Source organism: Odontesthes bonariensis, chromosome 11 (genome assembly GCF_027942865.1).
Source record: "Odontesthes bonariensis isolate fOdoBon6 chromosome 11, fOdoBon6.hap1, whole genome shotgun sequence".
NCBI classification, from domain to species: domain Eukaryota; kingdom Metazoa; phylum Chordata; class Actinopteri; order Atheriniformes; family Atherinopsidae; genus Odontesthes; species Odontesthes bonariensis.
Window position 1 is genome coordinate 17337421 of NC_134516.1, and position 140811 is coordinate 17478231.

Genomic DNA, 140811 nt, shown 5'->3' on the forward strand with positions numbered 1-140811 from the left:
TCACTCGTATCAACATAGAATGATACGCAACAACAAACCGCTCATGTTATAACTGACTTATTTCAAAGATTCCAGCCATATCTCGTTTCATCCATACGATGATGTGGAAGTCCCCGGGTGCTTTGTGAGCCGGATCGAATTACTCTGAAGTCACATCCCATGAGCCGACCTCATATGTTCAACGCGACCATATGTTGATTAAAAGAAGCACCAGAGGGGAACAGTTGTGTTTGATGACCTCTGACATTGCCACAGGAAAAAAAAGAAGAACAAATGTTGCAGATTAGCCAGTTGCAGTTAACCTCTATTCTCTCTTTGTGCGAGTGGGTTTATCATACAATAGGCCTGTTGACAGCAGATTTAGAGGCAGACGACAGAAAGACCTCAGACAGGCTAAAGAGATATGCTTTGAACAGGAAGCCATGATAATGACACAAACATGCTGCCCAAAAACATGTATTTCCTGTTTAGCTCCCGGGCTCTTTTTGTATCCCTGCAGACGTAATGGTGGATATAGTTAATGAAAATGGTCAGGTGTTAACGTGTGGTTGGGCACATCCCCCCCTTCAACAGAGACAGCAAATGTAGCACCTTGGCGGGTAGTTGCCATGGAAATCCACAGTAAGTGCGGGTTGTCTCTGCTAGTGAGGGATAGATAATTGACTCAGAGGAAAACCAACCTGCAGATAATATGCAGGCCCCAAATCACAGGAGGAAAAGTCAGGGAATCGTCTCAGTATGCCATCTAGTAGAGCTTTCTAACAATGTAATAAATGAAAATGATGGCCAGCAGGAGTTGATAACAGGATAACCAGAGTTGTTACACTTTATCCTCTCAGAATGACTGAAATCAGTTGCAGACTTAATGGGGATCCATCCAATAATGTGAAATATTTTGGTTTGAAGGAAAGCGTGTGCCAGCTGGCCAAGACAGTTCTTCCCCTCGAGACACATTTTTGGCTCCAAACAAATCAAATGTATGCACCTATGTCCATTAAGTGCAGACATGTCCACTCGGTAAGCGTTAATCAATCAGCCCCACTGATAATCATGCCAGTAACAAAGTGCCTTCAGAGGAGACACAATGCAGCAGGAACCAGATGGCCAACAATATTTAAAAATAGACAACCCGGCAGAGTGTGCTGCGTTCATAATCTCCAAATACGCCAGCAGGACTGGTTCGATGCCGACTGCTTGGCAGGGAGAAAATCTCTCCACCAGAAAAACGAGCATCCCACCGCCAAACCCTAGGCAGTGACTCAGCGACAGCTGTTGCCATGGGTTACCAGGCAGGGCACCCAAGAGGGGATCAGCTCAGTGCTGACACATCTGACCCCCTCCAACCCCCCGCAGTGACTCCACCCTATCAGCTGCTCCATGTTCAAATCCTCCACTTTCTCTGGAGGCTCTCTGGTGCAGCACGCCGAGGAGGGGCAGGGACAGGGGAGGTGTTAATCCCATTTCAGAGCGTGGACCTGGCTAGTCTCCCTGCAATAACCCACTAACCTGCACATCTCCCAGATACAGAGTAATACCTTATTAGGAGCAGCTAATTTAACACCAATCCACTTACTCTAACGAACATGTAAGATTGGACTGCTGTGTTGCCTGAGATCGATCGCACCCTCATTCTGGGAGACAAGAAACGGTCATGTACTGTGATCAGGCCTCTTCTTTGCTTTCAATCACTTTAGTGCTGATCCTCCCTTCTCAATACTGCAACAAAGACACATCTGACGCGTTTGATAGTGTTAGTTCGTGTCCCATGTAATCACACTCTTAGCTTATCGCATTGGACATGAATCATTACAGCAGTCACAATGACTGGGATTTTTCTCCAAAGCTCAGTAATTTGAGTGAAAGACCTCCTAAATGTTTTCTCATTAGTTTTTACACACTCTTAATGCTTCCAGAAAAACGTCATCAATGCCGCGCTAATGACATTAAGGCTTTGCAGGAGGCGGCTAATTTAGGACACAGGCAGTTTAGGGCAAAGGGCTAAGTAAATCTCCTGCTGAGGCTACACCCTGTACTCTGGCTCAGGTCAGGGCACAATGTCTCATAAGCCACTGCTCACAGCTGGGTCAGTAGGTAGGTGTACAAGCAACTCAAGACACTCCTGCGTTTCCTCCTCTTAAATGCAGTCAAATTAGCTTGTAAAGCCTTTAGCTTAGATTATGTTTACCTAAAAATTATAGCTCCTCAGTTGGTCGTGTCTACTTCCTGGATAACAATTAGTGTCTCATGGTCTTTCCCCATAATCAGACAGTTTGAAGTAAGGTTTGAGTTGACAGTTTAGTTAGCAAACTAATATAGTTTCAGTTCACTTAATTTCCTCTACCAGGATCACCTTTTCCATATTTAAGCCTTCAAGTTATTTGAACGTAACGGTGGCATCTCAAGTCTAATGGACTAGAACCAAACCAAAGTTAGTCCAGTCGTAGCTTAAGAGTGAGGACTTTACAGCCGTGTTGAGTGGATAAGTGTCAAGGATTTGTGCAGCTTTGTTAGAGGAAGCACTCTGCAGAACACTTTTTTTTTTTTAGTAACAAATTCTTTTATTACAACATTTCACGGTTTTTCCATTTCTGGTAATGGTTTGTGGCAGAACATCATGACTGCTGGGAATTTACAAACTCCAGATCATTTTGATCGACGGTTCAAAGCAAACACATAGAACCAATTACTGGAATAACTTTTTCCTCATTTGGAGACAATTCAGAGAGATTGCGACACAAAAGCTACCCCGAATCACTCCGACAAATAGGGCCAAAGTACAATTTTTTAACCGTAAATAAGGTCCATTTCGGCATCTCCCAGATCAAGATGGAATCCATTATATTTACTCCTTATGAGCATACAAAAAAAAAAAAAAAAAAAAAAAAAAAAAGACATTGTGACAAACAGTATCAATTTTTGGGCATTTACATTTTGGCCAGCGTACAAACAAAGTTGTGCATTTCCGAAAATTAGAAGACGAAAAAAAAGCTTGACGCCTCAGCTTTGGCGCAAAAAGCAGCCACACATTAAGTTGAGTGGTAAAGATGGTGGTTTTGGTGAGACGTTGAGCTTCCCGGGACGCAGGCCACACCCCGTCCCTCAGGCTGCACGTCGGTGCAGGCGAGAACAAGAGTGGCATTTGCTGAGGGGACAGGGCCGACTGTCCCAACGAAGGAACCATCCGTCCATGGGCTGTGAAGCTCGGTTATGGTCATCGTTTCATAATTTCGGTTACAAAGTTATACAGCTATAAAGAAGTGACTGAAAACAAGGCAATGCAGGAGGAGGAGGAGGAGGAGGACGTGGGGGTGTACAGTGCATGACGGGAGGGAGGGGCTTCACGATGATGCCTTCTCCTGTTCGATGGCTGCAGAGGAAAAGAACCCAAAATTTAGACTCAAATGTCCACGCAAGAATGGCACAGAAAGAGTGCGAGCGTAGTGATGTCATGTGGCAACAACTCACTCTCTTTTGTGGGCAGGGAATTCTTCTCCTGCGTCTCAGTCTTCTTCAGCTTGGACTTGTCGAAGCTGGTCACCTCTGAAATATCAGGCTTGTCACTCATTGTTGCAGTTGGTCTGTAAGAAGAGAAGAGAAGACGGTCACCGAACAGGAAGCAGGTTTAAACAAAGAATAAATAAAATGTGTCTTTGCTGATGGAGGCACTAAAGCTGATAAACATCTCCAAGCTTTAAAAACAAAAATATTCCACAAGTACATAGTTCAATCAGCTGTTATGTTGATGACGCAGTTTTAAATAAAAAAAAAAAAAAAGAGAGCAAAAGCCACTTGAGCATGTGGTCTACCCTTATGTTTTATCTGTGGAAGGGCGTCGCCTAAATCTCAGCCACCCAAAAATCATTTGTTCAACGTTAACTACGTGCGCAACCGCAGACTAATTCGCCTTCTAATGTGCGTCCGCCTCCTTTTGTTCGCCTGCGGCTCAGCCGGGCCCGTCAGACCGCCATCCATCCCCGCTGGCCGGCACACAGCCCGGGATGTTGGGCAAGCCGCTACAGACAGACAATCACACTGAGGCCAGTCCACGGCCGACATTTACATAACAATGAGAGTTCCCCTGATGGGCACCGTCGAGAAAAAAAAAAAAAAAATGTGCAGAGACGAGAAACGCCCGCTTCTGCGCACAAGTCTTTACAAGACCACCACAGAGATTTAAAAAAAAAAAATCTTGTTTTTTTTTCAAATGGTGAAATGTTGAGTCTAAAGCGTCCATCTGGAAGCCGTGCAACACCCGCAAATTCACTTGTCATATGCTTCAACCCCCCCCCCCCCCCGGGGCGCAGACTGAAGGAACCACCGCCCAGATTTGCAGTCCCCTCATTCATCACCCCAAATAAACAGTTTACCCTCACTTCCTCTCAAAAAAAAAAAAAAAAAAAAAAAAAACACGCTCCAACACACCCACAAAACGTGCTCATAAACAGAAAAGCGTCGAGGACGCGTTAAAGCAGCGTTTTGATAACGGAGCTAAGCGCGTGCAGCTCTCGCGCGCACATAGACACGCACACACACACACGCACAGCAACAAAGGAAACTGACGTGAGTGTGAGCGCGTAAGACAAAGACCACACGAGTCTGTCTTGTTGTCACTTCACACCCCGATAGATTTTTTTTGTTTGTTTGTCTTTCTTTCAAGCGCGCGCACATGAAAAAAAAACCCAAAAACAAAACAAAAGCTGAATTCGCTTAAAAAGCAGCACATCGTCCTCCGTTGTTTTTTTTTTTTTTTTTTTTTTGGTCCCGCTTCACGTTAGCCACATCCTTCCTCTGCTTCTTCAACACATTCCAACAATCTATCCCACAATGTAATCTGTGAAAGCCGCAGGTTGTGAGGCACAAAGGTGCTGCAGCGGGCTGAGGAAAGGCGCTTACCGAAGAGTTGGCTGTTAAGTTGATGGTCTCTGGTCGGAACGTTGCAGCAGTAGTGGCGCGTCTTTGCGCAAGCGTTAGATATAGTCAGAAATATGCTAATGACATCTGACATCACCAGCTCACATCCTCCAAGTCCCCCCTGCTGGTGGGGCAGAAACCTCCATCCGCATTCCAAGGCCAAAAAAATAAAAAATCTGAAACCCTTTAGTGCGGCTTCACGTTTTCATGCCCCAAAAGGCAAGGGAAGGAAAATGGGGATTTATTTTGCGTTTATGAAGGGAACAAACAACAACAACAAAAAAAGTTGAGATTGTCCTGACTTTCCTAATCTTATACCACAACCCCCTTACATTTCAGTTTATCCCTCACACGGATGTTTATTGATAAGCACCATCACTTTAACTGCACTCTATATCGAAAAGAAACACAAAAGACTCTTCTTTTACAACAGCTGCACACAAAACGCTCTTCCCCATTAGCATGGAGTCCGCGTGGCCGCCCATTTATGCACGCTCGGCTCCACCTGGTGGCAGCTTAACATGCAACCCCACTCTCTCCTGCTGGACTTTTCACTGCATGCACAAAGCCCGTCAGCCCTCCTTGGTGTGTATTTGAAGAAAACTGCTTGTGCGAGTGGGAAAGCTGAACCATTGTGCAGCCACAAAAAAGGGCAAAACGCTCTCCTTCGATGGACCTTTTTAGGATTTTTCTCCCATTACATTTGGAATTTGAGCCAGTTTGAATATCAAAAACACGAATGAGCTTGAGTATAATCAGTATAATTAGAACATGCTTGTTGGTTTCATGGTTTATAATCACAGCCTATGAACGCAGGACTCACTGACCCACAGCTGGTATTTAAAGAAGAAAAACTACGTAACTTACTAATTCAGACAAATATATGGCTAATTTTATAAATGGCTTTATAGGCTGTCAAATGAGCAAAATGCAACAGAAATATTTTAAGACCTAAATACACTGGCAGCCACTTCATCTGATGCGTCACAGTTTTACTGTGATAAGCCTAAAACCGTTGTTTTGGGGGTTTTTGTTTTATTTTTAGAGTAAACTGGTGCTTATCACTCCCCCCCATGTTGCTTTTTCCTTTCCTTTTCACAGCCAGGCAAAAAATGAAGGATGCTTCCAAAAAGTGAGCGGTCACATGGCAATAAAAAAATGCATGGTTGACTCGATACCGAGGGTGGGGTCAACTTACAAAACTGTCCGAATTTGTTTGGTTTTTATCCCAATTGTCCCTTGAGGCACAGCAGACTGCTCAGTGGTTTGAAGGCACAAACCCATTAAGATCAACCATTTGTTCAGATTCAAGTTCACCAATGACCAGTTTACGGCAGTTATTCAGAGGGCAAATTTGCAGTCAATTTGCAGTTAGTGCCAGTGCATTATGCAGTGAAAGGAAATAAAATGGCTTATAAAGCTGCAAAGGAGTCGGCCCAGAGATTAACTTTAGCCAGACAGAAATAAAAAATAAACATAAAGCAGAAAACAAAGGAGACATGGGGAAAACAACAACATTTGGTTTAACGAAATGTAAATAATAAGAATAAGAGCAATGCGAAGGACCAGAGAAGATAAGATGTGAAGAGTGAGACAAAATGACACCCGTTGGTGGACAAAGTAGAGACGACCATGATGCATCTGTACGCAATTTCCAAAGCTTTATTATTATCAAAGGAACGCTTCTCTTCTGTTACATTAAAAAAAAAAAAAAAAAAGAGGGAAAAGAAAAGCGAAGAAAATCACACCCCCCCCCCCATAAACATTTAAGCCGCTTTCAGTCAAACTGTGAAACCTGCCTGATTGGAACAGAAGTGAGCGACAATGACACGACATTAAAACAAATTAAGGCTGGAATCGTCACACTTTACCAAAGCTTTGGGCTTAATCACTTTTCATGACCTTTTTAAGAGCGTGGGTGAAACACCCACTACACCTCGTATTAGTTTTAACACATTTTTTTCTTTGTTAAAGCAATTGTAAGTAATAAATCAGAGGGTTGCCATACAAACTAGGGAGAGCAGCTTACTGGGAGATATGACACAGCAGAAAAATGCGCCAGTGCATCCGGTGAAAGTCACTAAAAAAAGAGTGAGGTAATTGAGTGGAATTTCTTTTTTGTGTTCGTGATCTCATTAACACAATTCTAATGGCAGCGGAGCTTTTAAACTGCGGCCAGGGAGAAAATATTACAATCAACCAAGGATGATTGCGAGTTAAAAAGGTTAAACTTTAATACTTTGAGGAGACATTGAAGCAAACACTCGGGGTGCAGGGTACATGTTTTTTTTTTTTAAAAATTAAAAATCACTAAAGCAGAGAAGGGCCTAAATCTTTCCTATCACATGCCAGAGTGGCAGGCTTCATCTAAAGTAAATCCGCTGAGGTAAAAACTAAGACAGGATGTGGCGTAATGGACCCTTTGGTTAAAGAGAAAGCCAGGCATCACGCTCATGGCTCAAGATAAACGGATGATGAAAAAAAAAAAAAATTAAAAAAAATGGAAACTCATAAATACAAACTTGAACTTTGAAGGAGGAAGTGTCGTTTTGCTCCATTTGCTGGGTGAAAGTGTCACTGACGGTGTGTGGGGGAAGCGACCTTTAGAAAGGTCACATGTACGAGGCCATCGGGCCTTTCTGCGGGATGGGATGGCCTAAAGTGCCAGCCGGGTGACCTGATGGGGAGGGTGGTGGTGGTGGAGCGGGGGGGCCTCTTCACAGAGGCACGTGGCTGAATAGATACGACACAGATTCCCCGTTATGGGTTCTTCTGATCGCCTCCGCCAGGATCATGGAGATGTCGATGACCTAGAAGAAACAACAAGACTGAGATATGAGGAACGGAAAAATTTCTCCAGATTATGATCCTTTCCATCTGTTCTGCACACGTGGCGGCATGCGTCCACTGCTGCTCTTCGTCTAAAATACAACCGACGTGAAGTCCTCTGAAGCAGAGAAACATCAGGTCCTCAAATGCTGCCTGCCCGCCGCTCTTGTGCATTACCAGCTGCACACTGAGCGTGACAGATCCTCATCGTGAGGCTGACAGGGTCCGCCGAACAGGCTGCGCCGCCTGTTGTCCGATTTCAAAGCTGCATACGCTTGTTTACATTGAGCCTTGTTCTACATTCAGCACATGCACGCTGAATCAAAACCTGAGATTGGCCTGTCAATACTGCATCGTTAAACATTTGTGGTAACAGTGACACCCCAATGTGGAGTATTTGGTTAGCTGCAATTTACGACCTCACAGCTGGAGGAGACTAAACGCTGCACACAGACCTATTAAGCAGATGGGTTTAAAGTTGTGGTTGATCAGTGTTCACACCAATTAGAGGACTATTGGGGATTTTCCACTCCAGCAGTACCTGTTGAGGGACTCATTAACAGCCCTTGGTTCTATACTGGGCAATTAACTCCTCCACCTGCAGGAGTACGACTCTCCAAGAGCTTAAAATTGGCAGCCTAATGCAGACGCTTGTTGAGCACTTCAGACAGCGCCTTTCTCTGCTCCTCTGTGTGAAATATCAAAGCAAAACACTTTTTATACACAGTCCCCCCTCATTTCAGGGCACCGAAAGATTTGGGACAAAGTAACGGTACATTAAAGCAGTCGGTTTTAGCACTTTGTTACGTATCCCTTACATTCACCCACTGCTTGAAGTTGGCGATTGAAGACATTACCAGGTCCTGAGAATCTTCTCCAGTGACGCTCTGCAAAGCCTCTGCTGCAGCCACCTTCAACTCCAGCTTGTTCCGGGCGCTTGTCCCTTTAAGTTTCTTCTTAAGAGAAGGCACGCTCAGTTGAATTTAAATCATGCTCGGCAATTTTCCATGTTTTAGCTTTGAGAAACTCTGGTGGCGCCTTCGCAGGATGTTGGGGATCGTTATCTTTGGGACAGGGTGAAGCACTGTCCAATGAGTTTGGAAGCATTTCCTGGAACTTGGGCAGATTAGATGTTACCAACCGGCTCAGAATTTATTGTGCAGCCGTCTACTGCACTTCCATCATCAGTCAGTGGGGTTCCATGGCACTGAAAGGATCGGATTATTGGCTAAATTACAATAAGACTGAGTTGAGCAAGGGTAATTATCCTTGGATGTATGGCGGTGAATGAAACGAATCATAGGCACAAAGCCGGTCATACTCCGATACGATAGGTGGCGCTGTACCCATTTCAACTATTGCTAATAGAGCCACTTCCGGTTGACCGCTTCACCACCACCAACAAACTCAAAATCTCGAGCATGCGCAGAACGCAAAGTCTAATTCACCACGTGCAAACACGTTTAATTTGACTTTCAACCGAGTTATCTCGGGGTCTTAATCTGATTGCGAGTAATCCGATCCGATCCAATTTTTTGTCAGATTAAGGTGTCTACATGGATTTAATAACTCAGTCTTATTGTAATTTAGCCAATTATCCGATCCTTTCAGTGCCATGGAACCCCACTGAGTGAAGCCGCCATGCTTTGGATCTTTTGGCAGTTCCTTTTCGTATCTGCACCATCTTCTTGCCAACACTTTGATACGGGCTCATCTTGGGTCTCATCTGTCCAGAACACCGTTTCCCAGAATTCTGCAGGCTCCTTTAAGACCCTTTTTGGCAAACTGTAATCCAGTCATCCTGTTTTTGTGGCTAACTAGAGATGTGCATCTTGCATTGTAACCTTCTGCAGATAGTCGCCTCAGACAAAGACACACCCGCCTCCTGAACACGGTTTCTGATCTGTTAGACAGCAGATCTTACTCGGCCAACCAGTCCCTTTGTAAATACAGAGCTCCCCAGTGCATTCTTTCATCTTTATGATATTTCAGACAGTTGATTTTGGTAAACCTAAGGTCTGACTGATGGAGTTAGTTTTATTCTCCTTTTTTTTTGCCTCGTAGTAGCTTTCTTGACCATCATTGGCACAGCTTCTCTCCTCATGTTGAACGATAGCAACCCCAAACCTATCCCTGCACTGATGAAGCAAAGAAACACACCTGGAGAGCCACTTGTCCCAAACATTATGGTGCCCTGACATGAGGGGGATATGTATATGATATGTATGCAAAGTGTTGCAATTTCAACATGGTGTGACTAAAATGAAAGACAGACATTTAGTGTTAGGCATTGATGGATTTTGTTTTCTTCTTCTTGACAGCTTTGTGAGTGGTTAACAACAGTTTGTGTTAGAAAAGAAAACCATCAGCCACTGTGCTACAATCAGTTAGCTGTGTTCGACTATGAGAGGAAGATGGAGCGTGTTCAAGAGAAGCAGTGGCAGATACCTGTATCTTTGGGCATGCCTTCATCTTCTCTTCTTGTGGGATGGTGTTGGTAACCACCACGGCCTCGAACGGGGCCTGGTTTATGCGAGAAATGGCCGGACCCGAGAATATGCCGTGCGTGAGGATGGCGTAGACCTTTGTGGCACCGGCATCGATTAACCTGAAGGACAGAGGCAATGATTTCAGCTTTAAAACGCGTGCAAATATCAATGTTCCATGATGGTTGGTGACCGGTTATGATGATGCAACATTTGAAGGGATGAAAATGCGTCATCAACTCAATGCCAATATACCGGCTCAGTGTTGAATTAGCAATACTTAGTTTCAATATGTTTGCTATGATGCATTGTTGATAAAATATCTAGTATATAACATATTCAAATCACTGCAAGATGTTTTTTTATTTAGGATTTGATGTTAAATAATTGTCCCAGATAGCCACAACAAAACAAAACAAAAAGGATGGATCGGATACTGACTTGTCGGCAGCGTGGCAGATGGTGCCGCACGTGTCGGCCATGTCGTCCACCAAGATGGCCACGCGGTCTTTGACGTCCCCGACCAGCACCATGCGGTCCACTTCATTGGCCTTCTTTCTCTCTTTGTGGATGAGGGCAAAGTCCACGTTCAGACGGTCTGCGATGGATGTCACGCTGAGCAGCAAAGAGGAAAGAGGCAGAGTGAACATTTTAATTTGCGATCTGCATTTTGTTTTTCCCATGACTCGTCAACGGCTAAAAGAAAAAGAAAAAAAAAAAAAGAAAAAAAAAGGGCAAACGAAGCAAATGAAAATCACTGAGGTTCTGCTGATGTCAACTGGCCTCCTGAAAGGCTCAGGCAGCACATCGGCTGTTTACGTCTGCACTCTATATTAAGATTACATCCCGCTGAGATATGTGGTGCTCTTTGACCTGTTGCTTATCTCTGGGACTCACCGTTTTGCTCCACCAGCATCTGGAGACACGATGATACCGTTCTTCCACTCTGGAATATTTTCTTTTATCCACTGCAGCACAGCAGGCTCTGCGTAGAGGTTGTCCACCGCGATGTCGAAAAACCCCTTTAGGAAAAAGAAAGTTTCTTTCAGGAACATAAACACAAGGAATCGGTTAATAAACTACTAAACTTTCTCTCTAACAGGTGACAAAGCTGATGCCGTCACTGTTTTTTTTGTTGTTGTTTTTTTACACACAAAGAGTGCCAGTAAGATCTGCAAAGGCTCGTGCACTGACCTGGATCTGTGAGGCGTGGAGGTCCATAGTGATGATGTGGTCTGCTCCGGCCACAGATAGCATGTTTGCAACCAGTTTAGCTGAAATGGGAGCTCGGCTCTGGAACAAGCACCAAGACACAGCAGCTTAAGGCGGGTGAGAAAGATGATGCCGAGACTCTAAACAATAAACTTTGTTTCGTCTAGATGGGCAACACTGGGGATCCGTTCCTGTTAGAAGCCTTTATGTGAACCAAATTCCCCATCTCAGGAGCAATCCAACCTTCCAGTCAGTTGTTTTTGCCCCCATCCTGATCAGGAATTGTCCATCTATAGATATATATCTTGGCTGATATCGGTCAGTGAAATCTTTACCTGTACATGAGGTAACAAAGTGTTTGCAGATGAGCTGGCCCTCACATTTTACACCGTCATGTGAGTAAAAACGAGCCTTTATTTAATTACTCGATCTCGGTGTGTGTGAGGACGGAGCGACACGGCAAGAACAAACAAGGAGGAAACCACTTCACCAACTGATTTGGAGCAAAACTCTGCATGCTAGTGCTAGCTGGACGAGAACCGCAAGCTTCCTGTAGCTTCAGACGGACCCGATTTTCTGCCACAACACTAGATAATGATTTACAAGAGCCGCGGCCTGAAGTGGCCTCTGATGTCGCCAGGTTCAGAATGCGAGCCAGCCTTCAGCTGTGACCTCTCTGCTCCGTATCTAGGGGAGGTTTCTCATTAATGCATCGCTGTGAATGAGTTAACAATGTCCACATGCACTACAGAAGGGAAATAATAACTTTCTACAGTAATAACAGGGGGAAGCTGCACCGACTCATTTGTTTCTACCAAATCCGGCTCCAACCTCTCTTGTAAAAGACACACACAGAGTTTTTTTTTGTATATTACAGGAAACGTGCGTTTACCTTGTCTTTCTTGTCCTGCCGAGCGTAGGGGAAACAGGGGATGACGGCGGTGACGCGGGACGAGGAGGCGATCTTGCAGGCGTTTATCATGATGAGCAGCTCCATCAGGTTGTCGTTGATTTCGCCGCAGCCGCTCTGCACGATGTACACGTCTTCGCCACGCACGCTTTCGCCAATTTCCACACTGTTTAGACAAGAGAGAGAGAAGAAAAGGTTCATTACAGGGGTAGCAGAAGAAGCCACCTCGGACGCCAGACCGAGCAAGCTGTGTGGTACATGTCCTCAAGTTTGATACTTCATTCCGGAATTCGAGAGTAGATATTCGGGATGGGACGATATGCTTTGATCACGATTCTTGATAATTGCGATTCGATATAAATCAGGAATTGCAATTTTCTTCCTCCTTAAAAAACAAACAAGTTGAATCATACACTTCTAGAATGAATGTCGTTCCCATAAATAACGCACATCAGTCTGTTTCAGTCAGTCCAGCAGCTGACATTTATTTCAACTGAGAGAAAAAGAGGCATTTTTTAAAGTTTACAGTTACAAAATGAATTGAAATGTCCACACAGCACAAATGTGGGCTAGTTTTAACATAACTTAATGTGATGAATTGATGAAGTTTATCTGGACACGGATATGACGTAATATAATCGATTCAGGGGAGAAAAATTGATTTTTAAAATCATCCCATAAAAAAAAATAAATAAATAAAATAAAATAAAAAAATCGCGATATGTACATGAATCGATTTTTTCGCCCACCCCAAGTAGATTTTGAATAAATAAGAGGCGCAGCAAACGCACACCACACAAGGAGACATACTGCTGCCTGCTGAAGAGTAGATTTCAATTTTTAAAAGCCTCAAGATGGCAGTCAAGAAAAAAAAAAACCTCATTCGAAGCTGTGTTGGCATCCATTTTGTGAAGAGTGAAAGCGGAAGATCGGAGAATCAGTTTTGGGGAGTTGAAGGGTCAAGTTAACCATCTCACACTGTGGTTGTTACGACCCGTATATGCGTGTACTGGCGGCGGTTTGCAGGCTTCGCATCTACTCGGAGAAGCGAAGTTTCAGGAGTAGCAACGCTTCTAGATTAATGTCGTGCACAGCTGCAGCGATAAAGAATTCTGGATCACTGGGCATTTTTCACCTGGTTCTTTCAGAGACTTGTACCACAGACAGCTGGGATTCTCAGGTACAAAGATTCGCAGCTCTCGTGGTCGGACTGAGTCTCTTGCTTCCCCGGCGTCTCAGCTAAAAGCTCTGCAGCCGCGGCCTGAGGACATTGTTTCAGTCAAATCTTTTTTTTTTTAAAAAAAAAAAAAAAGCTTCACTCAACTAGCCTTCTTGCTGTGGTCTATTCGAGCTGATCTGAGATCTGTTCATCGGGGTGCTGTGTGAACAAACCGTTTAGTTTCTGAGTTTCTTTGGGCCCCATCTTTACTCACTTCTGCCCAGGTGCCAGCACTGAGCCACGATAAAAGTCTCAAACTACCACAACTGCATGTCTAATCAATAGAAAATGGTAACTCCACTGAGAGACTAAACCTACGATGGCTGTAGTGAGAAACAAAAAGACACAAAACAAAAGACTTTCAGTCTGGCAACCCCCTGTGCAGGGGCCCCGTTTTCTTAAAAGCCCCGACCCGGGACAAAACGTTTATGGGCAATGAGTGTTCATCTACTCAGCTTTAGCTGCAACTAAACCTGTGTGTGAGAGCAGGCTTGAAGATTCCCCGAAGAGAGTTTGAGGCAAAAATCCCACAGCTCGTCTGAGAACATTGGAGAAACTTTATGTAGTGCTTACGTAGCCCAAAGCATTCACAAAACCAGCAGCGCATGTGTGAAACATTCCTCTGTGGAGATCGCCAGGTCCTCCCGGCCTGAGTCATGTGATAGCTACACACGTTCAGTTGTTCAGGGTGCGAGCTGGACCTGTACAGTCGGTCACAAGGCCTGTAGTATGTTTGGGTGAGGCAGACGCTCTGACACGAGTTTGACTCAAACTGCAAATGCTCAGTCTCAACCGGTCCAAAGTTACGATCAAACACAGGTTACCAAGATGTTTTTTTTTTTTTTTTTTTTTTTTTTAATGGGATGTAATTCTTACCTTTACTCGTGAACTCGAGCTTATGAATAACTACTGATTTTTCAGTCGAAAGGTAATGGGTTCACTTTTTTTGTGCTGACGATGGAAATGTCGATACCGGTGATAAGATGTTAGAAATATGCCTTACACTGAGAAAAACACGACTTTACGATAGCCTTTACTCAAACTAAAGAAGAAGACAAATGTTCACGTTTGAATAACAAGAAGAATACTCCCCACATGGTCGTTAGAATTTAGAAAGAAAACCAGTAATCAGAGTTTATACAATTAGTTTGGATCTTTGAGCTCCAGTACAGGACTTAAGATACCACAAACAAGTGGTCCTGTGTCAATAAAACGTTTGCTCGGAAATTTCATCAATGCAAAACAAACAAACAAACAAACAAACAAAAAAAGTCATCGAGCCAGGAGCTTTCTAAGAAATTCACTCCCTCCGCTTTAGTCCCTGATCTTTTTCCAAGTCATTTTCCCTGCATCTGTGCTCAGAGCTGCCAAGTTAGTGAGAAGACGACGAAATAATCTTTGTTTTGCACCTTGCGTCACACAGACAGACGCGTTCCCTGGAGAGAAAAAAAACCCGCCATGGATAATCAGAGTTTTCCCTGGATTTTTCTGCAGTTGTGAGTACAAACATCCCCATCAGAAAGGGAATTGCAAAGGGGATAAAGGGGTCATTAAAAGCGCCAACCCGGTCTCACTGATTAATAGAGGAGAGGGAGATTATAAAACAATATATGCACTGGGCTGCTTTTAACCAGAGTGAAAGCATCAGCGAGTCACCCAGCGAGAAATAAAACCCAACTTGAACCATGTGAATGCCCCGCTCACCGAAGCACATTGATACACCGTTCTTATCATTGTACAAAAACTAACAAAATGCACTCAAACGCGATGGTTGGAAGGCCGTGGGCTGATATTTTCAGCCACATGTATGTGCTAAAAAATAAAAGCTGCAGTGGAAAAACACTGGTATGAGGACTTTCTGGTCAGGCCTGCCATGAGGCCCTAAGGTCATCCTGCAAATGGGTTCAAACAAGACACATGACCTGAACTAACTGTGCTCAAAAGCCAGGCAGTAAAAGTAATGAAAGTCCACTGCAATGCTGCATAAAGGAGGCAAGCAAGCAAGCCAGCAGACACCACTTTGCAAACGAGCACAAATTATGCGCATGTGATTTAATCCATTGGAGAGCTAAGGTAATTATCTTCCATGAGAGGACAGACGGTACTGAGAGATAGCACAAGGCGTTGTATTTGGATCTAACTGAAGGCCTTCTGTAAACTGCGCTTTTGATCGACACAAATAGAACTTAATTTACTTCGTTCGTCTGTCTGGAATCGATTTGTAGTTTAAACTTTACTCCAACACCAAGTGTTTGGTGTCGCATCGAGATATTACGGTATCGTCTACAGTTAGCTCGATCGCGTACGTTCATTATAAAAATGATAGCAAGCCAGGCAGCATCCACTATCGGACATTGAGCCTTTATTTGGGCTTTTCCCGCACAAAGAAAATAACGATAGAACCACAGCAAACATCTAGGTGAAGTTTCAGGTTTCAGCGAGACGCCAGCTAGATGTATAGCTGGCGAGGTAAATACATTCCGGTGTCACGCCAGATGTTGCACACCTCAACAACAAGTTCCCTGGTGATAAGCTGCAGCTTTGTAGCTAACGGTGAACACTTCCGCCGGACTTAAAATGAGCATGGGACATTACGCTGTTTTAGAACAAAGCTATAGGAAGTGTATAACGCTTGTAGAAAACGCGGACCTGACTCGTACAATCACACATGTGTGTAACACTGCAGTTATCAACGAACGATCAAAACATAGCATTACGCCATCTCACGACGACTCTAGTTCTGCCTTTCTGGTTAATTTTAAACACACAAAAACAAGAAGAAATATTTACATTCTCTGTGAAAATAGTGCTTTATTGCCAAGGTCGTTGTCCGATAAAAGGACTACTAACATTAGCTTGCTAGCCTGGTGTGTTTACATGTGGCTAGCTAATCACGTGTGCACATTACGGTGCCGAATAGTAAACTACGGTTAGCTTCAAGCTAACTTACCACATGTGATACCGAGGATGAAGAAACAACAGAGACACGGGCTTAGCCTGGAGAAACGCCCTCCATAAGCAAACGCGAACAATTAACACAACAACTAGCGCCATACTCGTGTTGAAAATAATGTACTCGCCATGTCTCCTGGTTGCTGAACTTCTTGGTGATCACCTTCCCCAGCTCCAGCCCGAGGCGATCAGCCACTTTCTGGGACAGGTCGTGGTGGGAGCTCCCGCTAAAAAGCACGATGTTAGGCATGTCCGAAAAACCCGGTGCAGCTAGCTTAGGAAGAGAAGATGAAGGTGTAGAGAAGCTACGAGGGAGGTCTCCCCGCTTGAGGGTGATGAAGACGGGGGAAAACGGGCTTGCTAATGTTGCAGCTTGGGCATGGCACTGTTGCACCGCTGACGAGCGTCGGCAGAGAGGAAATATCAGGTCTGTATTTGCATGGTGAAGGGAAGTGCCCGTTTCTCATTGGACAGTGAGATGTGTCACGGCTACATGCAGTTATTGTTTACTAAACACGCGCGCACACACACACAAAGACGCTGGGGTACACAAAACTGGTCTAAACCCACTTACAAAAGTATGTTTTCAAGACCGAGATATTAATCTTATGTTAACTAATGACGTCTCCATGCTCTTATATATATTGTCAACGGCCCCACATTGAGGATGTTAAAGTGTTTGAACCCATCAATGTAAACGTTCAACTATTATTCATTATAGATACAGGCAGTACCTTTTTTTTAAATGATCATTTTAGGTATTTAATTAATCAAAAACGTTCTTGAAATCGTTCCCATGAATGTTTTATTTAAAGTATGTGGTTGTGCAGTTCTTGCCTTTTTGTTTGTAATCTTTCCTTAATGAAAACCACTAGATTTACTGTTTTGTGTCTATTAAAAGACAATATTTGCAGGTTTAAAAAAAAAAATAATAATAATAATAATAATTCTCCTTTGATAATTTGCTAAACATCAGTAGTTTTTTAGCTTAACAGGGCGAACAAAACTAGCTTTTCATTGAGCACCTCGGCACTGAAAATAATTCCCATTGGAGACTTTTAGTTTTGGGATGAATCGCAGATTATCAAAGGCAAACAGGGGTCACCTGACAGCTGCTCCCAGGACTCTGCTCGAATCCTCCGTGCACACTTGTGACACTGGGTTTTATAATTAGATTTTCCACTCAGTAAGAAGTCATCTGAGACTCTCTTATGTTTCTCTCGTTTTTTTGTTTTTTTTCAGCACTGAGATCCTCCCTGGCATCATTGCTGTCATGTGCCCAGCTGCTAGTTTTGCTAAAACTACAGAAACTTCCAGAGCCATCCCTTGAAAAACTTGAGAATCTTGTTATGGAAGGCTTTCACGTCGGTTGCCATTGATTATTGGGGGTTGCATTGCGCCAATGTGGACTTTGAGTGAACATCTCATCTTCTCATCACTGGTGTGATAAAAGCAGAAACCCACCAAAAGCCTCGTTTGGTCTTTAGAGCCTTTACAACCTATGGATCTGTATTTGTTGCCAGCATATCTCTTGAATTGATTTGGACCAGACTTGATGATGTGCAGCATTCACACAATAGCAAAGTTATTCAATTTTGAGCCTCTTTTAACCCTCATCCAAAGCGGGGGCGTAAAAAAACACAGCAAGACAAGCAGAGATGTTTGTATTTTTCAGAAATATATTCTATAGACAATGTCAGAGATGAAATGTCCAAAGCGTAGGTCCCAAAGAAAGATAACATTTTTCATCAATAGAGACAAACAACAAACAAAAAGTAACCATTTACATGTAAACCAAGAATTGCTCTTGAGCCACAGTGGTTATATATATATAGAACTGGCCAAGGTGGGTTTGACAATCAAACGACGACGCCCTTTTTTTTGCTTTTTTTTTTACTCCAAAACCATTTCTCAAACAATATCCGCCATTTCTGATCTGTTGTAGCTGAAAAAATCTTTGTAAGAGGAACATTCTTTGGAAGAGTCTTTTTTTTCTTTAAGGTGTGACTGTAGCAGAGGTTTGTCAGAGCACGTCTCCCTCAAACACAGTCCATACATGTCGTAAGTGCTGAATCGTGTTAAAATCACTTGTTGGATAGTCAAAATATCAAATGCTTCTCGTGGTGTCGTTGGGACAAAGTCTTTTTTTTTTTAATCGTTTGCCCACAAGAGAGGAAGAAAAACCTTCCCACGTGGCTATCTAGGGAGGTCGTATTTTAAAGTCCTCCAGTGTTCTTCTTCTGTTGTGCAAATACAATTTTTTTTTTTTTCTTTTCCTTACATAGACAAGCAGGCATGCTGACTCACAAACCATGCAAAGAGTTAAAGTTGGCGCGAGCAGACAGCAAAAAAACAAAAGAAAAGAAAAAAGTATTTTAACTTTCTACAAAATAACCTCAAATTCACTTTAGAAAAAAAAACAACAACAACAAAAAAAAAACAAAAGCCAAATTAAACAAGTAACACGTGGAATGTTTTGTCAGACATGAAAAATATCAACTGAACCTCAAATTTTACAAGTTTATAAAATGATATCAACTCGAAATAAACACGATAGTTGATTGAACAAAAAGGTTGACACGTGGGGGGGGGGTTTCATTTGAGCGATCTACTTGTAGTGTGAGATCAGCTGAATTCGAGCAGGAAAAGCGAGGGAGGATGTCAGATGTCGCGGACATGATAGTGCAACACATGCTCAAAAAAAAAAAAAAAAAAACACGATTGGCTGATGTTTTCCATCCTGATCTGGCTCAAAATTCCTTTTTTTTTTTCTTTGTGACATTCGTGACCCCTTCTCCTTCTTTTCCTGCCGCGGAAAACTCAGCCAGCTACATTAAAAAAAACGGCCTCGTAACCTCTTTATGGATGATGTCGTCACAGTCGAAAGGTAAGTGCATATCACCCATGCACGAGAGGAGAATGTATTGATTAGGCAACGAAGTGATCAAATGAGTTAAAGTCAATTGCAGTGCCGTGTAATGATTCACTCGAGGGCCACTTGGAAACGGTGCAGTCGATGACGCGTTAAATATGCTGCTTTTCTTTTTAAGCTCATGGATTAGCATCATACACCAGACTGTTGTTTGTTTTTTTTTCTGCTCACAATATCATAGCTGTCATTAGAGTACATTTATAAATTTTCCATATACAAATCTCCTATAAACAGTACGTGTTATAAATACAGTCGATGAAAATGCAAAAAAGGCCGAGGGAGCCGTAGAAAGAAAGAAAGAAAGAAAGAAAGAAAGAGAGAGAGTGTTGCTCCTTGTTTTTGATAAATATAAGAAAGAAAGAAGTCTTGAACGAGTAATGGCGACAGCACTAAGTGTGTGAACGGCAGCCCTATAACTATCCAGAAAACGGATAAAAACACAGAACAAAACCTATGGATGAAAAAAGTTAGAAAAATAATCTTGTACGATTAAAAAATAAAACGCGGACACGCTTACCAAAAACACATTTCTGATATTGTAAATCGACAACTTGATGTGGAAATCATACATGTAGATACAAACCGACAATACTCGATTACTGCCTGTCAAAATATATTCAATTCAATATACATGACTAATGTTTAGCTCGCACACTAAGGTAGTTGCCAACCGGCAAAGCATGGGAGCTCAATCGGCACGTGTAAAGAAATGTCCACCTGATCAGCGACTGATTAAATTAGGAAACATTGGTATTGGGGAGCCTTATCTCTAAGGGCCAACACGCAAAAATGTTTGTCGACTTGCCAGGTAAGAGGAGTGAAACTGTAAATGCAAACTCATGCTTTGGCTTTTCTTGCTTGGCTTTCTCTTTAGGATAACATTCAAAAATCTTGCGATAAAAGTCTGGCCTCTGCTCAGCTGCATGCTTCTACGTGTTGAAAGCAATGACTTCAGTTAAACGGAAGCTACATTAAAGGCTAAACCTTTCCGAGGGTTTTCGGTCCAATTCCTTGTTTGAATTTCTCCATGTTTGCACCTTTTTTTTCTACTGAAGCTGGCAACTACCTTTACAAAGCGTTCTCTTACTTTTACTTTTGTTTGTTTTTTTTCTCCTTTTGTTTTTTTGTGTGTGTTTTTTTTGTTTGTTACAGAAAAATAGATCCATCCAAAAGTAAAGTAACTCTTCAAGAGAGGCTGTGAGAGACATAAATGCTGTCTTCGTCACATTCCAAGTAAACATGCTGAAAGATTGTTTTGCTTCTTTTTTTTTTCTGTCGTTCTCCGCCTCGCTCCGTCGCACAGATTCCTCAGCGAGAAACTCGTAAAACTTAAGGCAATCTTTTTCCTGAACAATCCTGAAATCAAGCGGACCCTCACCAAGGCACTCCTCTCACTCGTCAACCTTCAACGACGGGCTGCTCCGGGCGAGGTGACGGTCTCAAAGTCAGATCTCTGTAAAAGCCTTCTCAAACCAACCAGAATCCACAGTGAGCGCGGCTCGTTAAAATGTTATCCGAGTTGCCGCGGATGCCCCTGTTTAGTTTTTTTTGCAGGGAAAGAAGTTAAGAAAAGAGAAAAGAGAGTCCCCGAGCTGCTTTATCGACGGCTCGGGGGGCATCTGCTGTCCCTGGTGTCCATACGGAATGTGGTCAGAGGGCAGCTGCGCAACGCACCGTATGTTTCTGCACAGGAGTGTCGTCCCACCTTTTCTATGACGAGACCCGATCTCGCCTCCAAATGCACTCGCCCGCTGCCGTGACCGCTCGGTTAGCCGCTGTGGGCTAACGTTGGGGGTGCTGAGAGACTGAGAGAAAAAAAAAAAAACGAGTCTCTGCACGGGTGCTGCCAAGCAACGCCGTTATGTTTAAAATGTTTTTGTTTCTTTTTCCAGTTCAGTCCTCTGTCTTCTGATTGGCTCCCTACTCTGAGGCTGAGCCCACCCCCTCTCCCTCGTTTTTTGGCCGAGGGGCGCGCCAATCAAGGTGACTGACGTGGTGAGTGGGGTTAGGGGGACTAAATGAAGGGATCAGTCGAGACTCTTCTCCAGAGAGGTCAATGGTAGCTCTGCGACACCCTAACGTCGGCCTCCGTTACAGCGGTGCCTCTTCTTCCATGGGCTCCTCCTCCGGCCTGCGGAGAAAATAAGACTCAGAGGTTAAAAGCTCACGCGTTGCCTCCAAATTCTAATAGTTTACAGACCCTCCGCCGACATGCAACTCAGACCAAGTACAAGACTTCAGAAATACTCTTCTCTTCCTCCTTGTTTGCCAAAGGGTAAACATGTCAGCGCAAATTGTCCCACAAATGTTCGTCACAATTTAATCACCGTAATTCAAGAAGTCCGTGTTGGGTTTTCTGACTGGCCGGAATGCGGCCCAGTTCAGTCTCCAATAAAGGAAATGCACGGCCGTTATGTAGATGAGTATCAGATCGTATTGTTGAGCAGTGGGAAATCTTGTAACACAACTGTAGACGTGCCTCGATCGCAGCTTTTTTTTGAGTGTGTTGCTGGCATCGAATTTGTTTATATTTTCAAGATACATTCATTTTGGAAATAATCTTTGGACTTTGCTTTTAAATTAAAGGTACAGACAAATTAACAAATCGTGAATTTCCCCACTGTGTGACCAATAAAGCTTCATCTTTATTTTTCAAATGACCTATTTAAGTTTTTACCGCATATATTTTGGGTTCTATTTGTGATTTAGAAGAAAAAAAAAAGTCCCCAAATGTAGGTGAAAGTACAAATCTTATATAACACGAGTGGTATTTGGGGGCCGATCTTCCCTCCATGCAGGACTTCTACTTGTCCAGGGTCAAGAAACGGGCAGGCAACGTCGCTGCAGGGTTACGCCCCTGGAAATAACCTGTTTCAGCTCCTCCTGTCTGGCAGGCGCCACAGAGCGCTGCACACTAAAACTAATTAACACATGAACAGGTTCTTTCCACAGGCCATTCCTCTGATGAGAGGAATATACTGTGTATAATACACCATATATGCATATATACTATGCATACTCACTGTCCATATGTATAGACTGATTAGCTGTCGTTACATTACTTCACTCCATTTTCATTTCCCTTGCACCTAAGCATTTTTGTACGATGCACCTTTCCACATACAAACTCATGTCATTGTCTCTGTCACTGCCCTATTTTTTTAGTGACACTGGGGGTCAAATTGCTTGTATGTATACACTAGGGCTGGGCAACGATTCAAATTTTTAATCTAATTAGTCACATGATTTCCCTGATTAATCACGATTAATCGCATTTGTACGCAAAATCCAAAAATGAATTCAAAAGTAGTGTATAACTTTTAGCTTTATTTTAAATGTGCTGCCATATGAATGAAAGTGCCATAACATTTGTTGTGCAAACACACTTTTAACATCAGCATCTTTCTGTAGTTTTTATGTAGAAGCCTCGCACCACTGTCTGTTGTTGAATGACTTGCTGCTATCAGTTGTGTGTTTTGCCTTTAAGTGATATTTTAGACTGGAACTACTACGCTGAGAAGACAATTCAACTTGGCAGTGTTTACAGATGACTTTGGTTCTGTCGACTCCGCCGTCTGGAAGAACTTTAAAATGAAAATGGCCGAGTAAAAGTTCCGTACCCTTCTCCATGTTTGGTGGATCCGCCGATTACTTTCTTTTCCAGTTCCGCAGCAGACAGCAACAGACTTTTACAAAATAAAAGCCTTTGAGCAACAGACTCTTACAATAATAAAATAAACAATAAAACCAATAAAACTAATGCGCGATAAAATATTTGTCGGCGTTAAATAATCAATGCGTTAATGCGATAATAACGAGTTAACTCGCCCAGCCCTAGTATACACATACTTGGCCCAATAAATCCGATTCTGATGTTTAGCTGCTTATTTAAAAAAAAAAAAAACAGAGGAACAACATCACACCGGCGCTTATGTATGTCTTACAGCGATTCTGGATCTTTTACCTTTGATCCATGGCGCTGGTGTTGGCCACGGACAGAGAGGCCATGGCACTGACGGCCTCGGCCTCCTCAGAGTCTCCTCGCTTGGCCTCCAGCAGGGAGAGCCCCACCCGCGACGAGTAGCGAAGCACAGAGTGCCAGTACTTACCTGGATGTACAGAGGACAACAACGTAAAAGAGAGTGAACAAGTTTTATTTCATTTTAAATCAAAATAAAATAATAAATGAGATGACCTATGACGATGAGAAGCTTTCTGATCAAATACGCAGTTTCCCCCACTTTACAAATCCTTGAGATATCATCACTGAAATGAATGTTGCCTTTTTGTAGCTGTATGTTGCACTCAGAGTGAACTCACTGTGCGTCTCTATAACTTTCTCCAGAGAGAGAACGGCATTGGGGTTGGGCCTCTGCTCGAGGATGGCCTTCGGCAGCGGGTCCAGCTGGGAAAAAAAAAAAAACACACAGAGAACGAAGCACAAGCTTTTAACCGGCTGTGTTTAATATACTTTCCACAGGGGGTCAGAATAGAAACTGGGAACTTCTTCCACGCCAAGTCCACCTCCAACTTGGACCACCAAACCACCATATGTTGGGAGATTACGAGATCAAACTGCAGCTGAAGTAATGATACGTTCTCGGGGTTTAGTGAGATCAAATTTCTATGTCAGAAAAAGGAGTAATGGGTTTTTGGGGCCGATCCAACATTAGATAAGAGGTGCCGTGCTTACAAGCAAAACATCCTGCTCTGTCCCATTTATTTTGTTTTCAAAGTCTTCTTTGCATCTGTTGTAGCAGGTTTTGCATCTCATGAGCCTTTTTTACCTCCTGGCCGAGCAGGGCGGCCACGCAGGCCTCAGAGGCGTCGCAGATGGCGGTCAGGTCATGCCCCCCCTCCAGTGCGAGGACCACCCGGCCTCCAGCGAGGGTCATTAACTGCCTTGTCAGATAGCCAAAACCTGAGGAGAGAGCACAGGAACAAAGTGAACACATGCAAATTAGTCTCTGATATGCTGCGGTAGCTCACTTTAACCTGCTGAGACCCAAGTTTCAACCTCTTTCTAAGTCTCCAACACTTTGTGTTGTGTTATATTGTGCATGGGCTGCAGCTGGACTGCGAGATAAGAGACACACTTCAGATCATTTTGGGACTCACATTTGGACGTCAGAGTGTAGCCGCCCAGTGGTGGAGGGTGTCCCTCCACGGCGTCGAAGCCCGAAGAGACCAGCACGATGTCTGGAGCAAACTCGTTGGCTATCGGCATCACCACGGACCTGAGAGTGGGAACGTGGGGTGTGAGGATTGTCACGTAGAACAGCCAACATGTCAACGTGCAGGAGGACAATAAGCAAAACACCAAGCAGTTCAACTTTTGAGACAAACATGTGATTCTTTTGTTCCAACGTCCCCATTTCGATGGCCTGTTTTTAAAACCTATGAAACCCGAATAAGGGATTCCTCAGACTTCTTTCACTTTCTTCATGACCGTGACGCTGGCTTTAAAGAGCAGCGCAGAAAAAGAAACAGATACGTTTGTCTGATACCTGAAGGCAGCCAGGTACTCCACGTCTCCCATGGGTGGCTCCAGGCCGCCGGTGAAGGCAACGTTGACGTTGAACCCAACTCCAGGACCGCTGCCCACCTGCAGAGGGAAACATATGTTCATATGGACAGAATGAAAAAAAAAAACAGTCAGCTGACTTCCAGCTGTGTCGAGTGCCAATATTTTAGCAATATTCCCAAACAAAAATTTTTTTAAAAAAAATCAGTGCCATTATAGGTCAAAATGAATAGGAAAACACTGGTGAAAATCCTGCATAATAATCCCTAATTAAACTAATAATTAGTTGAGTGTCCTATACAATCCAACAACCTCACGTTTTCTCATGTCAAGTTAGGAAATGAATGAAAGGATGCAGTGGATATCCTTCGTATTCTTGTAAAAGCTGGGTTTGGTCTTACTCCTAAAAGGCTTTGGGGAACGTGGGGAATGTGTGATCACAGAAAAATCCAAACGCACGCACCTCATCAGGGGCTCCGCTTCCTGGGAAGAAGTTGCCGTCATCATAGCGATGAATGGACAGGTAGAGGACATTAGGGTCGTCGTAAAACGCCTGCTGAGTGCCATTGCCATGGTGCACGTCCTGATGGAAGGCACACGCGTGATTTAACCACAAAGCCCTTCAACACTGAAGTGATTTGTAAAAACAAACTTTATCTTAACAGTCCCATTCAATGCAATCTAAATGAGGCGGCTTCTCAGCAGACTGACCCAGTCCACGATGAGGATCTTGTTGACGCTGAGTCTCTGCTGCAGCAGTTTGGCTGCGATGGCCACCGAGTTGAAGTAGCAGAAACCCCTGAAACGGCAGCAGAAAGACGGAGAGCTCCTGTTTGTTATAAAACGTGTGTGCCAAGGCACTTTCCTGCTCCATTTTCATGTTTTTACAGTACATTTTAAACACTTTGTGAGGTGGATATGAAAAATAAATACAGCAGTCCTTGAGACAGCTGGCAGAAGGAAGGCACTCTGTACTTTATGTGCAAATAAACTCAATGGTTTATGTAATTTCTATTCCAGACGGGCCTGTTCCAAGGCTGGTATTTGTGTATGCGTAGATTGAGTGTCTCCAACTGAGTGTGGTGACGGCTGTGGCCTTACATGGGAGTGCTTTCCTCTGCGTGGTGTCCAGGAGGCCGAACCACTGCGAAACCATTCTGGAAAGACAAGCAGGGGTGACAGCAGCCTGTTAGCCACAGCGGCATGATCACCGCTCGCTGCTTCCTCTGTGTTTACGAAGAAGCGGCAAACCACTGCTAAGAACACTTTAATTTAGCAGATGAGTGGCTGTAAAGTCAGAAATGCTGCTTTTAAATGGGAAACAATAGCAGTGAGAGCATTAAATCTCGGAGAACAACAGATACCAAACCAGTGTTTTAACAATACGTAGGTTTATGTTGTGGATTAGGAAAGTTTTGCTTCATAAAAATAGCGTTTTAAACCACAGAAATACATTTTGGTGGAAGTTTTCCTTCTCTTAACAAGACCAATCAAAGTCCTCGTCTTTTTTTACTAAACCTTCATCTTCACGTCACATATGTATCTTGTTTTCTTCGTCTTTAAAGCTTGTGAGACAACTGCAGTATCTTCAAGATGATAATGTAGGATATTTCAATGTAGGAGACAAAATAAAGAACATCTACCTTCAGCTCTCCTGTTGCCACTTTGAAAACAAGCTCCACTACAGAGCCGACGGCGAGGCGAGCTGCGCTGGAGGAGTGGACCTCGTTCCAAATGGTGTCGCTGTCCACCTGAAATACACACAAGCGGATGCTACTGAGATGATAGAAACGGATGCATTTAAATAATGTAGAAGGTTAGAGATGTTTCAGTCTTTTTAACTACAAAAAAAAGCAGGTTTTCTTGTCAAACAGTTCAGAAAAAGTGCGCAACTCACCCCCACCCCTCCACACGGTAGCCGTACAAACATTGGAGTGATTGAACCTGGCGAACGGGGAGTAAACGCGAAAAATTAAGAGGATGTCAGCAGCAGCGATTCCTCATCCTGAGCGTGTAAAATAAGAAAACTTACAATCAAGTTTCTGTCGGAGTGGGTTGGTTCCATACAGCAGCACGTGGGCTTCAGAGTGAACCGTCTGCAGCTCCTCCAGCGTGGCCTTCCTCCCACGGATACACTACGCACACACATACACACATGGACACAGTCCTCAGATGCAGTTCGCCACTTTGTGTAACTGCTCAGCCTGCTGTTGTATCTCCAATGTGAACCCACCTCACACTGCGATCTGAGTCCGGTCTCCTGCAGCCGAGACCAGATGCTCTGAATCCGCCCGGCATGCTCCGGATGGCTGTTAGTGTTTCCGCACATACACTGGTGCTTCTGCATCAGAGAGTCGTACACCAGGCCTGAGGAAAGACGGACAATTCTGGTGAGAATGAAGCACATATCCTGCACTAACAGGGCATCTAAATCCAGACTGGTTTGACCCTTTTGTAAGAAAAGCTTAGTCACGTGCTCATTCTGCTTCAACTTGCCTCTCTGAGTGACCAAAACATCTTTGAAAATGCTATAGAGACACACTCCGATGCCAAAAATCTCTTTGATTTTCTAAGTAGTTTCGAACCGAATTGGAGAAAAGTAGATCAAACCAAAAATGTCTTAAATGTATGCAAAAACTGTTACAATATTGAGCATCCTCACAGCTGAGAGAAGGATTTCTTCACTTCATTTCTTCACAGATTTCTTTCAGAGTTTAAGCTCTTAGAAGAGCAAAGAGTGGGACAGAAAAGGTTTTGGCTTGATTTACTTATCTCAGTTATTTCTGCTACCAGATGGTGCTTGGAGCCATTAAACCTTTTTTTTCTGGCCAATTGATCTGGGTTTTTTTGTTAGTTTTTTTCTGTTTTTGGGTGGATATTTCTTCCTTTGAAGTCCCCAGTGCATGAGGATGGATGTGAAACTTAAAAGCCAAACACCGCTACAACAAATGCCCCCATCGCGGCAATAAAAACTACTGGAAGCCTGACAGAGATCTGGAGTTTAAACACAGTTACAAGGAGAAACTTGACATCGACAACAGCATGTGTAAAAGGCAGATAACCGAAAGACGTCAGTGGCAGACGACGCAAACCTGTGGTGAAGCGTGGCTTGATGGGTGGATCGGGGGAGGGGACGCTGATCGGGAAAGAGGAAGCCGAGGCTGGAGATGACTGGGCCCTGGACAGGGGGCGGTGTCCCGGGAAGGAGATGGACAAGCCGGCGGCCTCCATCGAGGCCTGATAGTTTCTCAGCTGGTGAATTCGCTGCTGCTCCAGCAAGAGAGCCTGCTGCTCACACATGAAAATAAAAGTGGAAAAAAAGGCAAATAAAAAAGACAAATCGTGCTGCTGAAACACTTCAAATTTAGGTCCTTTCGTCCATTAAAGGGACTGAGGCGAAGAAGTGCGTCTTTATACTGTATGTACAACGTATGGCCAACAGATGGCAGCCAAAACAAATGGTCGAGCTTTGATTTGCCCTTTGTGTTTAATCACAGGGATACCATGAGACAACATTCTAACATCCCAAATTACACTTCTGTGAGTGATCCCCTCTAGGACTTCCCCAGGAACGCCTACACATTACTGCCAAGCAGAGGTGGAATCAATTCTGTGGCCCTTCATATTGATCCTCTCTGCCTACGTTGTTTTTCTTCTGCAAACCAGAGCGTCGGTGTCACTTGCTTTGCAACTCCCCCGTTCTCTACCTGTCGGAAGAGCAGCTCCTGCTCCGCCTGCCTCTCCCTGTGCTGCTGCAGCGCCTCCTCCTGCAGCTCCTGTGGGTCGGGGGGCTCTTGCTTGATAGTGACCCCCGGCGGCAGGGCTCCGCCGTCCTGGTGCTCCCTCAGCTCCTCCTCCGTCTCCTCCGGGTGGCTCTGATGCTGCCGACCCACAGGTGACTCGCTGGGTTTGGCCATCATCTACAGGACATGGGGGGGGAGGGACAGAGAATGTTAGACTAGTTTTCCAATTAAAACCACAGGGGGTGACAAATCCCATTCAGCGTATGACGCTACATTTAGACAAAAGCGCACAGTCTCCCCTGAATCAAATTCCTGGAAAATCACCCCTTTCTTCTTTTAACAAGCTTATTTTGGATTACTCAGTCAGTTTGTTGTCTCGCTCCTTTCAAACCCAGCCGTTCTAATTGAAAGTGAGTGGCAGCTCTGCTGACTACGCCAGAGCGAAATGCGTCTCGTTGATCAGAGGCATTCCACACTTCCCGTTGTGCTGCTAGTCATCGGCTCATTGCCGGTTCTGCAGTTGACCAAGCAACAATTTGGCCGTCTAATTATTCACATTCACTGACATGAACACCTCAAAGGGCTCTAGGGCACTCGCCTCCACGGGTTTTGTCTGTTTATGATGTTAATACTTTTGAGAAAACATCTACAGGTGTGTGCATGGGGCAGTGGGTGAATGTGTGTATGTTCTCAGAGCTGCTAGCCTCTGGGTCCCTTGGCTCTGAGCCAGGGGACAGCATTGACGTCAGAGCATTCATTCATTCACCCCAACCCCCACCCCTCCTCCTCCTCCTCCCATGCTCTTCTGTTCGGGTCTTCTTTGCATCCAAACAGATGTCTCTCCCCCACCCCCCATTTTTCAGATCCTCCCCTGACCTCAACGACCCCCCCCCCCCTCTGCTCTGCTTTCCAAAACATCTCCTCTTTATCTGGTTCAAACCAAAGTCCTCTTTTTTTCTGACTCCCCACAAAGGCAAGGGGGGGTAACTAAGGATGAATCAGAGAGACTATTCAATGCAGTCAAAAAGTTTTTAGCCCCTTTCAAAGTTTTATTTGTTGTCCACCGCCTGGCAGAAACTGCTTTGGGGAGTGTTTTGTAAATCAATTAAAAAATATTACAGTATTCGGACCCCTTCGTTTTGTGCCCGGTTAAAGCACAAAAGACAGGAAGCTGCAGAAATATCAGCCTCCTGTCTGAGAGGGAATCTACAAGCTGACAGGCAGACATTTTCAAGCTCACCCGGGTTGAATTGAATCATCATTATAAGTGAACAGCCATGTTCAAGTCTTTCCTGAGATGCTCTACTGGGTTCAGGACCAGATACCATTGAGGTTATTCCAGAACTTTCTCAACTAAAGTTCACTGTTTCGTTGGAGACGTGAAGCTTCCGCCCTGACATGCGATTCTGAGCACACTGGAAAGTTTTAAATCAATATTTTTTCTGTATTTTCTCTCTATCCTGACAAGTGTCCCCATCCAATCCCCACTGGATGATACTTCCATCACCGTGTTTGACTGTGTGGATGGTTTTAATGTTTTTTGGAGGTGTGCTGGTGACAAATTTCAGTAATCTGTGTCATGCTAAGTCCTTGATAAGAAGGCAATTGGACTTTTCCTTGTTCTTGAGAACATTTCGACTCTCATGCGAAACCCCATGAGGGTCATTAACTCACATGTGACTTCAATAAAATCTGGAAATGTGTATGTCCCAGCAACAGCTAATAAACCAAGAACATCCCACAACAGGATATTAGAAGTCAAGAAGCCAACATCTTCAAGAAGCAAAAGAAGGCCAGGTTGCTTCTATTTAAGCACTAGGATTACTAATGAGGCGATGCTCAGTGCCTGGCTTCCTCTTCACACATTGGTCCAGAAACTACCATGAACTCTCAGGGGACAACCCCGTAACTACAACAACATGAGGGCACGGCACGGCTTACACCGTATTGTACAGGCTGTGTTGGACAATACATTTCTGAGAAACACCGCCTTCTGAGACAATTAGACCAACTTTTTTTTGCCCTGACCACAGCAAACGGCTTATTGTGCTCCCGTCAATGCTGATCAGAGCCATGGCTGATAAAAACCTGCGGTGTCTGCTGTGTAATTTCACACAGGACTGAATGCGATTGAACGATTTCCCAATTCACTCAAAAGTCATACGTTATTGGGTGTTGGTGTTTTTTTTTTTTTGTTTTGTTTTTAAACAGTAAAAGAAAAGTTTCCTGATACACACCTAATAAAGACCGGTGTGGGCTTTCTTAGTTACTTCCAGTGAATTAAATCGCCTGACAACATCAGTTAGCTCCAGAACTCTACAGAAGAGGGGCAAATAAGAGTAAAGTAAAGTAAATGGACTGTCTCAAGTCTCTCATTTCCAGTAAACAAAGAAAAATAGAATAATCTTTTAGCAGACAGGGTTGCAACGGTGTGTGCGTTTTTGGCATTTTTGATGGATACGCTTGTCCTGCTTAAAGACGAGGGTGAACGATGTGCATGACAATCCTCCGCAGCTCAAGCCGACGTCTTCAAATCGCATATTTCATCAGAGCTAAACTGGATTGGACTTTAGATACGTGCTTAACAGACGCAAGTCTGTGTGCTGATCAGAATCAAACACAGCTCTCTCTGTAATGTGCATTCAACAAGGCAAACATGGCATCTGTTCCAAGCTCGGGATAAACTAATAGCTTAACTGTATTGATGGGAATTCTCAAAGAACCGTACAACAAATTTGCGATGAAACAAACTCCTGGTAGCCACCGCAATCTGCAACTTTATGTGGCACATAACCACTTGTAAAAATACAGCGGTCTTTATGCCGATTTAAAATAACAAGGAACGAGCTGGTAATCAGTGACATTTAGGCAGATTTTGTTACCTCAAGACTGAGCCAAACTAGCTGCTTCCCACTGTTTCCAGTCTCTAAGTAAATGAGCTGCTGGCTGTGGCTTCACATTTATTGTACAGACATGAGGATGGCCAATCATTTCATCAAACCCCATTATAAACACATGCTCTAAGATGTAAAAGCAAATCCTTTAAATTAGTGACAAACAAACAGCGTCTCCAGTTTGACAACGAAACTGTAGAACTCGTCCTTGGTGTGCCAGAGGCCGTTATCGAGGCGTTTTTGTGAAAAGTTGCCACTTGAGAGCTCGGAAACATATGGAGACAGAGCGGAGCGGGGGAGGAGGAGGTGGAGGAGAGGAAATCCCTTGTTTCATCCACCCACCTCTCCTTCAGCGAGTCCTCCGCTTGAATAGGTAGAGCCATCAAGAGCGACGGCGGCTTGCTTCCTCCCCGGCCATATAAGGCAGGGGCTTCCGCTCTGTTGCCATGGCAGCGCACAGTTACCTCGCAGCTCGTGGCAACCGTCTCGGCCAGAGTCGCAGAGATGTGGACGCAAACGTGGACGCGCACACAGTGCTATACACGTTAACCCATACCTGCATCCGCCCACTCGCAAACAAAAATACTACAGAGAGAGAAAGGAAAGGGCAGAGAGAAGCCAGCGACTTACACACGTTATTTTCTGTGCTGCTGGCAGCCGCCTACGCAAACTACTACACTACAACTCCAGAGCCCTGCAGCTTACAGGCCCTGATAGTTATCTGTTTATTTGAATGTGATGTCGGATCCAAGGACCCCGTCACCTCCCCTCACACCTGGACCTCCACAAAATAGTCAAAAAAAAGGGGAAGTGAACTTCTAAGGTTTAAAAAAAAAAAAAACACAAACTGGAGACTAGTTTGTGCAAATGTGTTCTTACCCTGTTGCTTTGAAGCTCTTCAAAAGTTACACAGTTATTAGAAATAACACCACCTTTATGCAAACTAAGTGCCACGTGATCTCAGTGTATGTACACCCGGTGTTAGAGGTGCCAGAGGCCAATAAATGAAGAGCAAGTAGCTTTCAAAAAAGGTCAGGGATAAAGTTGTTGAGAAGTACAGATTAGGGTTAGGTTATATAAAAAAAAAAAATGTGGCTCTTCAACAAACCTGCCAAGAAAGGACAGACCAGATAAAAAAAGGCTTTAATAAGAGGCTAAAAATAACTCTGAAGGACCTACAACGAAGATGGACTTTTTGAAAAAAGTCAAAAGAAAAAAATCAAGATGGCATCTGGGAGACTCTCTAGACGTGTGGAAGACGGTTATATAGCCAGAAAAGACGAAAATGTAGGGCTGCAGTGGCAGCATCATGCTTTCAGGATGTTTTCCATTGACAGAGTCTAGTGAATTGGTCAGAATTCAAGGAATTCAAGGAAAAACTGGATAAAAAAATAAAATAAAATCTGTTTTAGTCTTCCCTGAGTATATGAGCCGAAGACGACTGTTAAAGGGGAAACATTTACATGAGTCGGAATGACCTCAAGGAACAGTGAAGCAACTGATGGGAAAAGAAGTAATAAATGCCCAACAAAGATAAGAGCCCCCAGCTCCTACCTTGTTGAGGTGGAGCTGCTGTTGCTGAAACTGTTGCTTGTGCTTCTCCAGGAACTGCTGGTGCTGCTGCTGGACCACCAGCTGCTGCAGGGCCAGAGCCTGAGCATGAGCTTGGGCGGCGCTCCCCTGAGGCAGCGGGGCCGACTGGGTCCTCCCCAGGGGCCGGTGCTGCCTTTGCAGCTTCGCCATGGATGCTGCTGAAGACATAGACAGGCCGCTTACACCTAGGACACAAAAACAGGAGGACTTAATCACATAAGGTGAAGCCACAAATTGTAAAGCAGATCGACAGGATTGATTACATATTGCAAGGTGTAAACCAAACCCAGAATAACTCTATAGTCACATAAGGCGTAGACTGAACTGAACTTTCAGTCCGCTCCAATTCACTTGTCAACATTTATTCATTACTCGCGGGATCTGAACACATGAAACATCCCTCCAATTCCTGATAAATATGAAATGTTTCCTCTTTTATTCTCACTAACTTAGATCAGTTAGCAGATGCATCTGTGCACCAAGTAAAACGACCATCTGTGCCGCCATAACGCGAGTCTTCCATTGTGATCGTACGAGCTGACAAAAATACATCTTAGACCATTTGGAGTGCATCACCGCAGTGATAAAAAAAAAAAGTCAGAAAACAGACCCTGGCCGAGCCTGTTAAATGATCTGAGAAGCTTGACTACTGCGCAGATATCACAGAAAATGCCCACCGCAGTGTTTCTCACATGGTTGCCGGAGAAGTGTGCTGATGCACAGCTGTTGTGCGGCACCGAGGAGCTGGCAAGACAGGAAACAACTAAGTTTGCGGTGCTAGGATGTGTGGCGTGTCTTTTCTTTTTTAATGGCGTCTCCCTCGTCTAGACTGAGAAGTAATGAATTTCATCTGGGCTGTAAAGAATTCACCCTCTGCTCTTGTCCTGTGTGTGGGCGAGCACATGTCCTTGTCTGTGCCTTCTTTCACACATGCATGCGTCTGCATGTGCGTCACAGCTCATTCACCGCTAATGCCCCGCTGGAAATAGAAGCAATGTTTTTTGTCAGTGGATGAGTTGATGGGAAAGGGCACACAATGCACCCATGTCACACTCTCATAGCATACGCTGACATATGAAAGGAGCTCATTAGTTAGAGCAAATGAATGGACGTCTGTCAGCGAGAGGGGGCACAGAGCACCACACATCTCTGGGAGTGTTGTGATGGTTTGCAGTTTTTTTTGTGTGCTCCGCACGGTTTCCATCACAGTTGCATTTGACGATTTCCACTTATTCCTCTAATTACCATCAATTTCACCAAAATTGCAACCACTAAGACGGTAGTATTGCTACTCATATGACTTCTAACCACCACTTACTCGAGTAAAACCCACATTGCTCTTCTCACCTGTCACCAGGGGGCTCTGTGCTGGACTCTGCTCCATGAGCACCATGTGTTGGAGTAGGGGGCTGTGCGCACCGTGCCCCCCAGTTCCCGCCCCAGTTTCTGCAAGATAGGGGGTCAAATGGCCGCCAGAGAGGAAGGGGGGACTGAGGGAGAGGGCTGGCTGCAGACCTCCATCCTGCTGGGCTGACGTGACCTGGGAAAAAAGGGAAAGCAGGGGGGGGGTCGATGGCTGATTTTGAATAAACCGTTAAAGACAACACACTCCGGATAAACAAATTCATGTATGCAAAGTCAGACTGGAGCAGACAGGAGCTTTTCCTCCTTACATTGGAAGCGGCGGTGGCCGTGGCAGTGGCGGGAAGCCCCAGGGTGATGTTGGGTAAGGATGGCGACGTGTAGAGAGACAGCTGGTTAACGGAGCCTTGCTCAGCAGCGCTGCACAGCCTCTGGGCCAGAGACGCCTGGAAAGCACATTCAAATGATTGATCTGTGTTTGTGTCGAGAAACAAACCTCCAGCTTACAGATGAAAGCAGCACAGGAGATGTCCGCGCGGGGCAAAAGAGCCACATTTGCATCCTCCTGGTGTTATAAAATCGTCGCAGCCTCAAGCCTCCTCCGCACTGCCTGAGTGCCTCTAATGGCTGCCAGAAATAGCATCTTGCCATCTCTTCAGCCTGTCTTCTCGTCTGTAGACCCATCACCTCAAAATGTCTCTCTCAGAGTCTTTGTGCATGCAACAGGCTGCCATGATTAGAAGCTAGAGACCAGCACCTACACAAAAGAACAAAACTACTCTGACAGCTTTTACCACACTAAAAAAAGTCTTTAGGGAAATCCAATCTTTCAAAAATATGAAACGTGAGTCAACGTAGCTGAAAAATGAAATGTTTTAGCAAAACGTCCGTTTATTTGAGTAAAAGATGACCTTTGTGTGTGTGTGTGTGTGTGTGTGTGTGTGTGTGTGTGTATTACCTCCGTGTTGTTGGAGAGTGACACAGTGATGCCGTTCTCATTGGGGATGTTGTTGGAGCTGTTGTTCGGGGAGCTTGGGCCCGAGCCGGGGGCGCTGCTACATGCCGAGTCTGAAACGGGCACACACGTCAAGCACATGCAAACAAAACTCTGCTGCGAGCACCGCACAGGGTCCACGTCGATGTGTGTGTGCGTTTCTTACCGGCCATGTCGAGCGAGCGTTTCTTGGCGGTGCTGATGGGACTGTCTCGGCGGCGGAGCAGCGGACTGCTCCTACGCTCGCTCACTTTCTGCTTGAGGCGGGAGCGCAGCTTCAGGTTGGGCTCCGAGGCTGGGAGAAGGATGGAGAGAGAAAAACAGCTGCTATTTGGGAGTATCCGTGTTTTTAACGCGAGCTCAAGTGCCTCAATGAAAAGAGCTTTGTCAAGAAACAAAGACATCTAATTCACAACCACAAATCTAATTCAAGAGTGTTCCTCTTTTACCTCCTCATCCATCGCCCCTTTTTTCCTGCTCTCCTTAAATAGAAAAACTGTTTTTCTTGCTATTACTTCCTACAAATGCACAAATGCGGTCGCGCCTCGTTTTATTAAGGTAGCTGCACGTGTGTTTGATTATTTTTTGTAGCTAAAACCAGGTGCGCCGTTGGTTCGTGCTGCGATCAATCACACTGAAAGCCACTGTCTAAATAATGAAAATCATCAAAGACATTTATGCGCAGCTCCCTGACCCACACTGTGCCCTCTTCTTCGATCACCTCTGGTAACTGCGTGATTCGAATGCCTCGCCAGCTCAAGCTCAAGACACCCCCGTCGAGCCCCCTCGACGTTAAACACATAACAGGCAGCGGCGCGGCTTTGGACAAATCAATCCTCAGGGCAGGAGAGTTACCTGAGCAGCTGTCTCGCAGGCTCTCAGCTTCAAGTGCGAGCTCCACACGATCGATCTGTCATGGAGCCCCTTCCACAAAGCTGCCTTGTTATGAAACCCGTTTCCTCGACAAACTGTCGCACGCTGCTATTCATTTAGCGTACAATTTGTCCCTCCCGCCGAGATGCTTCGGAACAAGCCAAATTCTAATTTTCCCAAAGATGAGCTAAAAAGCAATTAGCTCCAATTTGGGAGCTGTGTCGGACTGCCTAAATGGCATTTTGGTCCTTTGTGTACGTTGTCACACACTTCTGAATGGGGACAGGAAGAAGGGAACAGTATGTCACCTTGGCTCCAGCCATGGACACCCATTCTCTGTTTATTTTGTCCTGCCAATCTGCAGCCGTGGATCATTTAGCATTCAATTATTATCTCATTTTTAAACATCATAGATGAGCTAAATCCAAGAGTGGTGCACAATTGCTCAAGATTATGACATAACCAGATTCAACAGCTATTAAATCTCTTTCCCTGTAAAAACTGAATGTGTGGGACCAAATGTTCGCCTTTCTGCTGGACATTTTCCTTCGAGGAAGCCGTCATGAAACTTGTCCCCATTTGTGGTGTCGGGTAAAAATAAATGTGTGAAAGAGAGAAGTGTGGATTGTGAAGTGTGAATGTACAGTAGCACAGAGTGGGATGGAGAGTTCAGTCCAGATGGAGTCAAACCAATTAAAGTCGGAGCCAATTTACTAGAAATCCTAAATAGAAGGATTTCAGAGGACCGGAATCAGAGTTTTACATCTGTGAAAATGCAATGGTAATAAAAGTTTCCAGGAAATAAAAAAAATAAAAAAATACAAGGTCTGAAAATATTGAAGTCATTCAGGAAATAACACTCTGTCATGTACAGCAAAGCAAAACCCTGTCAACTAAATATTTGGCCAAAATTGAGATAAAACCCAACAATCAGATTTTTTGACAGTTGTTTTGTCTCGTATAATTGATGTCACAAAAAGGTGCAATTTTTCCACCTGCAGGTGGATCACAGACTTCCTGTCTGACAGGAGGCAGCACGTGAGGCTGGGAAAACAGGTCTCAGACTCCCGGACCATCAGCACCGGTTCCCCTCAAGGCTGTGTTCTTTCCCCTCTGCTCTTCTCCCTGTACACCAACAGCTGCTCCTCCAGTCACCAGTCTGTCAAACTCCTGAAGTTCGCGGACGACACCACCCTCATTGGACTCATCTCTGGTGGGGATGAGTCCGCCTACAGGTGGGAGATTGACCATCTGGTGACCTGGTGTGGGCTGAACAATCTGGAGCTCAACGCTGTTAAAACAGTGGAGATGGTGGTGGATTACAGGAAGAGCCCAGCCCCACTCACCCCCATCTCCCTGACAGACTCCCCAGTCCACACTGTGGAGTCCTTCCGCTTCCTGGGCAGCATCATTTCCCAGGACCTCAAGTGGGAGCTGAACATCAGCTCCCTCACCAAGAAAGCACAACAGAGGATGTACTTCCTGCGGCAGCTGAAGAAACTCAACCTGCCAAAGACGATGATGGTGCACTTCTACACCTCCATCATCGAGTCCATCTTCACCTCTTCCATCACCATCTGGTACGCTGCTGCCACCGCCAAGGACAAGGGCAGGCTGCAGCGTGTCATCCACTCTGCGGAGAGGGTGATCGGCTGCAATCTGCCATCTCTGCAGGACCTGTACGCCTCCAGGACGCTGAGGCGTGCAGGCAAGATTGTGGCCGACCCCTCCCACCCCGGACACAAACTTTTTGAGGCACTCCCCTCTGGCAGGAGGCTGCGGTCCATCAGGACCAAAACCTCCCGCCACAAGAACAGCTTCTTCCCCTCTGCAGTTGGCCTCACCAACAAGGCCCGCTGTACCCCCCCCACTGACATGACCCCTTATCCCCACTGACACTTTATATATTGACGTTATATTAACGTTCTGTCTTGTCTTTCTGTCAGTACAGAGTGCGTTACATTAACGCACTCTTCTTAAAAATACTTTGCACATATTTAAAAATAAATAAATAAATAAATAAATAAATTCTTTTACATTTATTATTACTTTATTCTATTATTATTATATATTTTTTTGTCTTGTTCTTATGGCACCAAATAGACCAGGCCAAATTCCTTGTGATGTACAATTACTTGGCAATAAAACCTTTTCTGATTCTGATTCTGATTCATTTAAGAACAGAAACTACACGAAGGTGGTAAAGAAAAAAAAAAAAAAAAAAAAAAGAATATTGTGTGTAAACCATCCCTAACCTACAGCCTCCGTTCAAGTTTTTCACATCTGCTTTCAAAAATACATCAATAAGGCCCTAAATACAACGTATCATTGTCGCTGAAAGCTAACTAGCCGGGATGCTAAAGCATAAAAGGAAGATTTATGATCTCACAACTCATGCTCGGATAATGAAAAAGGGGTTTATAGAGTACAGAAACGCTGCTGCTGTCTTCTTGTGCAGGCTAAATGAGGTTTTAAAAAGTCAAAAGTGAAGATGATTGTTTTTTTATGACGCCAAACTCTCCTTAAATCATTGCTGGTCTACCCTGTACGGCAACAAAGATGAGCCACATGTCTTCATTGCTAAAGGATGACAAATCAAGTCTTAGCTTAGCTTGGAGAAGGGAGCTCAGTGAAGCATGTCCTGTTGTGATCGAGGCTGAGTGGTCACGATACTTTTGAGTAAAGAGTCTTGGCTATCATTTCCGTGAGAACAGAAACAACACTTTACTATACATTTCTGGAGAGACTGCAGAGTGTAAACTGTGTAAATAGAACCGAGCAGACAGAAGCTGTGCAACGGTCCATCTCACTCAGACTGAAAATTCACAAACACTTCGTCTTTAACTGCCGCTTATCAAATAAAAACAGCGACTCGCACCGACCCCCGTTTTGCCACTTTGAGCACCAAAAAGCTTACCTGCACACTTTGGCGTGACATTTGTATTTTAGTCGTGAAAAAAATGTGGACATAATGGCGGGTTGAAAAAACAAGCCGCGTCTTGTACTTAGAGTCTCCGAGACATAAACTGTGACCGTGGGCGCGCTGCAGCAGTCAAATCAAAATGTCTTTAGAATTCATCAGCTTCCCCAAATCTCTTGAATTTCAATGACACTCAGCAGGGATTTTTTTTTCTGATAAACTGCGAGCAACAGCTGCACTTTGCAGCAATCCCAGCAATTAGACATCATCAGCAAGAGCTCACAGCGTCAGGTTCTTCTGAAGGGTGACATTTAAGGTTTTATCCGTCCTCAGCTGAGGGGCTCGCTGAAGGTTGTTACACAGAACCTCCTAAAAGGTCTCCTTGATTAGGGGAAATTGTAAATCTACAGCATTTTAAGATTCTTTTCCGTGATTAATTACAGTTTCCATGGAGATTAAATACTGACTTTGCATGGAGAAATCCTTAACTTGTACAATAAGGACGATCTTTACTTAAGGTGCTTTGCAGATCTGCCCCCGAATCTAAAAAAAAAAGCTTCTATTAGTGTAGCAAACAAAGCAAAGAGACCACACAAGAACGAATGATAATAACTAGCTTGGTGAAACAGAGTAATTAGTTTTTTGGTTCCTTTTTCGGCAGATTGGAAACACATTTACTAAAGGGGGATTATCCGGTGTGACGGCACCCCAAATGATCTCAGCAAAGATGCAGCGAAAGCCAGGTGGAATCGATAGAGAAAAGCTTTTCTCTGTTCTTCGGGTGGACTAAAGGGAAGATAACGCATTGTGCTGCTTGCAGAAAAGCAAATCGGGAAGAGAATCTTGGGTCCATCCATCCTTTTATCCGACTATGAAGGACTCGATAGATCATTCCAAGAAAAGTTGGTCTTTTCTATCACTGCAGGTTATATTTGGCAGTTACGTGTCACGCCACCATGTGTGAGAGCTTTGTTACAGGCTTTAGGGAAGCAAGAGCGCACACAATCACACATGATATCAATTCACAAACGGTGCATTGTTGTCGCCCTGTCAGACCAGGCCTCACAGCAGAGGCAAAGCGCTGTGCGTTCACCGAGTGATGTCCTACAATCAGAAAGCTGCAAGTTGCTTTGTATTTACTGGCAAACCATACAATCCGGTAATCAGCCGGCGAAATGTATTGTATGGCGTCGGTCTGCTTATGTGCTTTGTGTCCCGTGTGAAAGATGGGACGCCCCAGTTTGGCCAAAATATACGCTTGCTCTGCCAGGAACAGTATGCTTTGCTGTGCCTCTATCAAAGAGCACAGTGAGTCGGAGGGCCTAATGCTTTCCCACCCCGACTCCATCCCTCTGAGGCATCTCTGTGTATGTGAGAACATCGTCCACAGAGGGCATTATTCATGTGACGTTCTCTCACCCCTGACTGCGCTCTATATGAGAGAGGTTAATGACTTTAGGCCTCGATCTGGCCAAGGCTGGGGTTTTTCAGGAAGTGGCCATTTGTAACGCAACACTTTTTTCCCCATCATTTCCCCTTTAGATGATCATGGGTGTCAGTATTTTTGGCTAGCCACAGCTAATGGATGTATTTTCATTCCATGCATGTATTCTGCACTATGCAGTCTATTAAAAAAAAACAAAAAAAAAAAAACAGTGTCCAGTGACACCGGACAGAATGAGTTTGTTTTTAGCCGCACTGTCAACAGATACACCTGCTGCTCTTCGGTTGCCTTTTCAACAGAGTAGTGGCTTTACTATGGTGAAGTATTCAATGTGCAACTTGCTGTTACCACAGTTACAACAGATGTCACCAAATCAACTGGGCCCGAAACAACTTCAAAAGCAATATTCCTGCTCCGTTCAGAGTATCAGCTGCTCTAAGTTTCTGAAATGCACAAAAGAGCGTTGTTGCCTCTTTAGACCGTCGCTGGGAGTCCTCGGTTCCAGTCTTTTACTTTATGGCCTGGCGGCGATATAAAAGAGCCTCTAAACTCTCCCGAGCTGGCATTACCATAAGTAAACCCCGCAAAGCACGTCATTGCTGTGGGCAAATATCAGGGTGGCACAGGTTCTCTTCTCTCTCAGCAGCCGAGCACAATCCTCAGCCTTATAGAAATCAGGGGACACACTGACACTCCAGGGACGATCTTTTCACTCTCTGCCATCTTCCAGCTTTTTTTTTGCTTTTTTCCTTTCTCTCCATAAAGCAGGTTTTTGGGAGTATGGCATCATTGTGCCACATGCTGGATTTAGTTTAAATCCTGCTTGCCAGCTCTCATTTTCTGCACTCTAATCTTCAATTTCGGTGCTTTTTGAAAAGAGACGAACAACTCTTTTCTGCTCCGGAAAATGGTCAATGAAGCCACCAAAGGTTTGCTTCCAATTATCGCTGTTCTGCTCCCTGTTCATTACCTCTCCTTCCCCTCCCTTTCTTGCTCTTCGATTTCTCTTCCTTTCTTCCTCAGATTTTTTTTTCTTGTTCCTCTACTCTCCCAGGGTGGAATGTGGCTGTGTGGGCCAGTGTCAACTGTGGTCTATCTGTTGTCGTAGCCAGCGGCCCCAAGGCTGAGAGTCAACGGGCCCTGGCTGCAGCCTATTGCCACCGCGCTAAGTGAATAATTGCACTGTAAGATGACCGCTTCTTCACGGCTACACCACCGCACACACCATTCACACTTTACACGCCCAAACAGAGCTGCACACATGCGCACGCTGAACAAAAACACACTGAAAACAGCTGGTTTTACTCAGAAACCTAAAGATGTTGGTTGGTGAGCCGCAAGAAAAAGTTTTTCCAGCGGGACACTCTGCAATGTTTTAGCTGCTCTTTGCTTTCGAAAAAGGTTTAAACGGAATTTGAAAAAATAAAAAAAAAATAAAAAATTGCTGCTCAGCAAACAGTACAGTTACTAAATAAAGCAGCTTCCTTTTTTTTCCTAGGCTGAATCATCCAGTTACCATCTAAAAAAAACAACAACTAATAAGCTTTTAAAGATTCACTTCACGTAAAATGGATTATTCAAACATGTCCACGTAGGGTTTTAAATTTTTCTCCGAATGTATCATTAAAAGTTCCGTGGCATTGTTGAGCTTTTCTCCCTCAAGGCTGCAGGGCAGCAACAGTCTCAAAAACACAGTTTCAACCAGCCAGGACTGCATTCATTACAAAAGCCAAGGGTTTTTGTTTCTTTTTCCCCCCACCAAAGGCTCTTGCTACTTCGAGTTCCAAAGACTTATTTCAAAGAACCATAAAGATTCCTTCAGACAGAGGTTCTCTGTGGCCTTGAGTCATGGGAAGATCAGGTAAATTTGTTTGATGACTCACTGCTGGAGGGTCTCAGTGGCACCTTAAGAGTCCCGAGGAAAAAGCACTTGTAAGGCCCAATAAGGAACTAATCTTTCTTACTAGATTGTAAAATATATTCCTATGAACAGTTATCCCATTTATATATATATATATATATATATATATATATATTTTAAACTGGTCCCAGAATCTGTCCCAAATAGGCTTAATCGGGGTTCGACCAACTATTTCAAAGGAAAAATAAACGTAATTTTGATGAACAAATGTTTATTAAATGGCGTAATGAAAACACAATAAAGATGGATGAAAAGATGAAAGTACAAGTACTGAGTTGCTAGCTTGGTGGATTTGTCCCTCGATTTAGCTACTTCTCAGATCCCCTCAGCTAAAAAAATTGACGAGCAAGCAATCCATCACCTTATAGGACTTGAACTGACTTGAAATGGAGTTTCGCACTTGTTTCACTGTCTGACGAGAGAACAGAGAAACGTGAGTGAACGATAACAGCTTCGTCTGTAACTAGGTTGTAGTTCACGCCTATTAAATGTTAACGTTGCAGGACATGAAAAATTAGGAAGTCTGAATTCGACAAACTGGTCTGTTCTGGGCGAAAAATGGCTAAAAAAACACGTCATGAGGTTTCTTTGAGAATTTAAGAACCTCGGAAATAATGCATTTTTTTCCCTAGTTAAAAACCTACGTAAAGCAGGGTCGAAGCCTATAAGACTCCCCTTGGTGCAATTTGTTTTGGAATCAAATGCTTGTCATAAGGTTGGAGTTAAATCAATGTAGCAGCTGTGAACAACTTGACACTGAGGTATTGTGAATGCTGAAAACGACAAGGGGCCGGCCATCGCGCCCTGGAGGACCTCTAAAGATAATTGTCGAGCTGCAAGAGGAAATTTGACCAACTGGCACGGCTCTTAAATTACATACCGTCATGTTAAATAAAGCCTGCTTTTTTGTAAATATCAATCTTGTCATTATTATCGGTGCCGCACTGAGGTTTTTCTTAAACCATTCCTTCTCAACAGCTCTTTCAAGGAAATCTGAACATCTTATAAACCAACAGGCTCTAAAAATCTCTCACTGTCCTCCACTTAACTCTCACTCCGTTGTGCTTTAGAACCGCCTACGCTTACACTCGCTAACGATCTCATGTGGGAGATGCTGGGAGACCCTGACAGCCTAATGTGGATGTGATTAATGGTGCAGACCTCTGATGCTGTCTAAATTATGCCAGACATGAGTCGAGTCTGCACTGCAGCTCCTAGACATGACAATTTCAAAATACCTGTGCGTAATCCCCTCTAAATGTGAGCAAGCATGCATGCAGCAAATACACAGAGCCTCCATGACCAATACTGAGTGTGTTAACCGTGCGTGCATCCAGGACATACCAGTCTTTCGCAGCGGGAAGTCGTCCCGTGGGTTGTAGACGCCGAGCACCGGGTGGTTGTAGGTGGACACACCAGTCTGTGGGGGCGAGCTCTGGTCCAGAGAGCTGTGTTGGGTTTTGCTGAAAGAGAAGGAAAGCACGAATGGTGTTAGAGGGGTCACCAAGATCACTGATAACTCAGTGCATGTTGCATGGCTGTCATAGATCCGAACGATGAAGGCATCATGCAAATCCTTTGGCAAGGCCGCAGACATGTGCGGCCATCTGCTCACTGCCTACAGAACAAGGTGGCGTTTGCAGGGCAAGTTAAGCCGCGCTGGATTCATCCCAAATGCATGTTCCTGACAAGCGGATGTACACCCCCCCCCCCCCCCCCCCTCAGAGAGGGCAAATTCCTTTTTGAGAAAGCTACGTGCAGAGAAATATAAGGTGTAGAGGATGATATAGACAGACGCACTTTGTTCAGTACGACTCTGAGCAGCTGAAAGTAAACACTTGTGGGTGTTTCACTGGGTCACACATCTCGATTATGTAACATTATTTATTCGGTTGTGTGTTGCTTTTGCTTTCTTTCTCTCTTTTTTTTTTTAACGGAGTTAGTCCTTTAATTGAGCCAAAATGGAAGACACGATCATGGATATCATCATTTGGTAGATATCTCCCAAACTCATCTTTAAGTCTAAAGTATTCTCAGGTAACTTCAGGTCATGTTACACACGAGCAGCGGTGAAAAAAGAAAGTCATCGAGTATTCTTCTGAGGTGCCTGAATAGGGAAATATTCACCAATGGGTCTCCAGCACATTAATCTGACAGCTACAAAGCATTAATTTGCGTGACTTCTTTTTTCTAATTAAGAATGATTTCTACAGGATTATTCCAAGCTGTTCACCACCACCACATTTTACTGAAATCTACTTACGTTTTTTTTTTTCAATTGAGTTAAGGCTTTAAACACTTCCTCTATCACTGCTAACCAAAGAGATTAATCGTGTCGTCTGTCAACTACCTTCTCTGCTCCCCAAGAACAGACAATTCAAACATCCTGTAATAAGAAAATAAAAAAAAGAAATCACTGGCATCTAATCTTTTCGAGGAAGACTGATGGGCTTTTCTGCATACTAAATTATTAATCTCCCATGACGCATATATGCGCGCACAAAGTCGACGCCTTGTGACAGGCGACAGACGTGGGACGCAAATAGGAAACAGAGCGTGTGCACACCTGCAAAGGGCTCAGACAATAAACATTCAAGGACGAGGAGCCCCTATCATCAGGTTCCAATATCCTGCTCTCACTTATGTGTGCGTGCATGTGTTGCCATGTTTGTTTTCTAGCCCTGCTTTATCCATCACGCAGTGAGGCTCACATAGATAATGGCAGGTGAGGAGGAGAGGAGGCGTGCTGAGAGATCAAGACTCAAGCCAGTGCTTATTATCTATCTGCTGTCGGAGGAAGGAAGGAAGGAAGTACCATCACGATCTCTATATGATCTGCAGAAAGATTTTCACTATTTTCTCCCTGCTTAGAACCATTACTGTGAATTGGCATTATAAGAATGCCCAATTTCCTTTTGAAATTGCTTCCCAGCTAGCAAACTAGCAGCGAAGATATTGATTTATCCGTGTGGTGATATCAGAACATTGCCAGTTATGTCTTTGTGTGTTCATTTCTGTTCCGTCTCTATCCCATCAAGCTGCTCCTCACCGGTACCAGTAGGGAGCATCGTTGGGGAGGCCTCCCTGGTTAAGGCTCCGCTGGGCCAGGGCCTTCTTCTTGTTCAGGACGAACTCCTGAAGACGCATTTTCACCTCAGTGCTGGCCACAGCGCCTGGTGGAAAAAGGTAAGAAGGGTGCTGTTACAAAAATTATTCTTAAAACCATTACGGAAAAAAATCCGGTCGCCTTTGAGTCCAGCCAAAAATCAGAAAATAAGTTTGGCTGGTACGGATAGTAAAAATGCAGATATTCTTACTTTACTTTGACTTTTATTTAAGTGAAGACAGTATGAACTCGAGATTTCACGCTTTGTCCCGTGAACTTCATTTCACTTGTAAATCTAAATCCATTCCTGTATTTCTAGCCCACAACACGTTCCATTTTAGCCTTTGAAGGGGCAGAAGAACTCCTGCGTGTCAACAAATGCCTGAGAAAAATCATAAACTGGTTAAAAACAAAGCTCCTAAAGTAATGGTTGAAAGGGATGTGCCCATTTTTTCTTCTCTACAGCGCCGAATATCGTGAAATGATTCAAGGAATATGGGCTGTGGTCAGACCAATCAGTGTTCAAGATCTTTTTTTGTTTTGTTTTGGAACAAACAGATGCCATATGCTCTGGACCAAAGATGAAAAAGGATCACCCAGACTGTTAAGAGCAGCGAGTCCAAAAGCCAGGGTCTATGATGGCAGGGGGCTGTATCAGTGCTGTCGGCAAAGTATGTTTACACTTCTGCGATGGCAGCATTAATGCAGAAAAGTTCGTTGGGATTTTAGAGCAACACACGCTGCCTTCAGGACCACGCCTTTTAAACGTTCGATACGTTCGTGTATTTCTCAAGAAAAAAACACGGCTGAACTCATGTGTGAAAAATAGAATTATCCAATCCAGCCAGCACACGTTATCTCATAGTCTGCATCAACAATTTAAACGTCTCAACAGAATTATCCTGCAAAAGTTCAGTTTTAACTGAAAGTCCACTTTTCTAATTCAATTTCCCCCCAGGAAGCTTTAAATTTGAAACAAATGTTTTTCCACTCTGTCCTTCTGACATTGCATCACATGTTTTATACACATAATGTGCATCATTCCTACTCAGGTGACCTACTAAAACTCAATTCTCAACGTTTTTTTCACGGCCCCAATATTAATTCAACCATTTCACACAGAAATACTTGTTATTTCTTATTCTAGGGAATCACTGTTGCTCCAGTCTGGCCTATTGAAATGAGTCATTATGACTTAAACCACTATGGCTTGAAAACTAACGATAATTCCCATTTAAGCTTGGTTTTTTTTTTGTTTGTTGTTTTTCTTAACAAAAATGCATGTGTCGGCCAAGCTCATCGAGCTAATTCTAACAGCATATCAAATAAAAATAAAAAGATAATGGCCATCTGAATGTGAGACATCAACAGGAATGCTGCAGACACACACAGAAAATCATGTGAAACGTTGAGAAATTTGAAAGCACCGAGACCACAAACCACACTCCTGCAGGTACATGTGAGAGCAAACACTGCGATCCTCTCACTCTCGCACACACACACACACATACACACACACACACACACACACACACACACACACACACACACACACACAAACGCTCTATGGGCACGAACGGGGGCCCAATCCGCGACCATTTTCCATATAGAGGGTAAACTGCTCTCAAGGACTCCTGTCCACTTGCTTTCAATGAACTGTTGAGAGACGTCCAGCAGGCAGCGGTAATAACTGGGCGGGCCCCCGCCAAGGCCACCGGGCTAATACAGCTCGTTTACCACGGCAAATATACAGGTTCTCCAAGTAAAATGGAAACACACACACACACACACACACACACACACACACACACACTCACTCACTCACGCACGCATGCATGGGAAGAAGCACATAAAAACACAACGGTTCTTTCAAGCTTACAGCTACTTGAATGAAGAGTCCTTACTAACCCTGGCAGATGCAACCGATGAAGGTTATGAATGATACGGAATGTTATTTACGAGCTCTCAACGCGGCCCCGCTTCTTGTTCTGCAGGTTTTCCCGATCGATTTTCTTTCTGAAGCACGGCAGCTGTGATCGGAGGTGTGTTGCCGCTCTTTGTGAGAACATGTGAACACATGTCGCACGCAGGGTGAGAAACGAACACTTAAAAGAGTCGTAAACGGATGGCTTAACCCCCGTTATCGCTATTTTTAAATTTCACCCAGTAACCCAGCTTTCACATGCTTTTTGGACTTTCTCAATGCTTTTTTTGCGCCGCTCCCCCCGAACAGATATTGTGCTCATATCGTCCCATCTTGTTACAACTCACTCTCTTGTCCCCTCTCCTTGTTCTTGAGCAGCTGCAGCTTCTGCTCCCTCTGCTGCTTCTCCAGCTCCTGCTCCAGACGGTGGTTCTCCATCTTCCTCTGGTGCTCCAGCAGCTCCTGCTGGTGCTTCAAGGCCAGGAGCTCCTGTTGCTGCTGCGGGACCAAACACCAGAATCACGTCAGTAAAAAACTGCGGTAACATTTGACACAGTTCAGGGGATGGTTCCTTCAGGAGCTCCTCACCACTTCTTTAGTCCTTGTAGCTGCCTGATAAGAAACTATCATTTGTTTTCCTGTCCAGAATATAACCAATTCATAACTCCCCCTGGGTGTAAAACCACATTCTCATTCCAGTCCTGCTCATTTTATGTTGCCATCTGAAGTAAATAAGTGTGACAGCTGCTCAAAGCAACAAAATAAAAGCTTTGCAGTTCCTTAAAGAATCTCAGGCCACAGGCTTTAGTCTTTAAACAAATAGCATCTCTTTATCTGGGGGTGAGGCTTTAGCAAAACACATAATCCAATCTGCTAACTTCCTCATTACTAAAAGGAAAAAAAAAGACAGAGGAGCATCTGTTAAATGCTTTAAGTGTAAAATCAGACCTCGTAAGGCTTTCATAATGGAAAATAAAAACAAACAAAAAAATAAAACCCATCTGTGGCCTGACAGCTCGTCAGCAAAAAGTGAAAAATAAAATCCCCGCAAAAGCCAAAACGTGCTCACAGACACCTCGTCATCGCACTGAAGGGTCCTTGAATGACACAGGGACCCTTGCTGTGAGTTCCTGTGGATAAGATCACCAATTAAATGATACAAAATCACACTGAAACGTGCTTTCACGGTTCTGCAGCGAAGCCCGTCTGAGCTCGCAGTCGAAGACTTTTATGTGACGCGCCGAGTCAATCGGCGCTTCCTCTCGGCCTTATCATCGCGCACCCAATGGCAATATTTGAACGGTTCGCTGTAACGGCGTGTAATCAACTTCCGATGGTTGTAAACAGACACTCCGCAGCTGGGACATGAACTTGTGTTTACAGTGAGGGTTAGTCTATGAATAAATTAGCGGCTGGAGGTGAAGGGCAGGTGAGGCGGTGCTGAGGGGAAAAGCTCATCGGGTCTCTGGCCAGTTTCCAGCCCGACGCCTCAATCCTGTTTTTTTTTTTTGCCTTCAAACCGAGGTCGGGGATAGGGGCTTGAGTGGGTGGGAAAGCTCAAAGTAACCTCCCGACACCACATACCCACATACCCAAAACCCCTGCGGCTCAGCCCCCCCCCCCTTTGAGTTATACTCTGAAGAACATCAGGATGCCTTAAGAGAGTTCCCTACAGTCTGCATGGTTAGGACCTGCAGACATGCGAATGAGTGAGTATATGCAAATGTCTGCCTGCAGCTGTGTGTACCTGAGTGCCCGTTGCCGTCCCTAATGTGGAAGCGAACTGAGCATGCGTTCGGACTGTGTTTGCTGAAATCTAAGAGGATGTGTATGTTTTAATCCCGTGTTTGTGTGTGCACGCAGGGGCAGTGAATGGGGCTGATTGAGGCCGGGCCTCCCCGCTCAGGCTGTGCGTCACTGGCTTCCATCTGAGTGGTCCTGCAGCCCTACCACAGGCCAGACGACCCTTCAGACAGCATCACTCATCCCAAAGCGTCACAGAAACAGAATCGAAAAGAACTGAAGAGGAAAAGCACTTCTGATACTGTAGTTTATGAGTGGAAGTGACCCGTTGGGGTGTTTAAGCACAATGTGAGAGGTGTTAGCTGTGGCACAAAAGGCTCCAAAGGAGGAAAGAGAAAAAAAGACTCCATGCTGGGAAATGTTTGGTCAGGGCAGATGCTATGCAGGTGTCCTTTTTCCTCCATTTATGTGTCAAAAATATCGTGAATAAAATCAGCCATCAATGCTATAGTTTCAGGTCAGACAGCTTGTGTGTTCCTTGGAGAAACCAATCCTGGCGACCTGCAGGGTGGAGCTTTACCCACGCTAGGAGGAGAATCAGCAGAAGCAAGGAGGAGCAGTTGGTGGGTTTTGCTCCAGTTGTGAAGACGGCAGATCTGTCGTGTTGTGACCCGTTTATGGCTGTGATGGCACTAAAGCCTTCACATCTTACCCAGAGATGTCAAACCACAGCACAAGTGGATTCAGTTTGTCTGGAGATATCCCAGTGAGCCATGAACAATAACAGAGAGAAAGCAGGTCCAAAGTCTCCCCTTTTTCAGGCTGAACTGCTTTGCAACTTTAAACCCAAAAACAGCTGGGTTTTGTCACGAAAGTCACGAAGTCGGACGCTTTTCCAACCATTTTTTTCTAGGGGACGCTGCGAGTGTGAGCAGACATGTTGAGGAGCCAGTATTTCTTGAATGCGTTTTCTCTTTTCTGCTATCATTCGCAGCTCTCCGCACTCAACCTGCGGCCGAGCAAAAGAAGAACCGCGGCCAGGGACCCCTCAGCCTGAAAGTCAAAGATGCATGCGTGGATGCTTTTAAAGCAGAGCGGAGAGAAGGAGGGAAAAATGCAAAAATAAAAAAAGCACTCTTTATGGCAATGGCGCTACGTCATCTCTTCTCATCTATAAAAGTGTTGAAGAGAATCTCGTTTTAGAACGTCTCGACTTGCGTGAACAGAAAACTTTCACAGGAAACAGGAGCGAACTAGTCACGGACGCACCGAGTTAGACTGAGGGCAGCAACAGTTTGGTGTCTGTTTGAATACTGGACAGTGAAGCCTGCCGAATTACCGATTAACAGTCCCTTTTTGCTACGCACACAGCGTGCACTGACAACTATCGGCAGATTACTTTGATATCGAAGAAGTCTGAAAAACGAGAAGTTTCTCAGGCAAGTTCTGAATCATTCCTGGCCTTGCCACAGCGCACACCTAAAACTGAACCGTCCGCCGCACAATAAAGAAACGGTTAATCAGAACTCTTTTTTTTTCTTTCTTCAGATTCTGTATTCTCAATCCAAAAAAAAAAAAGAGAGGAAGCAGGTGAGATGAAGAGGAAGGAAAGAAGAGAGAGCAGAAGTACAAATAAGTTGTGAATTAACTTGAGCTCAAGAAATAAATCCCTGATAAAATAGCTGGTTCATCTGCACCCTCTGATGTTACCTTTCATTGTACAGCAGTTATACTCTAATAAAGCACAAATACTGGAGCATTCTGATATGACATTGCAGCCCCACAGGAGTGCTCCGGTGCTCTGGGGGGCCCCGATGTATTACAGCTTCAGAGTGTGGGCGTGATGATCTAGATTCAATTTGTAGTTCCAGGTCACACATGATCCCAACTTGGACTCATATTTTGTGCGATTCCGTTCACATTCACACACACAAATGTCCTATGAAAGAAATAAGTCTAGTTAATGATTTGCTGTGGCTTTCTTTCCTCAATTCAAATGTGCGCGACATACATTATTGGACGCTGATATTTCAAGTAAGCTGCAACAGGGCTGGTGCGTGAGGACCTGGTTATGTAACTCACCACCAGTGCAACAAGAGTTCACACATTTTCTGAATCCAAACAAATCCTTATATTGCTCTCATCTATCCCCCGAGTTAAAGTAAATGAAGCCAAAGTGCCCGAGTGTTTTCTGCTCCCTCTTTCCTCCGAGAGCACTCATTTAAAGCTGATGTGGCTGCTCTTTGCCGCCGAGTTTAGTCTGTTATTGAACAATCCCACGGCAGACTAAATCAAGAGCCGTCTTCGCTTTGTTTGGGAGAGATTTAAAAAGGTTCGGGGGTGCAAGACTGCTGATTTGATTTTAGACAGAGCCTCTTGTTCTATTGCACCACTTTGTGTTTGTTTTGGTTGCTGCTGGACTGCAGAATATTGGAAATGTGGATCCACCCCGAAATTTGATGGGTTCTCGGTTTGTCCATGATTCGTGTTTAATGAAATATGGCTTCGTAGTTTTTAATGTAACAACAGACAAACCACAGCACTGAAAACATGCCTCTGGCTTTTTCTTCCCTGGCAGAGGAAAGGCAGTATTGACAAATGTAGATAAATAATCCTAACTGTAAAGGATGTACCTTAATGTGCTCCTGGAGCTGGGCCTCATGCTGACGGGACAGCTGCTCGTGCTGCCGCTGGAATTCAGCGATGAGGATCTGCCGCTGGATCTGCTGCTTCTGCTTCAGGGCCAGCAGCTCCTGCTGCAGCTGCTGCTCTCGCACGGAGGCCGCCACCGCGCCCCCGCCGGTCTGGCCCGTCCCTCCGAGGGAGCCGGGCGAGTGCTGGGCGGGAGGGGAAAGCGAGGACACCTGCTGCTGCTGTTGCTGGTGATGGTGATGGTCCACGCGCAGGTCCATGGGGATGGCGGCTGGAGGGAGACGCAGGGGCAGCGCCGAGTTGATGTCCACTGCGAGGAAGGAGAGGAGAGAAGCAACAGGGTTGTGAACTAATCCGTACACTGTTTGGCAACCAAACACCGCAGTTTAAGAGATGTCATGACAAAGAAAGCTGGAGATTATCATCAGAGCCTTGCTTTTAAAACCCCCTGACTTTATCTGTTCCAGAGGAACTCATATCGTGACTGACCCCAGATGACAAGCTGGGATGTGAAAACAAGAGTTTCATGGTATAGGAAAAAAAAACGTGCGATACATTATTGTGCAAAGGTCACGAGCCTCGACACATTTCTTTATATGCCGAGACGGAAAATGGGAAATTGCTGCAGAAATATGCGTTTGTACAATTCTAACTCACTTGAAAGTCTGCATTCGGTTTGATCACATTTATTCTCCAACACAGCCTGAACCCTCTCAGACGAGCTTTCTGTCATTTCTTTAAGCAGTCATCAGGAATAGTTCTCCAGGCTTCTTGAGGGACTTTCCAAAGCTCCTCTTTGGATGTCGGCTGCCTTTTATTAAGTTATCTGTCAAGTTGATCAAACACTGCTTCAGTAATGTTGAGGTCCGGGCTCTGGGGAGGATTCATCCCTCCAGAAGACCTGTTGCCGCTGATTTTCAGCCCACTTCTTGTGTCATACCTCAGCTTTTTCTCCCAGTTTCCCGTCCTTAGGATTTTCAGCGAATAGCTCTTTGAGAATCACCTTGTTGGTGCAAAAAAAAAAAACTATTTTATGTTTGTCAAACTGTGTTATCTTTAGGAGTTTTCATAGTTATAGCTAAAGAAATGGGAGCAGTGTATCTTTGTGATATACTGCTAAAAGATAAAATGTAAAATTGGTTCTTTGCTTTATGTTGACATAATCACTTGAGTTAGGTGCCTTTTTTGCTCTTCGGTGCTTTAAAGTTCATTGTTAAGTGGCTTAACAAAAAAAAAAAAAAAAAAAGAAGAACCTATTCCTTTGAAAATGCTCAGGTACAAGGACTGGACTGAAAAAGATTTTTTAAAAAGTAGCTAATGTCCAATGGAAACATATTGAAAAGCCTCTTAAGAAGCCTGAAAAACTAGTGATCGTGACCACTTAAAAAAAATTCCAAGAAAGTCTGGCTGCATGAAAACACAATGAAAAGAAACGCGGGGCGGATCAAGGCTTCTGCACAGCGCTGTAAATAAAATATTTCTCTGCCTGTGAAATAAGTCTTCAATTATTCAGTCACACAGCCCTACACTTTTGCACCTGCACCACATATCTGCGCCCTATGGTCCTGCACCTTCTTTAGCACCGGATCAACTGTTTCCTATTCATTTCATCTCGTGAAAAAGTGCATTTTGACGCAAAAGCAAAGCAAACATGAAAAGAGACATGCTCAAAAATGACAGGAGCGTGTTTCTGGGCCACACTGATCCTGCAAGGCACCTTGCGTTTTCATACTAAGCGCCAAAACAAGGTTGTAAAGCTGAATGGGATTAAATGAAAGCTCTTCAGAATGTTGTTTAATCACTCTACCCGTTAGAAAAAGGCCCATTAGTAATTCAAAGCTTTGTGATTTCAATTAACAGGGCCTCTTCTTGTTTCTTTGTCTGCAGGTGTGCGGCTGGGCAGAAGGAAATGCACACAGCATATATGACCTGCTTTTATATGAAATAATGCTCTTAACTGACGTGCGCTTTAGAGTTACAACCGCTATCAAGAGTTCGAATAAATCAAATGGGTATTTGCTGATACTCAAAGGTGGCGTGGATTCACTTTGCTAAAATCAAAAGAAAAACCTGACCTTTGAGCCCAGAGCAAATAGGTGATAAGAGAGTCTTCTAATGAGAATAAACATTGCCTCACACTTCAAAATCCACAGCAATAAAAAGTGACAAAAAGATAGACCAAAATAAAACAGCTCTGCAGCTGTAACACAGCCTGTGACCAATGCTGTAGTCCAACCATGAAGCCCAGCGACATCTGACAAAGATTGCATTGACCCCGTGAGGTGCAGAGCTTGTGCCACAAATCACTGCACAGGAAGCCCTCCAATCAAGCAGCTTCCTCCCATTAAGTCTGAATAAATAGGAGCCAATTGGCCAATTATTTACCTACATGTTTGCAGAGAGCCTAGCGAGATCCACAGATACTCTCCTGGAACTTTGTGTTAATAAAGAGGCAAACACCAGATCACTGCTACACTTAGTGGCGGCCGCGTGCGTTCTCTCAAACACACCGATGCCATGCAGCCACTCGGGCCCATTACGACAAAGTGGGCTGGAGAGGTGTTTAACAAGAAAAAACATCTCTCTTCTGAGAAGCATCATTGACGGAAAGCTGCTGATTTCTTGTCATCCCCGCTGCACGTGTGTACTCATTCGCACCGTTTGTTATTTGATACATTTTTCACTGAGACGAGCCACAAAGCCATAACGCATTTACCGAAGATCCCTTTAATGGATCGCAGGCAGAAGCTCGGAAAGAGCCTTTTTCCTTCTCCTCCTACTGAGCATCACCCTCAGCACAGACAAACTTTAATTGTACGCCCAAACGGCTTTGGTTACTGCTAAGACCATATGGCGCCTGTGCACTCAAATATTCCACTTCCTCTTTTTGTGCAGCAGGTGAAACCACCTCCCCCGCAGTCATCGCCATCCGTGCCATAAGAGAACAGTGCAACAACATGCAATGGGTCCTTGAGGACTGCAGTCATGTGGGGGGATGACAACAACATATGAGTCAGTTGCCGGCAGAGCCTCGTAGTCTGCTTTAACCCATCTAATTGAAAACTAGTCTATCCGTTTCAGCCTGCAGGACACGAGGTTTCCCAGTGAAAAAAAAAAAAAAAAAAAGAAGCTTTTTATTCCCTCCTCCACTCCCTGCAGTGTAAGCATCACTTCAACAAAAGGAGCAACATGCTCTCTGCTATTTATAAATCCGCCTAATAAGGTACAAAGTGTTTAAATAAATGCAGCAACACCCTCGGTGTTGGCCGCTCTTTGGCACAAGCAAAAATCTGGCAGATGATGAGACGAGACGGAAAGGAGCGGAGGGGCTTGATAGGGAAGAGAAAAAAAAGAAACTCCAACAAAATGGGTAATCAAGCATCAGAACATGCTCAATCAGATTTTACAACCATCCTGTTTTCCTTAAAAGTTGTTTCTGTCACACACTTACGCATCTTAAAGATCTGTCTAAGTCATTTGACACTTTAGTTGTGACTCACAAGTTTAATGTGAGTCAGTGTCTATCTCACAATTGAGGACTTGAAAGAACTGAAAGAACTCCATGGGAAGTTTTTCTGGATCGAGCCGACGTCAGAGCCCTACGTCTTGTTTGAAACGGCCTAATCTTTGTCTATTCGTTTTCTATCACATATCAGTTCTAGCAGAGATAAAAAAAAAAAAAAAAAGCAGGACTATTAATCGCGGCTATTGGAGAAATTGAAAAAGCAAAGGAGGACAGGTCAGGAGAGATGCGATTATGGAAATTCAAATTTGAACTTGTCAAAGCGCTGCGGCTCCGCTTTTTTTAGCCACTGCAAATCCATAACTCATCCACACAAACCCTCCCCGTACAAAATGTTCCTCTACACGTATTGGGTCTCTGATAGGACAAAAAACAGCCTTGCACACTCACTGCCGGTGACGCACGCAGATGGACAAACGCACCTCATATGGCATCTATGTCACACTGGCAGCGCTAATTGCTCGCCACATAAAAGAGTCGGTGCTGTCGTTACCCATCAGTGCTCTCTCAGCCTCCTCCCTTCGTCCTCTCCACCTTATCAATGTGCCCCCTCCTCCTCCTCCTCCTCCTCCTCCTATCCTCTTCTTCCTTCAGTCTATTACAGGGAATGACAGCCAGCTCCCGTCCCTGCTCATCTGATCTCTCTGCACGCTCTCAGCCTCCGTCGCTTTTGGCTCTGCGTTCATCCCCTCTCTTGTTTTAACCTGATGGGTGTCTCCCTTTGCTCTCTTCTTTCTCCTCCCCTCGTCCCTCTTTTGCCCAGTGGTGACATCACAGGGCAGTCTCAGGCATGCAGCCTGTTTATTCTGCAGCCCTCTGCTTTTCCAGGAACCAGCGTCTCTCTCTCTCTCTCTCCCTCTCTCTCTCTCTCTCTCTCTCTCTCACATACACACACACCCAAACACACACACAAACACAGAGCACTCCCTCTCACTCTCTGCTCTTTTTCCCCGTTCAACCTGCTTTCCTTGCTTTTAAGGCCAAGGAAAACCCTCAGCACGCTGGTTCATAGCGCATCGAATATCTCCGTCTCCTTCTCCCACTCACTTGCAGGCGTCCCATCAGGCTGAATGTCTCCTCCGGCCCCCCACCCACACACTCCCCTATTTATAATAACCATCTCCCTCTTTCTTGGTCTCTTTTGTGCGGTTTAATGCCGCGCGCGCTCAGATTCCAGGCCTGGAATTTGCCTGCATTTCCCAAACAAATAAAACCCCAAAATGGTTTCAGGTGAAGCCGAGTAAGGACTTTCCCCACAGGGAGGCTGCCCAGATGTTTTAATACAGGAGGATCAGAATGAAATCAACAGCAACATTAATTAGCACTGCTTTCTTCCACGCAAATGTGGCAGTTCTGGCTTCTCAGACGTGCGACTTCGCCGCATGTCGTGAATCACGGCTCTCTCATATATTTGGATGTTTTTAGACTGTTGGCTTGACACTTAAGAGCAATGTTTAAAAAAAAAACTAGTTTTAAACATGTGTACATGATGTTTGTTTTTGTTTTTTTATGACGGACCAACATATAAGCTTGAGGAGCCAGTTCTGTTCTGAGCTGGAGATCGGAAACAAACTTCATCGAACATTAGCAACACTTCATTCAATGTTCAATAAGATATGCTGTTTTAAGCCAAAAGTACCATGTTTAAACATATCTTTAAAGATAAGTATACCCACTAAAACAAGCCGATTATACAAAGATACTTTCCGGTAGTAGAGGTACAAGCGAGTGCTTTGGGGGCTGCAACTAGAACAACGTGAAGGGATGGCATTGAACTGCATCCCACAGACTGTCTTACAAAGATGATGAAAAGTGCATCAAATAGCAAACCCCTTGCTGTAAAGTGTCACTGCTGATAGACCAGGGAAGAATTTAGTTTTTGATTGGACCAAGGACGTCAGCTCAACACAGCGGCACAGAGACTGAGCTGCCGGCTGTTTCCAGACGGGTAAAAGTCAATCAATCTCGGCACTTTTTGTCTGTGAGTTGATGCTCTCAGCTTCGGAGCCTCCATGGGAGATGTCATGGTTGCTAACCGTGCGTTTCTGTTGTGTCGATGCCAATCCGAGCCGGTGATTACCTGCAAACTGCTGCATTTGACGAGGGACAGAATGCCGATTAAGCGCTTTCACGTTGCACTCCCAAGCCAGATGTTAGCAGGCGAGAGCTGGAGGAAGAGGTGGGGCTCATTTGCATATCAAATGAGGCCAAGGTGGGTGGTTACATGCGGGCTATTTTTTTTTTTTTTGCGGTGAATCATTTCCAGTCATCAACTATTTTCATTTGGATCAAGACTGATGAGTTGCAGGGGTTTAATCGATGCCTGGATTGGAACGAAGAAATATGACACGGCATTTTTCCACATTTTTCCCACTTGTTGACCAAACTGCTGACTAGCTAAAGACGAAAAGGAGCAACAGATTTATCACAAGTAGGAGCCCTATGATTGGTCATAGAACATAAAACCTACCACAGTTGCAGTTAAGTGCAAATCTTATTTTGCTTGAGTGACCATCTCTTAGATGTCAAAGCACATACAAAAGAAACTTAACTACCCATGCATGGCAGAGTGCAGGCTGGGAATAAAAAGCTATCAGAGCCAATGAGAAGCCTCCGGGACCAACCTGGCTGCCGCTTGAAAGATATAATCTCTGATATCTTTGTCTGCAAGCAGTGACGTCAAACGTGTACCTTAGTTTACGGATGTGTGCCAGATAGAGGATAATATGGGAGCACTCACCACAAAAAGAAAAACAAAACCAAACGAGCCGTCTCAGGGGAGAGCGGAGGAGCTTCCACGAGTCTTACACAACTGACATCTTTAGCTGCTCGACAAGAAATGAGGACTCCAGTTTAGTTCCAGTTTGTCTGGAAACTGAGGGCCTGTTCTCCAACTCAAGAATCCTCTCTGATCTGCAGCCTGATTCGGCTCAGACTTTCAGGAGGAAATGCAAAGGGAAGCCAGCGGAGACCACGCATCACACTTCCTGTTCTCTACTTTTGAGAGTTTCCTTAAGTTTGAGATGGGACCATTTCTTTTGAGCGTGAGAGGAAATCTCGAAGACAATTCATACTCGTCATCCACAGTCTGCATTTATGCCATTATCGGAGGTTTGTTCTTTTTTTCTTTTGTTTGCCCTGAGCTCCATCAATCAGCACATCTCCTCTCTGCCCCTCCATCCTCCTCCTTCGTGCCCTATCCGCGGGCCCTGCTCTGCACCTTTCCCCACACAGTAGCTCCCTCCCTCCCACCCTTTTTTTCCCTCCATCTCCCCACAACAAATCACAATCTGTTTACAACCCCTCAGGCCTTCTCCACAACTCTTCTGGCTCCAATTGCGAATCTATTTATACCAGACAATGCGGAGGGCTGGAGTCTCTGATTGGAGGCTTGGTTCTTCAAGTGTATATCCCACGGCCTGACTGCCTGAGCTCCACACTCGTTAGGCTTAATAGACGTCACACTGAGCCAAGCAGAGCTAAAATGGCTGAGGTATTTTCTTATTAAAAACCATGCAAAGAGATACAGAAGAGGAGATGCTCTGCATAGGGTTTCACAGCGAATTGAGCAGTAGGGTGATGTGGAAGGCAACAAGTAGCACATCTGTAGATTGTTCAGAAGAGATGAAGTTGGGTTTTTTTCCTCAATTGGTCTCTGAAGATAGCATAGACTCTCTAAAATGATCTGAATCCAGGCAAGTTTCGCAAACTCTTTGGAGACGATAGGCGCTTTCTCTGCTCTTAAGCCTGCAGTGAAGACAGATTAGAATCTACCGCAACCTCTTAAAAAAACGAGACAGGGTAACGAACAGAAGAGGGAGGGTGTGACTGGGGGGTGGTGTGGGAAACATGTCGAGGTGAAGCCAGTCCTGTTCTGCCTAAAGCGAGCTCCGACTTGTCGCTGACGTCACAAAAGGGTCTGCAGCGCCGCAGCTTAGGAGGAAGGAGATGGGTGAGCGCAAGGCAGAGACGCAACAAGACCTGGAGGAGGGCGATGCGTGAAGGTTGAGGTGCAGTACTCTCAGCTTCTGCACCAGGCCTTTAATCGAGCATGTCACACCTCACTGCTCGGGCTGACGCAGGAAAAAAAGGGATAGAGAGCAACCCTTAAATGCAAAGCCTTATTCAGTTCAATGAGTGCACACTATACATTTCAAGCCTGCTTAAAGCACTCAAGCAGTGTCTACCCCATATGTGATACATACAGATTAGAGCCGCAGCTATTTCAGTGGTTGATTAAGCTGCTTAATCTTCAATTTAGGCTTCTGCAAACTCTCCGTGGGGAAGTTTATGAATCACGGTCACAGTTTAAAGTGTCAAAAGAAAACAAAAAAGTGTTTAAAGCAGTCGGGGGTTGCCTTGAATGAATCCAAACTCCGGTGTTTACTTTGAGCCACGCAGCTCCGAGCAGGTGCGGCGACCGCTGCTTTGAATTCCAAAACCGTTGTTAGTCGTGCGCTTCAACGCGTCCACCGGCATCGAGGACTTTTAACGTCGCGTTTCAGATTCGCAATCTGCACACTACCCCGAGCTGCAGGGACGGGTTTTTGTGAGCACATAAAAGAAACTCTTGGATAGGTGCGCTCTGCTCATCGTGTGAGAAAAGCGAAAACAGGTCCGGGTCACAACGTGGAGGCCCCCCTCGCAGCTTTGTATCCAAGACAACAGATTTTGAGAATATCTGATGAAGCCACTCCAGTAGATTTCAATATTTTATCAGCCTCGCCAGAGGCCAGTTGAAAATAACCCCAGAAACATGAGAAACCAGTGAAGCCTGTGAAAGTCTGCTACAAAGGAAAGATGCTTAGGGTGAAAGTAAAAATCGTTGCTTATTTGTTCTGTTGCAGCAACAGGCTGTATGAGTTTGAGTGCTGCCGCTGCTCAGTCGGTTCACGCAGCAGCAGCATGGGGAGGAAAATTATGAATCACTTTCGCCGTTTTTTTTTGTTTGTTTTGTTTTCATTTTCTTCGGGGAAAATCCAACTCGTCCTCTGTGCTGAAAAATCACATGCAGTGCAGCTTAAGCTTCCTCATTATGGAATTAGACAATGCATTATGCATATATTACCTCACACTCATTTCTCTTTCAGATTACCTCATCTCCATCTGTGCCCCTTTTTCATTTCTGTACTCCTGCTCCTTTCTACGCTCCCTCATCTCGGCTCTTTCCTACTCCTCATTCATATGATTTGGCATCATGTTCACTGCAGTCAGAGAAAGCAACTGAAACTACTCTATAATTCTTAGAAATGATACGACTGTGTCAAGAGTACTTCGGGGACAGAAACCGGTGAAGTCTTTTTGCAATTCTAGTCCTGTTCTGCTTTGAGTTGTGCCGAGACTGTTAAACTGTTAAACTCGGGAACTTGCAGCAAACGCATCACCGGGATGCACAATAGCTTGTTTTGCTGTAAAAAAAAAATTTGGCAGCCCTTCCTCTTGAGAAGACTGATAACAGTTTCACATTAGCGCACATGCTGAGCGCTGACATTCACAGCGCTGGATTTTCATTCAACAAAATGGAAGAGTGAGATAACTGCACATATAAAAGAGGCAGGAGCCTGCAGAGTCTCTTCTCAAATCCGCCAACTGTAAATCAGAGCCATTGCCAAGAGTTGCGAGTGATGACAATCTTTGGAGTGAGCACACTCAAAAAAAGGGGAGAATTACAATTAAGCACATCCTATGCATGCAAAGTCACACAGGATGTGGTTAATAGTGAAATCACGTACAGGGAACGCACGCAAACACACAGGCTGTGCTTTATACAGCATGCTCGCACACGTTCACACAAACAAACACACACACACGCAGAGTGTCCAACCTGTTGGGATGTGGTTGAGCGCCGAAGTCTTGAGAACCTCGAGCGGCTGCTCCTTCCCCAGGATTGCCTCTGTGGGAGAAAGAGAACATTCCGCTTCAAATATGGTCCGCAACATTGAGACGGGCTTCCAGCAGCAAACGCGCTAATCGGGCAGTTAAAAATCACAGTTGGCGTGAAGGTGGTGGCGTCGGGAGGGGGGGGTGGGGGGGGAGGGAGGAGGGCGGCTTCAGGTCATCCGCGCAGCAGCGAGCGCATGCCGTGGTGCTGCTCCAGCCACCGGAGCGACCGACTGATCCATGATCAGCGAAAGAGCGCGCTGTGGATTTGCAGAGATGCTCAGCTGACGGAGAGCTCTGAAGTAAACCCGAGTTCGGAGGGATGCGGCGCGATCATCGGCTCGTGTGTGCTTGTGCGCGAGCTCGGCGTGTGAGAGGAGAGATGTTGGGGCTCGACTGATACTGCCTGTGCTCAGCATAGCAAATGTGGCTAGCAGCAGCAGGGAGAGGGATGAGGAGGGGATGAAGAGGAGGAGAGGGAGGGAGAGAGGTAAAAATAGCTCACCCTTTTGTGTATAACAGCACATGCGGAGCACGCACACACAACGCGCACACATGCAGACACAAAAACACAGTACGCTCCTCTCCCATGAGTGTGTACGCTTATATGTATGCATGTCCACGGGTGTCTGCGTGTGCGTGTGTGTGTGTGTGTGTGTGTGTAGGCTGTAATTATAGTGGCAACATGAAAAGGCTTTTGTAGCTGCTGAGCCCTGGGAAGACATGGCTATAAAAAGCAGGGCGACAGAGAGAGGTAGAGGAGGAGGAGGAGGAGGAGGAGGAAGAAGAAGAAGCGGAGGTGGAGAATGCATTGAGGGACAGGGGGGAGAAAGAGGTAAGGAAGGGAGTGAAGCGAAGAAAAGTAAGGAGGATGGGGTGATGGAAAGATGGAGGGGGGGGACAAAAGAAGCGTGAAAATGGAGGAAAGAGAAGCTGGAATCGACATGCATCGCAACTCCACAAATCTGTCACTGCTAACACATGCGTTCTGGTTGTATGTGTGTATTTTTAGCTATCGCAAGTACCTGATCTGTATACTTTCTGAGCACAACACTGCCACACAAACACGCAATTATTCCTTTGGATGCGAGATAAAAACCTATGTGAAATCCCGCTGGAGGAATAAAAGAGAGGAAAACAGGCGAGCTCCTCACTGTCCATGATCTATTTCTGGAATTCTCTGTGGAGCAGACTGGCACATACACACTCGTACTTAATTAGCTATGAAGCTGGAGGATGCATTTTGCGCCGACTGTGTATTCGTCTCGCGCCACCTTACTTGAATGGCTGCGCCCCTCTCACACAAATCCCTGTGAGGACTTGGGTGTGGACTCCAACATCTTGTTTTGGTCAAACCGAAAGGAATTTGGGTGGCTTTATCAAACCAGCAGCCCAGTGGTGACAGACACTTCAAAACAGATGCCATTCTTATTCAGACGAATGCCAGACAAGGGACACCGATCCACATCTATGGTTTCCTTTATTTGCACACCGCCAGACTTCATGTAAAAAGTGAGGAACTGCTGCAAGAGCAGACGCCTCACACACACCCCTGCCTCTCCAAAACAAACTCGGCCACATAAATGATAGCTGATATGTCTTGACGAGCCTATTCAAATGACACAATGCTGCATTTTGCAATGGAAATGAGCTGCATCTGTGTGTGTGATGACACCTGTGGCTCGGAGTAATTCAACGCCGGTTTTTGCACAATTTGCTGGTTGCAGCTTTACATCTCCCACTTAAAGTGCCAGGAATTAGGGCGATGGTTGTCTTTGTCTGTGGTTAGTTAGACAAAGCGTGCAAGCTCTCAGTCCAAACCGCATGGCTGACACCTGACACGCACGTGGCGGGAGCATAGGTGTGTGCAGGCACACACATTAAGGCAGGAGACCGGGACAGAGAAGGAGGGGAGGCGCGGGTGAAACGAAGCAACAAACCACATAAACAACCACAGCACACTTGCAGAAAAGAGGTGCCCTATACCTTGGCAACAGGGCCCCATCAATCTTAAATGCAGCCTAATTACCCAGCAGCCCCCTCCCCCCTCCTGCTCCCTCGTTCCTCCTTCCCTTCTCTTCATCCTCCTATCTTCTGGGTCCCAGTGGGTAAGCATCAGGAGACGGGGCGCTATAAATAGCCTCAGCTACCCTCGGGCAGAGTCAGTCATCTCAAGCTAATGCAGCTCCTTCTCATCAAAAACATGCATGTTCTGATCAGCACAGGGGAGGGCTGCAGGAGTAATGAGCTCCCGAACGGTGGAGAGCTCCGTCCATTGCGTTGCTCAATGTACTTCTGTGTGAAGAGGTGGGCAAACTTGACCCCATCTAGACATGGATGTTGCACCGCATGTTGACAGTGGCCCTTTGTTACGCGGGAGAAATGAGGATGAGACGTCTGTCTGTGCCACTGTGGCGTTTACAAAGAGGGACAGTGACAGAGAAAGAGAGGAAGGATGCTCCAGCCTCATTACATTCAGTGCACTTCCGTTCTGGCTGCTTCGTCCAGGGTGACTCCAGTGAACAAGGTGAACCAGACAGGAACAATACGATTAATCAAACACGCCTCTCCTTGAAGAGCCTTTTTCCTCTGGGTCGCAAATTCGCTTCCCGAGGGCACCGGCTGACGTCATGGCAACTGATAAAAGAGAATGGGTGACCCTTGTGTGAGCCCCCACCGGTTTGCGTCCCATGAACAGTCGGAAACAACCATCTGACCCTTATTTCATGCTGGCGGAGTTGGAAAAACACTGCGGTAATGCAATTTGGTGTGGTGTCTAAGTGCTTCTTTGTGCTGCTCTGTGAATGTCAACATTTGGTATGAAATCAAAAATTTGTTTGGAAATTGGTGATTATACTGCGGGCGTCTGTTGCACATCAAAAACACATTAAGTCATCAAGTGGGTTAGAAGGGCCCAAGGAGCAAACGTGAGGAGATGTTGCCACAAAAAATGACACTAACCACCATGAAAGTAAGCATTATTAACAATGTTTGTGTTGAATCTGCAGTCATATAGAGAGCAGTAAATGTAAGAGCTTGATTGATCTGGTGGTCAGTCTGGGGGGGTGCATAAAACCTTGTCTGGATTTCAACAGGACTTCTGAAAACCAACATTTGAACTGAAATACCACTCTGGGAATCTGATTTCACAGCAAGATTTGGGCGTTTAAAACACACTGCGTGCTATAATTCACCGAGCGACATCATTCAACAATAGTGGTGCAACGTGCTCCTGCAGACAAATCCAAAGTCCAGAGCTCTTGGTTATCAGCAGCAGAATGCAATCGTTTGCAAATCATTTTAAACCCCGACTTTAATTGAAAAGTATACAAAGACGGCATATCAAATGTTATCGTTGTTTGGGTAGACACGCACTCCTTCGGAGTTTTGACGCTGTGGTTGAGACAGGAGCATAATTATCACCGATTTACATCAGCACCTCTTTTGACAAAATCCTTAGTCTTTGGCGAATTTTCCCATTCTTGCTTTACACACCTGGCAGTGAGACATTAAGCAGCTAGTTTTGTTCATTTCCTTTTGTCAACAGTTAGAGGCCTTTCCTTTTTTTTTTGTGTGTGTGTTAATGCAGCAAACTCTGTCAAACGTATGACAGATCTGGACTGCAGGCAGGCAGATGGCCATGCTGTTGTGTTTTAGCAATGTCTTGCTGAAATAAACAAAGCCTTCACTGCAAAAAAAAAAAAAAAGAAGTGATCTTCTGAATGGAGCACATTTTCCTCCAAAAGCTGTTTATGTTGTGTACAAGTTACCCCCGTTACGTGCACTATGCACCCTGTTGCTATTACCATATGCTGGCTTTTAAATGATGAAAACTCTCCAGATGGCCCCACTCCTCTTAAGTCTGGAGGACGAAGCATTTAAGATGAAAAAAGTGATCGTTAAATCCTTTTTTTTGTTGTTGGTCAAACTTGGAATCCCTCTCTGAGAAGCCCTTTTTGACACCCATACATGATACTGACCTGTTCTAACTAAACCTCTTTAGTTGTGAGAAGTCCACCCCCCCCCCACCCCCCCAGTGACTACAAGCTTCATTCATTATTTCTCTTCATCAAAAGAAGCTTTCATACGTCTAGTGAATATTTGCACGCAGTTGATTTTTAATGAGCGTCCATGATGGTGCCACAAACGGTTGCTAGGAGATCTGCGATGTAACTGTAAAGACTCCCTCGCTCGTTGGGCCTTACAGTTACAAACACCCACAATATCACAGTTGATCACAGTTGCCCTGCACCTGCTATGCACGCAGTGTAGCAGGTGCACCATCTGATATGGTGCATATTTTGTCTCGACTCTATCAACTGTTCACAGGTTCAAACATGTTCATTGTTCGAATTCCAGAGAAGGGGAAAATCAACCTTTAATTCCTTTGCGTAACAGTAGTATTTCCCTGATGCCCCTGGCCAGACATCCATAGCTTGTGTCCAGCGCCATGTCAAAAGGCACGAGGAGAGGGCTCCGAGGCAGCAGTGTAAATCGTAATCGACGCTGACAGCTCGTTGGCAGAACACAGTGTATCCCGTTTCTCGGCTGGGACTGGACAATAGACACAGGGACGAAAGATGTGTCCCATTCCTTTCATTAGCTCATGTTCACTGTCATCCGTCTTTTTCCTGATACCAATTAAAAACAAGACTTTTCCAATGTACCCAGACATTACCCTGCATAAATGCCATGATTGGGTTTTTGTTTTTGAGGGGGGGATGGGTAAAGCAGAACACAGTGGGTGCTGTGCATCGTTTGCACAAAAACAAAGTGGAGCTTGTGCATGTTTAATGCCCAGTTGTTGCACAAGAGACCCCCTGGGTTTGTCCTCTGATGGACTGTTAGTCATGTTCAGCCAAGTCGGTACCACATGGTAGGACAGGACTGACAAATTGTCTGGCTGGCAGGAACCTCATCCCTGTTCAGCAAGGCGGAGAGGGTGCGGCATTGTGGGAACACGCCGCAGTGGAGTATTTTGCAATCAGCCGCAATTTCGTAATTTGCTTTTAAAGGACAAAAAGCGGCGTGTCAGCACAAGTGGACGGCAGACAAAAACGTGACAACAAGGCTCAAAATGACCCACGATCCGGAGCGTGCGTCTACCGCACAATAGAGGCAGCGTTTGTGTCATGCATGCTCTCGTACCGTGCTCCCTTTTTAGCTGCACGGCACACAGCAACAAACCAGCTCAATCATGAAGTAGATAATCGACATGGGAGACCAAAAATAATGACTGTTTGTTCACTATGTGTGCACGTGCGCATATCTGGTGTGTGCGTTTCTAAAAATAGACACAGGGATAAGCCGGGCCCTCTTTATTGCAGTGAGAGCTTTTAACCCCTTCACCCCTGGATTAAAACGGTGTGATGTGTGACTGCATGTATTTGGGGAAGAGGATGAAAAGAGATCACTGTAAGGCGCTATGGGGGAAAAGTAGGACGATAGAATTGTACATTTAGAGCAAAAACGTGCATGAACTTTCGAGTTGCGCTCATATCACTGATGGCAACGACTGTGGAAAGGCTTTTACTTCATCTGATTCACTATTTCCCAGTAGCAGCCACTGACATTCCAGTCCCAAGTCAGTTCCTTAAATCTCTATGCCACTTAACAGCATGTGGCAGGTGTAATAAAAAAGCAAATACATAATATAGACTTAAAGCCATCTGAGATCTGTGTGCATACAGTACAGCGGCGGGATGAGACAGAAGTGGATAAAAAGTGTGCCAACAAATTGTGCAGGAGAGATTAGCACAGAAAGCAGCTGGTTGACATGGGAAAAAAAAAAAAAAAAAAAACTCAAATCACAAGGCAAAAGTATCCATTTTCGAATAAAAATGAAGGGTAATAAATCTTTCTGTCCCTGGCATGAACGATAAGGAAAAAAATACAAGACTGTCAGTTTTAAGCCCGGCCTCGTAAACTTGCAAGATTCATTCCTGGTTACTCCAGCAGCAGCGCACAGACAGAAAGCTACCTGCTGTCTCAGGTATTCCCGCTTTATCAACAGTTTAGAAAGGCCAATGAGGTCAAGCAGGGGAAATAAGAGTCGTCCAGAATCTTTCACACAGGATATGCCAGCAAAGACTGCATATACAGTAAACTACAGCGCCCTCTCTGCCTCCCCCGAGTCAAATCTCTCACAGCAGCGAGGGGGAAAAACCCTACACCCCCGTGTATACATGTGTGTGTACCTGCCTTGTCCGTAGTACAGTTTACGTCAGCAGCAGTCCCTCGGCATTCCCGCCAAAAGTCCCTGCTGACCAGATAGTAAGAGTGTGCTCACGGTTACACACAGAGGAGCTGCAGCAGAGCCAGTTTTAAACCGGGGTCTAGAAAACAATAAGTAATACTAAAAGTGCAAAAGTAATTCGCTTCCGTACAAGCCAAAAGATGCACTGCATTCATGTGGAGGAAACCAAGAACCCAAGAACTGAGAGGTGATTCATGGAAATGTCTCACTGCTTACCTTTGGAAAGACTACTCCTTAGAGATGTATCAGAATAATTCTAAGATAACCGAGGACCATTTCTAGACTGATCTGATCAGGTCAGGTTCCTGCGGGTAGCTTTGTTTCTGCAGCCAGGCGGACAACATCCACACGACGGCATAAACCTCTACTAAAACGCGTTCAAAATCTCAACCAATGATAAAAAGGTGAAAACAACAGAATCACTTCAAACGGTAAAACAATAAAGCTGCTCCGTTTCCACAAACCAGGACATACAAGGAAAAGGTCCAGACCAACTGGGACATTCCCTGGATGATTCCTGAAGCTGAATCAAACAGGTTTTCATGATCCAACATCTAAAAAAAAAAAACGGCGGCTCGGTGCATACAGCAGAAAGAGTAACCGCGGTAACATTGGCCCTGCTGAAAGGTGGCGGCTCTACCTTGGCAGAGAAGCCGTGATGGCCGCCTCAAGGCTCTGGCTCCAGGGAAACTCACATGACTTTGACGTGGTTAAGCTAATCAGACGTTTAAATGTATCGAATTATAGATATCATCATCTTTCGAGTTCGAAAGTTCAAAAGGTCAAGCGGTCGTCCTGTGTTCACAAATGATTTTAAGCCAATGAGCTTAAAAAAATAAAAACTTCGATGAAACCTAATACAGTCTCGGAATGAGTCCCATTTGTTGTGGAGGTTGAGAAGTTTCCCATTTGTTAAAAATGCTTCGATTATCCGCGTGCGCTGCATTAAACGAGGGGACAGTCGCTTCTGTGGCACAACAACCTTTGACCTCTCCTACCTTTCAGACGCGAGCGAAGTGTAATCACGAGGACACGGTGTTAAAAAAGCACGTTGCCACACAAACTGTACTGTCGCTGCACACCGACCGTGGCAATTTAAAGCGCTGGTTATCGAAGACGGCCGCTGTTGCTTTGAATTTAGATACCAACGTGCGGATTGCACGGAATTAAGAAAAGAAATCCCTAAAATTGGCAGGTATACGCGGAAAAACTGGCAAGCTTCTTAAGTCACAAGAATTCACAGATCATCTATCAGCCTAAACAGTTTTTCCAAGACCTGCATCTACAAATACAGTGGAACATACTGTATCTGCGCGCCTGAGGCCTGAAGGAAATGCTCTAATATCAGAAGCCGGTCCGAAACAACGTCCTGACACTGCTCATTCGTGTTGATTTTTTACATTCCTTGCTGATTTGTGTTGTTTCAGTCTGTATAAAACCTAGAAATGGGAGCTTGTAACCTAGATACCGCTGAGCCTTCGAGGAAAGGAGCACTGTGTCAAGCTCACCAGTTCAGAGCCATAAAAGGCGCTCACACCCACACGGGCCCTGCAAAATAAAGTAGTAAAAATCTAATCTGAACACCGTTTATGAAGACGTGCGTTCGATAGCGTTCGCGGAAATGTGTTAATTTTTAATCTTCTCGAATGCAACAACTTAAAGTTCAACCCTCTCATTCACAAACGCCGCGCATGGCGCTTACTTAGTAGCTACTTAGTGGCCTCACGGTGAGTGTGACTCACGTGCGGGCCCCGGCTCCTACTCCTGCAGACTTTCCTGGAAAGACGCTGCACCTCTGACTGAGATTCAAACAAATCACTGCCAGCTAGAGGCACCACCTTCATCACGTAAATACGAGCGTACAGTGTAATCGAAAGCTGGCGTCTGCTTGAGAGCATCACCTGCAGGTTTTTTTTTTTTTTTTTTTTTTTTTTTTTCTGTCTGCCTGTCTTCTGACACGTGCGGATGCAAAGGCTTCCTTCTTCATCAAGGAGAGGGGTAGACCCGGACCGCCAACAGGAAGAGATAAGGGTGCTCGGCGAGTGAGAGCTACCACAAAGGCGCTGCAGTCAGGGGGTCAGAGGGAAGACGATTCTGAGTGAGGGATGGTGTGATGCAAAACGAACCGTTAAAGTGTAAATGAATGATGAACCGGGGACAATCATTAACTGACAGACGAACAAATCATTTTGCTGTAAGTTTGACATTTATGCTGCCATCCAAAAAAATCCACCAAGCAGTAACCGCTCCAGTTTCCCCCCCACTTATTTTTTTCTTTTTCTCTTTGCAATTAAATGTCACATGAGAGCTCTGAATCGGCATTTGTGTCGCATGTGCCTTAAGTTTAGCTCCTGAACATCTAAACCTAACCACTACAAAGCGAGTGCAAATCATCCTCAGTGGGGCTTTTACACAAAGCCCCAATAACTCGACATCACACGCTCAACCTCTCAGCTCTTCGCTGACCACCAAAAACGTGCAAAAACTCACAGAGAAATTATTCTCGTTCGAACGCTCCAGCCTTTTTTTTTCTCCCCTGATAGGCCAGCAAGAACTGATGCGGAGGTCGTATCGGCCTAACCCCCTTTAGTTCTGGGAAACAATAACCCCACAAAGCGTTTTACATTTCCCTTTTCTGGGAAGAGATTTATGCTAAATGATATTTAATCTAAAAATCCCCCTGCTTCTGTAATAAAGAAAATGAGTAAGTTCTGGATCAAAAATGTGCATTTTAGTAAGCTCATTTGCAGATTATAAAAAAAAAGGCACATAAGCACGGGCACGCACGCTCACAAGCGTCCACCAGAGCTGTTGCAAGAAGTGGGGAACATGCGGATACACGCACGCACTCACTCACACACACACACACACACATATATACTTAAGGCTTAACTTTGGAGGCTAGTGTGACAGTTTGGATTATGCTGCTATTAACGAGAGTACGGTCTCATTGTTTGCCCACAGAACAACAACACAGCTTTAGAATCAGACCAATTCAGATCAAGCAACAGCATCAGTTTCCTTTCGATCGATTTTCAAACGACCATTTAAGAACGGAGAAATGGAACCGACGTCTCTTCAAACAGACCAAACTGCTCCCCCTGCACATTCGCCTGCCTGCAAAAAACAGCGCTGTCACAAACGCTGACACATACAAAATAGAAAAAGGGGGGGGGGATATATTGGACAAGCCTGACAAGTGCCTCGAGGTCGCAGTGTTGCACATTTTTCCTTTAAAACGCCTCTTCCCGTTTTCCCGTCTTCCGTCTGCGCACCGACATCCAACAAGTGTCTCTGAGCTGTCACTCAAACGAGGCAAGCAACACCTCAAATTGACGCCCACGCTTGGCAGCTCTCCGAGGGCCCACGTCGTCTCCTCTTAAGGCTTTTCAAACGAGACTGTGAGAAACAGCCTCTCACAAGAAAAGGATCCTTTTTTGTTTTAGCGAGAGGCAAGTTAACAAAGGTGGCAGGTGGTTTCCCCGGATACTTCCAGGGGGAGGCAAACCGTGGAGATGAGAGGTGGCGGAGGGCCGGCATTGGGAATTTTTAAAAAAAAAGCCAAATGTTCTGTTTTGACAGGAGCCGGTTAGTTTGTCTTTTTCTATCAGCTGCTGCTGCCCGTGGCCAGAAAAGTGGGAAGTTTCCTCACTTGGCTGTGTTCACAGCTGGGCCACGATTCAACATCAGTTTGTCTCCTTCGGAGAGAATTGTACTGTGACAAAATAACGATGGAGGGATCATTTCGGAACATTCTGGACACACAAGAAGAAGAAGAAGAAAAAAAAAGCAAACACTGGTGTGCGGTATCATTCAGCTTTTCACACGTGAAGTTCAGTTATTTGTCGAGGCGTTAAGGTCTAATAAAATATCCATCTTGGGTAATGTAGGAGCTGGAGCCACACTGAGAACATTTCAATACGCTTGCAGGTTATTATCATGTTTTTCCATCGCCTCTCATCATTAAATGGGTCAATTTGCATACATTAGAGGACGTCACAGTCAAAATCATTTTCCTCGGCTTAGCGGGGCATTCAATTTTGTCCCTGTTGTCAGTAACGGAGACGAGTGGACGGGTGAAGGAATTAGAATAGGCCATCTCACGGTAACCGCTGAGCCGCTCTAATCTGAGGTTGATCTAACAACATAATGTGCTTGGCCCTACTTGGGGGGAAGGAAAGCGAGCGGACACCGTGTCAAGATGTCTGTGGGGCCAGCTGTAATCTCTGGATGGGATATGTGCAGTTTAAACAACGCACAAACGTGGGGTCCGTACCGTCCGTGTTGCATTCAGCTGCGTGAAGGATGGAGATGCTGCAGCCAGCTCACATCCCTCGGGGCCCGACGGTTGCCTCAGCTGTGGTATCTATACTGCACACACTCCCAGGTGTACCAAGTAAACACGGTCGACGCTGTCAGGTACCGCTGCAAAGCGGGGCGGGCGGCTAACCTTCTCGTCTGCCAGCTGGTTACCGAGTAATTTATCAGCTCACTAAAACACAAGCCAGTGCTTCTAAACTGAGCTCGATTAGGTGTCAAAGAGTAAAAGCAGACTCCTAATGAGACGATCTTGCGGGCTCGCTCTCTCACACTCTGAGGCTCATTCGTATCGAATTAAGCTCATTACCAGTCATAAGACCAGATTAAAATGTTTTATTGGGTTTTAGTGAGCCGCGATCCGTCTCTGCCGGCAGTCAAAACGTTCGCATTCATCAACACGGCAGATGAAAACGGCGGACAGATTTCCCCTTAATGTGCCTGCGATGAGGAGCTAAATTCTCATAACTTTCTTGATGACGTTAACAAATTTTGTTGGAGATTCCCAGCGCGATTCGGCGGCACACTGACAGTGGCCGCGACGGGGCTTCCAAATCTAATGTGCAGTCCTCCGCCATCGTGATTGTAGACATTTCCTAGACTGTCATGGTTCAATCCAGCTGAGACGCGGCACTCCAGTTACTATTTCTTTTGACACCACATTTAAAGTCTTGCATTTTTCTGCAAAACAGTTTCCCCATAATTTTAAATCCTCCTTAGATGCAAACAGAAAATCTTAAAAAAAACTACCAATGAATGTTTAAGTCCAACACACGCAGTAGGCCTTCACATGTATAATCGATATCCCAGAATCGTGAATGAAAAGCTGTGTGAAGTTAACAGTGAAGCATCGTATTTGTTTAGTTTTATAAAAAGGCCAAAATCAGCTGAATCCACAGTCGGCATCTTCAAATTGTGTCTGTTATTCAGGGAGAATTCAGCAACTTCCAACTTGTCTTAAGCTGACGCAAAGTGATAAAACGCCAAGTTCAGTACTGTGCTGAAGACTTGAGCAATCCCTCGAATATCTATATATTGCCAGTAAAAAGATTACTGAAAAAAAAATAATAATTTGTGCAGTCTTAACCAGATTGAAAGTCAACATTTGTGTCTGAGCTCCTTTATCCTCCAACTCAGTCTGAACCCTCACAGACCAGCTTTCTGTCCTTTCTTTAAGGAGTCTGCAGGAATAGTTCTCCAGGCTTCTTGAAGGACATCCCAAAGCTCTTCTTTGGATGTGGGCTGCCTTTTGTTCCGTTCTCTGCCAACATGATCCCACACTGCTTCAGTAATGTTGAGCTCCGGGCTCTGGGGAGGATTCATCCCTCCATCAGACCTGCTGCCACTGATTTTCAGCCCACTTCTTGTGTCCTTTGGCACAGCTCAGCCTTTTCTCCCTGTTTCCCTTCCTTAAGAACGGCTTCCTGACAGCCACCCTTCCATGGAGCCCATTTCTGATGAGGCTTGGGCCAACAGCATGTGTCTCTCAGCTGGTGGATATTTTCAACACTTCCAGATACTATTATACTGCAGATAGTTTTTTAGTTCTGACACTTCTGTATTTGTCTACCAGTTTAATTCTTTAAGGACTCACTGCACACCAAGCTGAGCTATGCCAACTTTTCAGCCAACGGCTCTTTTGGACTTATCGTGTTGCTGCAAAACAACTATTTTATGCCTGTTAAACTGTCTGACCTTTCAGAGATTAATCAAAAGAAATGGGAACAAATGACGCTGGTTCGTCCCTCGAGTTAGGTGCCTTTTTGTGCTTGAATGACTCAGTGTTAAGAGGCTTAAACAAAAAAAATACATTCCGCTGAAAATGGGCAGGTGCAAAGACTGGGTCGAAAGTGAGAAACAAAAATCGGCCAATGTCAAAAGAAAAACTGAAAGATCTTCAGAAGATCTGGAGAATGATTGATCAAGACTACTTTCAAAGAGTATAGGAGCAAAAAATAAATAAATCAGAAGTGTGAGGAGTGGCTGAACATTTTTGCACAGTACTGTACATCATGCTAATGACAAAGATCTTACCTTGGTGGCTTTGTGATGTCATCACTGACAGGTCGGTCAGGTGGGTATCAGCACAGTACAGCAAGCGGGCAGCGCTCCGGGCTCGGTGTGAGCGAGTATTTCAGAACAGACGCGAGTTTGTGGGCGTGTGTGTGTGTGTGTGTGTGTGTGTGTGTGTGTTTAAATGCAGGTGTGAGTTACAGAGAGGCTGTTATCCTGCCAGAACCGGGGATATCTGGAATGTAGGCTTGAATGCGTATGTGTGCTCTGGTTGATCCAACACTCCGGACGGTCAAACTGGAAACATGCAGCAGACGTCCAGCAGCAGCCAATCTCCATCAGTCTAATGATTTGGCTACTCCGGTTAGCACCAATACCAACCTATCAGAGAAGAGAGAAAGGAAAGCGTCACTACAACACAAAAAAAAAAACTTACATTTTGGTGTAGATGTAGATGAAAAGCCGGCTGCCCTTCCAGTTAAATTTTCTGCTGAGCCAATAAGTGCTTCCGAAGCGCTCAAACTTTTCTAATAGTTCTTATATTGGCTATAATTGGTTCTATATGAACGAATTGGATTATTTTTATGAATAATTACGATTAAAATTAATTGAATTCCAATCGGCTTGAATTGGACTTTATTATCTAAGTGCCTTGAGATGATATTTGTTGTATTTGGCGCTATATAAATAAAAATGAATTGAATTGAATTGAATTATAAGTATTGGAAGCAGCTTCCGTGCAAGAATTACAGCCAACTGTAGTTTATAGTCCTTCCTCAGAAGAGGAGCTTTGCTTTGCATGAGGTGAAAATTAAACAAATGGACGGTGGCTGGTTGAATGATGAGCACATCACCGGTACCCACCACTATGACAAAAAAAAAAAAAAAAAAAGCCAATAAACTATGTTGCTTTTCTCTTAAGCCTTATCCCAATTAAACCTTTCTTTTAGGGATGTAGCAGTGGTCATCTAGTCCTGCAACTGCTGCCATTGCTGGCTGTGTGATCTCCAAAAGAAAAACTCAAAACAGCAGAGATGCGCCATTGGGAGGAACTAGGACTTAACTGCAGGTTTAAATACTGAAGCGATCTCAGTTGGAATAAACAAGTTTTAGAATACCCGAGAGCCATTTAGCAGCAAGTTAAACATGTATGACACCTGAGCCGTTACTCAAGAAAACACAGGATTTTTCAACAGGAACAGAAGACAAACGTTAGGCTTTTTACAGTCAACCTATACTTTTTTTTTTTCCCCCATTGTGGTCAATTCAAATACATTTACAAGATTCTTAAAAGTTAAAAAGCTGTGGCCATTGCGATCCAGGACCATCGACTGCAAAAGGCTGTGAAGCAACCAGGCAATAAATTACTAAGTCCGGCACAAAGTTGTTGTTTTGTTTTTTTTTAAACTGGGGTTCTCGAAGACTTGAAGCAGAGTGAAAACCGCCTTCACTGGAGAAATGGAATCCTTTATTTGTTCAGGAATAGGTTTCTTTCTTTTTGTTTTTGGAGGTATCCGATTGGTCGTCGGTGTTGCTTCTGCTAATAAATGATTGCAACTTTTCTTTGTTTTTGGGGAGTAACCTGAATTCCTTGAGCCTGGAGCAAAAGTGTCCGATGTAATCACAGCTCGGGCCTAAAGCATCGAGTCGACTACACCACTACCAATAGAAGGGGTAAAATTGCCCGGAGGCAAGGAGGTTGGTGTAGTGTTTGGGGGGGGGGGGGTGCGTGCATGTTCACGCCCTTGTGTGTGTTGGCAGAGGTCTCAAAGGTCCTTTGAAGCAGGATGGCTGCACATGTGAGTGTGTGTGTGTGAGCAATAAAAAGGGAGGGGGGTCTCAAGATGAGACGGCCAGACAGCGCAGCCTTAGGACAAATTGCCCCCCAAAAAAGTCGGTCACTGCACAGCGCACGCACACTTGAGCTTTGTGATGGAAAAGCAAAGCAAATGAGAAGGGGGTGGGGGGCTGAGCGTGTGTGTCATGGGGAGTAGCTGCCACTCCTGTGGGGGTTCGTGCAACACCATTCTCCCAGGGCATCTCATCTGTCTCGGGAGGGGCATTCATGTGAGTGTCCTAGGCCATTGTCCCTGAAATGAGTTGGCCTGATGCGGGGTGACAGAACTGGGGAGACATGCCCCAGAGCCCAACGTAAAGAAATAATGAAGACAGAAAGCACTGTGATGGTGGAAAATTACACCAAAAGCATCAATTGACATCCAGTCACCGGGTAACAATCAGTTATCATGACACTGGCAGCCAAAATGCCTGTCAAAGAAAAAAAAATAAATGTATTACAGGCCACAAACTCCATGACATACCCAACAACGGAATTCTATTTTTTTAAATATTTCCTGAACCCCCCCAAAAACAAAAAAAAACTACACTCTAAAACACCCGTAATGTGTTCCTTTGGTGTCGCTTTAACAGCTCCAACAGCTTCTTACGCCCCCATTCACAAAAAAAAAAAAAGAAAAAGGAAGAAGAAGAAAAAAAAAAAAGATTGACGCATGCAGAGAATTACCACCGCCCATCCCGAACCATTCACACACACACTCCAACACACACTTACGCAGGCCTGGACCTTCATTTCACCCACATTTCTCGCCATGACCAGGTCCAAAAAGCCAGAGAAGTGTTGGCATGGTCCACGTTACGTTAAAGCCTCAGGCTCGGCTTTGCTCTATAAATAGCTCAGCAACAATCGGCATAATAAACATCGCCCAGTCCATTCCCCCCCTCCCCTCCCCTCCCCTTCCCTCCCCTCCTCCCTTGTTGCCTTCACACTTCCCGCCCGCAATAGTGCAATAAACCGCATGGAAATCCGTAGCCGAATTGTTTCAAGATATGAAATCATTCCTACCGCGTTCACATACGATTCGGGCTCAACGGCAGCCGCCCGAATATGAGCTGGAAAGCGAAAGCAAAGAGGAGCGGCGTGGAAACTTCAGCCGGACATTGTTTTGATGAATCCTTGCCCGTGCATCGCATCCCTGCCTGAATATCAACATCAAAGCGGCGCTGCTCGGCTACACGTTCATCCCGCGCGGCCGCGCACACACCAGCAGCTCACCTACACGCGCCAGGAGGAGGCTCGTCGTCCCAACATGTGTCCCGCGGGGGCTTCTCATTTCTCTTCCATGTGAGACTCTGGGGTTTTCCTCAGTGCAGGGGGGGTGGGGGGGGACGACAAAAACTCATCTCCTGACAGATTCCGCCATACTGGATTTTTGTTACAGCCCCAGCGTCACACGGAGCGCCCCTGCATTTACCAGAGGCGGGGTCAGCCGGATGAAAATGTGATCATCTACTCGCATACGGCGGGATATGTGTGTTCTTATAGGTGAAACGTTGGGATTATAGCTGTGTCACTGATCGGGGAAGACGTCTCTGGGCGTGGCCTCTATTGTAATATTCCAGCTCGCAGTTCCTCGGAGTCTGAGCGAGACATTTACTTTGTTTTTACAACTTTATCCTGTGCGCACTGTAAAATATATAAAACATTTCTAATCCTTCTTATATTGCCTCTGGCTGCTTTTGACATCTTTTTTTTTTTTTTTTCCATGTCTGTTTTGAACTCATTACATAAGTATTGCTGTATCATGGTTGCGCAGATAAGTGTGTAACCATATTATTATATTATGAGTGTGTCTGTGCTGCAGAGGAATAGTCTTCTTATAAGCTACTTTCTGGCCTTTTTTTGTCCAATTGTGATGAAAACAGTTTCTACAACAGTTTTGACAGCTGAGGTAACCTAAGAAGTAGGGTGCCAAGTAAAAATTCAAACACAATGCGACGATTTGCACACAAAAACTCGACATATCAAAAGTTGAAACTATCAATTTAGAATGTTCCTTCGAAACAAGCGCTCATTTTGTGATTTAATGCCAGCAGGGCACCAGTTTAAAAGAAAAGTTTGGACGGGGCAACAAAAGACGAAAAGTTGTGTGATGCTGAAAAGGCAAGGCAAGGCAAGGCAATTTTATTTATAGAGCACAATTCATACACAGGGCAATTCAAAGGGCTTTACAGCTACATAAAATCACAAGAAGGCAATAAAACCATTAAAAAGGAATAAAAAAAATAAAAGAAAGAAATTAAAATAATCATTAAGTAATTAAAAAGTGAAGCGTGCAGATAAAATACTTTCAGGTGTCATATGCACAGCTAAATAGAACTGTTTTCAGCCTGGATTTAAACAGTGTCAGAGTTGAGGCCTGTTTCACATCTTCTGGAAGACTGTTCCAGATTTTAGGAGCATAAAACAGAAACGCAGCCTCACCTTGTTTAGTCCTGACTCTGGGCCCCAGCAGGAGACCCCTCCCTGAGGTTCTCAGAGCCCGAGTTGGTTCATATGGCTCTAACATGTCAGAGATGTACTTTGGCGCTTGACCATGAAGAGACTTGTACACAAGCAGAGCTGTTTTAAAGTCTATTCTCTGAGCGACAGGAAGCCAGTGCAGAGACCTGAGCACTGGACTAATATGGTCGTATTTCCTGGTTCTGGTCAGGACTCGAGCAGCAGCGTTCTGGATGTACTGCAGCTGTCTTATAGCCCGTTTAGAGAGCCCAGTGAGCAGGCCGTTACAGCAGTCTAACCTGCTGGAGACAAACGCATGGATCGGTCTCTCTAAGTCTGGTTTAGACACTATTCCTTTGATTCTGGCAATGTTTTTTAGATGGTAAAAAGCTGCTGATGTTACAGATTTAATGTGGCTGTTAAAGTTCAGGTCTGAGTCCAATATTACCCCGAGATTTCTAACTTGATAGTTAGGTTTTAGAGAGAGAGTCTCAAGGTGACTGATAACACTTTCTCTTTGTTTCTGTGGGCCACAGACAATGATTTCAGTTTTGTCTGAGTTTAGCTGGAGGAAATTGTTTGGCATCCACACACTGATCTGTTTGATGCAGCGACACAGTGTATCTACAGGCCCGTGTTCTCCTGCCGTCAGTGACACGTAGATCTGAGTGTCATCTGCATAGTTGTGGTAGGACACATTATAGCTGCGTATTAGCTGGCCTAGTGGAAGCATGTACAGATTGAACGATACGGGTCCCAGGATTGACCCCTGGGGAACCCCACAGGTCATAGCCATTTGGTCTGAGACACAGTTACCAATTTCAACAAAATATTTCCTGTCCTCCAGATAGGACTTGAACCAGTTTAAAGCACGACCAGAGATTCCCACCCAGTCTTCTAACCTCTGTAATAAGATCGCATGGTCAACTGTGTCAAAGGCAGCACTCAGGTCCAGCAGAACTAAGACTGTGACTCTACTTGCATCTGTGTTCAGGCGGATGTCATTTGTCACCTTGATCAGAGCTGTCTCAGTGCTGTGGTGGGGCCTAAAGCCTGATTGGAAAGTATCAAAAGCATTGTTAGACAGGAGAAAGTCACTAAGCTGTTGGTATACAACTTTTTCTAGGACTTTGCCTAAGAATGGCAGGTTTGATATGGGCCGGTAGTTGTTCAGTACTGTGGCATCAAGATTGCTCTTCTTAAGAAGAGGCTTAATGACAGCAGTTTTTAAGGCCTTTGGAAATGTTCCAGTCTGGAGTGAGATGTTGACTAGATGAGCAAGTTGTGGTAACAAACTGCTCAGCACAGACTTTAGGAATCTAGTGGGCAACTCATCAAGGCAGCACGTTGATGAACTCAGACTGCAGATGGTCTCTTCGACTGTTTTGTCAGTAACAGATGTGAAATGTGTCAGCTCTAGGTGTCTAGCTGGCTGCAGAGTAGTTATTTGTGTTGTGGAAATTATTGCATTTTTAATGCCTTGAACTTTGTCATTAAAGAATATTGCAAACTCATTACACTTGGATGTAGAAATGAGTTCTAAAGGCAGTGAAACTGGAGGGTTTGTTAATCTGTTTACTGTAGCAAACAGGACACGAGAGTTGTTACTGCAGTTTTTGATGATTTCAGAAAAATAACTCTCCCTCGTTCTACGCAAAGTCTGGTTGAACACACATAGCTTTTCTTTGTAAGTCTCATAATGAACCTGGAGCTTTGACTTGCGCCATTTCCGTTCGGCTCTCCGGCACTCCCTTTTCTGTGCCCTGACCGACTCTTCTTTCCTCCATGGCGCCCTTTGCCTACTTTTAACCATTCTAACCTTGACAGGAGCAATGGTATCCAAAACATTTAAGAGACTTGATGTGTAAGAGTTCAACAGATCATCAACATCAGAACACAGGGTGTTCTCAAACCTAATCATTTCCATAAACTGTGTCCCTGTTCTGTCATTTATGAGTCTTCCCCGAACAACTGCAGACCCAGCTGGTGTTTTGGGTAAAGTAGACAGGTCGAAGAAAACACAGAAGTGATCAGATAAAGCAACATCAACGACATTCACGTTTGAAATAACAACACCCCTTGAAATGAGCACATCTAGAGTGTGCCCTCGACTGCTCGACTGCTGTTACATATCGCAATAGTGACTGCTGTGGGTGGGCTCAGTCACATGCTGAGTTAGACCAAACATTTCAAGGACAGCAGTGAGCTCTTTAGCTTCCTTGTTATGCGCTACGTCCACATGCACATTCAAGTCCCCTGTTATGACTAAACAGTCAAAAGCAGTGCACACAATTGAAAGTAGTTCAGTAAAATCATTAATAAAACAATTCTGTGGTGGTTTATAAATGGTGATATAAAGTATGGAAGATTGTTTTATCTCCATTTTGAATGACACATACTCAAATGATGAAAAAAAAACCAAATGACAACGTGTGGGTGGGTATATTGTCAGTGAACATGGCACAAACACCCCCACCCCTCTGGTTTTCTCGTGTTTCAGACACAAAATTGAAGTGAGGTGGACTAGACTCAATCAGGACTGCATTTTCTGTGTTTTTGTCGAGCCACGTCTCAGTTAAAAACATAAAATCAAGATTGTGAGAGGAAATAAAACTATTAAAAACATACCAACACCTGGTTGTTCGTCTGATAACTAATTATCTTAACTGGCAACAGCTTTGTTAAGGTATGAAAAGAGCTTTCTAGAAAGGCTGCATCATTCAGTAGTGAAGACTGAGTGGGTTGCCCTAGTTTATGAAAGAAATTCATGTTTGATACGTGGTGTGATGCTGTATTTCTCAGTGTAAGATTCCAAAGAGTCAAAGGGACTTCATCATATGATACATAATATCATTTAGAGATTCAGAGAAGCCAAAGAAATATCTGGACACAGGGGCCAGTAAATAATGTGTGTTATCTCTTGGGTCAGATCATGAGGTGGACTGCACATCACTGCATTGTAAAACTCCATATTGTGAAGAAAAAACAAACATTCTGCCACCTTCTCTGAGCCTCAGCTCATTTAAATTGGACTGACGTGAAGTGGAATACCATCCTGCAGTGTGAGAACATTTGGAATTTCTTTTTTTTGGCTAAAAAACAAAGAGATCATCGCCGCCGAAGCCATAAGGGCACGTGGCATTGGCAAGAAACACATCTGTGAAGGCACGATGTGGAGTTTTTCAGCTGTTATTCAGACGTCTTATTCAGGGAACACCTTGTTGATTTCGGCGGGACAATATCAAACATAAGTGCTGCTCCATAACTCCGTAGTAAAGCAGTCCGGGTGTTAAACTGTCTTGCCTGCGGTCCAGACCTGTCTCCTCACATCCTGCATCAAGCAAGAACAGAATCCTCTCTTTCCCAAACACTCACGCAGTGCGGTTAAAAGAAGAGGAGATGCAACACAAAGGTAAAAACAAAATGGTTTCATCACATTGTAATTACCTATAACGGAGGCCAATTTTCTGGCTGAGATCTATTCCACCATTTCTGACTTTCCCTTCATTACTCACCACTTTCCGTAACCAGCAGTGGCAAAATGAAGCAAACACTTTCATCCAATTCTTGCTCATTGCGACATGAAACGCCCTCCTCTCTGCCAGCTCTAATGCAATATGCCTTTATTTCCATTACTTTATATTTGATTTTGCATCTCAGCAGCCACCCACAGTAAAATCTGCAACACACCGCCTGCTTCAGCTGACTCGATTACTGTAATATGCTAACCAGTTCCTTTACAGGCTACATCTGCAGGCGGAGACGGTGTTATTATTCACCAAGTGCAGGTAGACTACGCAGCGCTGCTGTGAGTTACGTCTGCTCTCATGCCCCCAAGGGGCTTCCTTGACGGCTCACTGAAGTTTACCGAGAAATTTTGGAACCATTTGATTATGGGCCTGAACGGCTGAGGCGTGACTCACCGAAGAGCAGAAGTGACTGGAAGGTGTTTGAAATTCATCACTGCTGACGTTTGTGCCAGGTTGTCCTTCAGAGAGGAGAAGAAAAACACAGACGAATAGAATTACACTGTTACAACAAGATTTTATCAACTCCTATTTTTGTAAAAGGCCGAGGGGGAATATTACTTTCAAAGGCTCAACACTCATCCAGCAGCATTCTAATATCCTTAGACTTGTCAAGGTAAATATCATTCTCTTACTGTGAATGAGATAATATTTTCACACTGATGTTTGAGCCTGTTTACTTGCATGAATCCCAGGGTTCTGCAGGGTTTGAGGGAATAACTCGCTACCCTACAACAGCCCACTTCCATTGGCATGCATGTCCTCTTCCTATTTTGCACTTCTGCCAACTTCTCCTCTCAGTAAGTGCTGTCTTGTGGCCTTAAGATGATGTCTGGTCTTAATCAGAACTGGATGGTTTAATATGGAATTTTCAGCTGACTTTCCTGGTAGAGAGTCATCAGCTCTTGGGCCGTTTCCCTCAGCTCCACTCCATCCTTGGCAAATCATTCTGGCTGTAGCTTGGGCTCGACTGCTGTTACATATCGCAATAGTGACTGCCTTAACGACGGTCTTGCAACTGAGCGGCTCCTCGGGATGTGGTCAGTGTTCGAGGGGTCTTAAGGTGTCTCTAATAATTAGACTATTACTATCATAAGATTCTTACTATGATAGCAACCAGCTATTTATCTAACTGCTCAAATTGTTGCCTTTTAGAATGATATATAGAGACATTTGCCATTATTTCATGCGTTCTTTGTTAGTTTTCATGTGTTACAGCTGACGTGATGTTTAGAATTTAAAATCAACTGATCATTTCAGGCCATTTCTTTTCCCACGTTAGCCACTCGAGTCAGCTGTAACGCAATCTTTTGTTTTATGTCGTGCCATGATTATTAGATCATTATACATGGTTACGTAGGGTTGTTTCATTATCCTTTCACCTCTTCACTTCACCTCCTCCTAAAGGGAGCACAGGGGTCAGGGTCCATCAGCAATTCCTCATTCCGCTCAAGAGCATCTCAGCAGGGGCAGGTGTCTAATTGCTTCGACACTGCCCCCCCCCCCCCCCCTCCCCCCCCCTCCGCACACACACACCCCCCCCTATCAACATTTTCATCGCTGCCACAAGACCTTCTTTTATCATTTCTAACCCAGCCCTGGCTTTGTGTTGCTCCATTACAACTGGCATTTATTTATTGAGGTCGCTCCTCCTTCAGAGTACAGGGGATGCCCGTTGGGACAGCCGTATCCATAGCAACAGAGGATTATACTGTAATTTGTGGATGAGCTGCGAGCTTCGGTTACGTAAGGCCGCGGGTCTTGGAGGCATCTCTGATGTTGTGCTTGAGTAAGCTCTTTGGGGCCGTATCCTCGGGCCTGTATGACTGAGGACCTTCCTGCTCTGTCTGTGCATGTTTACAAGTTTTCCAATTAAAGAAGGAATTTCAACATGGTTTTGGTTAAAGTTCGCAAAGGCCACCCGCGGAACAAATCGGGCTTTTAAAAATTTCACCCCTCTCCAAAAAAAACACAAAAAATACAACTGCAACGAATGAACCTTATTTGAATTTGGTTTTTTTTTCTACATTGACAAATAAAACCCTCACAAGTTCAAATAGAGCAGAAGAGTAAAAAGCCACGCCGGTACAAATGGGCTGTATTGTCACACGCTTCACAAAAAGCACAGAGTTTCTAACTCTGCTGTCAGGGAACAGAAACTGCTCGTGGACATCTGCATCTGTATTGTTTGTGCATTAGCTTCTGCTGACGCAGACATGCATTAAACACTCAAATGTGCGTATATGTGCGAGTGTGCGAGTGCATCCAGAGCAATGATGTCAAAGCAGGGATTAGATTGGCTTATATTGCCCTGAGCAGCGCATTTGCAATTCAGTGAGCACACTCGGGTTGCCAAATCGCTGATTGTGTTAGTTTAACTATTTTGCATCCAGGGAAGAAACCATCACCTCCTCCACACTTTGGGGTTACATCAAGTGTGTTTCTTCTTATTTGGAGCATGGGGCCTTACAAGCCATCCCCCACTGAAAAAACCTTACATGGTTAAGGGTAAAAACATGTCTCTTGAGTAATGATGTTCCAAAAATACATCCCGTTTCTGGCCAGCGGCCGGGAGAGGAGCAGCAGTCGGGGCTGGAAAGTCAACAGGCGAGTGTGTAGGGCCTGCACAGACCTCCTCTCTGCTACCACAGGAGACACATCACACACAGGCTGTGGACCAGACCACTTGCAGTACACACACAACTGGCTGTTAGTGGTTTGTGAAGGGAAGCCGTCATCTCACCCGACATGGACCCACATGAGCCAGATGCAGCGCGCAAACAAAGCCTACAGACCTCAGCGTCATAAAGAAGCTTTGCTTTGGCAGCGAGGGAAGAAAACACTTGTGAGCGTCTCACATTGGATTTTACAGCACCTGATGGGGCTTCACAATACCGGCTTCTAACACGTACCGACGGGTATGAGGCACTTTTGTGTACGTTAGGTCGCTTATATGTAAATATGAGACATAAAATTTTTCCAAGGTGCCCTGAAACAGGGGTGTTTAAAATAGAAAAGAGAGTCAAAGCAGCCATAAAGAGTTCTTGTTAAAAAAAGCAGCACAGTCGAGGCTTCTTACAGTCGAGCCAGTTAGTCTAAAACTTTCCATCAAAGCCAAGCTGAGCTGCATGGAGTAATTACCTCTCACATAGCAACAGCTCCCAGGCCTTATTACTGATACTGCTTGTGTGTGTGTGTGTGTGTGTGTGTGTGTGAGAGGTGCACATTCAACGCTGATTGTAGATGAATATGCCTCCATGTCCTGGTCAGGCAGAGTGTGTGTGTTTCCATGCCTATAAAGAAACAGGAGCCCAAAGTCTCCTGCTTTTTCAGACATAAACCAGCTCGCTGGGGTGATAAACGGAGATATGTTGTTATGACGGGTCTCTGCTGTCCCGATGACGGCAGAGAGAAGCCCACACAGTGTGCTGTTCTAGATAGTCCGGGTAAAAATAGGCACATTTAATAGACATATCCAGACTGGAGAGCACTTGGAACTAGAAGCAAGCCCTGGCCGAGGTATCAATCCTTTCAGCTTTAACTTTGGGCTAAAATGTTTCAAGTTGACTTGCAAGCACATTTTTTACGGCTGCAGATCAGGCTAAAGGCTAAAGTCATAAAGTGAGCAAACTATAACTTTAGTTTAGTGGTACAAGAAGTGTAGTAACCTAAATGTTTTGCTTTTACATGAAAATATAAACCATGATCTGTTAGATTTGAGCAGTCATTCCGAGGAAAAATATCTCCATGTGACTCATGTCATCATTGGTGAATGTAAACTCTTCTAAATCAGCCTTTCAAAAAGATACCAGGGCTAAAAACATCACATATAGTGTATGAAACTAAATGAAATCCACATTTAATACAAAAATGGGTCCAAGGGATGATAGGAAGAAAATGACTGTACCTCACAACAATTGAAAGCAAAACTGACTACAAAAATAAAAGGAAAGAAAGTCTAAAAATAAAAAAAAAACATATCATCAGAAGGGCGTCAACACCTTTCTACGGGGTAAAAGTCCTGTGTTTGAACTCTCCCACCTCCCCCTGCTTGGGGCTTTTTCTGACTCTTTTCTGACTTCTGAAAGAAGATGATTAACAGTCACATGACTCTGGCTTATACAGCAGAAAACACCAATAAATGTAGGCGTCTCGCAGTTTCTGAGTCTTTACTGTAAGACACGTTTTCTGTTGTTGCATGTTCTTATTCGACAGCGGGTTTCCTCATAGTAACGAAAACAAGCAAGAGTTTCCCTCTCGGCTCATGATTGATGTTTCAGTGAATGTCCCGGGAGCTCAGGAGACTCAATCACATGTTCTCTGAGGTCAGACGGCAACTCCTGACCAGACTGTGAATACGGTCTGCAATTCTGACTGGATTAAGTCTGCAAATTCAAATCCAACTTTTTTTAATTGTATTGTCAGCCTTTTTATTTGTGAGACACGCTGCCGCAAGAAGCTGCTTAGCCAGAAAGAATTTCCTAAGTCTGGGTTTTAATTGAAACTGTGAGTGTCTCATGATAGTCTAACTAGTGTCTCAAAGGCTTGTTGGGGGGGGGGGTTAGAAACTACTTGCCATGCTGGAGTATGAAAATTGGTTCATTTGATTATATGGAAAAATATCGGCTTTAGAATTTGTATCATCCCTCAAAAATCCCCTGACATGAAAGTGAATTTATCCAAAGATGTGATTCGTGTTCACAAATCAATCTGACAATGTTGAAGGATTTTAAATCATGCACACGGCAGCTGAAAGGAGTTCTTTGCTTCCCCCCCACCAGCCAGAAGAAAAATGCAGAAACTGATGACATAAAGTGGCTGTAAGGAGCTAATGTCATCTAACTTTCCAGCGTGAAGTTTCAGCAGCCTCTTCCAGCCTTTGTCATAACCGAGCAGAGAGTTTATAAATCTCTTGCCCGCTGCAGATTTAAAATGTCTAAATAACGTACACCATGATATTTCCACCTCTCGCCACATCATGAGGTGCTTGTGTTTTTCCAGGGAAGGCTTGAAATGCAGGGGCCTGGGCAGGCTGTAAAACTTATTTGGACACGCAGTCTGTGAGTCCTGCCAGCAGCATATAGCAAGAGGCATATAACTCTAACCAAAAGACCTGAAGTAGACAAACTGTGTTAAGTGTTCATAAAATATCTCAGGCTGGGGAACATTTGATGGAGGGATTAAGGCAGAGTGAACAGCTCCTTTTAAAATGGAGAGCAGCCCTGCTGCTAATGATGTTTTCCCCGTGGTTTTACTGCCTATACCTACATGTTAAGAGTGTGGGCTCTCAGATTTGTGGTTCTTGTTTTAATCTACGGACGAAAAGTTTTTCAGATCATTCCCAGTGCACACAGAGATCGGAGTTCAGCCTCTGCAGACAAGCAGCTTTCCACAGATTTATTGGGTATTTAATGCCTTGCTACACAACAAGTGTGGAGTTGGATCCCTGCAAGAGGATCTGGACTTCTTTTTTTTTTTCTTTCTTAATTCACTTCAGATTTCTACTCATAATCATGCTAAGCTCCCTTTTCAAAACCCCACTTTTATCCCCTGCTTACTAAAACATCTCTAAACAGCGTCCACTGACTGCCCAGCTTCTCAAATTCAGACGCAAGCAGCCACACAGTTACACAACAATGAAATAAACCTGTCTGTACCTAAGAGGTAACTTTAATTGAACTTCATATTCTGTCTTCTTGTTAATAAATAATTAAAATTGATAGTTTTCTTCAGTTTGAACTTTTACCTATGGGTTGTGTAGTACTTTGAAAGAAATTAATACATCAGAATGATATTGAATGTACAACTTGTCAATAAAACCAGCCGCGCATTATATACTGAGTTTGAAATCCCACAATACTTTGGTTTTGAGGGAACAAATTAAAGGAAGTGATTTCAAGCATCAGACTAAAAAGCTGAGCAGAGTTTTGATGGAGGTGAGAATGAATCCAATTCAGATTGTAAGAACGAGTACACTGCAGAATCCCTCTGACTTTGCTGCAGCATTTTAAGTGAGCAAGCAGCCAAAGTTCTGCCTATGCAAAGGCTTTTGCCTTCATGGTACCTTCAGAATAATAATTTTTTTTAAAATGGGAAGAACAGTACAGAATCTCCACAATACTGCTGATGCTTATGAAAATATATAGATGATGGACAGTAAGCTGACAGTGAACCGTTTTTCTCATACAAATACAATGTAAGAGAGTTGAAATATAAAACAAATGAGGAAGCAACTACACACAGGTAAATATTTGGTACTTACTAATTATTGTTGTAGTTATTATCATAATCGTTGTTGTTGTCGAAGTTGTTGTTGCCGGAGTTGTTGTTTCATTTCTTCATTTTGTCACCAGCGCCATCTCCTGGATTCAAGAGAAAATAACGTTCAAAGTTGTGGGACTGTTGGTGCGAGATTGCATCAGCTGTGGGGACAGATCCAGCCCACTGGATCCTCATAGCCAATCCTCTAGTTCAACCTAATTCTAAGAGCCAATCAGAGCAGAGCTATGTACACCCTTTGTCCCACTCTACGATCCAATTTATTGAGGAAATGAAAGGCTCGCTTGCGCGATTCCCTGTGTTTCGTCATCAATATGCGTCCGTCTCTCAGTCGCTGGAAGCAACATGTGAAGAAATCATGGGGAGCAATCATTTCTGACATTCAGCTGTCGCATTTCTAACTTCATTTAACACTGAAAGCGACGTTTATAAGCAGTTTGACTTTTGACTCCGAAAACGAGGTGACCTAAAAGTCAAGTTAGCCAACTTAGCTTTCACTCGTACCGTTGCTTCTTGGTTGTTTCGCGAGTTATTTTGTTTTTTTTTTTAGTCTGTTACTGTCCATAACAGTATGGATAACACGGAGGAAAGTGCCATAGAGCTCCACGGAGATGAGGAAATCATTGACGTTATTGACCTAAACGACATGGAGCCTGGTCCAGGTAGTGAGAAAAATGATTATACTCGTTTACCTTTTTTAAGCATTCCTGTTACAGCCACTGTGTGAATGGAAGGATGTATATAGTGATCTGAATCCGGTTTAAAGCATCATCAGTACTAGTAGTTTTGGAGGGTGTTTTACTTATGGAAAGGTTTCGTCCGTGTTAGATGATTTGGCGGATGACTTGGAGGACGTTGACTTTGACGACCCTGGGAACGCAGAGTATGATGATGAAGGCTGGGAGACGGAGGACGAGATGGAGGCTGAACAAGACGACAGCGAGCTCACCTTCTCCAAACACACGGGTAAATCCCTCCCGCATGCTTGTTTATGCAGCAGCTGTCTGGCTTTTACACAGTGGAAACATCTGTTACTGATCCCCTGTCCAGGCTCGGTGTTCTGTGTGAGTTTGGACCCTGTGACAAACAGCCTCGCTGTGACGGGAGGGGAGGATGATAAGGCCTATGTTTGGAGGGTGAGCGACGGAGAGGTTCTGTTGGAGTGCACAGGTGAGTGTCAAAGGCAAACAGATGGCTGCGTTCACGTCAGCTGTGGTTGGATCTGTTTTGTTTTTTTAATTTAATCTCTGCAGTGAAACACCATAACTGCAAGCAATCTGATCCCAGTTAGTGGGAGTGAATCTGTGTCCCTATTCCCATATTATGGGAATGCAGAGGGAGGGGGGGGGTTGTAATAGCATCATTTTATTGGCCAAATTAACCACAGTACAGTGTCTAATCAGTGGCATCTTTTCAGGGTATAATCTAGCAAACATTTTACACACTATGGATTCTAACCTCAACTACAACACAGTCCGTTTGATTAGAGCTCAGTGCTGAATGAACAGCTCATGTTGTGGGTTCTCAGTAAAGGAATAGCCCACTGTAACGTCCAAACTTCCTGACCTGCTCGCTTCTTAGTGTTTTTTTTCTTTGCTTTTTTTTCTATGTCTAACCCCGATTTACTCCTTAAAGCTGCAGTCGGCAGGTTTTCAAAATTGCGAGTCTAAAGTCGGAAAATTCGAACTGATACAACTTTCAGGTCCCTCCCCCAACCTCTACCAAGCTCCGAATCGCCCCCCAAACCCCTCCCCCTCTGTGGACGAGGTTGTGCACGTGAGTTCACACCAGTGTGCGCGCACACAAGCTGGGGCAGACTCACGCTCACCAGCGTGTGCACAAGCTGTGATTGACAGGTAGGATTCCTCCACCCTAACTTGATTGGTTAAAAACAGCCGGGCGCGCTCGGTTTTTGCAAGCATGATTACAGGCTTCAGAGGGAGCTACAGATTTCGTTATTTTTCCTAAACAGCCTATTTAATATTCTACTCCCAGAATCCCATGACAGTTCAAACTAATATGACTAAAAAAAAGTTGCCGACCGCAGCTTTAAACTTCACAAATCTGTAAGTGGAAGCAAAAGACAGCCTGACTTAAAAAAAAAAAAAAAAAAGAAAATAACCAAAATAACCAAAATTGTTAAAGGTAGAGATGCATGGATTGGAGATGAATTCCTAGATGTTGGTCATTTGTGTCGTTACACTTTAACTTTCCCAGCCTCCTTATTTAGACTTTTACTAATCTCTCAAATTTCCAAACAGCCCTAAGGTGTTTGCACACGTGGACTGCTGTCCTGGAAGTTTCCATAAAAATGTTCTGTAGAGAACACAAATGTCAAAGACGTTCCCTCCAGACTACTTGCAGACATCTGCCAGCTTGCTCCCTCGTAAAACCCCTGGAAGATCACTGAGTGACACACACTGTGTGAACAGAACAGAACATGACTTTACTTTACCTTCCACTTGCTCTTTGCTGGAACAGTCATCCAGGAGCCGTAAACAAAACTGTGATTTTCCACAGCGTGCTTCCTGCATAATTTCCTGCATTCTTTGCACTCCACTTTGACATCCCTCCCTCGTTTTTCCAGGTGTGAGTGCACATCTGCAGCTAGGAAAGTCAAACGTGGACAAAGTCCAGACCAAATTGTCTGCACATTCTCCAGAAAGTCTTCAGTGTTAAACTGCTCTGTGTTGTTGTTTCAAATCAGGAATAAAAAGGGGAAAACAATTGTCAGCTTATATTTCAAGACTATTTCACCAGTGGCTGTGAGAATTTGATGAAATTAGCTGTGTTAACATTAAAAAGTTCCTTGTGTCATAGCAATGCCAGTTAAAGATTTACATAGGCACAAAACGATGAAAGGCTCAGCTTTATTCCATTTCAGCTTTATTGCGTGTGTAAACTGTTCTGTATGTTGACAGTGAGCAGAATAAATTAAGTAAGCTATAGCAAATCACGCACAAGCCTGCGTTCTTTAAAAGCTGTGATAAACTGAGTCTCTACAGAGCAAAACCAGCGTTTTATCTGGTGCGTTTAACACTACCTACATCTGTGTGACACTGAAACGACTTACAAAGCTACACACAATCTACAATCTACATTGTTTTTTTTTCTCCTGTCTCCACAGGCCACAAAGACTCTGTGACGTGTGCCAAGTTCAGCCACGACTCCTCTCTGGTGGCTTCTGGTGACATGAGTGGCTTGATTAAAGTCTGGAAAGTAGAAACCAAGGAGGAGATCTGGTCCTTCGAAGTGGGAGATCTGGAGGTAGAGGCTTCAGAACAGAGAATTCGGAGTCGAATCTTAAAAATGCCGCATCAGGTGCCGTTGGTGTGTGTTTAGTTTGCGCATCTGCAAGCCCTTGAGTGCAGCCTTTTATTTGGGCTGGAGGAATTTATAAGGAAACAGGAGACGATGACGTCTCGGGCTGAGAATTCGTGGTCTCGTGGAGGAAGGGAATGATCGCAGGTGCTCCTGAGTCACCCTGTAGCGGAGCACACAGCCCAGAATATTTAGGAAATCTGCTCATAGGCCAGATGTTCAAAAAAAGTGGAAGTGAAAGGGAGGAAAATCTTCCACGTGTTTTCTGTGTTAAGCCGCTGTAGGTTAACAGTTTGTGGGTTTCTTTCTTCCTCAGTGGCTGGAGTGGCATCCTTGTGCTCCGGTGCTGCTGGCAGGAACAAACGACGGCAATGTGTGGATGTGGAAGATCCCCGGAGGAGACTGCAGAACATTCCAGAGCTCTGCGTGTCAGGCCACTAACGGCAAAGTCCTCCCTGATGGTGAGAGACGGGAGAAACGGGACTTCTCATGTCGGAGTGATTTAAAGTGCAGAAAAGCCACAGATTAATTCAGTTTGTCACGGGTGAACACACACGTTATCTAATACTATCCGAACTGATGTGGAACGATAGATGGGAGTCTGGGCTCTATGGGGAGGGATGAGTGATTTAGTAATATCGGAGTAAAACGACACGGCCTTCACCAGTTTGCCATTTTGCTGCTCGTGCTTGTTTTCGCCCATTCATCCTTGATTTGAAGTTCTCTGAGCTTTGGGAAAGAGATCGTGTACAGTGCTACAAATAGAAATGTTCCCGTGTTTTCTTCAGGTAAACGGGCTGTGGTCGGTTATGATGACGGAACGGTGCGCGTGTGGGACTTGAAGCACGGAAATGCCATACACGTCATTAAAGGTAAACTGGCACAGTTCTTGACCATTAAAGTCAATGATTACAGAATTCAATCCTCGAATGCACGGCAATCGCATACAAAGACAAATAAGCATGTATTTGGAGTGAGTAGTTAAAGAAGCATGAAAAGCCCTGAATTTAAAACACTTGATCAAAGCATTGTTTGAAGTTTTAATGCCAGGTTGTCCTTTGATAGGTCAGGATGGCCACCAGGGGGCGCTGACCTGCCTGGCATGCAACAAGGACGGCTCTCTGGTGCTGACGGGTTCAGTGGATGGCTGTGCCAAACTTATCAACACTGTCACGGGCAAGGTTGGCACCATGATTACACCGTGTAATAGAGATGAACGAGGAAGAGTTGTTTAACAGCTTCTGATGTCCGTCCTCTTGTGTGAAGGTGGTCGGGGTATTCTCGGTGGAGGGAGGCAAAGCAAAAGGATCGAAAGACGAGGAAGAATCCAACTCTGTCGAGACCGTGGGATTCTGCAACATGTAAGTTCAAATTCATTGGGAACGTCACCAAGTGTCTGAGATAAAGTATCAAAGAAAAAGCTTTAGAGGGAATTCTGCCCATGCTGGCTTCAGTGACTTAAAGGTGCCATGGCATGAAAATAAATGGAGGCTTTTTTATATTTTTATAGGCTTTAGTGGTCCCCTAATACTGTATCTGAGTTTTATTCCCCAAAATTCTGCCGTGCAGAATTACAGCCAGTCCCAAAAATGAGCTTTCCTTAGGATCCTCAGAATGAGCTGTTTAGTGGGGGTGTGGCCTTACTTACGCCCGTGGTACCTTGCCCAAATGTTTTGTGAATCGCTATGGCACGTAGATGGCGCGGTAGCCCTATGCCGTCAAACTAGCAAAACCTGTTGATATGAGCTTACTTTGACAATATGACGAACTAGTTACTGAACAACTTTCCTAACACAGTCAAACATCAAGCAAGTGCTACACAAGACACAGCAAAAAAGGCGTGCGTGAAGGGGAAAGCAGGAGTGAGGATTTTGACATTCTCATCTGATTGCTCTGGTTTGCAAAGATGCACGTAGCGCTAGCGCTGGAACCATGAATGAAGCATTATCCTGATGAAATGCACTGAATTTGCAGATTCATTCTTCTTCAGGAAGCTTGAGTCGGGGGTTTTGGTCTAAAATGAGCGAGCTAACCATCTCATGGGCATGCAAACACCTCCAACAGCCCAGTTGACAGAGATAAGAGCTTGCAGATGCTATTAGCTGCATAGCTAACTGTTAGCTAACGTTAGCTGCTAACGATACAAACCCTTTGTTGTGGTAACAAGCTATGTAACTATACTGTACATACAGGAAAGCAACACAATAATAGAGCATTAAATGACTTACTCGGGAATGAGATCCTTCCCCAAGTGAGGGGCGAATGGAACAGGAGATTGACAGACGGATCGGTGCGGTGTCTGCAGTGATGCGGGCTCTGCACCGGCCCGTCATGGTGAGAAAGGAGCTGAGCCAGAAGGCGAAGCTCTCGATTTACCGGTCAATCTATGTTCCAACCCTCACCTATGGTCATGAGCTGTGGGTAGTGACCGAGAGAACGAGATTGCGAATACAAGCGGCCGAAATGAGTTTCCTCCGCAGGGTGTCTGGGCTCTCCCTTATTGGGCTCGGTATTGGCCCAAGTTCTGGAAACATTCGTCTGTGAAATGTTTGGCGCACACACAAATCTCTTCGGTTCTGTCGTCACTTTCCCAGAAAAAACAAAACCTGTCTACTGGCTCTTTAGAGGTTCTGATGCAGGAGCTCTAAACAGATTTTTTACATCCATGTACAGCGCAATGAGCTGGCCAAAGAGCTGTGGGCGGGGAAAGGCAGTTTTGGCATAGCCATATATGGGCTCTGGGTGGAAACAACCTCCACGTCATAAGTGGCACCCACGTCATAAGAGGCAGCTTTCCCGATCAGGCCATCTGCATGGTCACATTTCCAAAGGCGGAGAATAATTTCCATTGCATGGTTTAAGTCTATCGTCATTTTTAGCCACTGGGGGGCCGCAGGCAGGCTAGAGGAACTCATATTAATGTTAAACAACCTTAAAGAGTGAAAATTTCATGCCATGTCTCCTTTAAATGTTTCCTCTCTGTTATCCTTCCCAGCCTGCCTCTCATAGCCGTGGCTTACTTGGACGGGACTCTGGCCATATATGACCTCTCAACACAGGTTCTGAGACACAGGTGCCAGCATGAGGTAAAAAAAACAGAAGGAACCTGGACAGCTTGGGAGTGCTTGTGTTTTGTGTTCACTTGTCCATATTGTAGCACCCAGCAGCCACCTCCTGTGGAACGAAAGGAGGTCTAATTGTGTTAATGTTGTCCAGTTAGGAAATACATTTTTTTTTAAATAGTTTTTGACAGTTTGCCAAACTTATTATCAACTGTGACAAATTCCAAAAAACTAAATTCAACTGAAAATTGTGTGATTCATTCCTTTATTCCCTCCTGTTCAGTATGTTGGCCTCGTTTAAAAAAAAAAAAAAAAAAAAAAAAAGTGTCCAACTGTCGTCATATGCCGTCCTCTCTGTTTTCTTCCAGGCTGGCATCGTTCACCTGCAGTGGGAGGACTCTTCTTCTGTGGTGTCCACCTGCAGTTTAGATGGAGCGCTGCGTCTGTGGGACGCTCGATCGGGCAACATGTTGTCCGAGTACCGCGGCCACACTGCAGAGGTCCTCGACTTCACCGTCAACAGGTATGACTGCAGAAAGATTGTGTGCGTTCACATCTAAAGCTTTGCTTGCAAACTCCCTTATGTATCGCACAAGCTGCTGTCAGCCGGAAGTGTAACTACACATTTTTATTGCTCAATGTGCATGCTAAAGCTGAACCCCCCCCTATTTCATCATAGACTACATGATATCTTTATAGCCTCTCAGGCCTGTTACATAACCATCTAGTTAGATTATCTAACGACAGATTTATTGTGAACCTACTTGACTTCTGAAGCAGAGCTAAACTAAACATTCACTCCCTTACTATTGCCGCCCTGATCTCATCTCAGCTGTCCTCGTCTCTCCCCAGGGAGGCGACTCTCGCAGTAACCGCCTCAGGAGACAATCAGGCAAAAGTCTTCTGCCTCCAAAGACCCGATCGGTAAAAGAAAGGCCGAGGACAGATTGAAGAGGAGAGGAAATTCATCAGGGGAGACAGACATTTGTTAATCGGACTTTTCGTTCACTCCAATTGAAGAGCAATTTTTTTTTTTTTTTTTTTTTTTTCTTTCTCCACAGGATTTGAAAATATTTCTCTTGTGCGATCTTGACATCTAATTTGAGCTGCTTTTTCTGTGTCATTCGTGGTTTACCGGTTTAAGCCGACCGCAAGCACCCCTCAAAAAAAAATCCCTTTTAAACAAAAATGTTCCCGACTATTTTGGTCTAAGTACTCTCCAGTTCAGAAATCTGAGAGACTAAACATTCAACATTAAGTGAAATTCAAAGACTGGTGCCCCTTGATGTTCAGTCCTCCAAATGATTGTAGAGATGAAACGATAAAAGGGAAGTGCTTTTTCTGTAATTAGAAGTTATGATTTACAGAATGTCAGTGCTTTCCCTCCGAGTGCGTGTGCGGTCTTCTCTCAGAAACCAACTTTCTATGTAAACATTTGTGTAAATAGACGAAAAAAAGAATGGATAATATACTCTCTTCTGGGTAACAATTAAAATTCATTTATGGTAAAGGGCATGTCGTGTGTCATGCTTCCTCCTCCTCAGTTTGTATTTGTCCAGCTATTTTCGTCTGTGTTTATCTTTTATGAACTAAAGCGGCGTTATGAAGCAGCAAAAGGTCAAAAGGGTCCTGCTGCGGGTCATGGTGACATACTTGCAAAAAGGTACGGTATCTGGTTTAAAAAATCTTTGATGTCAAGTGGTCTCTCAGCTTGTTTAGACTGACGCTGATTCACTTTGAGCTGAAACCTGTTTCATCTCTTTTATCAGACATGAGTATTTGCAGGGGGTGAGTCACAGATCCTGCAAAAGCACAATCCACACTAGGAAAAATTGCAACTAGATTTTGGAAAGCCCCTGTAACACATTTAACTTTTTATGCAGCGTCTGTTTGTCCACCTGCCCTGAAACGGTGGGACGGTAACGTTTCTCTTTGCCTGTGGTTTTGTACCAGGAAGTGTTCGGGGAATTAGATTTAGCATGTTTATCCCATCAAATATTTGTGCAATTTCACATTTGTGATGTATCACATCGTGTTTAATGTGAGCATGTTGCAGTTTGCCAAAAGGAAAATGTGAAATATCTGGATTTTTTTTGGTTTTCTGCACGTTATAGTTCCCTGTAATGCAAAACGAGCAAGTACGGATTTTAAAGGTCAGATGTAGGCATACAAAAACTTTTGTAACCAATAACATCTGTTTTCTGGGGGGTTTTTCTGTCCCCTCGTAAATAAAATCCACGGGGGAAATCTTTTGTTTGCATAAACAAGATAAACAATTCCAAGAGGATCACCTCAGGCTATGTGAAAATCTGTCTGCGAGTTGACTTGTTTTTTTAAAAAGGGAATGCGGAGTGAAGCATTAGAGATGGTTTACAGCCCTAACACACATTTCCTACAGTCAGGAAATATATGAACTTATCACCTGCTTTGATGCCTGTTAAATAAGATGTATGCGACCTTAAATGTTTGTACTAGTGTGTAACTGAAGAGCCTATAAAACACACAGCAACTTACTTTTTTGTTTGGCCTGTCGTGGACACGGCAGCAATGACTCACTCCTGTGTATACTGTGCAGCCAAGTGAACAGTCACTTGTAATAATGGATATTGAATTCAGTGGTGAGAACACAACTGGAATTGGTTACTTTCACAATGATGAAGACCAGACTGGGCTCAACATATACAACCGAAATGAATGATTCACTCAAAGTGCTTCAGTGGACATCGGGTAAAAAGCATTTCAAATATTGCGTTTCAAGGGCAAAGCTTTATTTGGATCTATAAACTGTGACGCTCTTTTTTTTTTTGTGTGTCTGGCCTCTGGTCTTCTCCTCTCTTGGCTATCCGGTGGAAAAACAACTGTCGGGTATCCTGCACCCAAGTGGTCCTTCCTTCTGCCTCCGTATACAAATTCATTGTGTGAACCTGAATGTGTCCACACATAACTCACCCAGACGGTCAGTAAAACGCTTGCACGCACAAACATGTTTGCGTACTTCTAAGTATCCGCAGAGTGGACATTGTTTAGCTCAACAAGGGGTGAAATTTCAGGTTAAAATAGAGCAATGCAAGGTCAACCTTATTCTATAAAATGTGCTCCAGAATACTCTGACAGCATGAAACTATGGAAAAGTTGCAGCTGTTAGTGACGACAGGATATTTCCTTCATCCGTTTCTCCTCTGAGGTCTCTCTCCCCTTCAGAATCACTTTGAGAAAAATTATTTAATGACATCACTGGACCGTATTTTAATTAAAAACTTGCCTTCCACAATAACATTCTTACAGTTTTCACAGTTGCCCGTTCAAACCTGCTGTAATTTGTGTAGAAGTCCAAAACCAGAAAGTGTTTATTCTATGAACAAATAAAGACATGGTTCTGTTATATTCAGACCCCTTTCAGCATACTAAAACTTTTTTACCAGATGGTAATCTTGGGTTTCAGACAGATGCTACACTTTGACGATGAAATAGAGTGAAAAAAATACCCCAACGAGTTAAAAAACAACAACTTTTGAATAAAATGACTCGAATAAAAGAAAATAAGTTACAAAAATTTTATTTAAAAAAAACTAAGATGGGAATTAATTGTCAATGATTATTGGAGGAGCCGAGCCGACCCAATCGCAGACAATGAAGAGAACCTCTCTCAGAGAGGTGTGACTGGCAGATGGTCTAGTAAGTTTATTAGATAAAACGCAGAGAAATTTCAAGGAAAACAAACTGGGAACCTACAGGAAAGCTTACTCAAAAGCCAGAAACAATGATCCAACAAGGAATAAGTAAAACCAAGGGGTAAACACACTGAGGGTGTGACGAGGGAATCAAAAACAGGTGACTGCTAATCAGTAATGACAACCAGGTGTGACGCAGTGAAGGAAGTACGACTCAACAGAATACTTATGAAAGAGGAAGCAACTAAAGACCAAGGAGTAAAAACCAGAGCAAATGAAAATTCAAAGCACATGGATTATGACATTAGTTGGGCTATCAAGTCACATATAGTGAAATTGCTGAGCAATTTTTTGTCGACTCAGTTTTTTCCACTCACTGGCTATCAAAACATGAAATAAAAAAAGATTATGAATAAGTTGTCAAAGAGACAAATAGGCTATCATTTAAGATTAATTAGTGGAAAGGAGTTGAAATGCAAAGTGACGGTGAAATTAAGCTCAACTTTGAAGCGAAGAAGACATTTTTATTAGGTCTCGACCGCTTATAGAAGATTATTGATGGTAATCAGTCCACTGCCGATCCCATATCGAGTAAACGTATCTAAAAGTATGATGAAGTGGTGACTTGTCTGTGCTGTAGCATGGCTCTCATCATGTATCTGTTAGGATGACAGTATATAAAGCTAAAAAGCCTGATGTAAATATTTAATACTTGCTGGAAAAATGGTCCCAAATATGATAATATCAACCATATAACCTTATTTGATAACAGCTAAAGTCTTGGTGAAAGTCTTCCGAAAAAAATGTTGTTGGGTCTAAGAAAAAAGAAAAAAGCGTGGAAATTCTTTGCCAACCAGGCTTAATCCATCTTCTTACATTACATTTTTCCGTTGTATAAAAAATAAGGCAGATTATATTGATGCGTATGGCCTGGTTTTACTTGGAAAGACAAGATGCTCCATCTCCTCCTTTGGAAGATGTTGTGCTTTCATGTCCAGGCTGTCCTCCCTGTGTAGTGTCTTCTCAGAAGCTCTCAGGCTCAGGAACGTTTCTGTTTGAAACCATTATCTGACGGATGCTTTTTCATCTCTACCAGAACCAGGTCTGCTCCAAACTATTGAGGAAGGAGGCCTCCGTGTTTGGCTAAAATTCAGCTCGCTGTTGGTCTTCCATCCAATGCTGTGTTTAAACACGAGATGTGTGTGACAGCTGTTATGAATTCAGTCGTATACTGTTGTATCTGTATGTGTACTTATATGTTTCGTGAATTCCTGGGTCAAATAAAAAGAAGCAAATACATGCTATGATGAAATCAAATCTATTTAAATGTCTGGACTTCATTTGTAAACTTTAGTGTTTTGAACAACCAGTTAAAATTATGGGAGATATGAAGTGCTCAAAGTGATGAGAGAGATAATCTCTTTCATGCTAACTGAACGTTAGCTTACTGCTAGTTTCTGTGACTAAGCTGTAAGACCTTGTAAAAACTTGTCTTTTCTTTTCTGCTTGAGTATTAAATCAGCAAATAATATCTAATCTATTAATTGATAATCCCAAGACGGGGTGGCAGGTTTTATTTTTCAAACAGAGACGACACAACTGTTTACCCTGTCAGTTATTAATGCTAAATGCCTCCAGCTAATCCACAGAGACAAGAGTGCTGTCAACCTTCTCATCCAATTAAAAAGAAGAATAACAGCCATTTCAGCAATGTTTCAAGTTCTGATGAATAAGTACAGTCTTTCCATCTCAAACTACCTGTGATTGATAGAGTGTATTTGTTCAATGTGAAGGGTAGGAGTGACAAAAACTAAATAATAAGAATTTAAGGTGAGAACAGTTAACAGGTTAAAAAATGAGGCAGTTAAAATGGATGTAAACTGGAGAAAAAGTGATGCTTTTATCAAGTATTAAGATAAAATCTAATTTAGGTCGGATTTTTTTGATATAATGAAAACAACTGATCATTCATAACATCCAAATGACATTTTTCACCTATGGTAAGCAATTCATTTGTCACTTCCAGCTTTTAAAAAAAAAAAACAGCATTGTGGCTGAGGATGTGCATGGATAAAGTTAGTAAAGTTAGAGATCGAAGAATTGATGGAGTTTGTTACATTTATTTGTTTATCCTTGTCATGTCCAGCATCATGGCAAGCAGAATAGTAATCTGAATACCGGGTGGTGCCAGACACATTTGCTTTGCAAAGTGAGGCTTTATGAATATAAAGCACCCCTTGATGCCCAAGTACTGCTTCTTTAGTTCTATTTATTAAAATACTTTATACATATCAATGCCGAACCTGATAGGGAAGACAATGGAAGAGGGAGAGCAAAGAAAAAGAAATGGAAACGAGACAAATAAGATAAGAATTTATAGAGTTTATGGTCACATTGGAACAAAATGTTCTGAGAGCTGCAGTTTTTGCCTTATGGATGAGAAAGTGCATGTCCCATTGACAGCCATCTTGGTTGTTTATTTAATTGGCCCGGGTCTGAGGGGAAATCTGTTTGGATGAAGGGATGCCAGAGAATATGAAGCCTGAGCTCTCTCAGTTTTCTCTGGTTCTCCTGAATGATGTCTGGGCTTGACTGACATCCTCTGACGCTTTCAACAGTGCATGGGATGTTGACAATGCAGCTGTGGATGTGATCCACATGATAGTTTGTTGATTTTGTAGTCAATGAGATGATGCCCTTTTGATAAACCTTTGTGCAGTTTTTCTCCCCCGCTATGGTCATAACCCACTTATGGGAACTCCATGTGCTTATTTCTTAAGTCACCTACTGCGCATTTAGTTAAAAATCATGAATTACTGGGATGAGTGTTGCAGAGGCTTTGGAGGAGCATCATTAGGGTCACTAGGAAGGGTTTGGAGACCACCACATACTACGCCTGTTGATGTTAACCTGGTGTGTTCTTGTTATTTTCAGCCGCTGATAACAGCTTTCTGTCCTCTCAATCCATTCATGGATTTGAATCCAGAGCTATGGTGAATAATATCTGCATGGGATAATTAGATGCAAAAGAATACAAAAAAATATGATTGAGTTGGTCAAGGGTTAGTGTACGCTGTCCTGATTCCTGGCAAACCCCTTCAGGAAAAGACAGGAAAAGACAGGATGACTGCTGCCTCCTCCTCCTTTAGAGTGCACTTCCCCTTTAAACTATCTGAGAGGAACAGCCTTTGGTCCTTGTTTTGTCTCTATCTGAGTTTGTGGTGCGGTTTGTAAAAGCAGATGTGGTCAATTTTACTGAAATGGGTTGTAACAGATAAAGAGGAGGCTCCTGTAGTTAATGTTGAACCTTGGTGCTGGTCTCGCTCTGGACATGATCTACCGGCTTGACTCTGATAAGAGACTGCATTTCATTGAAATTTTGTCTCACAAATGATACACGGCTGGACCATTCATCACGAAAAGGTAAATATCCTATTTCATCTTTTGCAAACAGTCTTCAAGCGTTTCTGATGATATTGTTTGTGTCATGCGTTAGACACACTATGCATTGCTTCAAATATTTGTGGTTTGAAACAACTATCATATTTGATTATGTTTGGGTACTTTTTTTTTTTTCTGTCAGAGAAATTTTCTTTAAAAAAGATTGAAGTCGATCCCTCCTCATTACATTGTTTTGAACCAGTAAAGTTTGCTTGTATTGACCCCTGTGAGACCCTCTAAAAACACACGCGAAACCGTCAATTTGACGCCATTAAGCTTGGAAATTACATCATTCCTGTTGCCACATAAACGCTTGCAACATCCAGGAGTTACAATGTTTAATTTCCGTGTAAATATCACAAATAATCTTTGTACGTGTTGCATGTTCCCAGCAGTTACAGAAATACGTATTTAAATGAATTTAAATGAATTAAATGATTACGGCCATAGAAATAAAACTATGTGTGAGATACAGGTGTTCTTTAAAGTTTTAAGAGTCTGTGTGCATCTTCTCACTACAAATTGATCAACTATTCACACTCAGAATCTGTATGATTTCCTATGAAATATGGGGAGTGTAACTTCATAATACCAGCTAATGAATTACTAAATGAGAGTAGCCTCCTGACTATCGATGCATATGTTTATTTGCTGTTGGCAAGCAAAGAGGAAATGTTTCCTTCAGTCGTGAAGAGACAACAAAGGGGAACAATGTCAGTTATAGTTGTGGGGTTTTATAGCTGCTTTTATGTGACTTTACATGAGACAGTAAGTCTGTCTGCTCGGCAGACTTAGCAGCTATACAAAGGCACCACAGATAAAACGGGGTGAATAGAAATAGTGCATGCGGTGTAAATGTTCTGCTTGAGCTGACTCTTTAGCCGCATGGTCATTTTAAGTGGTTCTATTTAAGTCAAGTCAAGTCAAGTCAAAGTTTATTTATAATGCACTTTTAAAACAACAATAGCAGCTGACCAAAGTGCTAACAGGAAGGCCTAAAATAAAAAGTAAAAAAAAGGATATTAATATTTAAAGGATATCAACAGCTAGTTCACGTTAAAGACAAATATCCCTTTGAAGCAACTTGCAACGTGAGGCTTTAAAAGCTTTAATCAAAGTGTATCACATGAAATGCAGTTAGTTAATTCAGCATCTGCCCTTGCAGAGTTTATGAGGTGCATCATTACTGATTCAATCTCTTCCTGTTTGGTTTCACAAGAAAGTGACTCCGCACCACTTTCTGTGACATTTTCTCCTGAATCTCATTTTGCATCGCCGCTTAATTTGGCTCCTTTTCCTGCAAGCCTCTGTGTGTCTCTTTGAAAAAGAAAAGTTAACGAACCACAAGTTCCTGAAACACGTTTACAAAAGAGATCTCTGTTGATCTGATAAAAAGTGCTCACAAATCCAGATGATGGGGTTTTTTTGTGGCTGCTGATGCTGTTTGTTCTCCCCTGTAGGGCAGCTGCACCTTCATAGAACTGGCTCCACATGAAAAAGAAGCATCAGACTTCACGCACGATGGACCACAAGGACTCTCACGCTCTGCTATCTCAGGAGCAGCTCATTTATGCCATCACCGTGCCGCTGTCAACGTCCATCATCCTGGCCAACCTCGTCATCATCTTGGGCATCTCCTGTAACCGCCAACTCCACAACACGCCCAACTACTTCTTCCTCAGCCTGCTAGTGGCTGACATGTGCACGGGCGTGGCGCTGCCCTTCATCCCGTTCATGGCTCTCAACCGGCAGTTGAGTTTTAGCTCCTGTCTGGTGGCTCACGTATTCCCAAATTTCCTCTTCTTGGCATTTTTGTTTAACCTGGCAATGGTGCACTACGAACGCTACATTTGCATTGCGGACCCTCTGCGTTACAATAACCTGTGGATGCATCGCAGTTTTCCTTTAGCCTTGATTGTAGTGTGGACGCCACCACTTTTGTATGCATCTCTTCCAGCCTTTGGCTGGAACAATTGGACAGGGCCAGACTGGAACAGCTGTTGCGAAAGTACCAAGAGCTTCTTGCAACTTTCAAACTGTTCAATAAATGGGAGCACCTGCTGCTCCTACAGACGGGTGTTCCCCAACGCTTTCATCTACTTGGAGGTGTATGGAATCGTTTTACCTGTTATTATCATCATCGCTGGCATGACTGGCCGTGTTTTGTGCATCACCCGAGGTCAGCTGAAGCACATCTGCCGCCTCCACCGCGCGGTGGAGCGAGGAAGTCGGGCCTCAGACCAGGAGCAAAGGCTGAACCTGCGGTACACTCGATGCGTGGTGGCGGTGTCGCTGACCTTTCTGGCCTGCTGGGTCCCTTACCTCATTTACATGCACGTCTCCACAGCGTTCTTAATCAGTGACACCAAGTGGAGCATCACCACCATCATCGTGATGTCCTGCACTGGTATCGGAAGCATGGCTGTGGTGCCGCTGGTGCTCGGCCTGGCCAACAGGCAGTACACAGAGCCCGCATACAAACTTCTCCGGAAACTCAGAGACAGGTGGAGAAGGACACGGGAATCAGAGGAGACTGGATTGTGAAAGAATGGTCTATAATCTAAATATTTATTAAGTATATGGAGGTATCACGGGAAACACTTTTTTAATTCAGATTCTAGCGGCTTCTTAAATGCTGAGAAATATTTATTTATAACAGCTGTTGTCTTCCACAAATTGTCTTTTAAATTGAGGTTTTAAACCTGTTTGTGCTTAACTTATTGTCATTATAAAAGACAATAAGGCATGTTTTCAAGCTTGGATCAAAGAGACAAGGTTGAGTAGTGCCACCAGAGGGTGGAGGTAGAGGCACCTATAAACATGGCTGGGATAAACAAAGTTGAGGGTGCACAAATTACAAACTCATACTAAAAACCTAACATGAAAGATACATAACCAGTTCTCTGAACCATATTTATCAAATTTTTTTAAGTGTGCATGTATCGTATGATTATTATTTCGTGTCAGTTCGACCATTGTTCTTTACTTTACAGAAACAGTTGTCATTGGAATGTTTGCTTGCTTAAAACTTGGTGTATCTCCATCTCCAACGTTTATGTGCATCAGCTCATTTTGGAAGAGGCAAAGACCATCTCAAGTAGGTTTAATCAAAATTTAGAACAGTTCTTTCACATTTTGTTGTTTCATTTGGCTTTTTTGAAGCGATACTTCCATATCCTCATAAAAACATTTATGCAATTAGAGGGTTTTCAGCCACGGCATCATAGTTCAACACACAGTAACACAAAACCACTTTACAAAAGAAAAATCTTTCGTAATTTCATGGTTGGGTTTATGTAATTTAACCAGGTAAATCTGCCAACATCCCATCAATGAACAGCATTTTCACACTTCGCGCACACTTGGATTAATTACTGATTCTAAGTCCCTGCAAGAACAAACCAACCAGGGAATCGGTTTTGGGAGGAGTCTCATCTGTAACCTCACAGGATAGAGAACATGTTCAGTTGGCAGGTGCTAAAGAAATATCAGTCACTGCACATTAATCATTGTTCTCCACAATCAATTGCTTTCCACAAATGAGCAGCTCTGCCAAATGTAAATCAAGCAGTAATCAGTTGCAGAAATAATATCTTTAAAAATAAATATTTTTCTGGTGGTCTGAAGATTCAACACATTTGCCAGCAACCCTGTGGCGAATTACGCACTCTGTAACTTTGAGCCAAAAGCCGATGTCAGCTTTGCTCAGCAAGTGTAATCCAAATGTATCCACATTGTACATCCTATAAATAGATGTCAAAGACAAAAAATGATATCCTCATCTGTCATTGTGCTGCCTGCTCAGAACATCACTTTAACAGGCTGCAGATTGTTTTTGCTCGTCAACCTCCCCACCTTGCATGCAATGTTTACTCCTACTTCCTTCGCTGGTGTTTATCTATATTCTGGTATGCAAGCTACAGAGGGGAGAGGGCCAGAGGGAGAGCCCGCAACACGATTAGCCCCCTAAATAAGAGCATGCAGGGGAGACAGAGAAGGTGAAAAATGGGTTTGCATAAACAAGTTGGATATGAAAGTCAACAAAGTTACGAGTTTCTATTTTTCTGAAAAATTGTAATAAAATGTTTCCAGTTTTAAATTTGATAAAAGTAGTCCTTGCAGTCCTCCAATCCTTGTCTTTAAGGACTATAAGTTTTATGTCCTGTAAAGCCCATTCAGTGGAAATTAGCTTTGTGTTTGAGGCCTGATTAAACACAGACTATGTTGTGCAAGATAAACCAATAAAGATGAAGTGGGTTTTAAATGTGTGCCTCTTGTATGGGGGTGGAAACAAGACAGCACACAGGCAGAGACAAGCTCAGGATGATAATCATGTTTAATCGCATTAAAGAGCGAACAAGGTCTGAACAATTGGGACATTAGGAGAGCTGGGGTCAGGAGATGTCTGTCTTGCCATGTTCTCGTACGTTTTCCACATCGGAATATCACGCACATGTGTATTTGTCAAGAAGACGGAGGAGAACCGGGAGAAGGGGAGGAGGGAACAGGATGAGATTGTGCGCAATCATTTCTAAAATGTCATCCATGACTGTATGTGTGTGTGTGTTTGTGTGAGAAAAAAAGAAAGTAAGAGAGCAGCTTCATTAGTCATTTGGAATTTTTTTCATTGCCAGTAAACCTTGTAATCTAATTTCTTGGTATTCATTTGGCGGACATGAGGTAAAAAGTTTCACAGACACGCACGCGCCTGCGACAAAAAGCTTCTTCTCTACAAGCATTATCTTTGTATACTTTCAACAGAACAGAAACACTCCTTTAACTGCAAGCTGAAACCCCACGAGGTCCTTGTTTTAGGATCCTTCTCTTGGCTGGTTTTCAGTTTGACAAAGACACAATCCCGTTCAAGACATTAATGTTTGAGGGAAACATCAGCAAGGAACATGAGAGAAGACAGCGAAACACCAGAAGGCTGTAAACTAAGGTAGGAAAAAAAAAAACAAAGCTCAAAGTAAACTGAATCGATCAATCAAAGATTTGAAGAAAACATTCAAAACTGCCACAAAGCTGCTGTTGGACGTTCACTCTACCAGAAGGCACACACAACAAAAAGAGTATGACTGTTATCTCAAACCTACTTGGGACACTCAAATAATTTAATTTAAATAATTTTGATTAAATATTTCACATTTTACAGGTATATATTCCAATGACGCAGTCAATCAGTCACTGTAATGGGAGCTTTCGGACACGACTCGGCCGGATTCCACCTCCACCCGGATCAGCAGGCGCTTCTTGGAGAAGGGGAAGGCTGGAGGGGTAATAGTGGTGTCTGGTGATATGCTGGTTGCAGGGACATTGTTGGGCTGTGCAGCTTGTGTCTTCTCTGGCGGGGGAACGTCTGCATGCAAGCAAGGACTTGGATTGGTTGGTTTGTTTTTAGAAATCTGAGCAAAAGAGATGTTTGACTTTAGTGGAGCACAAAACATCAATGAAGCCTGAGAATGCTAATGCGTGATCAAATGGATACTTTGTGTTATATCCATTTATTTTTAGGTCCTACAAATATTTATACACAAGCTTCGCGGAAGCGTCGGACGGCTTACATATATAAAGATATATATTTTATTAATCTATTTGGCAGTTTCATTGAACTTTTGGTGTCTTGTGTCCTTTAGCTGAAGTTCTTGATTTTGACTTTTAAGCCACTGAATTTTCATCCTCAAACTAAGTATTAGAATTGGATACATCATTCCTTGAGCCGTTGGTTTTCATAACGTTATTGAGGCTTTATTCGTGTAGACGTTGAAAAAAAAAAAACAATCATACTTTCTGAGTGGTTTCCAACTTAAGGCTCAGAAATCCCACAAGAGGGCGCAAGGGTTCAAGAAAATGATTAGAAATAACAGAAAAACTATCAATTATCTTCACTTCTTCAAAGTTGCAACCCCATAAAACTATGCGTGTCAGCAAAACAACACAGAAATATCAGGTACATATGTCAAATTTAATCTAGGTTTTTCAGAACTGTTCATTAAAGAAGCTGTAGTAAAAGGCTCTCACCTGTTTTGCGCATGAAGTAGTTCATTCTTCAAAGAGACAGAATAGAGACAGTGAGTGCGAGCATTTAAACATGTTAATCTTACACATTGATGTGCTCTCACTCCCCTTATTTATGCCGTTACAAACCTCTGCTCCTCGCCCTCCAGCAGCTTGCGATAGGTGGCGATCTCGATGTCCAGGGCCAGCTTGAGGTTCAGCAGCTCCTGGTGTTCACGAATCTGCTGGGCCAAGTCCTGCCTGTTCTGTCTTAAGGCCTCCTTCAGGTGGGTGATGTGCTCTCGGTATTTTTTGAGGTTTTCTTCGCTGTCTTGTCGAACCTCATCGATGTCCCTCTTCAGAGAGTCATCCTGAAGAGGTGAACAGAGATAGAGGATCAGCAGCTGGTAGGATAGTTGGTATGGGTGCAGATGCCTAAATTCGGTGTGTTTCGGCTTGAAGCTCACCTTTCTCTTCAAGTTTTCCAGATCTGCTTTGAGCCTCTGGATGTGACGCACGGTGTCGGAGATGTCCCTTCTTATGTCCCGCACGTCTTGTTCACGCTGTCCAGCAGTTAAGACCATGATATCCACCTGAGTGGAAGAGTAAATCGAATTATAACATTTATCTAAGATTGACAGACAGATAGAAATAAAATAAAAATAAAAAATTTAAAAATTTAAAAAATATATTTTTGAATAAATACAAAAATTAAAAAAAAATTAAATTAAATTTAATTTCTTTTTAAATTTAAAAAATATAAAAAAAATTTAAAAAAAAGAATAATAATTTTTAAAATTAAAAAAAAAAGGATTGACAGACCTCTTTTTTTTTTTTTTTTTTTTTTTTAAATCTATCACTCACCTTTCTTTGGTTCCACTGCTCCGCTTCTTCTCTGGTGCGGTTGGCCATGTTGGCATACTGAACCTTGATGGTCTTGACGATCTCTTCCATGTCCAGGGACCGTGTGCCGGTGTCGCGGAGGGTCACCGTCTGATTCTGGACCTGCGACTCCAGCTCCTTGATCTCCTGCAGGGGGCAGACACGAGGAGAATTGCAGGTTGGAAATAATTCTTTGTTTCCGTAGCCTTCTCTCAAGCTAAATCTCTGTATGTCATTACCTCATCGTAGCCGACCCTGAGGAAGTCCATCTTTCCCATTAGGTCCTCCAGTTCCAGGGCCAGCTCCACAGTTGCCAAGTGTCCTTCATCCACCGCCTGTTGTCCAAATTTTACACACACGTATGAATGCGAGTACTGAGATTAAAGTGACAACTTTTTTACTTTGTTTCTTAAAGCCTTGATAAAAACAAGCAGCATAGGCAGTCTCCAGTACCTTTTTGGTGACGACAAAGTCGTTCTCCAGCTCCAATTTTTTCTTCAACACATCCTCGTAACTGCAACCAGTTACATATAAAGGGTTGGGAAATGAAGTTTTTGACATATGTAACATTTGGACTTGTCTGGTTGTTTAAAGCTGAGACAAACAGATATTAAAGAAGCAGAACATGGAATAAATGTAGCTTTTGTATGTGACCTGCTGACCTCTTCCTGGTGTCTTCAACCTCCTGCTGGTTCTTTTGCAGCTCATCTTTCAGTTTCTCTTGGTCTTGGAGTAAGGTGTCGATCTGCTGCTGCAGCTCATTGCCCACCTGCTTCACGATGTCGTCCACCTTTGCACCGTAGTCCTCCTGCTGCTTGAGGATGTTGAGTTTCGTGTTGAGCTTCTTTTTCTCGTTCTCCAGGTTTTTCACCTTTAACGGAGACAAACTTGAGGCGTTGAATAGAAATACAAGAGGGAATTTTGCGCCAAAACTTTTGCTGCCGTGCCTTTTTGTCTCATTTGTCGGGGAAAGGAATGTACACACTGAGGTAAAAATGTGTAATGTGTGGAAAATAGTGTGTTATACTCAAAAATCAACCGCGCAGCTTGACTTTGAGGCCTTGGTCGTGGTTTATTGTTAACCCTTTCAGGCATCAGGTTAAAAGTTCTCTAATTGTTCCACAAGGTGGCGTCCTAGATTTACCTTCAGCAACCTGGAGCAAGTACAGATAAGCTCACTTTCCATGGCCTCAGGTAAAAGAAAATTTTAACAGGGCTCTTGAAAATTGGTTTTACAGTCATTGTATTGTTCAAAAGATTTGCACTGTGATTTTGCACTGTTTCAAAAGAGCTAAAAGCAGCACTAAATCTGTGCTTAATTTATGCAAAAGATGCGCAAACATATTCAATCTTTCATATTTTTTTTATAATTTTCTTATAATTAATAATGTTGATCAAATATTATACAACTGTGGCTACTAAAATAGAGAAATAAAAAAACCTAATCTAAAAAGAATAATTTAAAAAGCAATAGAATAATGATTTTTGAAGTGTTTTTGTCTTTAATGTGATTTGAATTAATTTAAACATACATTAATTGCTGCTTCATTCGTTTTTTCAAGCAATTTGCCATATGATATAGTATATAAAGTTATTTACAAACCTTGTCAATCAACTGGACGAACTTGTTATTGAGCCCAACCATATCCTCCTTCTCCTTGGATTTACCCGACGAGTCGATGGCTTTGGGCGGTTGGCTTTTAATTGGTCCCCCGCTGCCGGGGTTGTACGTCTGGCTGCTGTAATCTTTTGGTTTAGACATAGTGAAGCCTGTTAACCGGAGCTGAAGTCTATCTGAACAGGTGAGAGGCGAAGAAGACACCTAGCCCCATGGGACACCTGCTTTTTATGGTGGACGGTACCACCCATCACCTCCCCAAAACTGTGCGCGCGCCCAATCAGAAGGGGACAAGTACGATGATATGGAGAGAAAATTGAAAAGGTCAACATGAAATACTTGAATTTCAGCTCGGTACCTGTTTGACCAGGAGTGGGGCTTGGATCCAAGAGCCAATGCCATCACTGGGGCGGATGTGAGCGCAAACAGCGGGTATAAAACTCACCTGTATCCTTTGCATCCATCTGGTGACTTTCGAACCTGAACAAACGCTCTGTGCCACCGTCAGCTCTCTCAACCAGCAGCAAAAATGCCAACAAACAGCAGCGCCAGCATGTTTGGTGGAGCCGGGGGAAGGGGCTCCAGGGTGTCCGTGGCAAGCCTGGAGGGGCTGCGTAACGTGCTCCGCAATGAGACTGAAAGAGATTCCGCCCCGGTGACGCAGGCGGCCCCTTTGCGCACCGCGTCTCCGGCGCCTGCCGCTCCTGCCGCCGTCCCCGCGGACGACAAGCAGACCATGCGCGGCCTGAATGATCGGCTGTCCGGATACCTGGACAAAGTGAAGCAGCTGCAGGAGGAAAACCAAGATCTGGAGAAACAGATCGATGACATCTTAGCCAAGAGGAAAGCACCCGAGGGTCGCGACTGGGATAAAATCCAGGAACCCCTGAACGAGCTCAAGAACCGGGTGAGTTCTAAAAGAAAATAATCTCTTTGTTTTTTCTTTTTTTTTTTGCATTCAAGTGTTTGTGGTTTTCTTACGTGATTTTCTATTCATCTTCTCAGATGAAAGACATCACCACAGACAACGCAAAGCTGCTGCTTATGAATGACAACACCAAGCTGGCCAATGAAGACTTCAAGAACAAGTGAGTATCCTGCCACAGCAAAACATTTCTGGTGAGTTTATGGATCACTGTTGGGTCCCCCCCTCCTGTCTGCAGGCTTGGCGATGAGATAAAGGGAAAGAAGGAGCTTGAAAAAGACGTGGAGAATCTGAAGAAGATCAACGAGGACATCAAACTGGGCCAAGATCAGATGCAGAAAGAGATCGATCTGGTGAAGGATGAGCTGGCTCGCCTCAAGCAGGAACACCAGGATGTGAGGCTGGAGACCAACACTTCCCAAGTTTGCACACTTGTACTTCAAATTAGAGGCAAGCATATAAGTGTGGTTTATTGCAGGAGGTGGACGATCTGCGTGAGAAGATCAAGAACTCCGAAGTGAAGGTGGAGATGGAGCCCCAGAACTCCAACCTGCATGAGATTGTCAACAACATTCGCGTGCAGTATGACAAAGTGGCCCAGAATAACCTGAGGGAGACGGAGGATTGGTACAAGAGCAAGGTAGTATCTGAACGCCACTTTTTTATCTCGATCTACACTCCTGCGTCCATCTCACTGCCTCCATCATGTCCGCCCTCCCACCTCCCATAGTTTGATAACATCAAGGTGGAGGAAGCCCAAAACGTTGAGGCCTTGCAGTCTGGGAAGTCGGAGCTCAAGGAGCTGCTGAAGCAGAAGAAGATTCTGGAAATTCAGATTCAGACAGAGCTCAGCAAGGTAACCGCAAACAAACACACACACACACAGGCTTTTTCAAACATAAACCGTCAACATTTTTCATGTGTTTCACAAAAGCGCTTCTTCTGGACATGGACAAATACTTTGCTTTAAGATATCAGCACGATAACACCGCCTGCAGGGCTGTTTGTCTCCCGGTCGTCTTCACAGGCATTCCTGACTTGTCTGTCATTACACTGTAAAACCGCTTATTAAAACCACAAAAAAAAAAAACAACACATCCTCGAGCCATCTGGATGCGCTGTTGCAAAGCAAAACAAACTATCAGCATGAGGCATTCTTGATAAGTCCCAGTGATTTCTGTGCTTTGATGTCGCGCTTCTTCTGGTTTACTCCCCAAAGACGAAACAAAGTCCAAAGTCAGTTTTCTGTCTCGCCGTCAGATCCGCGCTCGGGAGGACTCTCTGAGGAACACCAAAGCAGAGTACGGGCAACAGCTGGGCCCGCTCAGCCAAGTGATAGCTGACCTGCAAGCAGAGCTGAAGGAGGTGAGGTCGCAGGTGGAGCTGCAGTTGGAGACCAACAAGAACCTGCTGTGTGTCAAGATGAAGCTGGAGCAGGAAATCAACAGCTACCAGGAGCTGATCCACGGCATATGTGCTGATGCTGACAGGTGAGGATGCTCTGAGGTCAGTTCCCCAGAGGGCTGTCAACTCCTATATACTTGAAAACATCCATAGTGTCTTTATGTGTAAATTTTAATGTGTGTAGCGTTTTTTTTTTTTAGGATCTTAGATCTTCTATAATTTGCAAGTCTGCTTTTATGATATGCTCCTGAAAGTGTTTAAAGGAATGGCATTACAAGAGCCGGTGCGTTATTTATGCTTTTCTTCCCTGACAGCTTGGAGTTTGCTTTAGAGGATGTACTGCACAGTGGTAAGTTCTGAATCTGGCTTGAATAAGACACCGGATCCAATAACAACAAACCTGACCACTTGATTGAAGTTTACCTGAAGTTTACCTTGAACCTGTTACCTTGAAGCTTTAATCAGTTTTAATCAGCTTTAATCCAAGCAAGCTTGGCCGGTTACTGATTGATAATGTTATCGGTTTAATCTGATTGGCTCCTATCCAAAGAAAGCAAACAAGCAAAAAGATGACTAAATAAAACAATGACTGTTTAAAGGTGTAAGCAGTATGACTGATGAGATGGAGAGATTAATTAACCAGACACAGGCCCCAAATGTCCAAGGGTTTCGTATGGAGTTTGGTCTTGTGCCAAGTGATAGGATTTGTAACACAAAAGAGGCGTGAACGAAGAGCTGCGCGATGACGGGCCATGAACCGGCCACACAGAGAGACAACATGGCAGCGAGGAGGTGCATAATGTCCAAAACGAGACACACGGCGACACAAATGAACACAAAGATCCACCAAAAGATCCATATGAGACGCAAATTGAGACAAAAAAAACGGATCAAAATGAGAGTCCCCAAAAATGGAGCAAAAAAAAAAAAAAAAAAAAGAGACAAAGAATTACTAAATGTACACATAGACAATCAAATGAGGCACAGAACAAAAAAAGATAATTATAATTATAGAAAAATATCCGAAGGCGCACATTTGGAGACACAAAACAACCGTAAATTGTATTGTGTTGATATGTGGTTACTTTGTGTGGTTTTTTTTTCCAAGTCTTTGCCCAGAGGTGTTGTTTCATAATCCATCCATGTCTGATGATGTTATTTACACCTTACAGTTGTTGGAGCTGAGTGCAGAGTTGAACACAAAACCCTCTCCGTATGCCATTTTTGGTTAAAGGAGTAGTTTTGGGAAGTCCGCTTATTGACTTTCTTTCTTAGGGTTGGAAGAGAGGATGGATGAATAAGCTCATTTCCGAAATGTCAAAACTGTTCCTTTACAGCTAATCACGTCACTAAACTGCTTTAAGTCGCCGTCACCCTGTAACTGCATGTAATCACAACCTAATTTTAACACTCGTGGAAATAAAAAAAAAAAACGTCATAGAATTTTTTCAGATGTGAATCAAGCTCAAAAAGACGGATCTTTTATCGGCTCTGGCGGAATCAAACAGTGCTTACGAGAAAGCCGAAGCTCATTTAGAAACGTGTAAAAACAAATATATAATAATCTGTTTCATCTTTGTGTTTACAGATCAGCAAAAGCCTGAGGACAATCAGGAGGTGGTGAAAGAGGAAGCAGCACTGAAGGCAGAAAGCGCTCCCTCTAACAAATCAGCTCCCTCCAAGACTCCCGAGGAGGCCCCTGCTGAGGAGGAGCAGGAGGCGGCTGCAGCCAACAAGGAGGCTGCTCCAGTCAGCAAAAAGTCAGCTAAAAAGAAAAAAAGAAAAACGTCCAAAGCGAAGAAGGATTCATCCTCTTCTTCTTCTTCCTCCTCCTCTTCATCTGAGTCAGAGAAGGAAGACAAAAAGCCCAAAAATGAGGGCGAAGAAGCTTGATCGTTGCGAGCATTATTCTGCTCCCTGTTCTCTTCTGTCACTCAGCAAAGTATCCCACAAAATCTACTGTAAACTTACTGTGGTGACGGTGTATTTTTCTCTGTCAGCGAAATAAACCCATTCAGTTTCAAAAAGCAATCTGGAGTCACTCTTGATTTGAACATGCAGCATCCATTTACACACCATTCAATTCAATTCAATTCAGTTTTATTTATAGAGCGCCAAATTACAACAAATGTCATCTCAAGGCACTTCAATAACACAGTCCAATTGAAGCCAATTGGGGTTCAATTCATTGTAATCATAATCCAATCAAATCCTATTCCTTAGATTCAGAATGAATCCAATTCACACAGAACGCTTTTATAGTCAGTAGTAGACTTCCTCAGCGCATCAGTTACATGGAAATATGAGTTCACACATAAAGCAGATTCTACTGAACGATACACTGATCACAAGTCTTAGGAGGATGGTGCCATAAGTAGGTGTTTTCAGTTTGTTTTCCCTTTGCATATACATCGCAAAGAGACGATATACAGAAAAATGCTTTGTTCTCTGTCTTAATATGCCTGTAGCAAAAAGGATCAGATATTTTCAAAGCGCATCTACTCAGAGCCGTCCATGCTGACTTCCTGCTGACTGGGGAGGGTAAAACAATAAGCAAAACATCCAACAACCACTTCAGTTATCTGATGTGTGATCAGAGGTTTGAACAGAGACTAACCACATGCCACATTGATATGAGGAGCCAATTAAAGGATCACTGAGGGTGGCCGAGCAAGTAATCCTAAAGCAGAACCTTTGTTTAAACTCACTAGTGGCTGGTCTCTTCACCAAGGAACAGGTGAAACAGATAGTGGAACGTACCATTACAAGGGAGGACCTCTGTGGTCTGTCATTACAGTCAATTTCAGTTTCTCAGATTCCTTCTTAATTTTCACTTAGCTGTGGCGGACCATCCCAAAGTTATGACAGCAGCCACGGCATCTCGTGAGGTCAACAAACTCCGTCTCCATGCCAAAAAAAATGACACTTAAAACTATTGGCCGATTGATAGAAAATACCTTGACTGAACATGCAGCATCCATTTACACACGGGAGTAGACTTCCTCAGCGCATCAGTTACATGGAAATATGAGTTCACACATAAAGCAGATGCTTTTTAATGTGTAGTTATACGAAGGCATAACTAGTATTGTTAATAAGTTTACACTGGATGCAGAAACCTCTTTGAATTGGCACATCGTTGGTAGTTTTACGAAACCAAATAGGGGCCAAATTGAGCTGCATGCAGGTTTCAAGAGTTTGAGATTTCATACGAAGGAAAAAAGAATAACAATAACAAGGATTCATTAATACCGATCCAAATAGTATATACAGTGCATTCGGAAAGTATTCAGACCCCCTTCAATTTTTCACTATTTGTTATGTTGCAGCCTTATGTTAAAATCATTTAAATTAATTTTTTTCCCCGTCAATCTACACTCAGCACCCTATAACGACAGCACAAACACAGAATCATAGAAATTTTTGCAAATTTATTAAAAAAGAAAAACTGAAATATCACAAGAACTTAAGTATTCAGACCCTTTGCTCAGTACTTAGTAGAGGCACCTTTTTGAGCCAGTACAGCCATGAGTCTTCTCGGGAATGATGTCACAAGTTTTTCACACCTGGATGTGGGGATTTTCTGCCACTCTTCCTTGCAGATCCTCTCCAGCTCTGTCAGGTTGGATGGGGAACGTTGGTGGACAGCCATTTTTAGGTCCCTCCAGAGATGTTCAATTGGGTTTAAGTCAGGGCTCTGGCTGGGCCATTTAAGGACATTCACTGACTTGTTCCTAAGCCACTCCTGCGTTAATTTGGCTGTGTGCTTTGGATCATTGTCATGTTGGAAGGTGAACCTTCGGCCCAGTCTGAGGTCTTGAGCACTCTGGACAAGGTTTTCATCCAGGATATCTCGGTACTTTGCAGCGTTCATCTTTCCTTGAATCACAACCAGTCGCCCCGTCCCTGCAGCTGAAAAACACCCCACAGCATGATGCTGCCACCACCATGCTTCACTGTTGGGATGGTATTGGGTAGGTGATGAGCAGTGCCTGGTTTCCTCCACACATACCGTTTAGAATTAAGACCAAATAGTTCAATCTTGGTCTCATCAGACCAGAGAATCTTCTTACTCACAGTCAGGGAGTCCTTTTGGTGTTTTTTTGCAAACTCCATCGGGCTTTCATGTGTCTTGCAGAGGAGAGGCTTCCGTCTGGCCACTCTGCCATATAGCCCAGATTGATGGAGGGCTGCAGTGATGGTTGTCTTTCTGCAACTTTCTCCCATATCCACACAGGATCTCTGGAGCTCAGCCAGAGTCGTCTTTGGGTTCTTGGTTACCTCTCGCACCAAGGCTCTTTCCCCCCCCGACTGCTCAGTTTGGCCGGACGGCCAGCTCTAGGAAGAGTCCTGGTTGTCTGAAACTTCTTCCATTTGAGAATTATTGAGGCCACAGTGCTCTTAGGAACATTAAGTGCAGCCTGAATTCTTTTGTAGCCTTGGCCAGATCTGTGCCTTGCCACATTTTTGTCTCGGAGCTCTTCTGGCAGTTCCTTTGACCTCATGGCTCTCATTTTACTCTGATATGCACTGTGAGCTGTAAGGCCTTATATCGACAGGTGTGTGCCTTTCCAAATCATGTCCAATCAATTTAAGTCAGCACAGATGGACTCTAATGAAGGTGTAGAACCATCTCAAAGGTGATCAAAAGAAATGGACAGCACCTGAGTTAAATACGTGAGTGTCACAGCAAAGGGTCTGAATACTTATGTTCACATGATATTTCAGTTTTTCTTTGTTAATTAATTTGCAATTTTTTTTTAAATTCTGAGCTTGTGCTGTCGTTATAGGGTGCAGAGTGTAGATTGATGGGGAAAAAAAATAATTTAAATGATTTTAACTTAACGGTGCAACATAACAAATGGTGAAAAATTGAAGGGGGTCTGAATACTTTCCGAATGCACTGTAGATCCAAAAAAGTATATGAACAGGAAAACGGGATCTTACTTTTTCCACTGTGCTTATTCTAACAGTATCACAACATTAAAGCATATAAGAGCCTGAGAATCCAACTACAAACTGCTAATATATAGATTGATAAATATAGATTGAAAGAAACAAAGAGTGTTTTTTTAAAGAGTGATTTATTTTTCAAATGACAATGGTACAGATGACATGAAAGCACAGAGGGTGGGGGGGGGGGGACTGAAATAATCCAATGCATGGATATTGCATGGTGAGGGCTGAGGGGCAAGCAAGAGTACCAAATGGAGTAAAATATCGTATCAAAAATTTCATTCATTTTGTTCATATATATATTTATATAGGACTAATAATTCTCTTCAACTATGCAAAGCAAGGAATGCCCTTTTTTCCATTTATCTTGAGCCTTGGCTTTCCCTATGTAGAGCCGACGTTATTTTACTCATCCGAAAAAAGAAAAAAAAAAAGAAAAGAAAAGAAAAATAAAGGAAAGGCTGGACACATTTTTTGGGAGGCTGGGCGGGGCATTTAAAGGCGTCCTGGAGTCCTGTCCGATGTGGCGTTGAGTCTCGTTGTGGCGCACTTGGGCGTGCCCACAGGGGGTTTGGATTTCTCAAGTGGAGGCCGGCCTCAGCGGGAGAAGGTCTTCCCGCTGAAAATCCCACAAAAAAAAAACATGTCGTAAGTTTAGAGCATCCATGTGGCAATAACTCAGCTACAAGCAGTATGCAGTTAACTTGGCATGGCATTAAGACCAAAAACAGAGGTGCAGAGGGCGCATGGCTCTGAGAAAAAAGAAAAAACGCGTTTCTCTGTCTCAAATGTGAAAATTCTATATCCCGTATAGATCAGCTGCGCGGATTTGTACGAAGTTTTGCTCACAAGCTCTACAGTACACCAACATGGCCCACATTTCTAACAGATCGTATCTACTTTGTCGTCGAATCAGTCGCACATACGACTTCTTGACAATCACATTTCTAATCATCAAAATATTTGACAATGCACATCAAACCAGATTTTTTTTTCTTCCCCTTTCTGAATTTTTTTAACATTTTTCTAAAAACAAAACAAAAACAAACAAAAACAACAAATGCACCAATAGTGCGTGTGGGACGTTGTTTTCTCAACTTGTGAGAAAGGGTTTGGCATGGGCCTCATGCAACAACCGTTCGTACAAACAGATTTGTTCTTAGGTCGTCGAATGAGCGCATTCACCAATCTTTTCGTATTTTACGTTTTCTTTCAGGTACGAACAGAATTTACGAGCGATCCAGAGCTGTCGTAGGAGTTTCGTAAAACAGTCCGCTGTTATTCAAATCAAGTTTGCTTGACTAATGGATTGTATATTTAATTACTTTGAAGAAAACATAAATAAATATACATTATACCTCATAATTATGTTGACATTATTCTGTTTGACTTAAATTATGCACTAATTGAAGGTTCATTTGACTGTATATAACAAGGTCAATGGGAAGCGTAACCAGGCGGCTGACTTTCTACTTTTGGATGCCTTAGCGCATGTGTGCTCCGAGAACGTGTAGACAGACGAATGGCTGACATCGCGATTTAGATCACCAAGGACTGTGCTGCTACAAATATGCAGCTTGCTAGAGCCACAACTCCAGAGAAAAACACGCCGATCAAACCCAATTCCACCACACGTCCAGGTCCTCACCACCCTTGGATTTTTGGCCACGGGAACCTTTCAGAGGGAGATTGGAGACAGATCGGGGTGTCCCAGTCCTCTGTGAGTCGTGCGCTCCCCTTGGTCATCAAATCTCTCATCAGTTTATCACCCATGGTACATCAAATTCCCATACACCGCTGTCCAACAAGTACAAATTAAGAGGGACTTTCATGCCGTGGCTGGACTGCCAAACATAATTGGAGCACGAGACACATATACGCATCAAAGCACCCGTGCCATTGTGGAGCGCACTGAGCTGAAGGCCAGGTGGGTGTGTCTCCATACAGCGGGGGGCAAACTGCTCTATAGCCCAGAGAAGGCATGCCAGATTTGCACAATGTTGCCATGAACGAGGGTCTCCACCTGAACCAGCCCAGAAGGTGTGGTGCCAGAAGACCCCCCTCATGGACCACCCCATCAAAGAGCCATCATGATGAGGCAACAATTGATTGCACGGCTTTAGTTGCCGTCATCGAGCGCCTGGCCATGGCGAGACCTTTTTTTTTTTTAAAGCCATTTTCATATCAAACCATTTATTCTTTTATTTCGGTGACACGGAATTAACAGCACTTGTAATTGCTTCCCATTTCTTCGGTTTAGCAGGTCCTGTAATTCCACTGGTGACACTGCTAAAAATGACAGATTTTCCTTTTTGGATCTCTGAAAGCAGAACTTCAGTCTCAGAGCCCCTAAAGTTGTTCTTTTTGCACCTTGATGCCGTTTTCATGACTCAACACTCAACACTTCCTGACACAGGAGAGAGGAAGCACAGCCTTCTATGGTATTATTTTGGGCTTGGAGTATGCAAATTTATTATCCTCGCGCACATGCACTTAAATACGCACGGGTGGGATTCATCATTTACGCAGGTCGTTTACACACTTTTTCCCAAGTTAAGAGCGTTTTTTTTAATCTGACGTGGCGTGTTCGTACGAGACCTTCGTACGAAAAAAGTGAGAGAAATTTAGATTAAAAATATGAAAATCTTTTTGCATGAGGCCCATTGTCTCCCATGAGGTGTGGTTATTTACAACCTGCTGTCATAACGTTTCAAAATAGTCTCAGGATGCTATTGCTTTAACTATTCCTTTAAACATGACAAAACCAGATGCTGCAACCTGCATTTCTCAGTAAGTGAGAAACATGATGTTCGAGTTGTGCATTCTTCGCAGACAGCGACTTCTACGGATTCCATTTTTGACTGACATCGAATTTTCATTTTATAAACCACACAAGTTGTTTTGAATGCACAGGGGTTACTTTGAAAGGTTTGTCCTTCTTCAAAAGGTGGCGGTTGATGCGGTTCTCCGGTTATTCCAGTTACACATTACCCACAGAATAAAGGCTCTCTGCGCTCCTAAAGTACACATTTAGCAATTCTTGATACCCCTAACCCTTTTAGAGGGTTTAGTAAAGATGGGTGTTGTAAAAGTTCCATTCTGACTTATCTTAAACACGGCGAGGTGCAGGCAAACATGGCAACACGCCTCAAAAACACACACATTCAGCGCTCGGGATAGATAAGACGAGAAATACTTTTGTGTTATAAGGAATAGAAAGAAAAACAGAGATAATGTATCACGAGACTGAACCTGGGAGACTGTGTAACTTCTTTAAAGAGACATTATTCAGGATTCATGCACATCACCGTAAGTCTACATATAAGAATGGGACAAAGTAATGGGTGTACAGGAAAGGAAAGAGTAATGTCATCGTTTTCTTTGATTTTAAGAGCAATATTGCTTCATTTCCTTCTCCCTTCTTTTTCCATTCAGACTTTGCTGTGCGGACTGTGGGGAGCGGAGGATACTCACGAAATGGTCTTCATCTCCTTCTTCTCTGCATCGGGTCGAGCACGGTTCAGCACCTTGAGGAAATCCGATGTCTTGGCCCTCATGCGCGTGTGAATGTAGGCCTGCGTAAGACATGGCATGGTCGATTAGCAGATTCTATTGAACTCAGAGCCGTCCATGCTGACTTCCTGCTGACTGGGGAGGGTAAAACAATAAGCAAAACATCTAACAACCACTTCAGTTATCTGATGTGTGATCAGAGGTTTGAACAGACACTAACCACATGCCACATTGATATGAGGAGCTAATTAAAGGATCACTGAGGGTGGCCGAGCAAGTAATCCTAAAGCAGAACCTTTGTTTAAACTCACTAGTGGCTGGTCTCTTCACCAAGGAACAGGTGAAACAGATAGTGGAACATACCATTACAACGGAGGACCTCTGTGGTCTGTCATTAGAGTCAATTTCAGTTTCTCAGATTCCTTCTTAATTTTCACTTAGCTGTGGCGGACCATCCCAAAGTTATGACAGCAGCCACGGCATCTCGTGAGGTCAACAAACTCCGTCTCCATGCCAAAAAAATGACACTTAAAACTATTGGCCGATTGATAGAAAATAAATTCAGGTAAAAAAATACAACTGGATCAGCAACTTAGAGGTAAGACATACAAAACAATATCTAATTCAGTATCTCAAAGTCCTTATTTAAACTTTTTATTCTATTATTATTATTCTAGGGTATTTTAGAGAAAGTTATTCAGATATTAAGCCTTGGTAGAAGCAAACTCACCTTTGAGCACTTTATGTGGTAGTGCAGGTAGTCCCTGAAGGTGTGGATGAGGTTGATGGTGTTGTCTCTGGCATTGGCATTGGTGTGTCGAGGGAACAGGACTGAAAAATGTCAAACACAGAGCATATACATAAAATTGCTAAATAAGTTGTGTTATCATAAGCGGGTTGGGTCGGGGGGGGGGTGTATGCCAACTGCATTGCACTGACCGAAGGTGATGTATCCAATGTTGTCCCCAACAGCGGCGTCTGTGTCCTTCAGCTCCAGAGGAGGCTCCCTGTGGCTGAAGAGCACCTGGGGAGCTGTGTGGCTGGCCCTTCGACCCTCTTTGAACTCCTACACGCAGAAAGAAGCTTGGATTAGTCAATAGCAAACTGTAATCATATAAATTATTATAGCAAATGATTAATTATAGCAGTAACTTACAGTACATAGTACTTTACAAGCACCAATTCCTTACAAAAGCTAATAACAACCAAGGAAATATATCTAATGTACAATACATTCATTAATTAATCAATTTATTGATTTACAAAAAAAAAAAAAAAAAAGTGACTTTCCCCCATTACAATCATTAGCATAATAGCTACTTAGCTTACTTGTGTTAGCCACCTAGCTAACATGGATTACGGTAACTTGGCTAACTAACCAACGAACTACATTAAGCATGCATCTGAGTGCTCAGCAAGGTCTCAATCATCGGGATACCTGCATTCCTGGGCGTAACCTTGGGCATTCTTACGGTATTCACAACCTAGTCACAGATTTAAACACTGCATCTTTTCAAAGATGCTCGGAGTGCTTCAAAGCAGCCTTGCCTCAATCCTGAATGATGACAGGGCTGCGAGCGCATTTGACCTCCCTCACCTGCATGAAGACTTTGCCGATGATGACGTCATCATCATCTTTGAACACTGTGCTGAACACCACGGTCACTCTGTCTTTCTTGGCCTCTACGTACCTGTTGTGGCAAAAAAATAAATAAATAACCCTTTTGAGTTTAACGCCTTCAAAGAAATGAGGATTACCAAATAGTGCTTACAATGCAGTCAAAGTCCCTTGTAACTTCTTGAGAATCTCTAAAGGTTTCTTAGAATGCTATATCAGTATATTCATCAGTAAAATAAAAGGACCTTGACTATTTGAAACCAATCTAACATCACGTGACTTCCTTTGACATTTGAAACTTAAAAGTTTGAAGCCTGACGCACATCGACTCATCGTCTCTGTAGTGGACAACAGCCCTCGACTCGCCCTCTTTGCCTTCCTCCTGGAACTTGAAGTACTTCTCAAACACCGAGGCGAAGCAGTTCCTCTTGAGCATCCCCGCCTGGTGGACAATCTCGGCTTTATTGGCTGGTAGAGCGTCCAGGTCGTAGAGGAGGGACACGTTGTAGCCTAAAAGGAAACCGGTCAGAAACCAGCAACGTTTTTATTGAATGGTGGTCACAACTTTCAATTTCTTCACTCTGACTGATACATTCATTCATACCCGACATCAAAGATGACAATCTACATAAAAAGAATTTAAAAAAAGAAGCTATTAGTCATTTCTAGAAGGAGATCGGTAACATTGTGAGAACTTACCGGACTCTGGTGAAACCAGGAAAATCCCATAGATCCTCTTGAGCAGCTGTAATTAAAAATAAGACCGTTAGATCACAGCTCTCTCAGTGTGGTTTCTAAAAGTAGCACGTCACAGAAAAGCCACAACACGCGGGCAATAGAAAAAAGAAACAAGAATATGAGCTTAAAAGTCAAATCTTATTAGAGAAAACACCATCTAATTATTCTAGTTGAGGTTTTTCTGATCTCTTTGATTTTCACAATGCTCGACACTTGGCTGATTTCACAGCCGGTGTGAATTTGAAGCAAGAGACTTACAGAAATGTCAACAATTATAAGAGCTTTGGGGCAGGTTTACAAACTCGGAATTCTGTGGAGGTAATTGAAGGGGGGGGCTTCGTCTCTAATAGATACCTGTCAGTCTGGGGCGAGCCGAGGTGCACTGCTGCAATATGCAAATCGGACTCAGGTATGAAAATAATACACCGTGCTTTTTAAACTGGGCATTCTTTTAGGGGGGAAAATATGTGACCAAACCGTCAATTTGGCAAAACAACTCCCGAAAGACTTCCGAGGGGTAGAATAAGTGAATGTGCCACTGTTGAGCCATTCACTTATCCCTCTGCTCTTGAACTTAATGGAACGAGGAGGGAGGTGGTTGGATGGCAGCCAGTCCATCAACACACAGTGTCTGCTGCTCGCAGTCAGCACTTCCGCGCCTGGGGTGAGTCACACAAACTCACTTCCTGTTTCTGCCAGAAGCCTCAGCAGCTGCTTTCTTCCTTAAATGGCCACAGAGCGCTTGCAGTGTAACGGTGTGTGTGCTGAGTGCAATGATGACCTTTTCCGTCTTAAATCATCCGGGATTGACGGCAAACTGCAGTGTACATCAGTCACTACGGCATTTTTTCCTACTGACAATGTTTGCATAGTAGTAGCTGTGTAAGATTGCAGTTCCCAGGTGCAATGTAGGTGAACTCGAAAGTACACAATGCACCAACCGTTTACCTCTGTGAGGTGCACGAGCGGTTTATTTTGACACAAAAGGAACAGCTTATCAGGCACCTTTAAGGCATTTCAATTCGAGTTTAAAAACCAGAACCATTTTGGTCACTCGACACACTAAAACCATCACGTGAGACGCTTCTTGCTGGGCTTGGCGAGGCTTCTGTATTTTAAGAACTACAAATAAATCCACCACGAAAACACTTTCCATACCGACTGCGTCGCCTCCTCCTATGTTTTACCTCGTCAGCTCCATGCTCCTGCAGCTCCTTGTAGAACTTCAGGGAGATGCTAACCATCACTTTGGTCTTGTCCCCATTGGGGTTGGAGATGTGGTACAAGACGCCATCGAAATCTGCAGGAGTAAGGAACAGTATTAGTGCCTGCCAGGTGACAAATAAAGCTCCTGAGCCTTTTTCACCTAGCATCTTGGCACACTGACACGTTACCGGCTACAGGTTGGCAGCGTAACTGGAAAGTAATGACCAGATTTTGAGGCTTAAAACAATTAAAAACACACAGAAAGTGCGCTTTATCTAAATTTGGTTGTCCGTTGGAGGCCTTTAATCGATCGATGCAAAGTTATACGTGCCAGATGATATTATGATGACGATATATATCTAAACTGCAGACAGGAACACCCTGATGATGTAGCTGCCCCGCTTCAGATGCTATCAGAATATTCAAAGTCTATCTAAACCTAGAGCTTAGCTAAGCTAAAATAAAATGAAAAAAAAACTATTTTTATTGATCCCTTAAAAGGAAATGATGAACTAAACTCTGAAACCGTGCAGTGCAGTCAGAACACAGAAGAGCTGCGAGACAGTTCTCACCTGCAAAGGTCACATCGACGGCCTCTGGTTTGGTTCTGTGGAGAGAAATCAAAATGAGGAAACGGACGTAATTTGCCATGGACCAACAATCGGCATGTGAGTGACGCAATACAGATAAGCCCCGCATTCATTGTGCTCTGTTGAACAAAAATCTGCTAAATTAATCGTTTCACTCTTAAGTAAAGAGGCAAAAGATTTCTAAATCAGGGATTTAAATGTAATGCTGACATGAGGGCTTAAATCAGACACGAAATGCTTGTCGATGATGTCATAAAAATACATGTCGTCGGTAATTTAATAGTATTCTTACAGTCAATTTCGGTCAGTCTTAGCCTAAGATTAATACTATCAAAGGCATCATTGCGGCATTTTTTCCCCCGTCATATCTGGCCAAATTCTGATGCTTATACGGCTTAAAACTGAAACATGCCCGCAGTGTTGCTATTGCCATGACGATAACAAGAGAGGAAAGCTATATTAGATTTATATGATATCACTGAATATGGTAAGTGCCTCGTGATAAACGTTTGCTGCCACAGCAGAGGGAGGAGTATAAGGTGGAAAATTACTTGTAAAGCAGAGATGGAAATAGGACACTGCTATCAGTTTCGTTCGGCTGTTTTTATAAAGCTGGATGGAGAGGATTCCAAGGATGATGCTTAATCATCGTGGTCAGAAGAAATTATTAGGCTACAATCAGGGGATAAAGGAGTAAGTGTGACAGGACCAATAAAGATTCCTTTTATTTTGGAGGATTTGCCGCATATGTTTTCAAGCTTTTATCCACTAAAATGAATCTTTTTAGTCAAAGGCTTCAAATTCTATAGTGCTCAAAGAGGGCTTTTCTACTTTAGCCAAAGCGCCATATAAGGAATGTGCTGAAGTAAATGTGCACTTCTAAGGTGGATGCTGCAGCTACTTGTTCGAGCTGCATACTGTTTATGGCCAAAGCAGCAGCTGCTCCTGATGCAGACTTGACTCAGCTTGACTACAGGAATGCGGAAGCAAGAAAGAGCTATGGTTATTTGACATGTAGTCGCTAAATGGTTGCGTTGTACGGTGGGAAACCACATTTAAAAAAAAAAGACCTTTATAAAAGGTGAAAACGCCTGCTTTGTACGAAATTGTCAGAGTTAGTTGGTTCCCTGTAGTTTAGTGAGTAATGACGTGAGGAAGGAACATCAGACATGTTGACAAACTTGGTTCAAAATGTGTCACCGGCGGTGGACCGAGGCTTAATTGCATTACTAGAGTAGGTGGAATTTCTTTAGTAGAGCCATTAGCGGATGTTTGTAATTCCATTTCCCAAAACCAGTGTGGTCTCTCTTAATTACACACGAACGAAATAGCTGCCAACGCTGGCTGGATTGCGGTCGGCTAGCTATTTTACTGCCCAGACGATATATTTTTAGAAACTCTACTCTTAAGTTATATGGCCAGCTGTAGCAAATTTACCAAAACATTGAATTTTTTTTTAAACTTGCACGTAACGCAGGAGAAGCACCAGAGGGGTACGTTTCAATGAGATTACAATATCTGACATGGCACGGCCAGAGCAGACACACCCCAGCTTGAGGCAAAGCAGCCACAAAGGACCAAGCAGCCAATTCAACGTGAAAACTGAAACGTATTTATATCCATTAGGAGTATAAAGCGGCAAAGTCCCGTGCTTTGAGCGTTTATCAGCCGCAATTTTGAACCCGGCAGTCCTCTCCAGTAAATGCTAAAGGGGAAGCTAGCTGGCTGACGTTAGCAGTGCTAGCCAGGTGTAACAATGATCTCTCACCCGTTGGACGCGCCGTCGAACTTGAGCGTCAGCGTCTCTTCTATGATGCGGTTATTGATTTCTAACAGGATCATCGCAGCGGACGCCGGTGTCGAGGAAGAGGGGGAAAGAGTGGTGCTATTTGGTGGGATTAACCTCTTTGTGTCAAATACTGCAAAAAAAAAATTCCTCCTTTGACAGACCAAACCGCTTCCGTCGAAGCTTCTTCCGCCCGCAGCTTCCGCGTACTCTCCAATCAGGACCCTATTTTTTTTTTTTGGGTGGCTGAAATGTTGCCTGTAAAAGGTTCATAACGACAATATTTTTGATGAGAGCAGATAGAACAGAAAGAAACTGGCATTTCATTGACTTAATTACGGTTATCTTTTTGGACATTCATCAAAGCAGAACTTTAGTTTTGTAATATCCATACGTACAGCTTATGTAAAGCTGAGAAAATAAGACAAAAAAAGATGAGGTTATTTCATACCTGGTCCCAAGCAGTTCCATCCATTATCACCCCTATATTGATATATTGCATCTTTACACTCTGTATTATTTCCCCGAAATATTATTGTACTGTATTACTGTATTATTTTTTTGTCTGAAATTGTGTAGTGAAATCCCTACAACCGATGACGAACAGGAAACAACACACTTTTCAAACGTTTTTTTAGCACTTGACTTTATTATGTAAAAAAACTAATTGTAAATTTCTTCCCGTACACAATAAATTTATCAAGCTCTTAAGTCTCTGATGTATCCAGCAAAACGTCACATGTGGAAGTATACCAAAGCAAAAAATTATAAATCAAACTACGTCTGAATTTCCTGGAACCATCTCAACAGTCTACATGTTTTCTTTTTTGTTTCCTTCTTCTTCATCTTTTAAAATTGTTATCACGTGTTTCGGGATTTTGATGATTCCCTTTCTGTCACACTGCTGGTGCTCTGGCCCTCTTCTGCCACTCGACTGTTTTCTCAAGCAAACAAAGATTCATTGTGATGTCTTAAGTTTAAGGCAACAAATATAATACAAATAAATATCGAGGAATTTACAGCCTACATCACCAGTATTTGCTTGTCAAGCCTATTTGGTAACCTTTGGTTTCTTCTTTCTTGTGGGTTTGTCTGTTTTTTAAATTTTATTTCTCTATTAACTTGTGTTTAATTTTTTTTTTTAACCTGCTTGCTTTGTGAAAACTTTTTATTCATTAATCTGGATTTTGTCTTCCAATGTCGAACTTTCTTTTGGTCTAAGTAAAGTTATTAAATTTTGTAGACCTCAGTCAGTTTAATGAAAATTAATTGAGGGCTTATGTCTATAAATCGTAGGATCATGCTTGTAAATTAAAACGGCCTGACCATGTCTCTGTGTATGTTGTTATTGATAAAGCTAACTTATTAATACATGTATTATATAAATATATGTTCTTTTTTTGTTTTGTTTTGGCACTCTGGTGATTCTCAAGTAGCAAAGTGAATAGATTTCTTAAAGGGACATTATGTAATTTCTTCACCCATCTAGTGGTGCAATTTTATTTTGCAAAGTCGAATGAATTTGCTCTCTAGCGCCTCACGTTTTCAAATGTGCGTTGCAACTTCTTGAACTACGGCAAGCGGAATGTGTCAAGATTCAAGAAGCTATAGCTTCAGACTCAAGGTCCATACAAACAAAAAGACATCAAGACGCACAGTACAAAGGATTACATAACACACATACAACAACACTATAAATACAGATGACAGATAACATGTCAGATAACATAAGTTGACATTGCCTTTGGTGTGAAAACAATGTTCCGGGAGTTACCGGAAGTGACGTCGACGCAGCGTTAGCATTAGCAGCGGTAAATAAACTCCCGGTAAACTTACAAACTTTCTAATGCCTCGTTTTGTGAGTTAAGAGCCTATGTGTACTACGGCAGAAGTTTGGAAACAATCAATGCATTATTAGTGGGATCATTTACGAGATAAAATCTATTTAGCATTAGCGGCTGTAATAAGCCATTTGACGGAAATGACGTCACAATGACTTCATTTCCGCTTGCAGGCCTGGCGGTGAAATCGCGATTCGAAGTGCTTTATGTCCCTCTCGGCACTTCGTCGTTTTTCATAGACCGGAAGAACATGGCAGCCTCCATAGAGCTTACCCGCTCTATGTAGATACAGACAAGTAAAGGCTCTAGCATGGTTGCTGCGTCCGCTCGCGCGAGCGGTGTTGATGACGTCACGAATTCGTGCCCGCCATAGGACCCTATATAGTGGCGCAAGTCGTTGCGCGCCAGTAGTTGCAATTTTCTCCGTCACAGAGGTGGCGCTGCTACGTGAAGGTTACCTCTACTCTACAACCACGAAAGTGGAGAAGAAAACAATGCCGCTGTCAAGAGCAGGAATACTGTAATTAATGATACTGCTGCAGTTTTCGGATCATTTTAATTTTTTAATTCAGTTAAAAGAGGTGAAGGTTTGAAGCCCCCGGCATCAACAGAGTCTCTGCCCTCTTCTTTGCCTTCACGTATCTGTCCCGTAGCTTCTTCCACACATTCTTACAGAACTCTCCCTCTTTCCCCAAAGTTCTGCCCATCTCTGTGCAGCAGTTTTGGGAGTTTACGTGCTCCCTGTGCTGTTTCACTGCAGTTTCGTACAGTTGCCTGTACAAACGCACCTCCTCACTGAGCCTGGTCTCACATCGGTCCATCCGGTTCGTTGTGCTCGGCGCCGCCAAGTAACAAAAATCGACTGGTGCACGACAACGCGCTGCGCCGTCTTTTCAAGGGAAGCGCCATGCCTGAAACGTCATTTTGACGTCACGGTGCGACACCGCCGTGACAGACGCGGCAACCATGCTACCGCCTTTATTCTTCACTCAGGAGGATAAGTGAGATTTTTGACAGAGATCATTTTACACCATTGAGGACTAACTTATGAATGAATATGTTGATTTGAGCTAATAAATGACTTAATTTATTACATAGTGTCCCTTTAAGAAGAATCTGCCTGTGATTTCCAGGGAATAAATTGCAGACATTCTTTTCTCTTGTCACGATAACACCAAAAATGTCTTTGGAAAAAAGCTGATCTTGACATCAGTATTTTCAGCATTCCTCTGTTCGTGTCTGTTTGCTTCTTCTCTCTTTGCCTTGGACCGCAAGCACAGAGCATCTCAGATCAAACGTTTTCCTCGTTAGGGAACAATCGCTAAGCAACAATCCAAAGCACGACTGGGCAGTTATTAGAACTGGTGCATCTGGATCTAATTGCTGCTTGTTGAAACGATTGCTTAAAAGGAAATGGCACAAATCAACTGTACAAAAAAACAAAGTTGTGTAACAGCTGAGGGGACTAGATGCTGATCTTGATCGTAAGAGTACACTCGCAGTGTGACAGAAATGAGTGGAATTTTATCTGTTTGTGTTCGAAACATTTATCACTGGAGCCACTTTAGTTTAAGAAAAGTTTAAAAAAAAAAAAAAAAAATGTTACTGTTTGCTTCCGCCAGATCCCCACACACTTACTGAGATTTTCCTTTTTTGAGGCACACACACAGTGTCAACCAGTGTGTTGGACGATGGCATTCAACTTTTTCTTTTTGCATGATTTTATCTTTTGTTGTAAATGGCTGCCATGTGTACATTAGATTAGAGGACATGTCACTCAGTTCCTGCTTAGCTTGTAAAAAAGCTTTTAGTGCCACAAACAAAATTCCAGCCTGAAATTAAAGCGTCCTCACGGTATCTGTAGGTGCACCAACCGAAATACAGACCTTTTATACATCTTTTCCAAATGACTCACTCAACAGAAACTATTTGATCATTGCAGTGCACAAAGTGCCTCTTTTCTTTTGCGAATTCAGGTGTAGTTGTTATTTGAATATATATATAACCACTAACTATAACCACTAACTGGACCAGTTGGCAGGACCAAGGGCAGGAGTTGTGATTGGGCTTTATTTCAACAAGGTCACATGTCTGTCAGCTCAATATTTTTAATCAAAATAGTGTGATTAGTGTTTTTTGGGCACAGAATTATACATTGCTTTCATTCATGTTTGATTAGTCAAATGTAATGAGGATCAAATCGCAGTCTTCTTCTGCAAAAGCGAAATATTTTCATTTTGATGCCATTAATCTTGTTTTCTTCATGTGTTTTTTTTTCTTCTAAAAAACAATGTGAAATCATTCATTTCACTGATTTAAAAAAAAGTCGACAAAACAATGCATGGCTTGAGCTCAGCTGGCGGTGGATTTTGTGAATCAGACTCGAATGAATTAAGAAGTGCCAGCTTTCCAAAATCTGACCTTGTTGACTTGAGAAAAAAAATGTACATGAAGTTTACATAAAAGTTGTGTTTGTGTCAAGTGAATGTAGAAATATGAAAATGTTATAAAAAAACCTTTTTATAACGTAAGATTCATTGTGATGTTCACTGTTTTATATATAAGAGGAATGTACCTTTGCAGGTCACATACATTCGAACTTATCCATGAAATCCTTTCAGAGTATGAAATATAAGAAAAATACTTTTCCTGAATGTTTGTGAGAAACATTGCGAGTACGCTTCTTCAACAGTGAAACTCATCAAAAGTGCAATAAATAAAACAGTCTGGATGCTGATATGCTGCAAGTATGAAGAAAATTTAGAGTAAAACAACAATAACAAAGTAAGAAATATGAGATTATGTGCACAGTGCAACAACATCATCAAGGAATGAAGATAAGGATCTGCCAGTTCCATGGCAAATGTTTTCTCTGGAATTGCATGAGAAGGAATCCAGACATCAATCAAGCTTTTCCAAAGAAGGAGAGTGTGTCTGCGGCGATGTGTGTGTCAGATTACCTACTGTTGTTTGCATGTTTTGTAAAATAAAAAATGAATATATATATAGATGAATACAGCTTTGGAAATAATATTTACTCTATTCCCCTATTTCAGACTCTATTTTCTGATGTTTTCATAGACCCGTTTGGGAGTTAAATGTGTTTGCAAAGGAGAAATATACAGCTTTCTTTCCTTGAATAATCCTGCAGGAACATGTTCGTAAAAAATGACAAAATTCAAGAAAGCAAAGCAAATATGTTCGCGTTTCATTCTTCATTTCTAGCGATCTATGAAGGTTTTAACCCTTTTGCACACAGACACACACTGTTGAGCCAAGCAGGGTTTGCCAACTTAACCAGAAACTACAAACTGGCCATTCTTGTTGGGGGACTGTCCTCCTTCGTGTTGCTCATGGCAACGTGAGCATTAAATTACAGGTACAGGTAAAGAAGGACGGCACCGTGAGTTGATTATGATTATTATGGTGCATGTTACCTCTCAAAACCGGCCTGATGTACAGAAAGATAAGTTGTAAGAAGATGCTTTCGTGTCTGACGATACATTTGCTTAAAGCGCAAGACAATGAGGAGGAGGAGAAGCTCTGTCAGGGAGGCAGCCTGTCCCCTTTCATTACAGACATGTAGTTTACATTTTTCCCTTCATGCTCACTGATGTTTGTCTCGACATGTGACGCGCCCCCTGCCAAGGAATTCTCATAACAGAAATAACAGAAATACTGCAACTTTGAACTCTCGTTGTACATACTGTACACGCGGGTTGGTTTTTGATTCTGTGTGAGGAAAAAAACAAACAAAAAAACAGCAGAATAAAACAAGATTTTTGCAACCTTAATGCGAAAGAACATTTCAGCATTTCCCTTCCAGAAAATGTCCCAGTTGACATCATAACTGGTGGATTTATGAAACAACTTACGGGCACACGGCTGATTGCCCAAAGAGCTCCTGCAACAGAGCCACTTTGTAAAGACAGTCAGAGATGAACGAATGACTGAAATTCAAATCAGTAGTTTTGAACAAAGCGATGACGGTGAATTGCTTTTTTCCTTTGTCCTGGATGAATTCATTTCAATGCAGATGTGATATGTTAGTCTCAAATTCTCTTAGACTAACTTGCTCAATGACCAAAGAAAAATGTCCTCCGCCTTTGCATATCTGAGGGCCAAACAAAATCAACTGGATTTGTTTGACATTTTTTAGGAGACAGTTCTAACCAAACTGTCGCTCATAGGATTTGGCTTGTCTGTATTTAGCAACCGACAATCATTCATTTCATTGTCAACTGTGTTTTGCAAAATGTTTTTCATTATTTTGAGAGGAAAGACATGATGTGCAGTGACGTACTGTAGCCTACAGTACAGGGGAAGGAAGCGGGTCATTGGGTCATCTGTGTGAGAAAAAAAAAAAAACCCATGCTGTATCATCTTTAAAGACGTTCTCCTTTGGCATTGGCTCATTTGGGTGCCTGTTGTCTCTGAAGGTTTCGGTCAAGCCACTGCAGCAGGTGAGTGTTTGTAGCTGTTTATCCTTTTCAGGGTGGAAAATTACAGTCAATGATAGCTTGAACAAAACGGACAAAAATGGTGTGATTTAATTGAAAATCAAAGGCGAGAAATGACTCTTTACTTAAATAAAAGCAATCCACTTTGCTGTAACTGTGATGTAGTTCAGTGGGTCATGATGGCTAATGCTGACTGATGTTATTTAAGCAGATGTTTCCGGTTGTTATAGTTGTAGATTAAAAGGTTCTATTTTTTATTTTAGTTCGTGGAACTACTAGAATGGATTTAACTGAACTTTTTTTTTCTCTTTCTTTAAATTGCTGTCGCACCTCTCTGACTTAAATGCTCCGTTTAAACTAGTGTCTTTAAGACCTCCTTTACTGAAAGACAAAGCCCAGTCTGCTGTGATTGGCCATCTGTTTGGTTCATCGAGCTAGATGAGTTAGTTACAATATGATGTCATAAAGAAAGCCGGAGAATAGCCACTGGGTACAACACATAGCAGAAGAATTCAAAAAGCATAATGTTGCCCCTTTAAAACTGCACAAAGTACATGAAATGATAAGAAAAAAGCTATCTTTTTTTTCATGAGCACTTTCTGTTGTTCTTTCTTCTTTTAACAGTCATTTGGCCCAAGTTGTGCGGCCTTTTTCATTGCGGTGATGTTGCAATAAGTCTCGGTCTGTTTTCCATCCACAGCCATGTCCATCACTTTTACCTTCGGTGAGGACTACTTTGACCAGAATGACACGGTCACACTCTTTGTGAATCCTGAGACACTTTCATGTGAGAGAAACCTGCTGGAACCCACAGCAGGTCTGACCCTGTGTTTCATCCTCATAGCCATCTCTTTACTGGCGGTCCCGGGAAATTTGCTGGTGGGGTGGGTGATCAGCACCAGCAGACAGGCTTTGACTCCATCAGATGTCTACTTGTTTCACCTTACAATAGCGGATGGATTGATGGCTCTAACGCTCCCGTTCTTCGCAGTAGCACATGTTCGGGGATGGATCTTTGGAGACTTCATGTGCAAGCTCCTCAACCTCATCATCGATGCAAACTTCTACACCAGCATCATCTTCCTGGCCTGCATTAGCATCGACCGTTATCTTGTGATTGTGCACGCCAATGAGAAACTCGGGACTCGCCAAAAGATGTGCACCAGGCTCCTCTGTGCAGCAGTTTGGGCCCTCGGTTGGGCTGTCGCTCTACCTGCACTTTTTAATGATGCCATCAAGCTGAAACATTCAGATATGCTGATTTGCACTGAAAGCTTTGACATCGGTAGCGCCTTGGTTTGGAGGGTCGCCACTCGAGGGTTCCGCCACATCTTTGGCTTTGTGGTCCCTCTGACTGTCATGATAGCCTGCTACAGCATTACCATCGGAAGACTGCTGCGCACTCGTGGTTTCCAGAAACACCGGGCCATGCGGGTCATTATAGTTGTGGTGATCGCATTTCTCCTGTGCTGGACGCCCTACCATATAACCATGGTGGTCGACACGCTGATCAGGGCCAAACTGATAACGCCTGACTGCGCTGCGAGGAGGACAGTGAGCTTAGCTCTGGACGTAACCAATGGCCTGGCTCTGACCCACAGCTGCATCAACCCATTCCTCTACGCATTTGTGGGAGAGAAGTTCAGGAGAAAAATGACACATCTTCTTCAGAGGAAACTCAGACGGGAGAGAATGTCAGGGTCAAAGTTCAGCAGGTCAACATCTCAGACCTCAGAGGGAACTGGAGCTGTTCTCTGAACACTTGGTGGACTTATTTTCAACATACAGCAGGGAGGCATTTTAGCACCAGCAACACATCTAGTGTGTTATAAAGAATGGAAATAAGCAAACATTGTTTTGTCAGTGTTTCCTCTTAATTCATTTTACTTACAGATGTTCTGTTTATGGATTAAGTGGTACACTGCTGCCATCTATTGGTCTCACTTTGGTGATACCTTTCCAGCCTCTGATTATGCCAACTCCATGTTCCTTATTCCTCATTTATCAGTGTTTTAGAAGATTATGTACATGATGTATAGACCCCCTAGTAAATGAACAGCTTTTTTTTTTTATGTATTTATATTCCCTAAAGTTTAAATATTGCAGTGTTTTCAATAAAGATGTTATGTCTGAGAATCGCATTTCAGTGGGTCAAGATATTATTAACAACACCTTAAGAGGACAAACTTACTTTGACTTAGAACCAGATGCATAAATGGCATTTACAATGGGTCAAATCACACCAGCCTTAGAAAACATAGTGGTAAAAACATCCAGAGGTGTACTGGGTTAAGTTTTTGATGCAATCAAAATGTAGTTAATTAATCTTTGACTGTGTAAATGTAAACAATATGATTTATGATTATTTTTGCAAATATAATCTTGATTGAATATGGTTGGGCAACATAATTTCTATAATCTTATAATCTAGTTGGTTTATATGTAATCCCTGAATGCTTAACCCTCATTTTGAATTAATTATGTTATGTTCATATTACTTTTTTATGGATACATTGCCATATCATTATTGTTATTATAATTAAAGGAGGCCTTGTAATCGTCATCGTAGTAGTGGTGTTAATATCAGTGCCAGAGAATACTACCAACACTGTACAATCACAAACATGACATTGTTTGTCCAGCAGGGGGCGAACGATAAGGCACAAGGAATAACACTTACACACGGCGTACTTAATAAAAACAAGAACTGGGTAATCTATTTTTTTCCACGTGCCATTATGGTTAACATATCTTACTGTGAAAAACAACTGTCAAAAAAATCTCTATCAACGCGCTTTAATCTGCCCAGGGTCTGTCAGTTAATTAGAAAGACAGGCAACCATGCACGTGCACCCTCAAATCTACGGTGAATTTGGCTTCACTAATTAATAAAAGACGCCCCATTTTTGACTGCATGAAGCTGCGTCATTCGGTTAAAACTTACACAGGGAGAATATTAAAACCCCACAAAGAAAGACTGTAGTCGAGATTGGAACCGATAAACTTCACACTGTCAGGATAAAAAATGGTATTATCTAAAATTTAATTGAAGGTTTTGTAATCTGTCGTAAGACTTCAACTCCCAGAAGTCAATGCGACTGGAAGACTACTGTTCATGAGTCTTGCACTGCAGCCTGTCTTGAAGCACACGAGGTACAGTATGCAATGTACTAATTTCTTTATGTTCTTTAAAATTACTAACACATGGACTATGTTTTATTATTGTTGAGCCAACTAGGAGCCGTGTAACAGACTTTAAGTGACTTCATTTAAGCTCCGTTTTATCATTTGTGTCAACAAAAGATACAAAAGTACTCTTTTTATTGTGTACATCGTTAGCCTGCCATGCAGACTGTTAGCTGTTTCTTAGTGATTTTAATATACTATTTGCATTGAAAAGATAGACCTGGTCTGGGTCGTTGTTACACATAAACAACCTAACGTCAGGTTTAGCACATTAGCAGCTAACGGGGGCTCAGTGTGTGCGCGTGTGTGTGTCTGAGGTTGTGTGTGAGACCCTAACATGCTAACACACTACTGCCCGGTTTGTGTAACTTATTTTCAGTGCCCTCGCAACTTCTGTGACCTAAATACCGACCGGCTTTAAGCTATTTCGCTGTTTTGTCTTATTTTTACATCATACTTTCTAATGATGCTAAAACTCTGTTTGAACCAGTTTTTTTTCTTTCTTTTTGGAAATTGTAGAAATAAGAGAAAACTATGTGAAAGAGGTCTGTCCCTCCAGTCTTTCTTATGAATTTTGTGCTACACAATCTGATGGACATGTTTGAAAGCAGCTGTTAAATGAGATGGAAAAGATAAAAGATTCCGACAAAACAACAAAAGTCAATCGGGTTCAGAAGTTGGTGTCACATCTTTAATTCGACACAAAAGGCTGAAGAAAATGTTGTTTCTGTTTGTTTGTTTGTTTGTTTGTTTGTTTTCTATAGAAAATGTGCTGGCCTGATTTTCATTTCTATATTTTCTTGTGGCAAATTTTTTACCATATCGATACATATTGACAAACACGGCAGTCGCATCATGTTTTTGTCCCTGTGTCCACACTTACAGCGTCAGAATAGCCTGACTAACAGACGCATTGTGATCGTTTCAGGTTCACAATGACCCAGGACTCAGCTGCTGGATAGCCTGCTGTCAGACAATGTCACACGGTGGAATGGAGCAAAGGTCAACATTTTCTTTTACATGTCTATGAGAGCATGTAGCGTTTAAACTACCTTTTTCATCACTCTGTAAAAATGGTCCATTTGGTCCTGTTCAGTCCTCGCTGACTCAGGAGAAAGAGAAGAGTGGAAAGGAAGGCATCGAGTGAGTGAGGCGTTTTACATTTTTCCTTTTTAATGCCAAGTGGAAAGTCGGAAGTTTCTCGAGTCCAAACAAACCGCCACATGGTGATCTGACACAAGAGGAGTCGCACTCTGCCTCACAGAGTGACCACGTACCAGTTGCCGCAATGGAGCATGACACATCAGAGAGTGGAAACAGATCGGTGGGGAGCAAAGAGATGGATCTGAAAGTACCTCCCTGTGAAAACTCTGAGAGACATGAAGATGGGGATGCAGAGATGGCTGTCTCTGCTCCGGATACACAGTCCCCCTCTGAGGATCCCCCTAAGGACCCCAGGGAGGACAAAAAGTGGAAGTGGGCCGTGATATTCTTGTGTTTTTACGGGTTTATGGGGTCAATAAGGCCCGGGGAACCATTCATTACTCCATATCTTCTGAGCTCCACGAAGAACTTCACCAGGGAGCAGGTTAGTGACATCCTCACGTGTCTTTTTTTTTTTTTTGTATTTCTAAAAGGACACATTTGGAATATGTTGATTCAAGACTAAGCAAATGTGCAGAGTTAAAGTTAAGGTAAAACAGTACAGAAAGTTAACCTCTAAAACTCTTTAACAAGTTGAGCATTTAATGCACAGAGGAATCAATGAGTTCCCTGTGGGGAGTTTAGTGTTCCATCTTACTCTGGTCAAAGTTCACATTCCTCCAAAGTGTGTCAGCGTAATAGGTTTGTGTAAGTGGACTGTGGTTTGCAGAGACAGGGTCACTGTTTTGTTTGCGGCTCTTTTTATTTACCACAATCGCAGGAAAATGGCTCCACTCTGGCTTTGGTGGAGGATTCTGTTTCCAGTGTTGTCATATCAAACGGGATAGAGATCGAAAAACAAATTTGAAACCGGTTTCACACTTGAACTGGTGTTGTGATGGAGCCAGTCAACAATGAGATGTTATCATATGTTTAAGTTCAGCCGCTCCAACGTGGTGGTTTGCTTTCTTTGGGTCATATGGCAGTAAATGATTTATCTTGTGTGTCGAATGATTTGTTAGCAAAACGAGTATCTGTATCGGGAAGTTAACTTTTTCCCTTAGTTTATGTATTTTTGTCGCCAACTTTCAGCTCTATAGTCTTCATTTGTGTTATTCATTAATGATGTTGGCATGCCTGTTGTAGCCTATATCGTTTCTTCTTTTTAGTGAACTTGAATATAGAATTTTCCACCAAACTAGATTTGACGCCAAGTTCCCTGCCAGCAGAGAAAAGTCATGTTCTAAGATGTTAGATTAGAGCTTTAATCCATTTCTCTAATTTCCAGGTGACTAATGAGATCATTCCAGTGCTGACGTACTCCTACATGGCGGTGCTGGTGCCGGCCTTTCTGCTAACGGACTTCCTGCGTTACAAGCCGGTCCTAATCCTCCAGGGCATCAGTCAGGTGGTCATCTGGATCATTCTGCTCCTGGGCGAGACGCTTCTTCAGATGCAGTTCATGGAGTTCTTCTACGGCATCACCATGGCCTGCCGCGTGGCCTACTCCTCCTACATCTTTTCCCTGGTCAACCCGGTCCTCTACCAGCGCGTGGCAGGCTACTCGCGCTCCGCAGTCCTCTTTGGGGTCTTCACCAGCTCCGTGCTGGGCCAGTTTTGCATGTCTGTCGGCAACGTCACCTTCTACACCCTCAACGCTATCTCTCTGGGCTTCGTCAGCTTTGGATTGCTGCTCGCGCTGTGCCTGCCCTGGCCAAAACGCTCCATGTTTTTTAATCGGACGAAGAATCAGGAGCAAAAAGAAACGGCAGCAGTGGCTGCCAAATCAGAACTGGACAAAATGAACCCCAAAGAGGAAGGGCCATCCTCTGCTTCAGGCTGGAAGGATTCTGTCTTGGTGCAGATGCTGCTGGAGGTCAAAAATGTGGTAAAGAGGCCTAACTTGAGGCTCTGGTCCTTGTGGTGGGTGTTCAACTCCACAGGCTATTACCTGGTGCTATTCTATGTCCACATCCTGTGGAACAAAGTCTACCCCACAACAGTGAACAAGAACATTTACAACGGGGGAGTGGAGGCAGCGTCGACATTGCTGAGTGAGGCATTTCTGTAGATATAAATTCTAGTTTTGTATGCAGAATAACAGCGTGTTTATGCTCAGCTGGGTGTCAGTTTCACTGTCCAGAATGTTGTTCTTCATGCTGCCAATCTCACCAAATTTAGATGCAAATCATATGAACTACTCCGAAGGAGAACAACAAAGAAATAACAAAGTGTCAGGTTTAAAGGGATAGTTCGCCTCTTTTGACATGAAGCTGTATGACATCCCATATTAGCAACATCATTTATGAACATTTTCTTACCCCCCGCTGCGTCCTGTGAGCCGAGTTCCAGCCTCGTTTTGGCGTTGATGAAGGTAGTCCGGCTAGTTGGCTGGGGTTTAAAAAATAAAGCGTCTTGCTTCTCAAAACAATATGCGTTCAAAAGAGTAATACATTTGCATCACAAAATCGTTCTCCAGAAAAAGTCAGATCTCACAATCGCTTGGCGCTATTTCTCTCTACCTTCGTATCACTGCGGGCTGTGCAGACCGAGCAGTAAACATCGTAACAGGTGCGGCTGTCGGCAGGTGGCTGTAAGCATTGATATCAAGGGAAGCAAAAATAGCGCTAAGTGATTGTGAGGTCTGACTTTTTCTGGAGGAACGATTTTGTGACGCAAATGTATTACTCTTTTGAACGCATATTGTTTTGAGGAGCAAGACGCTTTGTTTCTGCGACCCCAGCCAACTAGCCGGACTACCTTCGTCAACGCCAAAACTCGGCTGGAACTCGGCTCAGTGGACGCAGCGGGGGGTAAGTCAATGTTCATAAATGATATTGCTAATATGTGTCTCTGGCTGTGTTCGAAACCGCCTACTACATACTACATACTACATACTTGAAAACGGCATACTCATCGATCAGACAGCATGCAGAGCATTTACACACAGCCGGCCTGAAAAGCTGATTTCGCTTAAGCTCTAAACTCTGTAAACTTTAGCAACATTTGAAACATTTTCAGGCGAGAAAGTAGTCATTTAGACCCCCAAGGTGTTGAAAATCTGACAAAATACCGACTATTTACAAGTTTGTTCCCACGAATTCGGCGCTACTAAAGCTAGCCGCAGTGAGCAACGCACTTCCGGTTATGCCGTTTTGACTGCTCTCGTCCCGTTAACGGAATTTGACCGTTCAAATGGCGATGGGCAACGTCA

General features: G+C 43.6%; 10 protein-coding genes across 17 annotated transcripts in view; 5 read left to right on the forward strand and 5 right to left on the reverse strand.

Annotated features, from left to right (window-relative positions):
* Nucleotides 1-2858: 2858 nt before the first annotated feature.
* LOC142391753 (thymosin beta-12) lies at nucleotides 2859-5002 on the reverse strand. The gene is made up of 3 exons (XM_075477793.1): nucleotides 4894-5002; nucleotides 3466-3578; nucleotides 2859-3367 (listed from the first exon to the last, which is right to left on the reverse strand). Exons 2-3 carry the CDS (start codon nucleotides 3563-3565, stop codon nucleotides 3339-3341), a joined length of 129 nt encoding a protein of 42 aa, XP_075333908.1. The 5' UTR covers nucleotides 3566-3578; nucleotides 4894-5002; the 3' UTR covers nucleotides 2859-3338.
* Nucleotides 5003-6549: 1547 nt separating this feature from the next.
* LOC142391742 (ribose-phosphate pyrophosphokinase 2) lies at nucleotides 6550-16944 on the reverse strand. Its single transcript, XM_075477779.1, has 7 exons — nucleotides 16648-16944; nucleotides 12331-12514; nucleotides 11421-11519; nucleotides 11124-11248; nucleotides 10668-10841; nucleotides 10189-10348; nucleotides 6550-7721 (listed from the first exon to the last, which is right to left on the reverse strand). The coding sequence occupies exons 1-7, from the start codon at nucleotides 16767-16769 to the stop codon at nucleotides 7629-7631; spliced, it is 957 nt and encodes a 318-aa protein (XP_075333894.1). The 5' UTR covers nucleotides 16770-16944; the 3' UTR covers nucleotides 6550-7628.
* Nucleotides 16945-18174: 1230 nt separating this feature from the next.
* On the reverse strand, nucleotides 18175-77452 carry LOC142391733 (histone deacetylase 4-like). Of its 7 annotated transcripts, none has more exons than XM_075477763.1 (27): nucleotides 77211-77452; nucleotides 74155-74514; nucleotides 61492-61560; nucleotides 52126-52454; nucleotides 48097-48247; nucleotides 45769-45892; nucleotides 44064-44182; nucleotides 35728-35856; nucleotides 35526-35635; nucleotides 34879-35013; nucleotides 34553-34745; nucleotides 33167-33390; nucleotides 28683-28895; nucleotides 28068-28263; nucleotides 27209-27342; nucleotides 27008-27110; nucleotides 26873-26919; nucleotides 26619-26726; nucleotides 26077-26132; nucleotides 25687-25774; nucleotides 25439-25558; nucleotides 24959-25056; nucleotides 24570-24688; nucleotides 24239-24372; nucleotides 23772-23856; nucleotides 23416-23560; nucleotides 18175-21582 (listed from the first exon to the last, which is right to left on the reverse strand). In XM_075477763.1, the coding sequence occupies exons 2-27, from the start codon at nucleotides 74174-74176 to the stop codon at nucleotides 21543-21545; spliced, it is 3291 nt and encodes a 1096-aa protein (XP_075333878.1). In that variant the 5' UTR covers nucleotides 74177-74514; nucleotides 77211-77452; the 3' UTR covers nucleotides 18175-21542. The 7 variants fall into 7 exon arrangements, with proteins under 7 accessions (XP_075333878.1, XP_075333876.1, XP_075333877.1 ...); XM_075477761.1 differs by having other exon boundaries at nucleotides 77207-77452; XM_075477762.1 differs by having other exon boundaries at nucleotides 76997-77452.
* An 11109-nt stretch (nucleotides 77453-88561) lies between these two features.
* On the forward strand, nucleotides 88562-96132 carry aamp (angio-associated, migratory cell protein). The gene is made up of 11 exons (XM_075477771.1): nucleotides 88562-88901; nucleotides 89068-89205; nucleotides 89290-89409; nucleotides 91367-91506; nucleotides 91877-92021; nucleotides 92349-92432; nucleotides 92626-92741; nucleotides 92827-92921; nucleotides 94556-94646; nucleotides 94991-95145; nucleotides 95475-96132. The coding sequence occupies exons 1-11, from the start codon at nucleotides 88811-88813 to the stop codon at nucleotides 95548-95550; spliced, it is 1251 nt and encodes a 416-aa protein (XP_075333886.1). The 5' UTR covers nucleotides 88562-88810; the 3' UTR covers nucleotides 95551-96132.
* Nucleotides 96133-101493: 5361 nt separating this feature from the next.
* LOC142391740 (G-protein coupled bile acid receptor 1-like) lies at nucleotides 101494-105998 on the forward strand. The gene is made up of 2 exons (XM_075477777.1): nucleotides 101494-101716; nucleotides 103195-105998. The coding sequence occupies exon 2, from the start codon at nucleotides 103226-103228 to the stop codon at nucleotides 104276-104278; it is 1053 nt and encodes a 350-aa protein (XP_075333892.1). The 5' UTR covers nucleotides 101494-101716; nucleotides 103195-103225; the 3' UTR covers nucleotides 104279-105998.
* On the reverse strand, nucleotides 105550-110518 carry LOC142391738 (keratin, type II cytoskeletal 8-like). Of its 2 annotated transcripts, none has more exons than XM_075477774.1 (9): nucleotides 110217-110518; nucleotides 109276-109484; nucleotides 109067-109127; nucleotides 108853-108948; nucleotides 108596-108760; nucleotides 108199-108324; nucleotides 107882-108102; nucleotides 107756-107781; nucleotides 105550-107093 (listed from the first exon to the last, which is right to left on the reverse strand). In XM_075477774.1, exons 1-9 carry the CDS (start codon nucleotides 110373-110375, stop codon nucleotides 106915-106917), a joined length of 1242 nt encoding a protein of 413 aa, XP_075333889.1. In that variant the 5' UTR covers nucleotides 110376-110518; the 3' UTR covers nucleotides 105550-106914. The 2 variants fall into 2 exon arrangements, with proteins under 2 accessions (XP_075333889.1, XP_075333890.1); XM_075477775.1 differs by having other exon boundaries at nucleotides 107002-107139; nucleotides 110217-110516.
* Nucleotides 110410-114584, forward strand: LOC142391736 (keratin, type I cytoskeletal 18-like). The gene is made up of 8 exons (XM_075477770.1): nucleotides 110410-111138; nucleotides 111237-111319; nucleotides 111395-111551; nucleotides 111635-111796; nucleotides 111887-112012; nucleotides 112417-112646; nucleotides 112875-112909; nucleotides 114149-114584. Exons 1-8 carry the CDS (start codon nucleotides 110761-110763, stop codon nucleotides 114451-114453), a joined length of 1476 nt encoding a protein of 491 aa, XP_075333885.1. The 5' UTR covers nucleotides 110410-110760; the 3' UTR covers nucleotides 114454-114584.
* Nucleotides 114585-117625: 3041 nt separating this feature from the next.
* On the reverse strand, nucleotides 117626-127180 carry arpc2 (actin related protein 2/3 complex, subunit 2). The gene is made up of 10 exons (XM_075477780.1): nucleotides 126950-127180; nucleotides 125164-125198; nucleotides 124573-124685; nucleotides 123347-123392; nucleotides 122971-123157; nucleotides 122627-122720; nucleotides 121969-122095; nucleotides 121760-121860; nucleotides 120991-121091; nucleotides 117626-118135 (listed from the first exon to the last, which is right to left on the reverse strand). Exons 1-10 carry the CDS (start codon nucleotides 127021-127023, stop codon nucleotides 118114-118116), a joined length of 900 nt encoding a protein of 299 aa, XP_075333895.1. The 5' UTR covers nucleotides 127024-127180; the 3' UTR covers nucleotides 117626-118113.
* A 5968-nt stretch (nucleotides 127181-133148) lies between these two features.
* LOC142391739 (C-X-C chemokine receptor type 1-like) lies at nucleotides 133149-135781 on the forward strand. The gene is made up of 2 exons (XM_075477776.1): nucleotides 133149-133271; nucleotides 133969-135781. The coding sequence occupies exon 2, from the start codon at nucleotides 133971-133973 to the stop codon at nucleotides 135024-135026; it is 1056 nt and encodes a 351-aa protein (XP_075333891.1). The 5' UTR covers nucleotides 133149-133271; nucleotides 133969-133970; the 3' UTR covers nucleotides 135027-135781.
* A 539-nt stretch (nucleotides 135782-136320) lies between these two features.
* The window catches only part of slc19a1 (solute carrier family 19 member 1), an 8096-nt gene continuing 3605 nt past the window's right edge, over nucleotides 136321-140811 (forward strand). The window contains exons 1-3 of the mRNA XM_075477769.1: nucleotides 136321-136421; nucleotides 137383-138042; nucleotides 138886-139651. Coding sequence (XP_075333884.1) covers nucleotides 137743-138042; nucleotides 138886-139651 — 1066 coding nt within the window. The 5' untranslated portion in view covers nucleotides 136321-136421; nucleotides 137383-137742. The remainder of the gene's footprint in view (nucleotides 136422-137382; nucleotides 138043-138885; nucleotides 139652-140811) is intronic.

Excerpts from the sequence above, each read along its gene's own strand:
- LOC142391753 (XM_075477793.1), bottom strand. The coding sequence starts at position 3,565 with ATGAGTGACAAGCCTGATATTTCAGAGGTGACCAGCTTCGACAAGTCC. Across the intron at positions 3,368-3,465 it reads TTCCCTGCCCACAAAAGAGA|CCATCGAACAGGAGAAGGCA; the intron begins GTGAGTTGTTGC and ends TTTCCTCTGCAG.
- LOC142391742 (XM_075477779.1), bottom strand. The coding sequence starts at position 16,769 with ATGCCTAACATCGTGCTTTTTAGCGGGAGCTCCCACCACGACCTGTCC. Across the intron at positions 11,249-11,420 it reads TCCACGCCTCACAGATCCAG|GGGTTTTTCGACATCGCGGT; the intron begins GTCAGTGCACGA and ends TTTTTCCTAAAG. Across the intron at positions 10,842-11,123 it reads GATGCTGGTGGAGCAAAACG|CGTGACATCCATCGCAGACC; the intron begins GTGAGTCCCAGA and ends TTTGCTGCTCAG.
- LOC142391733 (XM_075477760.1), bottom strand. The coding sequence starts at position 61,606 with ATGTTGCGGACCATATTTGAAGCGGAATGTTCTCTTTCTCCCACAGAG. Across the intron at positions 45,893-48,096 it reads CAAGGAGAGGGGACAAGAGA|GCGCTGTGGCCAGCACTGAG; the intron begins GTGAGTTGTAAC and ends TTTTTCCACCAG. Across the intron at positions 33,391-34,552 it reads ACAGAGCCCCCTGGTGACAG|GTGTAAGCGGCCTGTCTATG; the intron begins GTGAGAAGAGCA and ends TTTGTGTCCTAG.
- aamp (XM_075477771.1), top strand. The coding sequence starts at position 88,811 with ATGGATAACACGGAGGAAAGTGCCATAGAGCTCCACGGAGATGAGGAA. Across the intron at positions 89,410-91,366 it reads GGTTCTGTTGGAGTGCACAG|GCCACAAAGACTCTGTGACG; the intron begins GTGAGTGTCAAA and ends CTGTCTCCACAG. Across the intron at positions 95,146-95,474 it reads CTCGACTTCACCGTCAACAG|GGAGGCGACTCTCGCAGTAA; the intron begins GTATGACTGCAG and ends GTCTCTCCCCAG.
- LOC142391740 (XM_075477777.1), top strand. The coding sequence starts at position 103,226 with ATGAAAAAGAAGCATCAGACTTCACGCACGATGGACCACAAGGACTCT.
- LOC142391738 (XM_075477774.1), bottom strand. The coding sequence starts at position 110,375 with ATGTCTAAACCAAAAGATTACAGCAGCCAGACGTACAACCCCGGCAGC. Across the intron at positions 108,949-109,066 it reads ACTTTGTCGTCACCAAAAAG|GCGGTGGATGAAGGACACTT; the intron begins GTACTGGAGACT and ends TTTGGACAACAG. Across the intron at positions 107,782-107,881 it reads CTGGAGGGCGAGGAGCAGAG|AATGAACTACTTCATGCGCA; the intron begins GTTTGTAACGGC and ends GTCTCTTTGAAG.
- LOC142391736 (XM_075477770.1), top strand. The coding sequence starts at position 110,761 with ATGCCAACAAACAGCAGCGCCAGCATGTTTGGTGGAGCCGGGGGAAGG. Across the intron at positions 111,139-111,236 it reads TGAACGAGCTCAAGAACCGG|ATGAAAGACATCACCACAGA; the intron begins GTGAGTTCTAAA and ends TCATCTTCTCAG. Across the intron at positions 111,552-111,634 it reads TCAAGCAGGAACACCAGGAT|GAGGTGGACGATCTGCGTGA; the intron begins GTGAGGCTGGAG and ends GGTTTATTGCAG.
- arpc2 (XM_075477780.1), bottom strand. The coding sequence starts at position 127,023 with ATGATCCTGTTAGAAATCAATAACCGCATCATAGAAGAGACGCTGACG. Across the intron at positions 122,721-122,970 it reads TACAGAGACGATGAGTCGAT|GTACGTAGAGGCCAAGAAAG; the intron begins GTGCGTCAGGCT and ends TTGCCACAACAG. Across the intron at positions 118,136-120,990 it reads AAGGAGATGAAGACCATTTC|CGGGAAGACCTTCTCCCGCT; the intron begins GTGAGTATCCTC and ends TGGGATTTTCAG.
- LOC142391739 (XM_075477776.1), top strand. The coding sequence starts at position 133,971 with ATGTCCATCACTTTTACCTTCGGTGAGGACTACTTTGACCAGAATGAC.